This window comes from Pseudonaja textilis, chromosome 1 (genome assembly GCF_049901715.1).
Source record: "Pseudonaja textilis isolate UNSWEBS1 chromosome 1, rPseTex1.2, whole genome shotgun sequence".
Classification (NCBI taxonomy): domain Eukaryota; kingdom Metazoa; phylum Chordata; class Lepidosauria; order Squamata; family Elapidae; genus Pseudonaja; species Pseudonaja textilis.
The window spans coordinates 115,777,255-115,899,150 of NC_141990.1; the positions used below are offsets into that span (position 1 = coordinate 115,777,255).

Sequence of the window (121,896 nt, forward strand, 5' to 3'; positions counted from 1 at the left end):
TTTAGACCGATATATTTTCCTGCTAATACATCAACTGCTTTTCTTGCAAATTTAGTGTAAAATGTTTTCTCTGAACTCTTCTGAAGCAGCTAAAACTTCTATATATTTGATTTGCTGTTCATATCAACATCACAGGTTAATCTCAATGAACCCTTTGGTAATTTCAAATACTATTGATATATTTTGATGTATTCATCATTTATTGACCACTAGGATGTCATCATGGCTACAACTGCAAATTGCTCTCAAATGTTTTAATATCACATATTTAATAATGTCTATGGTAGGGATGTAAAATAAATGTGCCATTGGTACACATTTACATTCACATTTACAACTATTACCAAAGCAATTCTTCCATGACCTCTCTAGTTTGTTTGTTTTTTTAAAAAAAATCAAACAAAATAACCATTTGTAAATCTGTATCTGGGAAAAAAAAATACATTCCTGAAAAGGAATTCCACAGTTTGCTTTCCCTCCCTCTTTTTAAGAATGGAGGAATTTGTTTGTAGTTAAATCAAATATATTGGAGAAATTTGCATCTCAAAGAATTAAAGAAATATTTTTTATTTTACAAGGATTTGTGGCAACTTTCTCTACATAAAGTTGCATACAAGGATTCTGTGAACATGTGGATTTCTTCATACAACCAAAACCAGACAAAATAGTGCCTTATTAAAGCAGATTCTCAAAACGTTCATATCTAGACATCATAGCTACATAATGGGACAGAGAATCCTAAAATATATAAATAATTATAATTGTAAATATCAACCACATTCTGATATTAGTTAATATATACAACTAGAACAACAGTATTATAAAATTTAAATAAACTGAACTAGTGAAAAGGAAGAAAATGCAACATTGCAAAATATCTGACGCAGGTTCATATAAATAGGGCTGGGATGAGGATCTGTATGAACTTGTGTCAGATATTTTGCAATGCTGAATTTTCTTCCTTAAAAATTACTATAAAGGCATACAGACAGGATTGGAGCCTTATATTCATTTTGGCATGATTTCTGCCCTCCTCCAGCTGACAAATATGTAAATCCACCCCCACTCCCCTTTCGTCTCAATGCAACTTTGCAGGATAACATATAAATAACAGAAGGTAGGAGAAAGTTCTTCAAATCTATAGCAATTGGTTTTCATTTGTGATGGCTTTTCTTTTTGTTCTCAAATGGTCTCATATTTTTTTTTTTTTTTGGTATCCTACCTATTTTTTACTTACATTCACTTCAACTGCCACACATGGTCAGTCACATCCTACGATTGGCGGCAGGATGTTTTCCCTGGAAAAACTAATCCTGCCAGTAATCCTCATGACAGCAAACTGGAACAAGTTGGATACAAAGACTTCATCTCTTGTTACTATTTTCTTGCATCTCAAAACAAAAGATTTATCAGATCTCTGAGCCATCATTTATTTCTAGCAAGCATTATTTCCAGTAAGTTAGCTCCAGGAGCTTCTTCCTTAGGACAAAAAATGAATCCTTTACAGAACCTCAAAAAATACATGATTTTGTTTTCAGATCCACCAGCCCATTTGGAAAAGATGCCCCTACCAAGGCTAAGAGAAAACAGACAAGAACATTTATCAGGCTAAGTCAAAACAAGTCGTCAAATGGTGCTTGTGCCTTTGCAATCCAAGCCCTACCACTGCGTCAGTGTTCAGTAGCACATGCAGGTAGTCACATACAGGTAGTCCAGGTGGTATACTATTGGTTTGGACCGGTTTGGCCAAACTGGTAGTAAAACAAGACAAGGATCAGCTGAGAGGAGGAAAAAAAGCCTCAACAATCACCTGAGAGGAAAAAGAAGAGAAAAGAGAAAAGATCAGCCCTCTCACCCACCCTGTGCTTTTCTCTTCTTTATCCTCTCAGCTGTTTGGCACTGCAGGCCTCAGCTGGTATGGGGAAAGCTGTGCGCCAGTGTTAGGCAAATCACGCCCACCAAGCCATGCCCATCAAGCCACACCCACCAAGCCAGCCCACCGAACCAGTGGTAAAACAATTTGAATCCCACCACTGAGGTAATCCTCAACTTATGACCATAATGGAGCTTGCCCATTATGGTCACAACTGGTAACAGCTATTAACTTAATGTCCCACACCTCTTTTGTCCCTGATGTGGCTCTTAAACGAATGTGTGGTTCATTAAGCATAGCATGTGGTGGCCTTGGGTAGGGGAGGCTCTGGGAAGCCTAGTGCAGGTCCAGTTCCTCCCAAGGACCTACCAAGGCCTTTTCCCCCACCCCTTGAGGCACCCCATGCTCTGTATCCTGCCCCTCAGGATCTCTGCAGACCTTGGCTTGCTTCTCACCTAGCCATTCAGTCCCCTCCCACCGGAGCGTAAAGCTGGTCAGCAGAAGCTACTAGCATGGGGGGGAGGGTTGCAGCTTGAGGCCAAGATTTATTTCCCATTGAGCCACCCAAGGAACTTGCAGGACTCAGCCTGCTCCTCAGCCAGCCGCAGGGTCCAGCAGCATCCAATTTACCTTTCTGTTTTTTGAAGAGGCGTCCAGCTGACACAATGCGAGGCTCAACTTTCCTGCAGAGTCTGCCTCATGGCAACTACATATTATTCTGCAGGCAGTACTATATTTCACAAACTCCACAAATAAATTGATTGTCTTTTTCTTTTTTTAAAGCAGATTTTCCCCACAACAACAACCCTGTGAGGTTGGTTGGGATGAGGAAGAATGACTGATTCACTCAAGCAGCTTTCATGACTAAAGCGAGAGTAGAACTCATAATCTCCTGGTTTCTAGTCTAGTGTCTTAACCATTGATATCACTGATATGTTTACTCTTAAGACTCTTCTAATACTGTTCTAACATAGCAAGTTAATTTGGGCTACCTTGCCTTGGAATCATTTATGATTCGAAGTACTCTTTTTGATTTATGGATAATATTGCAATATATGGTTTTGACTAAATCTGATCAAAGGATGTAGTGTATCCAAGTGGTAGGATTCAGGTTTTTTTACTACCAATTCTGTGGGCATGGCTTGGTGGGCATGGTGGTAAAATCTCCAGTCAAAGGTGGTATTTGCCGGTTCTCCGAACTACTCAAAATTTCTACTACCGGTTCTCCAGAACTGGTCAGAACCTGCTGAATACCACCTCTGGTGTGACCTGATATTGTGGAGTCATGCACAATATGAAGTTATTTATGTGAAGACCAAGGAGCATTCTGTCAAAGGATGAAACACAATGGGACAATTTTAAAAAATCAACAAGATTATCATTGAAATATTAAAAGCATAAATAAAAACACTTAAAAATCAGAGTAGTGTTAAGACATTATTTGACATTGGTATAACACCTAGACAATGGCCTCTTATTGGGACCATCCTATAGAGAGCAGCCAAATTTTCTTTTCTTCATTCTGTTTTCAGAGAAAGAAACTCTGCCTCTGAACAAAAAGGTCATGTTCCATTAGTTCTAACATCTATTAAAAAAAATGAATTGGTTTGGAGGGTAGAGCTGGCATCGCAGCGGTGCAGCATGCTTATTGACAGAATTGCATTTTCTCTTTCCTTTTGTTTCTATTCCCCACCCAGTTGGATTTTTATATTTGGACTTGAGTCCTTTGATGCAAGAATAAGACTACTTTTTGACCCTCCCTCCTCCCTTTGTTTTACCTTTTTAGCAAGGGGAATATACAGATTTCTGTCTTTTTAAATTTTTTCCATATTTTTTTTATCTTTTTCATCCTTTTTCCAATTTTTTTTTTCTTTCTTTCCTTTTTTCCTACATAATTGGAACCACTTGGATTAAGGTATTCAAGTGCCTGAAGGTTTTTTCCCTTCCCTTTTTTATTTTTAATCTTTTGCTTTTTTTATTTTTTTACTGGAGTGGCAATTGGCTGCTCTTGCTTTTTCCTTTCAATTTTTCTATTAAGTACTCTAAGATGAGAAGAAAAATACCAGCCTCAGCTTCTTCAATCCTGACTTCTTCTTCCTCACTATCTGGAAGACAACGATCAGTACAGGTGATGTTACAACAACAGAAGGAGAAAGAAGTGTCACTGCAGATGATTATGCAAGGAATTCAAAAGATACAAGTAAAAACAGACAATATTGAAAAGAGAATGGAAAATATTGAGCAAAGATCGGAAAAGATAGATGAAAAAATTGAAAATATTCAACAGATGATGATGCAATATGAGGACAGAATTAAGAAAATAGAAGAACAAGATGTACAAAGAAATAAGAAGTTTGGAGATATGGATACCCGATTGAGTGAAGTGGAAAGAGACAAAGGCAGATCTCTGCAGTCATTGAGATGGGAAATTGATAGATCAGAATTCTATCTTAGATTTCAAAATATAGAAGAAAAGGGTGAAAACCTTGCTGAAATGATGACAGAAATCCTGGCAGAAGCATTAGAGGTAACTAAAGAGAAGATGATGGGTGGAATGGATGAGGTTTTTTTGTGTCTATACAAGATATGTGATGAGAAATAAACTGCCAAGAGAAGTTCATATCAGATTTACTAAGAAAATAATTAAATCACAAATACTGCAGGTGGCAAGAGAAAAAAACACTAAAGTACAAAGATAAAGAAATAGTGGTACTGAAACAGGTACCGAGAAGAGTGAGAAAGATAAGAAGAGAATATTTATTCTTGACCAAAGAGTTATGTAAGAGAGGAATAAATTACAGATGGCTGATACCCAAAGGTGTCATGTTTACCTGGCAGGAACAAAGACACAGAATTGATACAGTTGAAAAAGCTGAGCTATTCTATCTGGAATATTTTAGAGGAAGGGAGGAAGTTACAAGAAAAGAAGAGTTGTAATTGAATTTCAAGAGGAATGTACAGCAGTAATTGAAAAAGAAGAAGGAGCCGTAGGTGGTGTACCCAGAGAGCAACGAGAACCAAGATCTACTAGAGCAACAAATCCTTCTTATAAAGTCTAAAATGGAAGAGAGAAAACTGATTACAATTAATATAAATGGACTTAATTCAGCTACTAAAAGAAGAAAAATATTTCATAAGTTAGAGAAATTAAAATTTGATATAATCTGCCTACAAGAAATACATATTAAAAAACCATGATTATATATTGAAACAACAAAAACTAGGGAAATTATTTATAGTGTTGACACACTGTAAAAAGAGAGGAGTGGTGTTATACATTAGAGATACAATCCCTGCGGAACAAATATATACAGATGATGATGGGAGAATTTTGATGGTAGACATAATGGGCAATAATCTAAAGACACTTCTAATAGCAATTTATGCCCCAAATGATAATAAAGAAAATTTTTTACAGGAAATTACATAAGAAAATAATTGAACTGGACTATGCTAATATCTGTCTGATGGGAGATTTTAATGGAATAATAAATGAAAAATTTGATTATAAAACACAAAAAACAGCAAAGAAAACTAGAAAGACATTGCCAAAATCCTTCTTTCGAATGGTAGATGAGATAAATTTAAAAGATACATGGAGAGAGAGAAATGCAGAAAATAAACAATATACCTTTTATTCAAATAGACATGCATCATGGTCTAGAATAGATATGATAGATCTAGAATATCTAGAATAGATATGTAAGCAGAATTGCTTTCTAATATACAAGACATTGAAATAGAAGCAAGTACCTGGGCAGATCACAATCCAATAGCAGTTGTATGGAAAGGACAAAAAAAGGAGATCTAGATGGACTTTAAATAATATGATATTAAAGGAAAAAGACTTTAAACAGAAAATTGAGAGAGAATTGACTTTTTTCTTTACAGAAAATACAAAAGAGGATACATCATTACAGAACCTCTGGGACATGATGAAGGCGTATACAAGAGGTTTGATAATGGACTATACAAGGAAAAGAAATATAAAACAGAAAAAACTTTAAAATATTGGAAGATGACTACAAGCAGTTGAAAAAAGAACTACAGAAATCTCCACAAAAAAGGACATGAAAATTAAAATGGACATAACTAAGCAGAAAATGGGGCTAATGGAAAAACAAGAAATAGCACAAAAAATTAAAAATGCTAAGCAGAACTATTTTGAAGATGCAAACAAACCAAGCAGATGGCTAGCATAAAAATTGAGAAAGGAAAGAGACTCGAGAAGGATAAATCAATTGATAAATGAACAAGGACATGTATGCTATGGAAATGCGGAGAAGAAAAAAATTATTCAAGATTACTATGGAAAATTGTACCATCAAGAGAATGTTCAGGAAGAAAGAATTCAACAATACTTATAGGAAGCAAATTTGCCCCAGATACCCAAAGATATTGAAACAATGTTAGAAAGTAATATAACAATGATGGAATTAACAGAAGCTTTAAAAAAGCAAAACATTGGGAAAGCACCAGGTCCGGATGATTTGCCAGTGGAATTTTATAAGACATTCCAGGAAACATTGAATCTTCACTTATTAGAAATTATGAATGAAGTTATGAAAAAGAAGAGAATACCCAAAACATGGTCAGAAGCATATATCACACTTGTACCGAAGGAAGACACAGACCCACAGCAGGTTAAAAATTACAGACCTATATCACTATTAAATTCAGATTATAAAATTTTTGCTTCAATTCTGGCAGAAAAACTGAAAAGATACTTAAACAATTTTATTCATCCTGATCAAAATGGATTTCTGCCGAAGAGACAGATTAAAGATAATATGAGAATAATTTTAGATACACTGGAATACTATGAGGCACATCCTGAAAAACAAATGGCTCTGATTTTTATAGATGCACAAAAAGCCTTTGATAATGTGAATTGGCATTTTATGCTGTTACAATTGGACCAAATGGGCTTTGGTAAAACATTTACTCAAGCCATAGAAACCATATACTATAAACAAACTGCAAAGGTTATGATAAATGGACAGTTAACAGACTTTATAAATATAAGAAAAGGGACCAGACAAGGCTGTCCACTGTCACCTCTGTTGTTTGTGTTAACACTGGAAGTGCTGAATAGGAACATCAGAGAAGAAAAAAAAATAAAAGGAATGAAAAGTTAAAAAGAAGAGTATAAATTACAAGCTTTTGCAGATGACCTGGTATTTATATTAGAGGATCCATTGGAGTCTGCACCTAAACTGATAGAAAAGACAGAAGAGTATGGGAAAGTAGCATGTTTGAAAATAAATAAAGATAAAACAAAGATTTTAGCAAAGAACATGTTAGTAAGATGAAAGAAAGAATTGGAGGAAGTTTTGGGGATCCAGGTCACAAACAAGGTTAAGTATTTAGGGATACATATAACACCAAGATGTAGCACACTTAAGGAGGACAATTATCTCAAACTTAAACAACAGATTGCGACAGATTTGATAAAATGGGAAAATTTACAATTATCACTGATTGGGAGAATATCTACAATTAAGATGAATGTATTGCCTAGAATCTTATACTTACTATGGGTAAAGGAGTAGATAACACTAAGGAATACTAGACTTTTGAATTTAGAAGGACATGGCCTGCTATTAGGGTGGCATACCTTCCTCTGGTATAAGGGAACTAAAATGCAGGAGTATTTTAGAAGACATTATATTCAAGAAGCATTGTTTCTGTTATGTCCTGGGAACTCTAGGAGTTCTCACTCAGGTCCATTCACTTTACGGGGGCGTTCTTCCCCTTCACTCATTGGTTGGTTCTCCCCAGCAGCCAGCTATAAAAGCAGGCTGCGGGGTCCAACCAGCTGCGAGCCAGTTCCAGGCTTGGCAAGCACGGTCAGTCCTTTATTGTTATAATAAAGTATTGTTGCACTCATGCTCTGGTTCAGCCTCTCTTTTCCCAAACTTAACACTGGCGACGAGGATGGAATGGCTACCAGAAGCACCATGCAACCACTGAGTCACTAGCCGCTGATCCGCAGCCAGAGAGAGCGATCGGCCGGCGATAAGAGCAACACTGATCCGCAGCCAGATAGAGCAGTCAGCAAGCAAAAAGAGCGAACGCTGATCCGCTGACAGAGAAAGCGGTCAGCAAGCACTAAGAAGCGAACGCTGATCCGCAGCCAGAGAGAGCGGTCAGAATCGGAAGTTAGAAGCGTCTGTAGCCGCTTGTTAGCCCAGCTACAGGAAAAGTGAAGTGCTGCGAGCCGCAGCCGCTCGTTTGTTTAGGCGCGAAATTCAAACGGCTGTCATTTGAATTTCAAACCTAAAAGGTACAGCGCGGTGCTGTAGTCAAGTCACTGACGCCCACACAGGCGCGAATTCAAACGCTGCCAACGGCTGATAGCCAAACCGTGTGCTAGCCCGAGAGAGAGAGAGGATTGCAAAAAGCCTCTCCAGAGCTGAAATCACTTGCCTGCCACAGGCACTAGAACCTTTTGCTGCTGCCCCAGAGAGATTTTGTCCACAGGTTGTTCTACCGGTTTCATCACCATGAATCCTAATCCAGTCTTCCCAGCATTCAAACCGGATGAGGAGAAGTGGGAATCATACAAGAACCGCTTTAACCATTACATCGACGCAATTGGGCTGGCTGATGCTGGGGAGCACCGGAAAAAATCATATTTCCTGATCTACTGTGGAGCCATCGTCTTCGATACTGCCACAGCCCTCGTGGCTCCACGTGAGTTGAAAAACGTTCCTTGGTCTGAACTGCTTGAAATTCTCACTAACCACTATTCTCCCAGGCTTTCACAGATTGCCAGGCGATTCACCTTCCGTATGAGGAAGCAATCAGACAAGGAGACCATCAATCAGTACATGGCCGCCCTCAGAACAGCAGCACTGCATTGTGGGTTTGGAACCTACCTGGAGGACATGCTCCTTGAGCAACTAGTCTGCGGGGTCAAGGACCTCCACCTTCAAAGGCGCCTTCTCGCAAAAAAAGACCTCAACCTCGCACAAGCCGTCGAGGAGGCCTTGGCAGCAGAACTGGCAGCACACTCAGCCACCAAAATTCATGGCCCAACGTCCAAGCTAACGACAGTTCCAGTCCACTCCGAGGAGGTGGTAGCAGAGGAAGCCCGTAGTGATGAAAACGACGTCCACTGCCTCTCCAACGCCAAACACCCGCAGGTAGGAGCCAAACAAGAAAACATCGGGCCACCCAAGCACATCACCCTGTGCCTAGCCTGTGGTGGATCTCATCTGAGGGCCACCTGCAAATTCAAAGGAGCCACCTGCAATACCTGCCATAAAAGGGGGCACATCGCGAGAGCCTGCCAAGCCTCTCAAAACCCAGCACAAAGGCACCCCCCCTTCTCACACTCTGGACCGCAGAGGCAAGTATTGAACTGTCGCACTCACCACCATGCCAAGCACACTCGCCACACCGTTAGTAAAATCTCTCTCTCCGTTGTGTTAGAAGGTAAACCGTGCCGCATGGAGGTTGACACAGGGTCAGCGCTCTCAATTATCTCGTGGAACACCCTCAAGAGGCTCCAGCCCAGCCTATCAACTAGCCGGCTCCAGAAGTGCCAGTTTAGCCTGAAGGACTACCAGGGGAAGACCATTCCTGTAATCGGCAGAGGCAAGTTCCTTGTCAATTTTAGAGCTTTTAAAGGTCACCTACCTCTAGTGGTAGTTAACGGCAATCTCCCTACATTATTGGGGCTCGATTGGTTTCCCCATCTCGGCCTAGGGCTATCAGGAGTCCATGCTGTCTCAACCTCTGACACTGACTCCTTATTCGCTGATTACTCAGATGTATTCAGCGATGAGCTGGGGTGTTATAACGGCACCCCTATCTCATTTTCAGTCGACCCCAGGCGGTCCCAATCAGGCTAAAACCGCGAGGGTCCCATTCGCTATTCGGCCAAAACTAGATGCAGAATTAGATAAACTATTAAAACAAGGGGTCATTGAGCCAACAGATTTCGCCAAATGGGAGACGCCCATTGTCACACCCCTCAAAAAAGACAGTAGCCTGAGAATTTGCTCGGACTACAAGACCACAATCAATAAGTTTCTGCAAGTTAGCGCTTACCCAGTGCCCGTCATTCAGCATTTATTACACACTTTTGAACCTGGCAGCATTTTTGCCAAATTGGACATGTCTCAAGCGTATCAACAGTTCCCTGTTGACAACCAAACAGCGGAACTCCAGACCATTGTCACTCACAGGGTGCTTTCCGATGTAAGCGTCTCCAATTTGGCGTAAGTGTTGCCCCAGGCATTTTTCAATCCCTCATGGAGCGGATTTTGCAGGGCCTCCCTGGTGTAGTACCCTACTTCGACGACATTTTAGTCTCGGCCAGGGACAGACCCCAACTCTTCCAGAGAGTTCGAGCAGTATTAGAGAGGTTCAGACAGCATGGCCTCAAATTGAAAAAAGAAAAATGCGCCATTGCCGCTAGACAGGTGGACTTTCTGGGTTATAAAACTGACGCCTCAGGCATTCACCCCCTGGAATCCAAGGTTAAGGCAATTCACGAGGCACCCACTCCAACCTCCAAAACTGAACTACAGGCCTTCTTGGGGCTATTGAACTTTTACACGTCCTTCTTGCCCCATAAAGCATCAGTGGCAGAACCCCTACACAGATTACTGGATAAAAAATCACCTTGGCACTGGGGTCACAAAGAAGACTCTGCTTTTCACGCCGTCAAATCACTACTCACGTCAGAGGCGGTACTTATTCAGTTCAACCCCAACCTTCCATTAGTGCTGGCAGCAGACGCATCCCCCTTTGGAATCGGGGCAGTATTAAGTCACAGGCTTCCCAATGGCTCCGAGGCTCCCATTGCTTTTTTCTCCAGGACGCTCTCTGCAACAGAGCGTAATTACAGCCAGATCGATAAGGAAGCTCTAGCAGCTGTTGCGGCAGTGAAAAAATTTCACGAATTTCTCTTTGGCCATTTTTTCGAGCTGGTCACAGACCACAAGCCCCTCCTGGGTCTACTAGCTGGGGACAAACAGACCCCTCAAGTCCTTTCTCCTAGAATGACGAGATGGACCCTCTTCCTAGCAGCCTACTCCTACAGACTCATACACCGCCCAGGTAAAACTTTGTCCCACGCTGACGCTCTCAGCCGCTGTCCCTTGCTGGCTCCAGCTGAAGACCCTGCTCCTGTCCACGCTATTTTTGAGGTCACCCAATTGGACCTCCCCATCACTGCCCTCGACATTGCTGCTAAAACCAAGGCAGACAAAACGCCGCCCAGGTGCTGGACTGGGTGAGGAGGGGTGGCCGGGTGGTAATGTTGAAAACAAATTCACACCCTTCAAGACCCGCATGCAGGAATTATCCAGTTTGCAGGGCTGTCTACTGTGGGGCACTCAAGTGGTCATCCCGACCTCACTGCGTGCACCCGAGTTCTGGAGGCGTTGCACGAGGGACACCCTGGCATCGTTAGAATGAAGGCATTAGCACGCAGCTACGTATGGTGGCCGGGCCTCGACGAGGACATCGCCAGATGGGTAAGCTCCTGCAACCCCTGCCAGGAATCCCGTCCAGCTCCTCCTATTGCCACCCCTACTAAGTGGGAGAGCGCCAGCGCTCCGTGGTCCAGAATTCACATCGACCTGGCCGGCCCATTGCATGGGAAAATGTTCCTAGTGGTCGTGGACTCCTATTCTAAATGGATTGACGTAGCCCAGCTATCCACGACCACCACACAAGCAATTACCAAAGTATTAACTCGCCTGTTTGTAACACACGGGCTGCCTGACTCCATTGTCTCCGACAATGGCCCACAGTTCGCATCAACCGAGTTCAGCCGTTTCGCTGCCAACCTGGGCATCCGCCACATTTTCACAGCCCCATTTCATCCTGCCAGTAACAGTTTGGCTGAAAGAGCCGTCAGGACCACTAAAGAAGCCCTGGCTAGGTTCAGCAAGGGCGATTGGCACCACAAACTCTCGCGTTTCCTGATGAGCCAGCACTCAACTCCATGTTCAGTCACCAATAAGTCCCCAGCTGAGCTCCTGATGGGCAGGCGCCTGAGGACTGTATTGGACAGACTGCACCCACAATACTGCCCTGACTCTCCCCTCGCTTCCACATCGGGGTTAGACATTTTATCTTACAGGAGCCGGTATTCGCGAGGAACTTCACTGGAGACCCCCTGTGGATCCCGGGCGAGATCGTGGCCATCACTGGACCCAGGTCGTATCGAGTCAGACTGGAGGACGGCCGTGTCTGGAGAAGGCACCTAGACCAGCTGCGCAGGCGTCACAGCACCCTCGCTAGCAGGGACCCAGAATTACCAAACGAAGGGAGGCCTCAGCATCAACCCCACATCAACATCGTTCCCAGCGACCAACTTACACCAGCAGACATTCCAGAAAGCCCGAACACGGACAGCGGCGTCCAGTCGGCTGACCAGTCCGACCCAGTCAACGGGAGCACGTCCCCAGTGACCAACCCTACGAGTCCCGGGCCTGCCCGAACCGAGGGGCACGTTGGTGACACTTTACCGGCTCTGCCTTCCCAGACAGACCCGGAACGGACAGACAGCATTCCAGAGCTGCGCCGCTCCGGGCGCCAACATAAACCTCCTGCCTACCTCAAAGACTATGCGTGTTCGCATCTGGGGGAAGGGGTGTTATGTCCTGGGAACTCTAGGAGTTCTCACTCAGGTCCATTCACTTTACGGGGGCGTTCTTCCCCTTCACTCATTGGTTGGTTCTCCCCAGCAGCCAGCTATAAAAGCAGGCTGCGGGGTCCAACCAGTTGCTGATCGCTGCGAGCCAGTTCCAGGCTTGGCAAGCACGGTCAGTCCTTTATTGTTATAATAAAGTATTGTTGCACTCATGCTCTGGTTCAGCCTCTCTTTTCCCAAACTTAACAGTTTCTAAACTGGGAGAAGATAAAAAAGCAATATTATTTTAAAATTCCTCTATGGTTATCTACTATTGAAGCTTTTTCCTATCCAATAATATATAAAAAGGAACAAACAGATATGGTGAGATATTGAATGAAGAGGGTGAACTTAAATCTATGCAAGCGTTGGAAGAACAAGGTGTAAAAATGAATTGGTTTTCATATTTGCAAATACAATCTAGATTTGATAAAGATGTTAAAACAAAAGGTATTTATGATAAGTTGACTGATTTAGATAAAATTTTGACAGGTACTAATGAAAAAGTAATCAAAAAACTTTATGGACATTTGCTAGCATTTAAATTAGAGGAAGAACAAGTAAAAGAAACAATGATTGCGTGGGGGAAAATTTTGGATATGGGATTGATTTAGATAAATGGCAAAAATTGTGGTCTCAAAATTATAAAATGAAAATGTCAACTGCATATAAAGAAAATTTGTATAAGATGTTTTACAGGTGGCATTTACCCCCAACAAGAATTGCGAGGATATTCAAGAATAAATCAGATAAATGTTGGAAATGTCATCAGATGCCTGGTTCATATTACCATATGTGGTGGATATGCTCGGATGCAAAAAGATATTGGACTATAATCCACACATGGTTGGAAAAAATGACAAAACAATACACAGACTTTAAACCTGAGATATTTTTATTGGGAATTATACCAGAAATATATTGTAAAGAATTGAAATATTTGATTGTAAATGTTTTAACAGTGGCTAGAATTGTATTTGCTAAGAATTGGAAAAATGAAAAAATACCTATGCAGGAGGAAATTATTAAGAAAATCATGGACTGTGCCGTAATTTCAAATTGACATTTGAAATTAGAACAAGAGGATAATCAATTTTATATGATATGGGTTTTATTTTATCAATGGTTAGATAAAAATATATGGTAAAGAAATAGATTAGTAAGCCTTACAATAAAGGTTAATAGACTGATAAAGAATACAATATAAAATATATAACCATTGGATGAATGTATAAGATTAATTCATAATGAAAGTTAGAATATCTCATATAAAATGATGGAAAAATAGTCAAATGAATGTTTAATAATTAATATGACATAAGCACAAGCTAGACCGATAAGGTGAGAATTTATATAACTTGTGAGTAATGTTAAAAAAAGGATAACACAAAAGATTGTAACCAACTGACACACTGTATGTATATAATTGAAAGAGGTTTTTATGTTTTTATGTTTTGTTCGTATGTGTGTTGTAAAAAATAAAAACTTTGTTTAAAAAAAAAAGAAAATGAATTGGTTTAACTGGTTTTGAAGTCGCCTAAGCTAGTGATCATTATATTTTGTGGCAAGTTATGAATTCCATAAATTAATTATGGATTGCACAAAAACTTATTTTGCTTGTCCCGAAGCTCCTGCAAAATAATTTATTAGGGCAGGGAGAGGGAATGGTTTTTCTTATCATAAATCATCTCATTCACCACTGTTACCCATCTTTTAATAAAACATCTTTAACAATTGATATTTTTTAATCACACGAATGTTTTTTCATTCTGTTCTATTGCCTCCCAACTTCTAACATTGTGATATCATTTATGCTACGAGAAAAGCTCAAATCTGTACATAAACACTATAACATGGCATTGATTTATATACTGTGCAGAATTATGAACCTGGATGTTTGAGTATCAGTTTCTTTCTGAGAAAGATTCTGAGGACAGAATTTTGTTTTCAAAATTGTTTCACACTTTGTTGTTTCAATTATTTTCTCTATCACAACTCCATTTAATTTCACTTGTGATTAGGGACGTTGGTATATTGGTTGATTCCTTTTTAGATGGACCTCCATTTGTAATATCGTTGCCCATCCAAGCATAACTAGATATCATCTCAGGGCTCTTCAATGTATTTGGATTTGAAATATTTGTAACTTTGCTCTTCATCCTTTATATGAAGATTATTTATTTAAAAATAATGAAAATTCATCACAAAATAGACATTATAAGTAATCATTTCCATCTTTGGTCTCACAGGATGAGTCATGTGATCCACAGTTTTCAAACTTTTTCAGTGTTTAGCTTTTTTGAAAAAAAACTATAACTTCTGATTAAGAGATAAAGTTCTAGTAATAAAAATTGGCTGTATTCAGCTTTACGGTTTTTTGCCTTTAATTTTTCATAGAACCCTGTCAAGTTTTCCCAGAATCTCAGTTTCAAAAAACCCTGACATACTCTGTCCACAAGATTAAGGTCTTTCTGAGTAATCAAGTCTGTTCAGGTTAGTTTGCTATAGTATAGTAAAAGCAACTAAAAGTCATTATCATGTATGAGTAACTCAGCTAGTAACAATTGTTACATTTAAAATTATCATAACATTGCCAATCTTTTAAAGCTTGTTTTACACAAAATGTCAATATCCTAGTGAAATCACTCATAACAATATTTGATTAACATACAGTTTTAAAATACATGTCATCTTGCACAACAACTCTAGATCAAAGGAAAATTTTGATTGAAGAATACATGATAAGAGTCACAACACAGCACTTTTCATTTGTGTATATAATTTGATTAAACATTTTAATTATAATAGTAAAATCTAATAATAATTAGTTGTAGTAATAGTAATAATAGTAAAAAGGGGGGAAAGTGAAAGATGCAAAGAAGGAGAAAAATGTAGAAAATAGAAAAAAGAAGAAAAAAAGGAAGAATATAGCAAAGAAAGGAAAAATAAATATATAAAGAATTGACGTTCAATCTTTATCAAAACAAGTATAATTCAGAAAATATTGTAACTCTTCTCCAACTCTTAGTTGTTACTTCCCACAAGAATCTTCAAAACTGTAATAAGCCTCTTTCATAAATCTAATATTTTTTTAAAGATTACCTAAGTCACTCTCTTTGTTTATTTCTATTTTCCTTTTGATTATTGAAATATCAACCCATTTGTTTTATATGTATCCTTTTCCATGATATTTTCATGCTTTTTATCATTTGTAGATCACTTTTGAGGCCATCTCTGTCTTGCCAAATAAAACTTATTCTTCAACTACAATTTCTTCCATAATATCTTTTGGACACAATTTATCCATAGAAGCAAAGTTTCTGTTGACATTGTCTTGTATTGAAACTAACTTTTGATTTCATTTTTCAAAAATGTCCTTCAGTATTTTCAAGTTTAAATATTTTATGTCAAGTTATAAGTCCCATTTAATTAGCTTTTAATCAGGCTTTTGTATTTTTCTTGTTTAACTAAAATCTTTAGCTCCCTCTGTCCCATTTTTAAAATTACTTATCTGTCAGCTTGGAAGCCATTTTTCTTTGAGGCTTGTAGGCTGCCACATTTAGTGCCTGGGAATTTGGGAGGGGGGATTTCAAGGAGCGGTGGAAGATTAATCACAACATCCTTTTCTCAGAAAGTCAAGGACACGTTACCCTGCACCTGGGTGGGTGTGACTGGGGGTAGACTCCAGTTGGAACGGATTGGACCATGTGATGGATGATTGGGTGCAGGGGTTGGATTTTGGGTTTTCTTTGGGTTAGGGAAAACCTGGAACTCTCAGATTCTGTTTTTTCCCAGATGTGCCAATATGGCATCTCTAATAACGTGGATCTTTGGAAAGAAGATATTCTCGGAGTCTCTTTCTTTGAAGGTTGTTACTTGGAACATTGATATTATCTTAATTGTATCTTGCAAAAAGTCCAAAAAAAAATCCATTTCCCAAACAAAGGATTCTTTAGAATTAATTCCAAAATCTCATTTCAGATTTTTCTGGACCCTTAATCTATTTATAACTTTCTAAGACCAAGATCCTCTTTAGCTTTTTACTGTTTCTTTTAAATTGTTTAAATTCCTAAGCTTACAATTAAGTTTGTTTTGTTAAGGGTGGAAGGCAAACCCACCTGGCATGTTCAAGCTTGTTAATCCAAAGGTTTTCAATAGCTTAAAAGTAGTTAATCATCCATCACATGGTCCAATCCTGACTCCATTCCAACTGGAATTACACCCAGTCACTCCACTCCAGGTGCAGGGTGACATGTCCTTGACTTTCTAAGAAAAGAATGTTGTTGAGGTTAATCTTCCACTGCTCCTTGAAATCCCCCCTCCCAATTTCCAAATGTGATTAGAAAAGGCATTTTGCAAATTTAGTCTCCTTTAAAAGCCTGTGAACAAGGTGGTTATTTCCATCATCTCCCCCGTGCTCGAAATTTGTCAAGGATTTCTGTCTTGTGGTATCTTGAAGTAAGTGCTTGGAGTGCTTGTGGGTGATCTCCCATCCTCTCATCCAAAGGTCAAGATTCTGAAGATTCTTTACTACAGTCATCAGCTTTTGGCACAGCTACCTTCAATTCATCATTTCTTTCTCCAGAAGCCAATGCAGCACTTTTCAGATACTTTATCATCTGTCCTGTACTATATATCAAACTCTTTTTTAATGTATTTTGCCCAACTATTGGGGGGAAATGTCATTTAATCAGCAGTTTTGCATCATTTTTCATAAATGGAATTAGAGAGAGGAGAGTGTATTTTAGCAGTTTTGACTTCTTCAAATAACAACTGTTATATTTCGCCACATCTCCCTTTTCCTCATTGTGGTACATAATTTGTCACAGTTCTTACATAATATGAGAAAGCATGACCTGAAATGAATATGCAATTAATTATAACTAAATGAAAAGAAACGAACTGCTGACAGATCAAGAAATATGAATTTAAATGTTCCATTAGCTATGGGAAAAAAAATCCCTCTGTTTCCAATATAGGTCTGGCCTCATATCATAATAGCTTCCATGTAGGAACTTGTGAAATATCTTCTTCATGGAAAATATTTCCCATGGATTTATCCAATTGCAGAATATGTATGTATGTATGTATGTATGTATTGCAGCACAGTATAGCCTGATTCTTCATCTCTTCATTTTATCCTCGGGGGTGGGGGGACTGTTAAGGTAGTTTTCTCTGTGAAATAATGCTTGGCCAAGTTCACCCAATTCATCATGGATTATTTAAACTGGATTTCTTTCCCCTTAATCCAAGACTAGCTTCTATATCTCTCATTATGTCACAGAGGGACAATCATAGAAATAGCTCTCTGGCTTTCTCAGTTTGTACATCTAGAGCAGAGCTGTCAAACTTGCAGCTTATGGGTCTGATGCATCACACGCTTGCCATGCCGACACCTGGGTTACCGAAGGGGAAAAAAACTCATGATACATCACGGAACACCGCTGTGACAATTTGAGTTTGACATCCCTGATCTAGATTGTTTCAAGAGATCTCTGTCACACTCACTTTTTTTCCAATACTGTGCACACTAAATTACAACCCGGTTAGGAAGGAATGTCAAGTGAGAATGATCATACATGATTTGATCTTGGTCTGAGATTGCAGTTTAATTTTGTCTAGTCTTCTGCCTGAAGAAAAAAAACTTGCTACATAGAAAAAAAATCTAAGACAATCAGTTCTCATATGTACTGAAGACAGAATGAGGTGTCGGTAAAAGAATATAGGGTGTATTACAAAATAAATATCATCACCTAATAGAAAATGGAGAATTTCATTGTCATACTACATTTCTACAATACATGAAAGCAGGAATATGCTTTTGGGAGTAGGCAGCTATAAGAAATCTAGATGAAGATGATGGTGGTGCTGGTGGTGGTGGTGGTATTGTTGTCAAAACAAAGGGTCGGGGGTGAGGGGTATTAGAGTTAGTGTTGAATCCTAGACTGAAAGAACAAACTTTTATGAAATTATCCAGAGTTGATCAGAGCAAAGTGGTGGCTTGATTCTAAGACACTCAACTGTCACCAAACTAAATATTTGAAGGCAATCCCATCCTTATGAGACTTAATTCATGATGGAGTTAAATTAGAAAGCCCATCCTCAATCAAGGATCTCATGGGGTGATTTGGGGTCATTTTTTCTCTGTGTCCCTAATCCAACCTTATTGGGTTATTATTGGGGGAGGGACATAATGGGAGGAGGCAAAGCTGTGTTTCCTGTCTTCAACTTCTGAACAATAGGTAGAATGTGGATGGAAAGTGTCAGAGTGCGCACAGTGTGACTAGGTGAGACAACCCAGGAGCAAATACAGTACACAGGTTTGTATTTAAATATAGTGGTTTATCTCTACAAAAGCTGATATACATACAAGTATTTTGAGACAGGCCTTGAACAAACAGCAATCAGCTTTTACAGAATGGAAGTACACACTGAGAGAGAGCTATGCCCCAACAGGGCCTCTCTTATAATACAGCCTCTTAAAGTGGTAGCAGTGAAATAACCCTGCTGACTCATGACTACCATTGCACCATCATTACAGTATTACAGTACTACAACATTACAGCAGATGATCAGCTATTAAATCATCATTACCCTGACAGAAAGAATACATAAACATATTTTATTGGTTAGGTCTGAGACCATGCTTCATCGGTCTTCCAACACTGTTGAGTCACACACTGTGCTTATTTCAACATGTTGCTTTGGTTCTCCAACAGGTCCCCAACAATTTCAGCAAATGAAGCAGGAAAGATGGGGTATTAGCTACTCTATTATTTATGAATGCAACTCACTTTGCACTCTTCATATTTGCTTGCAGGTGTGAGATGCACTGCAGTGAACGTGGGGGTGCCTGCAGAAAGAAAAGAACTATGGTACATGCTTGGGATGGGATAAGTTCCTCATTAGAGCTGTATAACAGCAGTTTCTGTCTTGCCTCTCATGATACAGTTTGATATATGGAATGTACCTTAAAAATAGCAGCCGTAGAAGTACAGGAGTTACTGAACTACACATTACTCATTAGGGAGCAATATCAAGAGAAGGCAGTTTCTTCTTCTGCTGATCAACTCCATGGAAACATCTATTGGTCATACTGAAAGACAGATGGTAGACTAAGGTAGGAAAAAGAGAGAATATACTGAGTTTAAATGTGATCTTTGTTTACTAATACCACTGAGCTCTCCAGTACATATTTCTTCGCTTTGTTTTATTTCCAAGGAAGCAATCAAATAAGAATGAAGAAAAACACATTATTTTTCTATGGCTTTTATAGCAAAACATTTTAAACCCAAACATAATTGTTATAGAGGGCCGTGGAAAGTAATATTGCTGAAGACAGCAGATTGGAAAGTAGCCATCTATAGTCTATGTTTGCAGTCTCTTGGGCTGCTATCAGCTGTGGTTTTATCCTAGTTACTTGGAATAGTGTCTACAAGTTTATTATAAACATTCAGAGAGAGTAACAAAAGACTATTTTGACATATTCATTACTGTAAGATGCAAATGAGGCTTGAGATCATCTCTCTAGCAATAGGATCTCACCACTGAGTAAGGCAAGACTCCTTTGTATGTCTTGGCACTATCTTCATTTTGCTATTGCTTAAGCAAAGGTTCTTGGAACATCGCACTAGGTAGCTGTGCTGACTGGACTGGACTGGGCCTGGAAAGTAAGCAGGACCAGGCCTCTTTAGCACTTGGATCAGAGGCTACCAGGGAGGGCCAGAGCTGTAGGCTAGACTGGGAAGTAAAATGCATCACCAGAATAGCTTGGAAGAAGGCAACCACAAGAGCCTTCCATACTGATGCCAGAAATGCTGCATGGCTACAATCATACACCTCCCAACACACACACACACACACACACACACACACACACACTCCTGGAGTTTTTACCTTTGTGCTCTTGGGACATTGCTGGTCTTTTCATTCAACTAAAATCAGAAAAACAATTCTAGGCCCAGCTTCCTGCTCAACTTTGAATGGAAAGACTGATCGCATGTGCATATGTCTAAATCAGACACAAATGAACCTTGAAGAAGCAATATATATATATATTGTCCTGAACCACTAAAAAGTGAGTCAAGAGTGGCACCTACTGGCTATTTCATACAGAATTTTGGAATGCATAGGGCTCTATCCAACTAACCTGTAGTATAGCAGTCATTCATTTCTCTTCTCTCAACACTAGGCTTATGAGACCCCACTTGGCTTCCTCCTGTTGCCAATGCTCTGTGATGCCATTTTCCCCCATCCGCAAATGGTCTTCTACCATTTTAATGCACACTCTCAAGAGGCTGAATTCCTGTTACTGCAAGGCAGGGGTCTTCAAACTTGACAGCTTTAAGACTTATAGACTTCAACACCCAGAATTCCTCCTCTGGTCATGTTAGCTTAGGAATTCTGGGAGTTGAAGTCCACAAGTCTTAAACTTGCCAAGTTTGAAGGCCCTTGCTCTCTATTATTTTCATTTTAATTCAGATTTCAAATTTGAGATATTTTAGCCTCTTGGTGTAAGTACTATATGTATGCATGTATGTATATACAATATATGATTCTCCTTAGGGCAATAGGCTGTGCCAAGGTTTATCACTCTCTCTCTGATTGCGCTCTCTCTCTCTCTCTCTCTCTCTCTCTGTGTGTGTGTGTGTGTGTGTGTGTGTGTGTGTGTGTGTGTGTGTGACTTCTTTGTGTGCAGAATAGGCAAACAAGATTCCTGCAAAAGAAAATTCCTGGCAATTTTGAGAGTATGGAATCCCTTCCCAGAGCTTTCTTGAAGTCTTTCTGGGCTTACTGCAAAACCAGCCAGAAAAAAAAAACTTATGGGCAAATCAGATAGATTTTTTTACAATTAATCTTGGAGTTAGAATAATTTAAAATACCATACCAGCTACCAACATGTTTTCCAATAATAAATCAGAAGAGATCTAAAAGTGTCTGCCACATCATATCTTCCACGAAGCCCATAAGTGTTCAGTCTCAGCAAGAAGAGGGATTTAATTTCTCTTCAACTCCAGTTTGGCATCCCTTTGCATTTGTGAAGCAGACCCTGATATGTAAAGCAAAACGTGATTAAGAAAAGAAAAGGCAATGTTCCAGCTAGCTATTTTTAATGCCCCTTCCTTCATAATACCCTGAGTTTCCATTGCTAATGATATCGTGGCAGTAATTTGTAGCTGACATAGATATATGGCTATTATTACAATAGTTAATAGTACTTTTAGTATTAGCAATAGCATCCCACCTAAACTCTGTGTGGTTGCATGCAAGTCGTTCCCCCAATTCTGCATGCTAACTTTTCCAGCTCCTTGCTTGGTGGACTAGAGGCACATGCCTGATGGTTGAAAGAGCAAATAAACAAATGAGTGGATAAGAAAAACATTTCTGACAGGAGGAAAGGGCATCTTCCAGAATCTTCTCATCATTTTTCTGCCAATAAACAGTAATAAGACTTGATATTTTTATCCCCAACAGCTACTAGGCAATGCTCTTAGACTATGGGGAAGAAATAGTATTTCATCCCACATTGATCCTCCTCGCCTCCCTGCTCTGTGATCAATCTTTGAACAATTTTTCCTGGTTGTCAAAAAAGGGATACTTTTAATCGGAAACTTTCTCTCTGCTTTTCTGTGTCTTGTGTGTGTAGAATAGAGAGAAAGAAAGAGAGAAAGAGAGAAAACATCTCTCTCTTTCTCTCTCTCTCTCTCTCTCTCTCTCTCCCTCCCTCCCTCTCTCTCTCTCTCTCTCTCTCTCTCTTTTCAAATCAGTGTTGACTCCTGAGTACTGCATGGACCAGTCTTTACAATTTTCTTGGCAATATTTCAGAAGTGGTTTGCCATTGCTTGCTTCCCTGGGCTGAGAAAGAATGACTGGCCCAAGTTCACCCAGTTGGCCTTGTACCTAAGTTGGGACCAGAACAGCCAGGTACCTGAACTGCTACATCAAACTGGCTCTCTAGCATCTGGTCATGCATTATGCTAAATTGTGAAGGCTTCCATCTGGATTATTCCATTTTGATTTTGGTTGGAATGTTCTTACTATTTATGGATGCCTGATTTATATTATGGTGGACATTTGATGTTATGCATTTTTGTTTGTCTGGAGTCCTAGCAGGTGGCTTAATGTGATGGGGGACTCAAGACTGCATGTGCAAGGACTCCAAAAGCTGTATACCTTATAAGGGAGATTTCCTGCTGACTGTTGTCCTGTGACCTTTGACACTTTAGTTTGAAGCCAGTTCAGTTCTTTACCCAATGAAGTTCTACACTCTTTGTATAAGTGAACAAAGCTTTTTTCTCTTGGGTTCATTTTTCTCCTTGTTCCTGGCTTATAGGTTTCTAGCAAACACATCATCAAGTTAAAAAAAAGACCTTGACTATGTATCAGAATGGTCAAACAAATGGCAACTTCAAATCTCAACAAATAAATGCTCTGTCCTACATATTGGCAAAAAAAAAAAACAGAAAATAAAATACAAGGTGAATAGTCAAGACCTTGTTGATGATCCAAACTCTGTCAAGGATCTTGGAGTACTCATCTCTAATGATCTAAGTGCTAGAGCCCACTGTAACTACATAGCCAAAAAGGTGTTAAGAGTTGTTAACCTAATCTTACGTAGCTTTTTCTCTGGTAATATTACACTAATAACTAGAGCATACAAAACATTTGCTAGACCAAGGTTAATCACACCAAACTTGATTGCAGGAAATAGGACTTCAGCAACAGAGTGGTCAATGTCTGGAATACTCTACTTGACTCTGTGGTTTCTTCCCCAAACCCTCAAAACTTTAACCTTACACTGTCTACTATTGACCTCACCCCTTTCCTAAGAGGTCTGTAGGGGGCATGCATAAGCGCACCTTGTTTCTTTTTTTTATTTTTTCTTATATGTATCCATGTATTCATCATTATGTTTTTATCTTGTAAGCAAATGACAAAAATAAAAAAAATAAAAAAATAAAGTATATCAGAAGATGAACCACTGAATCACATTTCCCCAAGAGCTTGTTCCAAGCAAGTTATACTTTTGCCTTTGCCAATGAACATAGAGCTAAATGGATAAATATGATCAAGAAACTGAATATAAATGCTTTTCAAGATCATTATGGCATTGCTTAATTTAACTTTTTTTGTAATGAGACTGTAGGAGGTCAGTCTAAGGTTATTTATGGTAATGGAAAATATCTGGCTGGCATGTTTAATGGAAGGTATTGGCAATTTTTTTTTTAAATCGCTAGAAGCACAGAAGTATGGTTTTTATAGAAAAGAAGGAGCTATTGGCAACATCTTGGGCTGAAGACAACTCAGTGGAAAGTTCTCCATTCCAAGAAAAATAATGTAAAAATCTGGTTATTTGATCAGGTTCTGTGACAATATACTGGCATCTAGTGGTCAAGACAAAGAAATGTAAAGGCAAAACTAGCATTGCATTCAGGGTTTTGAACTCCTCTGGAGTGACAGAGTTTGTGGGTTTGGTTTCCTTTTGTAAGTGTCTTAGAACTGTGATGCTTGACTCTCTATAATAGGATCTCTATAATAACATCTGCTATATACTCTGTGTTTGTGCGTGCATGTGTGTACAGAATATGTATTTCACCTGTAGAAAAGTATATATATACCAGAAGAACACAATACAGAAGCCTGATGATGGCAGATGAGATTCTGCTGAAACATTGCTACAACTTTAAAAGCACAACTATAATGACGTGGGAAAATACCCGAACAAAGCTGAAAACCATACATGTAAGTACCCGCGAAAACTTAAGAAAACATATATATATGTGTGTGTGTATACACACACACACACACACACACACACACACACACACACGCAATGTACTTTTCTACAGGTGAAATACATATTATGGAGAGTCAGAAATATTGTAAAGAGTAAGATTCAAATTACACATTGAGACCCTCAAAACAGTTTTGTGCATAAATCTGTTAATAAGTCATTCATTTCAGTAAGAGTAAACTGCAATATGTCTGTGTGTATCACACACACACATACACACATACACACATACTTCTTAAGAATACAGTGAGTGTATGCATGTCTGTCTATCTATCTATCTATCTATCATCTATCTATCATCTATCTAGTCTTCTGTCTTGTAATCTCCTTTCAAGAAGCATCTGCCTGGAGTACATGTCAAGTCCTCTCCTTGTCTGAAAAAGAATGATTGAAGAGCAGGTCTACTTGACAGTTCTTCATTCTACCACAATCATTGACTCTACTTTTTGCAGAGCTGTCTTCAACTGGTCATTTCTTTCCTGGAAATTCCCTCCATTTAGATCTCTAAAAGAAATGCATGGGAAATAGATGTCTCACCTATCATTATAATGTACATGCATTAGTATTAAAGCATTCTGCTACACTATGTGTAAAATACAATTTAAAAGATTGAAGTGGGAAGTATGAATAGGAAGTATGAATAGGAATCATGGAGTAACTAGCACTCTAGTCCAGAACTTTCTAGAGTAGAATTTGGGAGCTGTAGTCTTAACATTTCTGGTGAATTCCAGGCTGAAAAAGTTGGATTAAGATTATTGTCTATGAGATTTGAAGAGACATAGGAAAGAAAAATGATGAGACAAATAGCATAAAAGGAAACATCCAAAGCAATGACAGCTTTTTTATAAAGCCCTGCCAGATTAACATAACATAATCAAGCAATGTTCAAACTGCAGTGATTCTTTCTTTTTGCTAGTCTTCATATGGTTTAAAATACTTTAATCCTTTATGCAGATATCCTTCAAACATGTCATATCTGTATCATAAATTTTGCTGGTAAATGCTCTGCATCCACATGCATATATGGAAATATATTTACACGGACTTGGTGGGTTTAAAGATCAGGTCTTAAGAACTTGTCTCATGTTCTTTGAAGTGTCTCCTTTCTGTGAATTACTTGGCTTCCTCACCTAGGCCTAAGCTAAATGGGATGTAGGATGTTCCACTTGAATTGCCTAGCATTTTTTCTTCAGACTTAGAAACAGACTTTCCAATATGAAATTCTCCAGATACCTTGATATCACAACATCCCAAATTCCCAATGAATTTGGCTGAGACACTAAAGTTATGCAGGCTGGAAATTCTGGCATCACGCTGAAAGAAGCTGATTTAAAGAAGCAAATTCTTAATAGAGAGAACAACCAACCAATGGAATAGCTTGCCTTCAGAAGTTGTGGGTACTCCATCACTGGAGGCTTTCAAAAAGAGACTAGACAACCATTCCTGCTTGAGCTTTGCGCTAGAAGACCTAAAAGGTCCCTTCCAACTCTATTATTCTGTTACATGTTCTAAAAATAGTCAGAGGGATAATCCTTCCTTCCTTCCTTCCTTCCTTCCTACCTTCCTTCCTTCCCAAACCACTGCTGAAATTTCAAGTTACCAGTTTTCAGTCTTTATCATCAGACCCAGCATCTCTGTGGGAATCCTAATTCTAGACTTATATTTAGCACCATTGATCATCAACTCATAACTCTCACCATTAACCAGCAATGCTGCCAAAGCTAGAGGAAACCCCATGTCTCCAGTCACCTGCTTGACTTTCTGAAGTAAACTTACCTGGTGCCAGGGGTATTATTTGGAAAGTTGCTCTGGACAGCAGGCAGCTGCCATATTGTATTCTCCACAATGAAATGTTTAATGCCTAATGTAGTTATACTACGTATATAGAATGCTGTTATCTTTAATCTCCAGGAATTATATTCCAATCCCTGTTATGTGTTCCTGATTCAGCAGGAAACCTTTGTGCGTGCACACACAAACTGAATCAGAAGCACATAATAGGGATGTACTGTACCAAAACAAAACCATTTTCTATCCATTTGCTCCCAGTATGGGTTGTGTAATAAACAGTCACAGAGAGATAAAAACTGAACAGATTGTGCTCCACAGTTGCTTTTACTTCAAAATAGAAGCAGCAGCAATTGTATGCCCTTTTTAACAAAAGAGAAAAATATGATAACACTTGACAGCCGCAGCAGGCCAATGACGTACATTTCACTGGAGAGCAAAGCAACCTCCCTCCTTAAAGCAGAGTTCCCAAGAGATGTTTCTGTGCTTCTTTTGATTCCTTTTCCCAGCAGTGGATCAAGACTACCTGCAGATCACGGCCCTGCCTGCCACTTTATCACCAACAGGACTGTCATTACCAGTGGCTGCACTGTTTTGGCAGAGAGCAGCACTGCCACATCCTATGTCAGAGGTCTCCAAACTTGGCAACTTTAAGGCTTGTGGACTTCAACCCCCAGAATTCTGAGAGTTGAAGTCCACAAATCTTAAAGTTGCCAAGTTTGGGAACCCCTGCCCTATATGAACAAGCTTTCAATTCTGATAGATTAGCCTATCTTATACCGGCCAGCTGTCCGTATTTCACATATATCATTCTTTCACCCTTTTATCCTTTTTTTTCCCTACAGCTATTTCTTAAGGATTTTATTTCTCCTTTGAGGAGTGATTTATATCTATTCATAATTAAAGTCATATATATATTTTTCTTTGCTTCCTTCCAAGATCTACAGATTTTCATCCCTGGGTCTGATTCACTACATCTGTTCAACAGAGTGTTAGGTTCAGCTGCAACCTCCCTATCTAGATATTGGGAAATGTTCACTCTGGGTTGTTTTTTTTTTTTTTTTTTAATGCTAGGCCTCAATCTGGTATTCACAAATAAAGCTGACAGGACTTTGGTAATTTCAGTTCCATGCTGAATTAATTAGTGGATTCATGAGGTTTGTTTCTGCTTTAATGTTTGAGAAAATTCTTCCTTGAGAACAATAATAAGAGGATAGAAAACTTCACTATAAAACTTGGTACGCATTGGATACTCCTATAGAGAGGCCTGGACTTACGACCACAACTGGGCCAATAATTTCCATTGCTAAGCAAGGTGGTTGTTCAGTGAGTTGCATCCAATTTTATGACCTTTTTGCCATGATTGTTAAGTGAATCACTGTAGCTGTTAAGTGAATTGTTCAATTATTAAACAAATCTGGCTTTTCCCCCATTGACTGCTTGTCAAAAGCTGGCTGAGAAAGTCACAGATGATGATACATGACCTTGGGACTCTGCAACCTTTGTAAATCCATGCCAGTTGCCAAGCAACCAAATAATGGTCATGTGACCATGAGGATGCCACAGTGGTCATTATTGTGATTACCAGTCATAAGTAATTTTTTTCAGTGTTATTGTAACTTCAAAATGTTATTAAACAAATGGTTATAAGTCGAGGACAATCTTTGCACGTCCATAGTCAAAAAGTCAAGCTTTAAATATTTTTATTCAGACTAAGATAACACTGATAAAAATTATATTAGTGGAAATAAATTACAGCCCCCAGAAGAGTATAAGGTTTATAACTAAGAACCTTTTATCTCCATACGTTCAATATCCACTGATTCTAAACTTATTCTAAGCCACAAAATATAGGTTTTTAGTTAAATGATATTTGAAGCACCACAATGTCCCTGTCTCTGGCGTAGGTACTTACCATGTAAAGAAGCGTCAGCAATATACTTGTCATCTCTTATAAGGCCTGATTTTTGCTAGATAACATTAAAGGGATCGATCTGTTATTAAAATAGTTCAAGACAATAAAGCACACTAAATAAGAGATTAAAGCAAATTTAACAAAATATTAAACATCCACACTTACCCAGTGCTTTCTCCCCATCATTTCCCCTTCTATGATAATCTTCCTCAGGGCAGCCTTTAACCTACATGTAGTTCCAAACCCCATTCTTGCTATCTGCAAGCCTTTTGAGATTTCAGGCTCCCTTAAAATAATAACAAAGTCTCTCAGCAATGCCTCTTTGGATTACCACTGTGCCACTTGGACCCTAAAATACCAATCATTATCTACCCCAACATTTTAAGCTTGTAAAGATACATAGTGAGACTGGTAAAATGAAAACTGCATTCAGTTTGGTCGCCCCAATTTTAAGAAGATCTTGAGATTCTAGAAAGAGTGCAGAGAAGAGCAACCAGGATGATTAGGGGACTGGAGACTAAAACATATGAAGAACGGTTACAGGAACTGAGCTTGGCTAGTCTAGTAAAAAGAAGGACCAGGGGAGACATGATAGCAGTCTTCCAATATTTGAGGGGCTGCCACAGAGAGGAAGGGGTCAAGCTATTTTCCAAAGCACCTGAGGGCAAGACAAAAAGCAATGGGTGGAAACTAATCAAGGAGAGAAGCAACTTAGAAATAAGGAGAGATTTCCTGACAGTTAGAATAATTAACCAATGGAACAACTTGCTTCCAGAAGTTGTGAATGCTCCAACGCTGGAAGTTTTTAAAAAGAGCTTGTACAACCATTTGTCTAAAGTGGTGTAGGGTTTCTTGGCTAGACAGGGGGTTGGACTAGAACACCTCCAAGGTCCCTTCCAGCTCTGTTATTCTACTCTATTCTAAAACCAATAAATGTGAATCGTATTTTTAGTGATTAATCAATCCTGCACATAAGAAAAATAATAACACATGGAAAGATATATACAGAGATTGGAGAGATTTATTAAAACTGGTTCTTTTTTAATTTACTATACTACCCTCTTTCCTCAGAAGATATCAAATGCCTTGGCTATCCTGTCTCCTGCAGATCAAGGTAAGTTGTAGAGCACTGTTTCTCAACATTGACCATTTTAAGATGTGTGGACTTCAACTCCCAGAATTCCCCAGCCAGCATAAATGACTGAGGAATTCTGGGAGTTGAAGTCCAGGTATCTTAAAATGTTCAGTGTTGAGAAACACTGTTGTAGAGAAAAGGTCAGGGCCAAAAGCTTCTTCAATTACTCCAGCTCTGACTTTTTCTGAAAATAGAGATTCTTAGGAAAGATTTCAGTACTTTGGTCCACCCCACTGCACCCAGCCTTCTACTCATGCCTATTACTTGTGGAATGTTTCTGTGGCCAGCAAAGGCTGAATTGTGATGCCTTGAGAGTCACATTATTATATAGTCTGGAATGCTTGGCTGCTGCACCTACAAAACAGAACTTCCTAACTATTTCTACAAATTATTTTTGACTATTGTCAAATGCCTAATTAAAAACCAGCTGAGAAGAAGCAGATTGGGTTAAGATACCCTTTTGGCTCCATTTTCTCTGCTGATAAATAATAAACTTGGCCTTTTTTTTTTCTTTTACTGTTGGTTTGCTTTAGGCCTTGCATCCAGGAGCAGAATTTATAATATTGTTAAACGTTTAACAAGCTGGATGCCTAAAATAGTTGCCACATCACATTATGTAACCCCAAGTAGCTAATGTTGAAACGGTTTTCAATCATCCCCTTCACCTCCCATAAAGAAAGTGGTTAAAGTTTAATATGGCTTTTCTGAAAAGTATTGCGAGTTACGGTCTGAAGTACCCTTGCTGGAAAGCTTCATGCTTAAGAACAGTAACAGAAACCTTTCATAATGAAGAAGAATAAGGAACCAATTTTAATCGAGGGGTACATTTGTTCAGTTGTGTACCGTACTCATTTTAGGTGACATGAAATGAGGCCAAGGCAAACAATGCTTATTGCCCTTAATTCTGTCTTTTGGTTAAGCTCTTTCTCCAGGGGTGGGATTCAAATTTTTTAACAACCGGTTCTGTGGGCATGGTTAGGTGGATGTGGCTAGGTGCGCATGGCCATGTGACTGGGTGGGCATGGCTTCTTCTTTTTTTGCAGCACACCCCCCCCCCCATATTGGTGGCCTTCCTGGCCTCAGGGAAGCCTACTGGGCTGGGCATTTTTGCTTCCAGGAAGCTTCCCTGGGGCCCAGGAAGAGAAAATAAAGGAGCCCCCCCCGCCACCTCCATTTTTTGCCTTCCTGGGCTGCAGGGAAGCCTCCTGGGCGAAGCAGTAAGTAAGCAAGGGGAATCCCAGCACAGCTGATCATAGGAACAGCTGATCCTCGGGAGGGGAAAAAAAGAAATACCTGAAGCAGTGACTGGGTGGAGAAGAACGCAGTCAGTGATGTCAGACATGCGCGAAATGTTACGCACCCATGATAAGGGCTGACTGGGTGGGGAGGGGAGGGGCAGGTAGAGAGGGGTGGGGCCGGCCAGGGCCACAATTTGCCGGTTCTCCAAACTGTGCAGAATCATAACAACTGGTTCTATAGAACTGGTCAGAACTGGTAGAATACCATCCCTGTCTTTCTCCCTTACTGCATGCTGCCTTAGACAGACACACAAGTTCCTCAGCCATTCTTCCACGCATCCTTTTACTTTCTGCCATTCCTTTCTCTTACTCAGGTTTCACAGAGGATTGGGCAGCTTATGCAACTATTTTTTCGGTTTCCTTTCCATTTCAGCATTTTCTCTTTCTCTGTTTTCTCCTTCATGCTTTCCTTCCATCTCTCTCCATGTCTCTCTTCTCCTCTGCTCCTCCTCCTCCTTTGGGTTTTTCCAAAGTTTGTGATGAAACTTGCCCAAGAGCCAAATGGTACAGGTAGGCACCATTGCTGAAGAAGAGTTGCCATGTAAATCTTGCCTGCTAATAATAGAAAGGGATAAAGAAATAGCAACCAAAATATTAAACTAAGTTTAGCAAACCTGATCTTTATCCCATTCCTCTATGAAACTGTCAAAATTCCTTATTAAATGGTAGAAGGCAAGGGACTTTTTGGAATCAGGGGTCAAAATTCAATATGGTATGATCAATTTCTCAGACAAAATCTAGTCCTTTTTTAATGTGTGGAGGGCTTCAGTTATATAGTTATTGCCATCATCTTGAACATTTTACCTTAGTCTTGGTCTTGTGCTGTGATATCCTGGGTCATTTGCTGTGTTGCAACTTCTTGAGTTCTTGTGGTGTAATTTTCTGAGTTTTCTGATGTGATATCCTGAGCGGGTGCCCGTGATCTAGCATTCTAGGTTTTAGTCTGGCTTCGAGTTTGGGGTCTGGGTCTGTGTTCTTGGAGTGTGTCAGCTTGTTTGGTTTAGGGGTCGGGGGTGCAACAGCTGGCGAGGCAGCCGTGGTCTGTTTTTTGGGTGGTGTTTGTCCTTCGTTTATAGGATGGGCTTGGGCCTGGGTTTGATGAGGGGGATTGGCGGTGGTGTCCTGAGTTGTTTCGGGTCTGGTGTTGGTGATGACCCAGGATATCACAGCACAAGACCAAGGATACCACAGCAATAAATCTCACAAGATCATCACACAGCCCATTACCCAAGCCGTTACTACACAGGAGGCTAATGGAAAAGAGATCAAAACACAAACGACCCAGGAGATTACAACACAGGACCCAGGATACCACAACAAAAGAACTTGCAAGCCCATCACGCAACCCATTACCCAAGCCATTAAAACATGAGAGGCTAATGGATAAAAGATCACTACAAAACAAACGACCCAGGAGATTACAGCACAAGATCCAGGATATCTCCACAACAAAACTCACAAGGCCATCACACAGCCCATTATACCAACATCAACTCCATCAACCAATCAAGAGGCAGCAGTGCAGCCAACCAGCCCAGCACACCAGCCCCCACCACCAGTATTTAAAGAGAGACGGCAGCTCTGATCACACACTGCTTGTACTGGCACGAAGCCGAAAGCACCAGCCAGAGGATGGCGAGTGGGACCTCACCAAAATGTCACCAAGATACTCTTAATCTTACATGGGAAAAGACCCGAACACACCTAGACCTACATACCTGTACCCGTGAAAATCTACTGTATGTATGTATGTATGTATGTATGTATGTATGTATGTATGTATTCGGCTTTGTTCGGGTATTTTCCCATGTCATTATAGTTGTGCTTTTAAAATTGTAGCAACGTTTTGGCAGAATCTCATCTGCCATCATCAGGCTTCTGTATTGTGTTCGTCTGTGAGTCAGACTTTTACAGTTGTTTTAGTTTTAAATTTGGGACTAGCCTACTGGTGTGCCGGAATGGTTTTTTCTTCATCCTGATTGGTTGGGAGTCTTGGTCTGTGTTTATTGGTCTTGGAGTTTGCTGTGTTCTGCTTGATTGGTGTTTCTAATATCTTCTGTCTGTTTTGTGGCTTTTTTGTGTCTTGATTGGCTGGCGACATTGTGTTCCTGTATTGGAGGCTTTTTGTGCAGCTTGGCTCCAAGTAAATGGACGGCTATCATTTGTTAGGAAGCTAGGTTTCATCTGTGTGCCTGGTTGGGGTGTGTTTGAGCTGGAGGTGTCAGGGGGATCTGTTTGTGCCCAGGTGTTTGCCTGGCTAGTGGTGTGGAGATTTTTTTGTTTGTGAGTGCAGGCTTCCAAATAATTAACAGTCTGGTGGAATCATCTCTTCTATTCATGCTTTCAGGTCTTTTTTCAATCTCTATGGCTTCTCTGATAATTCTGTGGCTGGGGTTTTCTATAGTGGCTAGGGTTTTGGTGCCATTGAAGTTGATGCTATGACCTGTAGCTTTCATGTATTGGACTAGTGAGGAAGTGTGTTCCAGTTTTTTTACTGCATTTTTGTGTTCATCCAGGCGGGTGCTTATTCTTCTATTGGTCTGTCCAATGTATGTGGCAGGGCATGATGCACAGGGGACTTCGTATATGCTTTGGTTTTCCAGGTCAATTTTATCTTTGGGGTTTCTAAGGATGGCTGCTATTTTTCTGTCTGTTTTGAAGGCAGTCTTGATGTGATGTCTGTGTAGTATCTTACTGATTTTGTCAAATCTACTGACAAAGCTACTGACTCTGGAACCATCTGGGCTCTCTATAAAGGTTAGTACTATTGGGCAGTGATTCTGCTTCTTCCTGTATGGGGTTTCTAACCAGTGGGAAGAAAAAAAGATCAACATAGCTACTGCATAGGATGCTACACGATTGACTTCTTTTTCCCGTACTCTTGATCACTTAAATGAAGCCATTGGGGAAGGTTGGGAAAGAGTTCTAGATCTCCACCCTGAGCAAAGTCCTAACCAGGTACATTCTGGAAACTATAAAGATCTAAATGGGGAGAAACAAGTTGAAGTAGAATCCTACCCAGACTAAGTTACTATTAGCCCAGAAACCACCTGGCTCTCTGACTGCTTCCTCAATGACTCCAGGTGGGGTATTCTTTTTCCTAAAGGAGAAGATTCATGCTTGGGAGTCCTCCTAGATTCCTGGCTCCTTCAAGATAAGCAGTTTAAAGCAACAATCAGAGTGGCCTTTATTCTGCTCCATGCTGGTATTGCCAGTTGCAATTCTTCCTTCCAGGAAAAAAAAAAAGAGGAGAACAGAAGACAAAGACTATAGAAGCAACCTAAATGTAGTGATGACATATAAAACTTTATAAAAGAGCTGGCTCTTTCTGAAGGTATGACACAACTGGAACTAGCACATTTCTAATGTCACAGAGATGCTATCATCAAAAATGCAATATTTTGATACCTTCCATTTGCTAGCTGAAAAGTAAACTATCCATCCCCTGTGAGACTTCTATAATACCAGTACTATATTCCCAGGACTAAGGGTGGAAATATGGAATAATATGACTCAGAGTAGATTCAGATGTTCCTGAATGTTATTAAACCAGGACTTCTGTCTCTTCTTTGTCTCTTCTTTGATAGTTGTCTCATTATTTCTGTTTGTTTTTGAATGGAAAGCCTATGTTAAATCCAAGTAGTGCCTGGGCTGTTCTGTTCTTGAGTAGCATACAAAGTGCTTGTTTTAAAAAATGAAAAGAAAAAAGAAAAGAAAAAAGAAAAGAAAAGAAAAGTAAGGAAAAAAAGTGTCAGGTTGAGACAGTTACATCATTCTACTTCTCTAACACTTGCTACTTTTCCAACCAAAGTTAGTGTGACTATCAGACAAAGAGGAAGAAAAGGAAATAGCTGTTTTTATTTAATTAGGATATTTAAAGGCAACTGAGAAGTTATAACTCTTCCCCACAGTTAATTTAATTAATATCCATTATTCTTCTTAATAAAGATTGAATGGAATGTTAAAGCATCTCTTATGTGTTACATTCCTTCACAAATGTATTTCCGTAATCTCAATACCATTATACTGACAAGTAATGAACAAAGGAAAAACTACTTTAAAATATTCAGATTGAAAAACTGCAATAGCACACATTCAGAATCTATAAACATTTTTAAAATTCTTAACCCAGAACAGATTAAAGGCTGATTAAAACAAAACATTTAAACACATTCTCCAGTCCTTGAAGAGGTTTAACATGTCTTTTTATGCTTAGAATGAAGGTTGTACTTATAACCAGATGACTATACCATGCAGTAAGGATACCAAAGTAAAATTGAATTTCTGATTGTTGGTTTTTTTTTATGAGATCAGATCACAAATCTGGCTTCTTGTCAAGAAAAGTTGAATAAGTTATTATTAGCCCCTTGGGACAAAAAGCAGATAACCTACCTTATCTTTTCATACATTCTTGAACTGGCAACAGTAAAGTGGGGGATGGGAGCAAAATGGCATCATATCCAGCTTTACCCAGCATCCAGGCACCAGTCCACTGCTGTCTATATAGATGGTTGGGGTAACATACATCTGATTTAAGCAATATCAAAAGGAATTCAATATTGGGTTTCCCTTATTGTGCCTAGTTTGGCTTAAGGCACATGTCTCCAAATGTGGCAACTTTAAGACTTGTGGACTTCAACTCCCAGAATTCCTCAGCCAGCACGGGAGTTGAAGACCACAAGTTTTAAAGTTGCCAAGTTTGGAGACCTCTGCCTTAAGGTGACATTGAATACACCAAAGGTGCTTTTCAAAGGGCAACTGAACTTGCTTGCTTGCTTTCTTTTTCTTGAAAATGTTCCGCTTCTCAACCAAGGAGCTTCTTCAGTTCTCAGCAGGGGGTTGGGCTAAAAGACCTCCAAGGTCCCTTCCAACTCTATTATTCTGTTATTCTGAGGAAGCTTCTTGGATGAGAAGTGAAACATTTTCAGGGGGGAAAAATAAGAAAGCTCAGTTGCCTTTCGAAAAGTACTTCTGGGACAACCATGACCTGGATGATTGAGATTTCCATAGACATTGTGACATTGAGTAGACGCTAGCTTAAAATAGTCCTTGAGTATCATCTGATAGGTATGGACATAAGTTCATGTCATAGAGACTACAAAGCAAGGTCAAGGCAAAGGTGAAGGCAAAAATCCTAGGTTTTCAACTTCTTTTTCTCATCTGTAAGACAAAAAAAGAAACATTATGTAAACGAGTCACTTTCTTTGCTGATACTTAAGATTATCTGTTCTAGTTGTCTTAGAACTGAATCCCATTCTCCCTGTTAGGAAGAACTATAGATATAGCTGTATTGCTTAAAGGTATAGCTATAATCACATAATTTCATGAATTCAAAAACATGTTGAGCAAAAGTTTGAAAGTTAGGAGGGTTCAAGTTCTTTAAAAAGTTCACTAACTTTTGACGAAAGTTCTTTTTCTACATAGGACTAAGATTGGAGTGGAATGTCAAGAAGCATCAGAACCCAAAAGAATAACAGATGTAAGAAAAGGAAAAAAATGACTATGTCTAAATTCTTCATGGCATTTTGTTCAGAATTCTCAGAGCGAAAGGTTATGCAACTTTCCTCTAGAAAATATATTTTCTCTCTCCTGTGCCAACTTGTTTATAGTCAGGATGTTTCCAATATGAAATTTAAATGTTTGTCTCATGTTAGGAAGAAGGTATTATTTAGGTTATGTTAAAAAATGATATGTTGGAACAATGAGTCCTTACCTGTAGCCTGATGTGATACCACTCTGGAATAGATTGGTATTTGTGTGGCAAGTATATTTTAAGCAATATTTTAAAGGGAGTAAACATTGTAAGGGACATTCTATTGCTCCTAACTCTTGTTTTCCAATTGCAAAAGAATGGGGGTGCCACAATGTCATTACATTAAGCATTTTCTCACATCGTGGATTGTTACAAGAAACAATGGTATGGTGACTGTAATCATTTCACAGGATACATGTTACGGACACATTAGAAGCAGTGGTGAGCTGCAACTGGTTTAACAACCAGTTCTGTGAGCACACACTTCATTCAAAATATAGCAATTTGAAGCTCATTTGCTTACCTTTCTTACCTTCTAGGGCAGCCCTGATAAGTAGAACAGCTGAGATGTGGAAATGGGTGGGGCCAGCCGATGGTTGGAACTACCAGTTCACTAGAACCAGTACAAACCACCAGCAGCCCACCACCAATTAAAACCAAAAAGACTGTGGGTGATTACACCGCACATCTTCCATAACAATTACCGTACTTATTCTTTCCTACCAGTATAAAAACCAAGGGTTCATGACATTGTTTCCGGAAACAATGTAGAAAGCTGGAAAATCTTATCCAGGAGACTTTCTGTAGACTTTCTTGTTGCAGCCCAGAACCAAGTTCATGATGTTTTCAGTCCTTTGCTAGATAAAAAGTTCATGTAAAAAGAATTTTGAGAATCTGCATTCTGTGAATCTGTCCTGCCTGCAGCTCAAGTTTATTCCTTTCAGCTAATTTACACACCACTGATGTAAAGCCACATCTGAAGTGCATCAGCAACATTTTTTGCTCTTGCAATGGTTATAAAAATAATTTATTAATTCTCATTCTTTCGTTCCTCCCCAGATCTCCTATTTTGCCATAAGAATAGGCCCTAATATAAGCACAGTTTTATCAGGCCACAGTGAAGAATATGCAAGGAATTTGGCAAATAGAACTTAAATGGACTCATTCTCAGTTGGTATTTGGTACAGAGGTTGTATTCAGCAGGTTCTGACCAGTTCTGGAAAACCAGTAGTGGAAATTCTGAGTAGTTAGGAGAACCGGCAAATACCAACTCTGGCTGGAGATTCTGCAGTATCCTTCCCTTGCCATGCCCACCAAGCTATGCCCACAGAACCAGTAGTAAAAAATTTTGAATCCCACCACTGATTTGGTAGCAGGTCCTCTGGAGGCTATGGTGTCTGGGACTGACTTGGTCATTTGGGGGAGTTTGATCCTGTTGAGCCTGAGAAAATGGACAGTATTCTCATGGCTGTTAGCTCAGCTACTTCTGCATTCGATCCATGTCCCTACCGACTGGTGAAGGCTACTAAAGAGGAGATGTGTGGCTGGGTCCAGTGGTGGTTAATTCCTCTCTGAGTATGGAGTGGATCTACCATCTGATAAGGAGGTGGTTGTGCACAATTTCCTCAAAAGTTCATCTCTAGATGTGACCATGACATCATAATTCACAAATTATATTTTTCTTCATAATATACCCATAAACGAGTATGTATGTATCAGTGTGTGTATGTATACACATCTCACATCAATTGAGGATTGCACTTCATGATTCGAGTGATGTTTTAAATAGTATAGTATTTTTTTGCTTTAGTAAATAATGTCTACTATTGCAACCCAAAATAAAATGGCAATATCTTTAGATGTATTTATGTATTATTTTATTAGAGTTATAGGCTACCATAATTTATGCATACTCAGAGCAGACTACTTGCCTAAGCTCGACTTAATGATTCATATTCAGTCTGCAATTTATTCTAATATAGTATTTGATCTACTAGACACTTTTACTCTGTATTTTATTTTTATTGTTTTCTTGTAATATTTTATATTTGTATTTCATGGCTTTTATGTATGGTTTCAAACATAATTCAATGAATGTGTTCTATCGCCAGAACAAGATAGACTCGAGACTCTTTATTTAACTGTCAGTAACTTCAACTAAACTCGAGCCGCGGCAGCCCCTTTTATAGTGGCTGCTCGCGGCTCGCAACCAAGGGCATCATTTTAAACCTCCCGCCATTTAGGCGGCCAATCATATTCCATTGTTAACCACCAATCGCTAGGCGGTAGTGATTGTCCAATCGGAACGTAGTATTACGAGTATGCAAATGTCTATATACAACAGAATGTCTTCAGATTTTTCCAGTTTCTGGTTCTGTTCATTGAACTATAATCATGTGCTTCCAATTTTACATGAATGATCACAATCCTATTTTTTGGCAGAATTCAGTTAACTGATTCAAATAACTTCAAAGTTAAGTTCTTCCAAGCCTCATTATAAAGTTTGGAGCCCAGCTGAAGTTCTCTACTGAACACACATTTAATTTGTCCAATATGATATACATGCAAAGTGCCAAGAAATGAATAGGTCTGCAGGTCCAATCATTATCGTCTGATGGATTTCTCTAGGCAGGAAAGGGCATTTCCATTTTTTGAAAAGCAAGAGGCTTTTATCTGGAAGAAAAAGTCCCCAGTGCTTCTTCCCTCTAGAAATCCACTTGCCCAATATGTGTTTTTCCACTGCTGTAAATGCCTTAAGCAAGATGAACTGAAGTTTATAAAATCTCAACAGTCCCTCTCTCACAGAAGGGGCAGAATCAGCCTTCTTTTTTTAAAAAAAGAATCTAAAATGAATTAAAGTTCAGGCGACTTGTTTTTACATTTTCCTTGCTATTAGCAGGCATTTATCAGTTAATATACCTCTAATATAACATGTGATCCAATCAAATGGGAGTACTTTGAAGCTCCATCTATCTCACAAACATCAAGTTAATCATTCATGTCAAGTATATTTAATTTTAAACAAAGATTGTGAACTTCCCATGTCTGCTATGCTTATTACCACATTTTAAACAGCAACTATGGTGAGAACACGTGATTATTTATTTGATATTTAATCAGACATTCCTGCAAGTTTTATTAATGCTACAGAGGAATCTCCATCTCTCATTGGCAGAAGATAGATATTTGCAATGATAAAGCATCACATTTAGTTTCTGTTTCTTCTTTTTTCTCAACAGAGGCAAGAAAAGTTTCTAAACTAAAGCTTAGAAGATGGTGGGATATCTTGGATATAATTTATCATCCCAACTTCAGATCTACCAGACATATTGGACTAAAAGTCCCATCAATTCCACCTATTGAATATATTGCAGGAGTTCCTAAACCTTTTTCCATCCTACTTTCTTCTAGTCCAGGGGCCCCCAAACTTGGCTACTTTAAGACTTGTGGACTTCAACTCCCAAAATTCTCCACCCAGCAAAGCTGGCTGAGGAATTCTGGGAGTTGAAGTCCACAAGTCTTAAAGTTGCCAAGTATGGAGACCTTTGTTCTTGTCAAATCTTAATGTCCTCCCCTAAAAACCCCACCGAAACGCACACAATGAATACTGAAAACAACACAATGAAACTTTGGGAAAGATAGATTTATTGTAACAATGTACAATTCCCCCAGACCAAGGGTCTTCAAATTTGGTAAGTTTAAGACTTGTGGACTTCAACTCCCAGAATTCCTGAGCTAACATGACTGGAGGAGGAATTCTGGGAGTTGAAGTCAACTAGTCTTAAAGCTGTCAAGTTTGAAGACCTCTGCTCTAGATTGTCTGCACTTTTCCAAGGTGTACTTCACAGTTTGGGAAACCTACTATATTGATTTGGTAACTTTTCCTACATCTACCATCCTTCATAAAGATGAATATTTCGAAGAACATATACTGCTCTTCTCAGAAGATTGACCTGGCACTGAATATCAGGTATAAATTTTACATAAACAACAGAGTCAGTTTATAGTGCAGTCTCCATCTTTTTCCAGATCAAGGGGCCGGTCCATAGGAAGCCTTGCTTCAAAGGAATGGGTCACTCACCTAAGAAATTCCACAGCTCTGAGACCTTATAACTAGCCCAGCTTCTTCAGTGTGGAATGTATGCACAATCTTTGCACTGCTGAAACATTTGGGATCAATTTATTTAGTACATTTCATTAGCATTTATTCTCATTTTTGCAGCCTTTTCTAGGAAGCTCAATAACTCAGTTTGACATGTTTCATTCTGCAAGACCTTAAGAGGAAATGAAAAACATTACATTATTATTTTGTGGAATTCAGTAATCTGGAATAATATTCCTGGTACATTTATATAACATCCCATTAGATTCAAGGACAAGGGGAAAATTGACCTATACTTTTTACCAATTTAAAAGTTTGTGGTTTGGGAACGACAAGTCACAGTTTCTGTATCATTGCTGCAAGAACGGCAATTTCCATGTGGTTTTCTACTGGAAGGCTGCAGTTCTCATATCTTTGGAGGCCTGTATCTACTTTGGGTGCCTCTTGCCTATCCACTGAAGTCAGCCTGGGTTATTATGCTGCTGAGGCATATCTCTCCCCTAGCTTCCATCAAATATTTCAGACCAGATGGCTGGACAGAAGGATTCAAAACTGCAGCTGCATAAGGGATCAAATGTTTGGAAGAAAGAGACCTTTTAGACATATGAAACCTCTCTTTCAGGAGAGGAATAAGCACCTGGTTTGTGGTTTGCATTTACAATGGGCAGCAGAGTAGATAACCAATCTTTTAATATGTACATATTTCTTTTGGCAACAAGTTGAAACTGCTGCTCTTCCGAACTTCCAAAGCCCTCAGGAAAATAAAAATTGAAGCTTCCCTAGCACATCCTTACTGTGCACCAAACAAAATTGTATCCAAGCAAAATTAATGTGTGGCACCCTAAGAACTATGATTGGTAGTTTCAGCCTCATCCAGCCTCATCCATATGAAGAGCTTCCTCTAATTGGCATGATAGTCTTTGGGTATAAAATGCATACGCTGCATTTTTTTTCTTTTCCAGTCATACAGTATTATGATCTGTTTATAATAGTGTGAAATTACAGCTGCCAGTTCTTCAGCTGGTGTTGGTCTTCATAGGCATCAGGTTCTTCCCAAGAACCTAGGATGCTGTAATGTATCAGCATAGTATATGTGCAGATTCGAGTAACGTGGGCTTCTATCATTCATACAGGGAAATGTTGTCAATGCGCACATTATGTAGGTGCCATCCAAATTTTTTGAGTATGGCACCCAATTTGTCCATAAACACTGGAACCAATATGGTCAGTTCATGCCATAATCTTTCAACTTTGCTTTTCAGATCTTGATACTTTGTGATCCTCTCCAATTCTTTGCCTTCTATTCTGCTAATCCCCTGGTATTGCTACATTAGCTATACACATTTTATTCTTTTCAGTTAAATCTGCTATGTTATGGGCCAAGACTATCAGTTTGTATTCATCCCACAATGTTTTAACCTGCTCATTTTGTATTATTTTTTTCAATTCTGTTCTCACTAATTTTTAATCACTAGTGCACAATCATTTTTACAGATGTACCAGTGAATCATTTTAGCGTCTATGGTATGTTGTTGTTTATAAATTAGTTTGCTCTAACTTTTTGCATGAGCTGAACATATAAACTACTATTTATACTTTATTTTGCACAGTCTGCACTTTGAAACATTTGACAATTTCAATTATGGTTTTGATTGCATGAGTTTGAATAGTTTACTCTTGAGCAGCCAAAATCAAGCCTTTGCTTTCTTTTCTTTTTTTTAATGTTCCAGTTGTGAGATAGTGTCAGGTTTTATCAGTATCCGTTTTCCCCTCAATCTTTTGTAAAAATTGACCATGTAATGCTTTTCTTTGTCAGCATTCTGTTCGTGTCTTTATTATGTTATTTTGATACTCATTTTTTGTTTATTTAATAAGTTCCAGTTTGTAGTTTGCATCAGTGCTTGTTTAGGGCTGTCTTTTATATAATCAGCCAATGTGCAACGGGCAATCTTCTTCTTCAATAGTTTGACTTGAAGTAAACCTCTGCCTCGATTTCCGTGGGGTATGTCTGTGTGCACCTTCAAGTCAGCATTGACTCTAGGTGATTACCAAGACCTTGCAAGTTTTCTTGACAAGATTTCAGAAGTGGTTTGCAATTGCCTTTTTCTTTGGGCTGAGAGAGAGTGACTGGCCCAAAGTCATCCAGCTGGCTTTGAACTTAAAGTGGGATTAGAACTCATAATCTCCTGGTTTCTAGCCTGGTGCCTTTAACCACTATACCAAACTGGATCTTCTTGAGAGATGAGGGAATGACTTTTCAACTAATTCATCAAATTGCTAACCACACAGATGAGTGACATAACAGATAAAACAGTAGACATTTAGAAAGAGTTGCAAACACTTAGAAATGGCACAAAGCTGAATTCAAACTGTCAACACATTTTCTATTCTATGAGTCACTTTAAGTGTAAAGCTTTTATTTTTGTACCATGGGTTTCTGAGAACAATTCCAAAGCCATCTTTTCAGCAAATAATCTGTTAATGAAGCTTCTTATCCAGGATTGCAAATCCACTTAAATGTAGTCTTACACTGTGGTAGTCAATTGACCCACATCAATATTCTTTCTGAATCCTAGATTCCTTTCTACAATTGTTGTAGTAGAGAATTTTATCACTGTGTTGTTAGCAAAAATGTGAAGCTTTTCAAGGAAAGTCAATGATCTTCAGAAAACTAATCACTGGGAATACATAAGGAGCGTTATTTTTTACAATATGGTAGCAGAACTTCTCTTCCTGGTTGACCCCTAGTGTTTCCTTAGTTCGTTGTATCTTTTCCAGAATGTTTCAGAAATGACATTATGCTAACACATGATGACAACTTTCTACGACAGGGAGAATGCAGGTGGCAAAACAAGAGGGTCTTGTATCACTGTCACTACTGCCAGAGCAGTAAATAATCACACCCCATCAACATCAAACCTTTCTTTAAACACAATAATTACCCAATATCTATGTTCCTTTTCAACCGATTGGAAAATGTGTGTTGCAGAAGAAATACGTTGAAATTACTTAGTCAAATTATCCAGATGCAATAATGTAAATAATTTCTCTGAAATTCTTTGAATTTATTTACTCTCAGCTTGCTTAATGATGAACATTAATTTTAGTGGGAATTATATATGAAAGTCCAAGAGGCGATGTTCCAAAAGAGGTCATCTAACAAAAGAAATGGTTAGGATAATGCATTCTTATTACTTATATGGTATATTTGTAACTAAGCCACATGTTTATAAAGTAAACAGTTGATGAATTGGCTCAATACCTTCTTGATAAAATAAGATAAAATGGCTTATATTTGTTTTTTTCTAATCTCTCGTGAAGGATACCTATTGTCCATAAACCTGATAATGATTTTTTTAAAATGTTTTGTTTATTCGGATCTTAATCAGAACTCCATCTTTGTTCTGCAGGGCTAAATCCCAAGAAGATGTGTGTTTTGGCAATGAATCACACACACACACACCCACTCACACACACACACCCCACACACACCCAACCAGCCAACCAATCGATCACATATGATATTTATATCTCGATGCAGATTTTTCCTTTCCATGTCCCTGTTTGTAACATTATTCCCATGGTGATGTGTGATATTGCCTTTGGCCTAGCTGCTGAGCATAAAATCCAGGCATGTATTTGTTCCCAAAAAACATGCTTACATTTTCAGAATGCTCTTTAATGACAACTGGTACAAATCAAGCAACATTCTTGAATTTAGCATTTAACTCTGAATTCCATCAGCCATAACCAAATCTAGCCATCACTATTTCCACAGTCCACAAACTTGGCCCTGAGCAAGGAAGACGGCATTCCTTATTTCCCGGAATATCGCCCTCAATATTATGCCCAGCTTGATACCTTTGAAAATAAATTTTTGGGATCTATCTATATTCCAATGTGCCTGACACATGTTTTGCAGCCAGACCTGATCCACACACATAGTCTATTCTGCAACTTATCATGTCAATGCCCTTAAAACAGCAGATTGTCATAGCACAATCTACAAATGTCAAGAACATAAGATATTCAATAGAATCAGAACAAACATGACTTTGATCCAAAGATTTCCCAAACCTCACTGTTTAATTACCTCCAATCTGCAAAGCACTTGCTCTGACCTAATGCCAAGCAAACCTGTTTCTTATTTTTCAATATAACTTCATTATCTCTTAGGATGCAAAGCTTAAGCACTATATATATATATCCATGTTATGGTCCTAAATTCACATCTTTAAAACAGCAGACAGTACACATGAAGGAAGTTTTGTTCTTGAATTTGTGCTATCCTTTTCAAATACATAGAATCCCAGAGAGATAGGCAATGCACTTGCACAAAGTTATGCCCTACATCTGTGAGCTTTAATTTTATGTAGTTCTGCCAAGCACAGTTTGTTAATAGCTATCCATCTTCAAAGCAATAAAAATGATTGATTTGACTTGGTAATTTATAATCCAAATGTGAACTGAAGCATACCTATGAGGACCCAGTAATAGTTTTCTGAATTCCACTAGTGACATATTTGACTACAAATACATTATAAACGGAAGTGTTTCTTTTGGGTTATCATTTATATCACACATGATACTTTGCATATTATGAATGGCAGGGGGCACCTTTTTTGAACCACACTTGGTTTTTGAATGGTGAGGCCAGAACAAAAATTGGTTCAGCTATATTTTTAATTTCAATCTATTTTAAATTTAGTTAATGAAATATAACTCACATGATCACTTTTCTTATATGTACTAGTTTTCTTATTGTGTCTCATTCTATTACAACTTGGCAGCAACTTTTGGAACAACTCAGAAGGCCACCCCAAGGCTGTAAGGCTGTAATTTGAATCCTTCTTAAGGGGTATTAAGGGGAATGGAGTATCAGCCTTATGCACTAATCATCTAAATGTCCTTGTGGCTTCTTGGCCCTGATTGTCAGGAATGGGAAAATAATATTCTCTTTGATGATCAACTATTACTTTTAAAAATGCTAATTATGGATTAAGCCTTTTTCTGAAGGATTTGTCTCAGAACAGTTATGTTTTTCTGCTCCCCGTGTACTTTTGAAATGCATCACTTTATTAAGGGAAATCTTTTATTTAATTCTTATATAGCCTAAAGCGCTAGACAAGACCACCTTATTCATAACTTTCTTAGCTGAATTAGAATTGAGGTTGTTCTGGTTAGTTTTTTTTAGAATTTTTAAAAGCAAGGACATACTTTCTCTTGTTAGTGAGATGTTTCAAATACACGGAGTACAATCCAGCCCTTATTTTTATTTCTCTAGAACTTCCACTTTTTAACTTTTTTGTATTTTCATGTTCCCTCCTTATATATTTGTCTTCTTTGACCCTTAAATTACATGCCTATGGAGTAGATAAGCAATCTTCTTTTCATCTTTTTTAATCTTCTAAAACATTTCAGAGAGGCTGCTGCTGCTGCAGAAATAAATAGGGATGCCACTGAACATCTCCAGGATTATTAGAAACATCTCCAGGCTCAGAAAATGCCAACAAATGGCCTCAAAAGAGGATGAGGCCTGAACTTGCTGTATTGTCCAGCTCAAAATCCAAATGAGAGAAATCCTCAGCTTTGCAGGTGTACAAATGTCATTTCTGACAACCCACAGCCATCTGCTAGATGTGCTTCCCTTCAGTACTCTGCAACAACACAGAAGCCAAAGTAGAGCTTCAACACCCTCTTTTCAAATGTTCTTTCTTTGGAACTCTTTCAATATCAAATGCTAGCATCCTATCATTCATTTTTAAAGTGGCAAGTTGTGCCAAAATAATGGGGTTTCTGTCAAAAGACAGAGCAATTGTTTTATATATATATAAAACATATACATGTTTTATATATATATATAAAACATATACATGTTTTATATATATGTGTGTGTGTGTGTGTGTGTGTGTGTGTGTGTATACATGTTATATATATATATATATATATAAAACATTATTATATATATATATATAAAAAAACATGTATATGTATATATATATATATATATTGGGGAGGATCCAAAAGAGAAGCATAGACCTGAATGACTTGACTGAATTATTTGGGGAAGAGGGTTTGGTTTTTCCCTCCATTCTGTAAGTGGGGAAGAATCTGAGTCTTTGTTTCATTAGGGGACAACATAATCTTCCAGTGGATTAACTATTATCAGTTGACATGTGTTTGCAATTTGCATAAACATATTATCGAATCGCTAAATATCCTGCAATCGCTGTGGAGAGGATACTTTTAGAAGAGACTGTGGCATTTTCCTTGCCTGGGGATTTCGTTTTGCTTTTATGTGGCTAACTGACATATAATCATCAAATATTCTACAGAGGGACCAAAACCATATGGTGATGTGGATAAATAGTATAGTACGGCTATTCTGTTGTAATTATTTGGTAATGCAAAATAATCTCACATTCTTCTTTTTCATCTGGGAAGTTAAATAATTCAAAGAGAAAGCCTTTCATGTATCAAATTTTAGTGATCATCTAGTGATAGAAAAAGACTAATGCACATAATGTGGCAGTGCATTTTTAAATTACTGTTATCAACATCGAAGATAACTATCTATAGTTAACAACTTACTCATGTATTCTGTCCTTCATTGTCTCCTCAGTTTCTGATCCCCTACAACCATGACTCCATCTTTCTGTCCTCCCAGTATATAATGAAGTAATTTTCTCCTAAATGCCATGGATCCAAGATCTGGCCTTCTGTATTTGTTGTGGTTTGTCAACTGCCAGCAGAGATGGCAGTTGAGTCAGAGATCTTTTGGGAGGATTTTTTTTTAATTTGCTTTTTTTTCCTGGGTTACCAGCGGAGCCAGTGGAAGGCTGAGGAACAGGAGCGCTCAGAGCCAGATGCAGAGCCCATCTACTCACGCTCAAGCAAGAAACAGCTATTTTCAGGACCTGAGATGAGCAAGGGGGGAGGAACAGCTGGGTCCTGTTCCAGATGTGTGTATGTGCAGAGAAGTGCAGAGAGGAAAGCAATGCAGGACTGAGGGCCAATTATCTAGGAGATGGTAACAAGCCCCTCCATGGCTGGGATATAAGGAAGGGTATGGGAGGCGTGGGTGTTGGAAACATCCTGTCATACCCGTCGGAGTCTGAATCTGAGGAGGAAGGTGAACAGCTGACAGGGAGCGGGAGTGTGGTTCCATTGACTGCGGAGGAAACTGGGAAAGGACAACGTCTGGCTGGGCAGAGCAGGGAAGAGGTAGAACAAGAGAGAGGGAATTCAGAGGAAGACCCTGGTCTACCCTCTCTTCAACCTAGAGCACGCAGGAAGGAACGGAGAAGAGAGCAACATGGGTTGCATGGCTTATGGGGAAGGAAAGGGCCCTGATTCCCTTCATTAGGCACACCTGGGAGTATAAAAGATGCAAGCTGAGAGTGGCGGCTGCTGGGAACAAACGTGAGTTTATCTTGTGTCAACTTTGGTTATCTGTGTTCCTGGCATCCTCCCAACTGGATTGAATTACTGCAGTTCCTTCACGTCTGGAATTCCTTCTCTTGCCCTGCGGGACTAATTACCTCATCTTGCCTTGATTGGATTTATACAGTTTTTGTTTACCAGGTTTTGGACTTGATTCTCTGCAGCCAAAGGCTGTTCCTGGGAGAGGTTTTCTCCAGCCAGAAGATAACCAGGATATTGGGGGGAAAGTTGGAGCTAATGAAGGAACTCCTACAGATTATCTGTGTTGCCTTTGTGCCACACCCTGGGTCATCATACATCCATTCATGCTCCAGAAGAGTTCCCTCAGGCAGATGCCTTGCCAGGATTTCCTTGCCACTAACCAGGTCAGTCAGGACTTTTTGTTTGGAGTGAAGTACTAATTGAGGCTCCCTGCAAGGAACACAGAGGTTGTTACCCTTATGAATCACCTACGGATGTGTGACCTGGAGCTCTGTCAGTGAATGCTGTGAATTCCTGCCTTTCTAAATAAAAAGGGGTTTTCCCTCATGAGTAGGCTGTTGAGTGGAGCTCATGAAGGCTGGGTCAGAACAGTATTCGGTAGATTCCCCCTATACAGTAGCTGTACAGTTAGTCCCCCACTTTACATCAGTAATTTGATAATCCTACCTTCAAGTAGGGCTTACGTTTTGTTAATAATGATTTTTTGTTATTAAACAATGCAGTCATAAACTGCTTTCTTTTGAAAAACATATACAGGGCTTACTCAAAACAACACTGTGTTTATTTCAATATGGGATCAGTTCTATGGATATATTTAATCTATAGTTAAATATATGTATATATTATATATACATAATTAAAGTATATGAAGTGAGGTTTTCTTGATCTGGTAAGAAAGCATATTTTAAATTTTCAGCACAAAAGATATAGTTTAATAGGGTATTTACAACATAATTAAAGATCTCATTCTCATATACATGTACAAAATCCTAAAATCTTAAACAAGTATTTTCTTGCAGCCATAATGCACTTTTCTTTATTCAGTGTTAGGCACACGTGTACATATAGGGATAGAGAAATTTGTATTTTCAAGTATGTGTGTATAATCTTTATTCCATGCACTTTTTCCTTAGCGGTATTCAATATTCAAATTAAAGCATACAGTGCCAAATAAAATAGGCAAATATGCCAAACCCCTTGAGAATTGATATTGTGCACTTAAGACGTAATGCAGCTAAAGTTGCTTAAAGTTCTCTTATTTGAATCTTAATATTCATCACATATTTGTCTACATTTGTTCAGTTTCCTTTCTAAATGTTTAAACCTGTGCCTGACCACTTCATTATTTTAATCCAGTGCTTCACTTCCTATCTAAGTGAATTAGTTGCACTATATAGTTGATATTTGATAGTCCTGCATCACTGGCAACCTACAAATACTGGCATTTGTTAACATGGATGCAGCTTTACCCTCTACTGGTTCAAGTTTTCTTTTCATTCATTTATTGAATCTTACTTTTAAGGAAGATGGAAGCAGATTTTGATCTGATTTCAGTGACAAAAACACTGCTATCTTTATTTCAGATTGGGCTCTTCTTTGTGTTCTATTTAGACTGACAGCCATCTCAATATTAATATTTTGTTTCTTTCTATAGAGATAGTCTTCAACTTACAGCCATAATTGAACCCAAAATTTATACTGCTAAGCAAGACAGTTAAGTGAGTTTTGTCCCATTTTACTTGCCCTCAAGTAACACAGTTGTTAAGTGAATCGGGCTTCCACATTGACTTTGCTTGTCAAAAGCAAAGGTCCCCAGGTCATTTGCAATAATAATACATGCCAGTTGCCAAGCAACCAAATTTTGATCATTGATTACAGGGATGTTGTAATGGTCATAAGTCATTCACTTTTTTCAGTGTGGTTGTAATAGTTACTAAAAGAATGATTTACTGTATACGGCTAGTCTTTCTTTTTCTGCAAAGTGTTCTATGTCTGAGTAACTTATCATAAAGTTTGTATCACATTAAAATTCTTCAAAGGTAGAGTTCCTATTGGATTAATCTTCTAGTTTAACAAGAACTTTTGGGTTTTTTTGCCCATAGAATTGGCAGGACAAGGTGGTTTCAGTTTGAAGCAAGCCACTGAACTATTTTATCTTACTCTCTAGTAATAAGAGCAAGTAATAAATGTCATACTGTAAAAGAAAACACAAAATTTCTAATTAAAAAGAAGCTTTTATCATAATATGTCTGTTGCTTTCTTATATTTACCTTTAACACACATACAAAAATCATGCACTCCAACACATAATGCGGCATATTTTGTTTTTAGCACAGTTTAAGCATTTTTCACGTGACTATTAAAGTATCAATTATGGCCAGCAGCTTGAAATGTTTTTTAACTGTAATTCAGTATGTCTCCTTATGTGCACATTGTACAATCAATGCATATAAGAGTAATTTAGATTTTTAGAACATAACTGAGGAAATCAGTAATTCTTGCAATGAATGTTAATCTGGCCCAAAGTACTTATTAAACTGCTTTGAAGGAGAGGCTCAATCCTGTGCCGATAAATTAAGTGTTAGCCTGAAATGTACCATAAACTAAATCCCATAAATTAGGGATGTAAGACTTAAATAATATATTGCATAACCACTAAAACTAAAAAATATTCCTTTAAAAAAACTCTCAAATTTGCTATAAAAATAAGAAACTTATACAAAATATATACTCCTTTTCAGTTCTTTCCTGAATACCAGTTTGGTCTCATTCAGACATGCTTTAAATTTTTTAAAAAATGATTAAAGTTTCAGACAAAGCCATTTAATTTTAATTTAACATTATCTAATTCAGAATAAAGGTCAGAGTCTGGACCCTCCCCTATTTCACTGAAGAAAATAGTTTAGATTGCAATCTTGTATACACTTATTAGAAAAGCCCTTCAGACTTTTTACTAGGCAAACATATGCAGTATATAAGATTTTGCATTGTCCCTAAGCATTTAATAGATAAAGAAAAGTATTTTTCAATTCTTGGCAATTTTATATTGTGTGGATTTGCTGTCTGGGGAATTCTGGGATTTGAAGCCCGCACGTCTTAAAATTGGCAAGTATGAGAGAAACACCAGTATAGAAGATGCCAATGAAAATAAAAATGGTACAAATGTGAAGAGTTTTCCATTCCGAGCAATTTGCCCTTACTCAATTTGACATGCAAATTCTTGCACAGAGTTTAGACCTATTAAAGTCGATTTTCACAGGGTCCAGACTCTCCTTATGCAGGAAAATACAATCAATGGTACTTTCATCAGTGCAATAAGCACCAGTCACCCAGTTATTTAAATCAGACCACAACATAGAAAGTTGACAGCACTAGCAGTACTAACAATTCCAAAGAGAGAGAAACAGATAAAGAGCCATCTGTTTTACAAAAATTACATTCATCATCTTCACAGAAAGAACAAGACGACAAACTCTGCATCACCAAGGAGTTGTAACTTTTCACTGTTCTTCTCCCTATTATGAACAATTGAAAAGCAAACAAAAGGTGTTAAGGCCCAACATTTCAAACAAAGTATTATTTGATAGTATTTATATGCTGCTGTAAAACAATATCAGGAGCAAAACTGTCCTATAACTTCACCACTGTACTTTGCCAGATTGTTGGGAGCAATTGACATTGTAAACTGCCCAGAGAGGGCTATGAAGCACTATGGGGAGACAGATAAGTCTAAGTTGCTATTGCTGTTAGGTACGATGCCCTGATTTCAATCTTCCATCTGGAGCAGATGAATTTTTTACTATATATCCTTTTTTTTTTACTATATACATATATCCATGAATCTGAACTATTGCTAAATTTGTTGAAATGAGGAATGTTTTAAGTAACAAAATCATTCTTGATTGAAGGAGAATTATATCCTAAAATATCAATCTTTCAGAGAACATAAATTTAATGGACTTTATGTTCCATCAAACACTGCCCTCTCCTCACCAGTTCACCACCTCACCCTTCTTCAGAGAATTAACATTAATTAAGTTCCTGTGGTTTCCTATCATGCGTATTTCTCATGTACAATCTTTACTGTAACTAATTGAATCTGGTCCTTCCTTAACATACAACAGTTCATTCTTCCCCTTCCCACCTAAACTGCATACTTGAGCACTGATTGCATAAAAGTGATTGATACATACTGGGTTCATAATAATCCATCACAGTCACTGAAGCATCCTGGGTATTTACCACTTTGAAGTCTCTCACAGCTGGAATATCCACACAAAACTGTGTTTCGTTTAACTACAAAAATAAATAAATAATAACTTTCAGAGAGGTCTATATGCTTCCATAATGAATGCATATGAAAAACTAGATGTTTAATATGTTTTTAAAAGAAACTTCCTATCCATCTTTAATTACATTACCCAGAACAGTAGATACAGCTATATATGTATTTACAAATAGCCAATCTTACTTATAGTTTGCCAAGAAGAGTAGACATATTACACAAGTGTAGAATCACAAGCAGAAACTGATTCACACACATAAATGCAACAGTTGATATCTGTTACACAGAATCATGCTTACCAAAATTTATAAAGTTATAATGGTGATGAAAAAGAAACTATGTGACCAATCTCCATACTTATGACCTTCACAGCGTCTCTGTTACATGTTCACCAATATAGTCCATTAGTATATATTGTCCTGTACCTGACCCCTTTTCTTCTCCATAGTCCCCAGACTGGAATGATTGCTTGAACAAGGTATCACTTCATGAACCGTTTTTACCCTGCAGCATAGTAATCCCCCAAAATGTGGTAACTGCAAATTAACAAACTCAGCTCTGTGACCCTCATTAACCAACCTGCAGCTGCTGCCTGTAACAGACAAGACCTTGATCAGTTTCACACTTTTGCCTTTTTTTTCCTTATATGCTCTAGAGCGCCCAGCCCTGAACTGCTAAGCAAACAACCAACACCAGTGCATTCTTTTCAAACTGCATTCTCCATTGTGTACCCACTAATTGTCTTGTAATCCCTTCCTCTCAAGACAAACACCAACTTTCCTCTTGCTAATAATTTTAGCACGGGGATGAGCACTCCAAAAGGTGGGGGATTGGGAAAAAAGGGCTATAAGATTTGCCCTTTTACCAGGCTTCCTTGCGAGTCAAGTACAGGAAACCTTCCCCACCTATTGGGCTCATCTGTCAGTTTAGGTCAGGGGTCCCCAAACTTGGCAACCTTAAGACTTGTGGACTTCAACTCCCAGATGCTGGCTGGAGAATTCTGGGAGTTTAAGTCCACAAGTCTTAAAGTTGCCACGTTTGGGGACCTCTGGTTAAGGTTCATGTCCTTTAAAGGAAAGAAAACCTGAAGTAAAATCATAACCACCATTATAGTCACATTGATTTTGCACTTAGTGACTGAGTTGCCAGTCCCAATTGTGGTTGCTGAATGAGCTGAATGCTAATGTAAACCAGTTACATTATAGTTATTGGCTGCAGCTGTGACCAACAATTCTCTTGCTAAGCAGCAATGTCTTTAAGAACAACATCATGTGAGCATGACTTGCAACTTTCAGCAGGCTTCCCCATTGACTTTGCTTGTTAGAAACAAGCTGTGAACGTTGCAAATGGCAATCAGGTGACCATGAGACTGCATAAATGAGCACTGTTGCCAAGCACCCAAATCATGATTATGTGACTGCCAGTTTATATCTATATGTTTTTTTTTTTAACTCTTTGTTTCCAGAAATACAAAACATGCAACTTTGTGGACTAGTTGTCTTGCTTTTTAGCACCGCCGTAGCTTCAAATGGTCACTGAACAACTGGTCAGTAAGCGAAGAATACCTGTACCATGTGAATCCACCTTTATACACCTATTTTATACTTTATTTTTTATCCTGAGGCTTGCACTATCAAACCTGTCAAACAGAAAAGCCAGGGAGAACAACATAGCACGTCTTCATTCCTATTTCTCTTTTCTCTTTTCCTTAATTATGAAGACAAAAAGTTTACATGAGCCTATAACTTGGTAAGTTTAATTTGTCCTTTTGACCCTTAAGCATCTGTCTCTACATATTCTTACAAGGCTTGGTCAAACTTATGTGAACATACTTCATAAAATATGGCCTCTCCTGAATGAACTGGAGGATTCCAATTAAATTACCTCTAAATTTTGTCTATAATGTTGACCAAACATAATGTTTATTTTAAATGATCAATTAAAAAAACATTTCATAATTTTAGTTTTTGAATCAAAGCTTTATCATCATTCTGACTAGTATGTCTTTATTTTGACTTACAGAGTCCAGATATAAATGGATTTTGCCTTCCTCTTTTTCCACCTTTTTAACTGGGTCAACTAATGACACAAAACGAGGTGACAGAGAGAAGCCACTCAGTAATCCGATCTCCATGAGAGCCATGCCGGTTTTTAAAGACGAGCCAGTACCCAGATATCTAACAAAGAAAAAGGTATGATTTACATAGAAATAACGGTGCATGCACATATGCACGCATAACTATGCAGTGCTTTTAATTCTTAACACAGAATTAAAGTATAGACCTTTAAAAAGACCTCAATTTGTACTGGAAGAAAATAAAATTATAAAAGAGCACAAATAATAAATAAATAATAAATAACAATTTTATTTATAGTGTTTCCATATATAATATTGTAAGCCTTCCAGAGTTATCCTGAAGTAAGATGGTTAGCCAATAAATTTAATAAATAAATAAATACCTCTCCCCCACCCATTTTAAAGGAGCCAAATATCTAAATCAAGAACAAATATTGATTTACAGTTGTAACATTATGACAGGAACTACTGAAAGGATAAGCAAAGTGAAAGCATTAAGCAGTATGGAAAAAAGTTATTTAATGGCATGTCAGAATACCAACATTTATTATGAATAGGGCATTTCTGCTACAATTTTTCAACAAAGCATCTCTCAGGTTTGTGCTCTGAATGCTTGGGAACTGCTCAAAAGTAAAGTAAACTGAGTAAAACAATATTTCTTGTTATCAGGTAGTCCTTGATTTAGAAACATAATTGAGACTAGCTTTTCCGTTGCTAAGCAACTTGCTTAAGTGACTGATTTTTCCATCTTTTTGCCACATTTTTTAAGTGAATCACTGCCATTGTTATGTGAATCATATGGTCTTTCCCCACTGTTTATCAGAAGCCAGGCTGGAAATTAATAGCTCCTGATACCTTTATCTTCCCTTAATTTTAGACCCGTTTAAGGCAACTCAAATGGGCAGCCAACAGTATGTCATGAGACAGTGACTTCAAAAGTAGGTGATATGTGATAGGAAGTACTGTTGTTTGAAGTTGTTTAAAAAAAATAAAACCACCTGTGGGTGAATCACCAGCTTTATTGAAAACAAATAACCAAACATGATTTTAATCATGCCCTTGTTATAATTGTAGAAGAAAAATAGTTATCCCTGGGTAATACTTAAGTAGTTATAATCATTTTATATCAAACCAATATGAAAAAGGAAAGCCAACAAAATGACTGGCCTACACTGTGCTCGGGGAATGCCAAGATTTTACTGGGGGACAAACATATTTATTTATCCTTTATGCTGCAAGTTTATATGGCTGCCTATCTTAACCATATAATTCTGTGCAGCTGGCAAAGGAATTAAAAACAAATCTTTAAAAATAGTAAAAAGATGCCAGTTCAAGACAAAACACAAACTAGGCTGTATGTACCCTAAAGCCTAAGGGAACAACTTGTGAACTGAGCTGTCTCTTTAGATTTAACTAAGCTTTAACTGTGGTAGGAGTTTTTGTTTGATTCATTCATTCAATAATTCATTTAGAAAACCTGGCAAAATATGATGGAGTGGTATGCCCAAACTTTTGATTTCTCTGAAATCTTATCAAGATATACGGTATTTGTTAAAAAAGATTCAGCTCAAAAGTCATTTTTTAAAATTGTAAATAAAAGAGAACGGATAGCTTAATCTATTTACTTACCTGGTACACACATTTAAAGTTAAGCTATTTATGTCTTTTTGATCATCCTTTACATAGACATCTAAATCAAAGGCTTCTTGATTTTGTGCAGATCGACTACGCCTTTTGCTAGTATGTGAATTTTTCACATTGTATATAACATTGAGCTATAGAGAAGCAAAAATAAAAAATGATGTTATTCAGTTAAGATAGCAGCGATTCATAGAAAAGAATAATAGCTATTTCATAGTTTATCAGAATAAATTCATATATGCAATATTGTAACATACAGTGCAAATATAAATGTGGGATATTTTGCATCCTTTTCTGAAATAATACTTTCAGTTTCAAATTCTCAAAAGAAATCTATCAAAAGCACCGCAAAATAACAAATCAAACATGCCTTTCTTCTTATTGGACCTGCTGTGAACTTGGACAAATCAAGTTGGAAATAAATCAAAATGCTATTGTTTTAGTGTTTGCCAAGAAAAACAAAATGGTAAGAATTTACTGGCAATTCAGGAACACCTGGATCAACATATTAGGATAGCCTCTTAAATAACTGTTTTACTGGAAGGAATTTTATGTTCAATTTTTCATTCCTTCTTGGCCTTAAACAAAGATAAATCCACGTAGAAAGAAAAGCCTACAAAGGAATGATCAAGCATGGTTTCAGCTGGTTGCAACATCCATTTAGCTTTCTTACCCATCCTGGCCTGCTGCAAACAGGGCAAAGCAATATATGCTGTCATAGGCAGAAAGATTGTTACCAACACATTTTGAAAGGGTATTTTGATATGACCATTTAGACGGGAGTGGTGGTAGATATGCATGCCACATACTATCATATATTCCACTAGTTGGTACACTCATAATGACTGACAATCCTGGCTTATCTTCATAGCTGTCAATATTAATTTCTGGAAACTGCAAAATATCATTCACAATGTCTGGAACCTCTGACACAATTCTGACACATTTGCCTATTCCTGTGTCAAACCATACATCTTTCCTTAAAGATTCACTGCCGTTATGGAATTACTGATTTCTCTAGCTTATACAACCACTGCTTCTATCATTGATTGTGAATAAGATTGTGAGTCTCCCACATCTGGGTCAATGCCTCAACCAAAGCGATTATGTCATTTTGTAATACTATTTAAAAAAACCAAATGATTTCTGCTCAAAAACCAGAAAGATAAGCCAACTACATTTTTCTAAATCGCATAATCTCTCATTTATATAAACACTGAATTAAACAATAACAGCGTGGTACATGGTACATGTTGTATCAGTTTTTGTATTGGTTTTATGTTGTGATTAAGCACTCTTGGGGAGAGGCAAACAGCTATCAGCAAGTGGGGGAGGGGATCCAAAACCACAAACAGAAAGATTCTTAGCCGGTTATAAGAATTATCTTGAAATAATTATTTCTGCCAAAGTACTATTTTACTTGTTATAAAGTTCTGCACCTGCCATATTCACTATTTTCTTATTCTGAATATGTTGACAGCTACATGAGAACAGTTTGATTTATTGATTAAAGGCAAACCGTTCCAAAAAAATCTTGTCAAGAAAACTGTAGTTGCAAGAGACAATCACATTAATTTATAAAAAAATTCTGCATAATAAGTAGTAATTATGCATTCACATTTGCAGGAAGTTTTGCTTTGTACTATGCACAGTTTGTCTTCTACTGTTCATTTAGTGCAGGGGTGTCAAACTCAAGGTCCGCGGGCCACATTCGGCCCACGGGGTGCTTAGAGCTGGCCTGCGCGGCTGCCCTTGAAAGAGTGAATGACCGGCCCGAAGTGCCTCTGCCAGCAAAAACAGAGCCCAGGTAGTTATGTGCGTCCCCACAATCTCCGTGTTTGCTGCCAGAGGGCTGCAGAAGGCCGTCATAGCCAAAAACTGAGCTTGGGAGCCTGTTTTTGCTGGCAGAGCGCTTGGGCCACCACAGGTGCCCCTGACACGAGTGATGTCAAGCTGGCCACACCCACCCTGGCCTTCAAGGTCAAACACAACCCTGATGCAGCCCTCAATGAAATCAAGTTTGGCACCCCTGATTTAGTGTGTCACTCAAGCATGCAATTTGACCACAAATGCTAAATTTATGCCTGTGTACATATATTTTGCATGTTATAAATTTATATATTTATTTCTGTAGCAAAATTATTTCATGGTCACATTGCAAACTTGGAAGCTTGAGCAAACTTTAAGTAAATCGGAAAGTGAGTATTCTCCTTAGCATGTCATGTCCACGTTCATTTTCAAAAGAATGCATGCCATTTTAAAATTCATCTTTCTAATCTACCTACAATTCTTGTTTATTGCACGCAGAGAATTTTATCTAAATGAATAGAAAGTTTAGTTTTCATGAAAGATGCCTGAAGTAGAATATTTAAACACACGTAATGTTTTACGTATTAAGCCACAATATATGTTGATTTTGGTTTGGTGTGGTATGTAAATCTAGTTATTTTAGTTGGTAAACTATGGTTATGGCCAAACCATATATGTAAATGTAGTCACTGTGGCTTAAACCAAGGTTAGAATTAACCTTGGCTTACCATAATGTGTTAACTTGGCCTTAGTTTTGCCAGTTCTTGATTGGAAAGAATCTCCAATGCTTTTCCAAGATAAACAGCAGGAAGATAGTATCCGTCACATTTATGAAACTGCAAGACTTTACACTTCTGGAAGTACTTTGCTTCAACAATGAATGAAAACAAGGAGCTCCCTTGTGAAAGCATTATTGAAATCCTTTTAGCAGCAACCTTCACAATATTCCAGCTAAAAAAAATACCAAAACTTTGGAAAACTGCCTGTCAGTCCAGGAATCTTTGCTCTCTCATGTTTATCCTTATGGTTGAATCTTAAACAGATGTCTGGATGAAGGGTTATTTTCAGGAAGAAATTTTTGGCAGCATTTTCTTTGGCTGCCAAATTAAGCTTTGAAAAAGAAAATAGAATTCTAATGAGTTTGCATTTTAAGACAAATGAACTTCAGCAGGTGTGAGAATGGGTGGGAAGATTCACACAATCCTGACCTGTTAAGAGGCTTCAGCTATATCTTGTTTAGACTTGATAAAAGTGATTAAAACCCTAATGTCAAAATAAAAACTAATGTGAATGTATTCACTTGCTTCAGGAATGAAACACACACACACACACACACACACACACATACATTAAGCATGCTAGGGTCTCATTGGGCCACATTTTTTCCCTTTATTGGCATATATAGAATTGAAAAATCAGAGCTGCTCACTAGACTGAAAGCTGAAAAATATCTCTGAAGAAGACAATTGGAAATCTCCTTGCTGACAAAAAAAATTATGTGGATGTAGTCAGAAAGTCTCAAACCAGACACAGGGCCATCTTGGTTTTTTTATATAAATTGAATAGAATGTTGTTTTTCTTACATCTTGGAGAGCAGTGTATAGGTTCAATAGTATGTATGTATGTATCAATAGTAGACACATAGAAAGCATAATTCTGTTTCATCGAAGATAAAGATGAGGAGTACTAGATGTTACCTAGTTTGGGTAGTGAAATATCTGCAAGAAAATAACCAAGCTCAGAGAATACTAAAGACTCCTCATTTCAACCCTGAGCTACCAACATTCTCTTATTGATAAAGATTCAGATCATTTAAGCATCCATTTGAATTTTTGAATGCCAATTGAATTAATTGAATGCAATTATTTACGGATCAAACAGATCAGAGGTGGTATTCAGCCAGTTCTGACAGGTTCTGGAGAACCTGTAGCGGAAATTTTGAGCAGTTCGGAGAACCAGTGAATAACACCTCTGGTTGGGACTGCCCCCATCTATTTGCTGCCTCCAGAGTCCCTGCTGATCGGTGGATCTTTTTTTGTTGCCCTGAACAGGAGAACAGAGCTGGAAAGCAGGTTAGTGGGGTAGGGAGGGAATAGGGATTTTACAGTATCCTTCCCCTGGAGTGGGGTGGAAATGGAGATTTTACAGTATCCTTCCCCTGCCACACCCACCAAGCCACTTCACACCCACCAAGCCATGCCCACAGAACTGATAGTTAAAAAAAAATGAATACCACCACTGAAACAGATGCAAAATAATGAAAAAAAATGCAGGAAAAATATATAAGATTCTTTGAAAAATTAATTTTAAGAAAAAATGTACCAAGAACTGGCATCTCCCTTGGAAGTGGATGGTCATTAGAGTTTGCTATGTAATATAATACACTAACCAGAAGATATTCAAAAAGTGAAATAGAGTTCTAAGATGACATGATTCATTCTTCCCAGACATTTAAAAAGCTTCTCTTTCCCCTGTTTTCTGCCCAACCCTGTAAGGCATAAATCAGGAAGTCTATTGAGCTTTTAATGAATAGCTAGACATGGCTGAAGGGTTGCTTTTGACGAATTACAACTGGTGGCGTTGTCATTGCTAATTCCAAATGAAGGGACAGATTCCTCTTTGCACATGATGTAATGATAGTAAAATATATCATGATTTAAATTCATCTACTCAGAAATTCCAAATGTGATCATTCTTTAAAGGCTGCTCACATGTAATTCATAGCAGATGATAAGTCATGCAATGTTAATTGCCATTATTAGCAGCCATTATTGCATTCTGTATTTAGTACAGATTTTTTAAAATGGGAATTTCACATATCATTTGCTTAAAGTTTTTTATTGTATATTAATCTATTAATATACACTTGGCATATTAGTATCAATTCTAATGTTAGAGTACTTTACTAGAAAAGGGTAGGTTGCTTGGTTTGATTATAAATCAGTCATAAGTCATATTATTATTAATTTATCTGTCTACTTTTCTTAGAGTAATTCAATCCTGATAACAAACTGCAATCATTCTTAAAGTGTTAAATGCTGAATCCAGAAGACTGACTAGACTACCGGTGTCAAACACATGTTGTCACATGATGCGTTGAGACTTCCCCCTTCTCTAAACCAGGCGTGGGCATGGCCAGTGCATGATGCATCCGGCCCACGGGCCAGGAATTTGACAGCTCTGTACTAGAATATAAAATTGATCCTTAAGGGACTCTCCTTCGAAACAAGTATTGCAGGCAGTCCTTGACTTACAACAGTTCATTTAGCGACCATTCAAGGTTACAAAGGCAACGAAAAAAGTGACTTGTGACTTACAACCACTGCAGCATCGCCCTGGTTATTTGATCAAAATTCAGATGTTTGGCAACTGACTCTTATTTATGATGGTTGCAGTGTCCCAAGATCATAAGATCACCTTTTGAGACTTTCTGACAAGGAAAGTCCATGGAGAAGCCAAATTCACTTAACAACCATGTTACTAATTTAACAACTGCAGTGATTCACTTAACATCTGTAGCAAAAAAGGTCATAAAATGGGGCAAATTCACTTAATAACTGTCTCAGTAACAGAAATTTTTGGGCTCAACTGTGGTCATAAGTCAAAGACTACCTGTATTTCCCAAATCCTGACGTCCAACTCCCAGCGTTATTAATTGCCATGTCTTATTTTATTCCTTCACATCTAAGTCCAGGGTCATCTGGAGACATTCAGAGGCCCTAGAAACTTCAGACCGTAATGTAAAAAAGGAAAGGAAAGCTAAGTATTATCAACATATTTGGTGGTTTCTGGCTCTCAACTTGAGAATGACACTTCTATGTGATTTCATATTGGAATCAAGTAGAATTTTCCCATCTTTAACCACACATTGGCATTTCTGAGATTGTCATCAAATCCTACAAGCTGTCTTTTCAAAGCTACCTAAAAATAAATATATGGTAATATCATATGCCAATATCAGCTCTGGAATTCATAGCTGCCACAGAGTTGAAGAATGGTGGTGGTGGTGGGGTGATTTAGCTGAATAGTTTAAAAAGGGGGGGGAAAGTTTAGTTTGAAAGTTCAAGGTTATTTAGTCAGTCACACTAAGAAATTGCAGCTGCAGAGTAATTGGTTCACATGATTAATGAGGTATAGAAAAGTGGGAGGGGGTAGGTTGAATTTTGTGGAAAGGTCTGGGAATGATTTCAGTTCTGAAATTTCACAAACGTTACCAGTAATGGTTATTAATAAAGTATTTGAGATATGTTTGTTTCGGAGTTACTGTTTTTAAACCGGACAATGGCTGGAACCCTGACAGCCAGCTGATTAAGTAAAAGACCCTCTTGTTCCATATGTTAATTACAAACACAGGATTGTTGTTAGTTTTCAAATCTATATATGTTTGGATCTGCGCATTTGGAATCTAATATTTATTTATATTTTTCTTAAAAGTGTTTTAAGTTGTTGATAACTTGATTGCACATCAATTTTGATTGTTGTTTTTAAAAAAGCTAGTAATATTTTTACATGTGTGGACAACTTCTAGCAATTTGATTGCTGTTAAAAACAATTCCAGCTGAGTCCACTACTGTCAGATATGATGGATGAGCAATTTACTGCCTGCTGTGATATTTTCAAATGTTGGCCTTCATTAATGGACCTGAAGTCCACTGAAGTCAAATGTATGCTTTTTGATAAAAAATATGATTTCTGAAAATGAATATACCCAAATAATGACATTTTATAACAAGCCCAGCCCTCTCTGAAATTTTATACATTACCTATTCTTCAAATTCTGTTTGTAGTCTTGCATTGCTAATGTCACGTATTCTACTGTTTATTTGTACTGGACTCTAATCAACATGGAATTTGGCTCATGTAATCCAATCGTTTTACAAGGATTAAAGATAAAAAGATGTAAAACAGGCCTGGGGTTTCTGTGCTAACTAAATTCTGTGTCCCTAGCATCCCTTTGATCCACAGAGAACACCATTTCCTTTGACAGAAGTCCAAATATGGAGACAGGTCTCACATGCCAAGATGCTTTTGTAAGTTGTTTTCATTCTCCTTCTCTTCTTCCCCTGGGCTACCAGACAGCATTTGATTTGCTATGTCGGGTAGCGTGTGAGAATTGGACAAAAGAGCAACATGCTACTGGCCGACAATAGGATAACTTGTATGCATTTTGCCAGGGTTAAAAAAGGAAGATATATAATGAACAGTGAAAAATCTAAGCCACAATTTTTGTGGCAAGGAAGAGAGAAGGGAAGCAGGAGGCCTTCTCTGGAAAAACAAGTGACTATTTTTAAAGATAGTAGAATGGGCACAAAGGCTGAAGAAAGGGAGGAAGACACTGCTGCAAATAAGGAATTGCTTGATAATTATAACTACCACATTCCACACTGCTTATAAGGAGCCTGTGATTATTATATTGAATTATGGACTGGGCTGCATTTTTATAAAGGACAAGACTTCAATACTGAGAGTAGTGATGTTCAGGATTTCCTGAAAGACACTGTAGATCCAAAATGAAGTTAATCACATATCTGTCATCAGAATTCACTGTTATGCTGCAAGCTGTACTGTAGTTCAGAATAAAACTGTCTTGGTGCTGATTTAGAAGGTCCATACTGGATATTAAATAATAATCTTAAAGTGACATTTAACAGCATCCTAATGCTATTACAATTACCTTGTGGAAAAACACCAGGAGCTTAACAGGAAAAGTGAAAGCAAAATCTCTTTCAATGAGACATTCGCGCACAGTAATTAGAATCAAAACCATAATTTTCCAATATGATACATTGGGAATATTACATAATTACTAGAATTGATTCATAGAATTCTATTAGTATAGAATTGCATCTATATTAATAGATTAATCAGAATCAGAACAGTAATCAGAACAGTTTAAAAAAGATCGAACAAAATAACATATGGAGAAAACAATCTAAAGTCGTAAGGACAGATGTGATTTGATTCTGAATCTAGTTTGTACTTAATATAATATTGACTCCACCCTTAGTAATTCAAATATTATCCAACCAAACAGGGAATCTAATTCAATCCCAAATCCTTAAGAGAAATAAAAGGGACAAAAATGACTATATATGCCTACCTGAAAAATAGCAAAACCACGGCCATTTGCAGAAATTGTAATTCTAACAGGCTGTGCAGCTGGAAACTAAAAGAAATGGCAGATTTTAGTAAGGTCAGAGAAGCATTCCAAATTAGATGAATTTCCTGAAATCAAACTTTTTTTAAAAAAAAAAAAACTTCAGTACCTCTTTGGTCTTGAGAACAAAACGGTTTTCCTGATCAATGTGGAAAACCATTGGATTTTCTTCCATGGATCCGTTCACTGTCACATCCATTTCTGTCACAGAATCAGCTGTAAGTGTCGCAAAGGTACTCAAGGCCTGCAGAGCCACAATAGTGTCCTACCCAGAGAAGAAAGAACAGTCCTTTTTAATATGAATATGGATGAACCAGGTTAGCAAGCAGCACTTAATGAAGCTTGGCTGATTTCAGAGGCTAGTAAGTACAGATCTGGCTAGTACAACTTACAGAAGAAATCATCTTCTTTAAAACTTCTTTAAAAACTGGAAGTTTTAAAAAAAGATGTTGGATAACCATTTGTCTGAAGAGGTATAGGCAGGGGGGGTTGGACTAGAAGACCTCCAAGGTCCCTTCCAACTCTGTTATTCTATTCTATTCTATTCTATTCTATTCTATTCTATTCTATTCTATTCTATTCATCTGGAAATCCTGGAGCAATAGGTTAGATTGAGATTTTTTTTAAAAAAAGTCTTCGTCACATATTCAGTCCAAATACTCATTTAAATATTGTGTTTTATTATTAGAAAGGGCAAAGTCAGCAGTAATCATTCATGACAGCAACTGTAGTTTTATCTTGCAAGGCACAAATTTACTCAGTACGGTAATTCTTACAAAGGTAGGACAAACTTAATTTATCATAATTTGATTTTGTTTGGCTTAACATGAGGAATAGTTCAATCAGTGGGCCTTTACCATCATATGAGAACCAGGCCCCTAGAGAACCTGTTTCTCTAATAAAACACATTTACAAAAAGCTTATCTTAGCAATGTGTATAACATTGCACAATAACCCATAGCATTGCCTTGGTACAAAAATATGAACTCAGCCCAAGCCCAAATTTAGTCTTCCCAAGCCCAAATTCAACTTTCTGACATTTTAAAATAGGATTGATGAATCGATTACAACCATGCCGCTGGCCCATGTAGAAAATTAACTGAATCTTTGGAATGCACACAGAGTAGAAGATTCTGGCTGGCTTCCTTAGAGAATCGAAATCTTTTCTAATTGTTTTTTGAAACATAGTTCTATATACATTTCTGGCAATGCAGAAGGCCCTAAGTGAAAAGCTCATCAATCAAACTTCACGTAGTGTTTGACAGATTCCTGGTTCAAAATTTTAAATGAAAATAATACATCCCTGGGGCCACATAATATTTTAAGGATTAATTCCATAAATTCCTGATAACTAGTTGTTGTTTTTAGATAATTTCTAACCTGTGTAGAAGAATAACCTCCCAGGTGATTTCTTTGCTTGCTTAGCCATTTCATAATTGGAATCGCCTCTAACAGTCTTTGTTGAATAAAATGAGACAAGAGAGCATAACCTGCAACTTCAATATCTGCAGAACGTGGCTGCCAGGAACTGGAGAGTCCAGAAGATGGTGATGTCCAGAACCTTAGTTCTCCTAGGAAGGAAAAATAAAGAAAGAAACTTTCACCTCAAAAGAAAAGGATACAACTTTGTAAGGTTGGAGAGTTTATTCTTCTGAAGCCTTATTTTTTTAGCAGACTGAAATCAAGTACTTCTTAATCCTATAATTTCTCATATTTAAAAATAACTATTCCCATCTGTGCCCCCAAATCAATTTTACATTTATCAAATTAATAAACTAGAAATTGTTCTACTACAGGTTTTTCTGTACTGCAGCTTTTGACTGCTTGTCTTCCATCGGCTAGAAGTGAAACTGGCTGAAGAAATCAATTTCTGAATTACAACCCTCTCCTCTACTTTGGCCATAGTGATGACTAGATGTTCAGTTCAGTGTATAACTCCCAACTGGTGAATTTTTCTGCTTTTCTATTCTCAACCATGGCAGGAAAGCAAGCACCAGTTATTTTTGAAGTTGCAATTAATAGTTTCATTTGGGCTAGAAGGAGAAACTTGGTAAAACTTTGTCAATTTAACCCAGTGAAAAAAGAAAGAAAGAAATGGCCAGAATTTCACAAACCATCTACTGAATTAAAAAACAACAACAACAAGCAACCAGGACAGAGGAATTCAAACAGACAACAAATGGTCAAAATTGGGAGCGTCCTATCAAACTCTGTATCTGTCAACAGTGGTGTCCCTCAAGGCAGTGTTCTAGGACCAACGCTCTTCATACTCTACATAAATGACCTCTGTGATCATATTAAGAGCAACTGTGTTCTCTTCGCTGATGATGTAAAACTATTCAACACCACAGGCAATACTGCTACCCTTCAAAAAGACCTCGACTATGTATCAGAATGGTCAAACAAATGGCAACTTCAAATCTCAACAAACAAATGCTGTCTTACATATTGGGAAAAAAAATATCAGAAAATAAAATACAAGCTGAATAGTCAAGACCTTGTTGAGGAACCAAACTCTGTCAAGGATCTTGGAATACTCATCTCTAATGATCTAAGTGCTAGAGCCCACCATAACTACATAGCCAAAAAGGCATTAAGAGATATTAACCTAATCCTACATAACTTTTTCTCTGGTAATATCACACTACTAACTAGAGCATACAAAACATTTGCTAGACCAATACTCGAATATAGCTCATCAGTCTGGAACCCACATTATGTATCTGATATTAACACAGTTGAAAAAATCCAGAAATATTTCACAAGAAGAGTTCTCCATTCCTCTACTCGTTGCAGAACACCTTATGCCACCAGACTTGAAATTCGAGACCTAGAAAACCTAGAACTACGCCGCCTTCGGTCCGATCTAAGTATAGTATATAAAATCATACATTGCAAGGTAAACCACACCAAACTTGATTGCAGGAAATACAAGTTCAGCAACAGAGTGATCAATGTCTGGAATGCTCTACCTGACTCTGTGGTTTCTTCCCCAAACCCCAAAAACTTTCACCTTAGATTGTCTACTATCACCCCTTTCCTAAGAGGTCTGTGGGGGGCGTGCATAAGCGCACCAACGTGCCTACCATCCCTGTCCTATTGTTTCTTTTATTTTTCTTATATGTATCCATTTCATGTATTCATAACTATGTTTATATTTATACCTATTATCTTGTAAATCAAATCAATCAAATCGAATCAAAATCCAGGAATGGTTGCTGAAAGTAGTAGAACTTGCTGGGATGGTCAAATTAACCTCTGTGATTAGAGAAAATACTACCTTTCTTACAACTCTATTTTATTTTGTATTAATGTTTACACTTTAAAAAAAAACTTTCAATAAGATTATAGTAAACAACAATACAACTATAGTTTCTTATCACTTGAACTAGAAGAAACTCGGCAGAATATTTGTCAGTTCAAACAAAAAAACAAGCAGATAGAATACAAAATGGTGATCGAAGGAAAAAATCGAGTGTGAGGACACGGATGTAACCCATCCTATAACACACTTCAGCCATTTGGAACAGAGATATTTGTATAAGACAGAATGAAACCCAACAGGCAGACCAGACTTCCCTGCTTGTACAAGAAAAATAGGGGCAAATTATAAATTCTTACTGTTGGAATGTGCCATTTAGAATCCAAGTTATCAGATCGAATTGTTTACTCCGTTCTGTCATACTGAATTTTAAAAAGTGGTCAACTGGACAGCTAGATACAGATTATGAATATGATCTACGTTTTCTTTACCGCAGCAGAAAAAGCACAAATCAGGTAGTAGTTCACATGCAATTATTAACTACTACCTGCATATTTTTAATTTAAATAGTCTTTAACATTGTGGAACTGAATTTAATTCAATACCAGAAGGTATCCTGTACTTGTATTGTAACACTAAGCATTTCAAACATGACTATAAATAACTTTTAACTAGATCAAATCAACCCATTTTATGTTTCCTCTCTTTTATTCCACTGGCATATATTGCCTTAAGTGTAACTGGAATATCAGATGACTCACCCAGGCAGAAAGACTATTTTACACTACCTTGTCGTTCTGATCTCTCGTTCAGTTTGTTGAGAGCTCCCTTTGCTGCTGGACTTTTGGCAAGTGATAATGCATAAGTCACAAGAGCCAGCGTATGATTATCCAATACGATGTTATTCAATTGAAATTCAAGAAAGCCCAGTGCTTTTTTTATAGAGTTATCAATCTGGAAAAAGAATAGTAGCAACCTTAAGAAATAATTTACAGTAAACTACAATAACAAGTAGTAATCTTTATGATAAACATTGCAATTTTATATCCAAATTTATGTTCAAGATAAAAACATATAATTTTAAAATGTGGGATGTGCTATAAAACATTGCAGCAAACTGGAATTGAGCAAGATGGTACTAATTGTAAGCCTCTAAATATGCTTGCAAGGAGTGGACTATAGACAGTTTGAAGTTGCGACCAACTTCAAAAAAGGGACTTACAATCCAATGTCCATCTGTACTCTCCCCCCATTGGTCAAGTGGGTGCTAGGCAACTGGCCCACATATTCAGCCATTGCATCATCCCCCAAACACGTGTGCCTACTTGCAGTTTCCAAAAAAAATGTGTTTGCTTTAACAGCCATGGTGTTCATTTAATGACTATTGCAAAAAAATCATAAAATCAGGCAGAGTTATATGATGGCTTTATGACCATCACAATTTATAACCGAAATTGCGGGCACGATTACAGATGCAAGTCAAACCTTAAAAGGCAGAAGACAGTTGGCAAGGAAACGTCGTATGGTAATATGAACCATATTATAGTATGATTTTCCAAATTCCATTTTCGCTGCCTGCCTTAATTTGGGGTCTAACAAAAACATCAATATTACTTATGGTGGTGGTGATAACTGCAAGCCACAGGCAGTTTGTATGTTTCTTTGCATTATAATTCCATGGAAATTGATTTGCACTAAAGAATAAAAACTGCCTTAGTAATAATATTATGTTCCAATCGTTCATATAACTATTCAAAACATATAGCTATTGACTTAGAATGAGATGGGATTTTGAACTAACCTTGTTCCTATTAAGAGTGCGTATAGCAATACTATGGCTTCTACCTATTTCTGGCATCTACCTATATTTATCTTGGGCCAAGCCAAGTTGTTTAATTCCACTCAAAAGAAAAGAGAAATTATTTCAGAAATATAAATGTGAATGTATGCTATTATGTCATGCAGGCATAACAATCAATGCCCAGGTGCTTCTTCATTACTTTTGAAAAGATGTTTATCTACTAGGAGTGTGACTCTTTAGGAAACAAAAGTCAATTCATGCTGCAAAAAACTTTCCTGTCCTTTTTAACTTTGTAAATGATAAAGTTTTCCCCCAAATAAAAATCTTCCCATTTCTGCACCGTTAATTAATCTCACCATTAATCAAGCAGAATACTGTTCTGCAAAGATAAAGCCTCATTTGAGAAAAGCAAGACATAATATGCTAGCATAAGAGGTCCCAGATTTGATTCCTGGCCTTTCTGAAGTAGAACTGGAAGTAACTCCTGACTAAATCTGTGAGCTTTTGGCAATCAATATAAATCACCCTTCCCTTACTGAGATGTTCTTATACACCCGTGTTCCCATAAAACTAATCACACATCTGGAAGAAATCAGATTGTGAAAAAAGGATTGGTTGCCTGACTGAGAATACTGCAGCTTCAAATGCATTCTTTGGTATTATCCTGATTTAAAGCACTAGCCTATATTGTAAACAGCTTTATGGTAATTTGTTTCAAATACACTAAGATCACTATAATTACTACCTCATTGAACTCTAATAGAGTAGTCAAGATATAAGCTGTCCGTGAAACAGAATCGCTAGTGCCTCCTTGAAGCTCAGTGTGTAGAACTCGTCCAGGCTCCTCAAATTCTCCATTGAATTTCTGATGACTGAGGATCCAAGCAGTTGTTCTCTCCATGACATATGGATCAATATCAATGTATAGTTGTGCTTGAAAGAAACTTCTTAATACAAAAGCTGATAACCTAGAATGAAAGTAAAATGGAAGTACACCATTAGACATCTTTGCCCAAATGAATTCTCTTTATTAAACAATTGATTTACACCAGTGTTTCTCAACCTGAGTTATGTTATAGATGTATGGACTTCAACTCCCGCAGAATTCCGCAGCCAGCAAGGATTTTAATTTGGAGAAAATAGAGCTTGAAGGCCTACACAGCCCATTTGATGATGTGAATTTGTAATGTTATAATAAACAAAAAATATGAAAACTACATATTGTGCAACAATATAGATACTTACCATGTACTCCCAGAGGGATCTCTGTTTCCAAAGGCACTGAAAGAGCCATCAGGTCTTTTATAGAGCAACTCTCTTTGATAACCTGAACAAATTGAAATATGAGAAGCGTATTGAAAAATCTAAGTAGTCTAGATTGTCAGGAGATGCAGTTCTGAAAGATTTATCTTTTACTGAAGCTAATAGCCTAATCTGCTAAAACGCACAAGCATTGAATTTACTCAAACACTGTTTATATGTTCCCATTATGAAGTGTAAACAACATAATACAGAGACAGGCAACTTCTGAGAGCTGAAGACTTAAAATCAGTTTCCTAACCTTCTGAATGTAACCTCACCAGAAAGGGCATTTAAGGGATTAAGGGAGAGAATGGGAACAGAGAGGCTTTGGGAGGCAAAGACCTACTATTTCCTCTATTAACTTCATACAACCTGACAAATAATATGAAGTAATGCTATCCCAAAGTGGTCATTTTGCCAGGGAATATCAATGACACCATTTCAGGCAATGAAAAGGTCTACAGATAAGATCCTGAAAGATGGCCTGCAGCCCATAAGTAATAGAAGAATGAATAGGCCCATGACAAAATATAAAGCCAAATTTGTAAAAAGGCTGGTGAACAAGTGGAAGGACTTTTTTTAATAAAGAATTCAAAACAAAGCTGAGAATAATAAAGCTTAAATTATTATCTAGCAAAAATCTTCTCAAGAATGTGGGTATATAAAATTTAAGCTATATTGGTTGTCTACTAGTATACTGTATACACATAATTCACAATTAAGTATCAGCCTTAAAATGAGAAATAGAAAACAATTAAATACTACTACTGTACCAATAATAACAAAAACATTACTATTACTATTAGCCAGAATGCAAAGATGAATTTCTGTTTTGTCTAGAAAATAATTCAAAGAACATGAATTACCCCAAACTAGATAATGTTTAAGTGAAATAATAATTACTATATTTCAATTTAGCATACCATTATGACTCATTTTAAATAACCTCAATAAAACTAATGTTTGGAGAATTTTAAAAAAACCATGGCAAAATAAATCAATCTACAGGGAGTGACAGAGTGCTTGAAGACTTCAAAAAGGTTTTTAAAAACAGATGTTCATCATTTTTTAAAGTAACTGTGCAAATTTGGAATAGCCAAAGTTCAAATGTCAGGCGAGATGTAACCCATGGAGTTAAACAAAGCAAACAAAACAGTTTCTGTGGTTGGTAGCTTTTGTTCTATCTTTATGGGAGACTGATCTGGGATGTCAGTCTAAATATAGTTATTCCTGGTATGATACTACCAAATTTAACCTAATTTAAACTGAAATTTTAAATGGACCAGATGTATTCAAAAAACAACTATGTTGTTGACATCTGCAAGTCATATGAACTGTAACTTCATAATAATACAGAAATGAAACAACTATATGGAACCAGCTTCCTAAGGTAAGTTTGTAAAGTCTCTAATATTTACGCTACAATAGGGTTACAGCTTCTCTCAAACAAAACCTTCTTCAAGAATGAACATTTGGTCTAAATGCTTTCAAAGGAATGCACATTGAATTGTATGTTCGTTACCCAAACATATCCCTACCTTCTCTCATATATGACAGGACTTTTGATTTAAATTGGGTTTGGAGGTTGCCTGTTTTACTCAAATAATCCAGAATATAAATATTAGGTGCAAAGGTAATCATATTTTGTTCCCCACAACCATAAGGCATCTTGACCAGTGACTCCAAACCACTAATAGAGGAACTAAGTTTGTCACCTGAAAGATAAAATTTGCAAGTCAGTGGTGGAAAGGGCAACACTAACAACAAATAAACATGTAAACAAAGACCAAAGGGGGGATTAAAATGTTCTCTAACAAACCTTTTAATCAATTCTTTCAACCAGCTAACTTGTTTTTAGCGTCAAAATCAATGTAAGTATTACCATGAAAACATTTTAATTACAGGCATCCCCAATCTAACTAGTCTCTTAATGTGTACACTTCAATTTTTAGAGCACCCAGCTGTGTGGCTGTTACTGAGAATTCTGTGAATTGTGAAATTCACATGTCAATTTGGAAAGGCTAACATAGGAATCCTTCATTATGGTCCTGACATTCAACCATGGAAGATTAGACCAAGATTAGATAACATCAGCATCATAATTCTTTTTTTAATCTGCAAACAAAATCAATAATGTCAATTGAAAAAATATTCACATTTGCAGCAGATAAAGAATGACGTTAATTTAAGCAAGAGAACTAACTATATTAGTGTTAGTAAAAAAAAAGATAATCAAATAAACCAGTTACATAAATTGATATATAAAAGTATCTCAAGAATCATCTCTTTTCTATCCATACAATACACATACACAGAGAAAGAGAGAGAGAGAGAGAGACAGACAGACAAGCAATTCTAAAATAACACTAGTAACTAAATAAATACTTTAAAAACTAACATCATGATTCACCCAGCAATTAGATATAGCTAAAACTGTATTCCAAGGAAATAGTTATGCTTACCAGTAACTGTAACTTGCACTCTTTCACTGCCAGGAACTACATCAGAGGGGAAATTGAAATTCAAAATTTCTGTAAGATTAGTTCTTTTGGATAAGTCCAAAAGAACTGTCTCTGAGTAAATTTGTTCTAATCCTTCAGCCTATTAAAAATAAACAAGTGTTACACATGGAAGCAGTAATTGTTTATGTCCATAAACCTGAATTTTTATCATGTGTACATTGGGATGCTACAAGAGTTGTAGGCCCTAGGACAGGTTGTAAGTCACTGTTTTCAGTGTCATTGTAACTTCAAATGGTCATTAAACAAATGGTTGTAAATCAAGGACTACCTATATTAGAAATTGATACTCATTCTTCTATGAATTGCTCCAGGCCGTTTTTGAAGCCAAGTCAAGGCGCTAACCAGCACAACATTTCATGCAGTACATATTTTATGAGGGAAAAGCTTTGTTTTTGAGTGACTGTGGGAAATGGGAAATATATTCCAAACACAGCAAGCCAACACAAAAATTAAAGTTCCTATAATTTAATAGTCTCAATTTTTTCATCCCTTTTCATTCTGTCTATTAAAAGTTACAATTCAACAATTTCTGAAGGAGGGCATTCAAGATTTTTAATCTTACAAAGCAAATGAAACATATTGCAAAAGTAAGCATTTTTTCATACACTTGTTTCAGAAGCTTGAAAGATTTCATCACAACTGAATCTTACTATATATATAAGTGTGGCTTTGTCCAGTCTGTATCAGGAACTGGCAATATAGATTTCAATATGTCTGCCATCACCTCATTTGGCAAATCAGAAACCCTGACTTACTTAATAAAGTCTATAGGAAATTCATCTAAAAACTATGAAGCTGGTTTAGTAGACTTTACTTCAAATAAGGCCTTACTCCACCCCTCAGCTTTAAGGCAACTCCAACCTCATTTTCTTCAGTATTTTATAGCAAGATTTTCTGACTTTTTTTTAATGACCCATAGATGCTTTTAAAAATGATTAAAATGGAACTTGGGTAAAAGCTTCTAAACTGTCTCAGAAAAAGATTCTTGAAACATGGCTCCTTTAAATTACCTTCACTAATAGTCTCTGGAGAATAGCATCAGAAGCAATGGGTGATATTGCCGTCACTTTGATGGGAATTTCTCCAATCTGCTTTGGCTTAATCGGAAAGAAGATGGTCTTCCCATCTTCACTTGGTACCCAAACAGTATGTTGGTTTCCAATGGCATTTATATCATTAGAGAGAATAAAAATTTCAAAGCTATCACTCATATCAAGAGTAACTGTCACCTACAAAACAGAAGTGGTTAGTTAATGTTTTGTTTTACTAGCATCAATAGTTAACTACAGCATTGGAGTTGGGGGAATGAACAGAAGAGTGAAAACCATATTTGAAAAAGAGAGAAAGAAAACAAGATATTAGAGGAAAACTCCCTCTGAACACAAAAGAAAATATAGAATTGCATCTGGAAATTCCTAAAGTTGGCAGAACATAAAAATGCTTCTAACAAAATATTGTTAGATATGAAGGGATAAGCACAGAATCACCTGTTGGCCACAACATTGCAGCATGAAGTAACCAAAACAATTTGAGCCTCACTAAAGCTCAAAAGGAAGAAAAATGCCAGAATGAATAGCAGAGTGGGGATATGAATGACTAATACAAAAGAGCAGTTTATCTGGTTTAATTCTCAAGCTGAAATATTTGATGAAGGGGAACTTACTTTGTTCACATCTCTCTGTGTTGATCTTTAGTTCTGCTTACCTTAGAAGGATTTTGAAGTGCTTTATTGAGCTGTTTCAGAAGAGCAGAGGCAAAACTGACCCTTGTTATCAACCCACCCAATAAATCTTTATTCCCAGTTTCTCAATTCAAGTATCTGATGGGGAGGAATACTCGAACTGCATGGCCTATGAGTCAAACCAAGCTGTTTTCCATATCTGCCTCCAAACTAAATCCTCAGATTGATGCAATATGCTAATATATGCATAAGCATAACTATGTTTGTATATTTTTTTAAACTAGGGGATAATAATACTTAATAATACTTTATAGTTAAACAATAAATATAAAAATCAATCAAACTTGAAATTAACCCTGAGTGGTAATAACAAAGAAAATGCAATAAGAAGCAGTTTTTAAAAATATATATATATACACATACACACACACACACACACACACACACACACACACACACATATATATATAAAACGAAGTTTTAATATGTTTACCTCAGTGCTTTCTTTCAAATAATTGAACATGTTAACTTCCAATATAAACTGTTCTCCTCTTATGACACTAGGAGGAAGGTTTAAGGAAACAAAAAAAGGCTGGAAGACTTCTAACTGAAAAACAAAAGTTATACATTATTAAACCATTGTGGGGTACTATTGGTTAATAAAGAATTAGAGATTTGAAGATCAGAAAGGAAAATACTTCTGTTTTTGAAGAGTTTTCTCTGAAAAAAAATGGAAAATTCTGAGGATTATAAAATATTTCCTAGCTTTTACACTGCACCTAAAAAGACAGAGAATAAATATATTTGGCATGCTTTGAAATATACATGCCTAATAAATTAGTTAAGAGATGGAGAAGCTTGCTTCAAATTCTCGAATTTTCAGACCTCAAAAATAGGAAGAATCATGAGAAGCAGAAACAGCTGGTAATGATTATGATTAGTTGGTGCTTCATGTTACAAAAATATCTCCCAAGTTTCTCACTTTTTTTCTGAAAAGTAGTGCTTTCTATATCTGTTTGATGCACAAGAAGTCAAGGTACAAAATACGCAAGCTTCCTTACTTCTCTTCAGTACTGACTTTTCAAGGCAAACATAAGTGCTACATTCCTTAAAGTTCAGCAGTTCTTCAGCTCTACTTGTACTCTAAATGAGGTCATGGTGCTTACAACCCACCTCTTCAAGATGAATATATCACACGTTTTCCCCTCATGCCAAAATATGAAACAATAATGTGATCTATGAGATCTCAGTTGTGAACTGAAATTAAAGAATGAAATTAAAGAATATTTCCCACATATTTCCAAATTTCTAATTAGCATCTGGACTGGCTATGTATTCATGAAGCACAGTCAACTGGTTAGCAGAGAGTGATGAATGTAGAGGGAGATGAAGTTCAAAGAGGAAAGACCAACTCAAGAGTACATGCAACTCTTGTTTGAAAATTATGATATATCCACAGTGTAGTCTTCATCTGTATTACACCTTCTTTCTCCTGCCTTATCTTTACATATTTAAATCCTCCATCAGCTAAGGCTGTCTGTGCATCTGCTTAAAAGTTGCTACCAGACTCTGTCAGATTTTGAGAAAGAAAGATCTGCAAGGAAACTTAGCAGGAAAATAAATGGGATGGACTAGATTATAGCAAAGCAAAATTAAACCACACAAAAGTAATTTCTGTTAATAATTTACCCAAGTTAAAACTGAATGCTATGCACATAAAGCCTGTGAAACAGTCAGTTTTTATACAAATATTTTTCTTGCTCGTTAATATATAACATGATGTAACCATATGGCAATCTCTGACTAGGAACTAAGCAAGCCAAGAATGTACAGTGATGAAATCAGTCACCAAGAAAACCGGAGTGAAATTCTGGTTTTGAATATATAAAAGGTGTTCGACTGTAACCATGTGCAGCCAAGCACATCCTTTACTGAAAGTGCTTCATTAAAACAATATCTACCAATATACATTAAATAAATATTTACTGTATTTTGTATCTAATCCTGAAATAAACTTTAAGATGTGAATCCAAAACACGGAATTAGAGGATGCCTCTAATTTTTTTTTATTACATGTGTAACTGCAGATGCAAATTTAAGATCTGGACCCCAACCAACTTTTTGCTTTAGTAAACTCTAAGATTTCACATTGAATGTTGCATATTTTTAAACTAAAATTCTTATCTTAAAACAATCCAGGTGAGAACCTTACAGCACCAAGCCCATATTATTCCTATGTCATTTGAGAAGGACTGGAGGAGGGGCCAAGAATATAGAATATTGCAGATCTTCTAGAGAACAGGAAGACTTCTCTATTTATAAGGCAACAAAAAGTTAACTTTACTGTGAAAAGGCTTTGGTTGTTGACTCACCAACCCTTTTTCTTATATTAGACTGCCCTCTACAGTCTGTTCATCTCTTGCAATATTCTAGTTGCTTTACTAGTTTTGCTTTTCTAGACTTGCTGTACACAACATACCAAAAGCTCTTCTCAGCAGTTTGCTGTATTACCCTCAGCTGGTTTCACCATCTTTACAATTTCAGTAGAAATTGACAGAGTTTGCTGAGCTACAGTATGCTGGGACAGATTCCTATGGAGGTGGGTTTGAAAAAAACCACCAAAATAGATCCACCAATGCATTGAAAACAATGTTATATTAAGTCAGCTGGCATCTTTTCACTCTTTGCTCAAAATCCATAAACTGTATTAAAAAATAAGCCATTGTGCCCAACTACCTGATGCTATTAATATATCACTGAAGCTCTCACTATTTCAATATGATTGAGTTTCACTTAGAGAATTTTCTCTATTTGTGACTCTGTCCTCCAAGTCCTCGGCACATGCAAATTAATATTTGAATTATTGGAAAGATGCATGAAATGTCCCAGCTTCTACATATCTTAGGCTAAAATATAACATCTGAAAATTATCTTATTTTAAGGCTGCTATGTTCATAGATGACAAATATTGTATTTTCAGTTTCATTTGGGCTTGATTTTTATGGCATTAAAATAAACTATCCTGATATAAAATGTTGATGGTAAGTTATATAGAAATATGTTTTAAAAAACAAATGAATGACTAAGAGACTTTAAAGAACTACTGAACAGAAGCTATGCTAGTAAATATGAAATTCAATAAGTGTTTGTAAATTCTTATTTTCACAGAAAATGAGCAGAATCAACTTAATGATTTATTACCTCAATGGGTATTTTCATCACACCCAATCCAAGATTTTCAGATATTATAAATGCACTGGCTACCCAGGATGTAATGGTATCAGGAACAGTAACATTTATTGTTGTTTCAGTAGATCTAAAGATGAAAAAAGACAGAATAAAAAGGACAGAAAATCTAGAGTGACTTTCCTGGTGTAGGAATCTTGTTTTGTTTAAGTAAGTTAATTTTTTATAGGAATAGTAATGAATTTGCACTACGCACATGATAGATCCAAAAATCCATTCATGTCTCCCAATATGAAGGTAATTGTCACATATATGTTTTGGAGAGTTGAAACATTACAAGACATAGAAACACTTGATTCTAAACGTTCATTTAACATATTATAACCTAAGGATCTTATTTTGGGTATATGTTCCAGCAGGTATCTGTTACATGTTTAGACATTACCTTTTTTCTTACACACTTTATAGTTTGCCACAATATACTCTGTATGATTGCCTTCAAGTTAGTTTTGATTCCTTGCAACTATCTGAAAAAATCCCTGAAGTTTTCTCAGCAAGGTTTTTTGGAAAAAGTTTACCATTACATAGGGCTGAGGGAGACTGACTGGTGTGACTTGCCCAAAATCATCCAGCTGGCTTCTTGCTTCAGGTGGGAATAGAACTCTTGGTCTCCCGGTTTCTAGCCTGGTGCCTTAACTGCTACACCAAACTAGCTCTCACAATATACTGGTCCAAAGAAATATATATGCATTTGGAGAAATATGAAACAAAATAGCCATTAGTTTCAGCTTACTTCAACTCCAGTTCAGGGAGCTAGGTGATTGGGAGGGAAATGGCCATTTGATAAGCTGTTTTTCAATAGAACAGTCAATTTTTAGAAAAAAAAAATCTCTGATATCGATTATAAATAAAACTTAGATATGTAAGATTTCCTTTTCCTTGGGGATTTCTAGGTGAGGCAATGGCAAGCTCCAGAGGAATAGAGATATAGCTAAGACCAACAGACTGGCAATAAGCTGATCTCACTGAACCTCTTCAGATGAGTAAAGAATAAGATGTCCATCTGGACTCCCAATGGGAGACTGCAGGACGGTGGTTCTCAGAGAGGCTGCATGTGTAAGGAAGAGTCTTACCTCAGTAGCTTGTGACCTTCCCTTCTAGCTTTCCTATTGGCTTTCTGGAGAATCCCTCAGGAAAAGTCACAAATGGCAATCACATGATTGTGAGTTACTGCAACCAACCATAAGTACAACCTGGCTGTCAAGTGCTCACATTGTGATCATGTGATCATAGGTTGTTGGGTTTTTTTTGCTGGGACAGCTAGAACTGAGGACCAGTCATAATCACCCTTTAATCAGTGCCATCATAATTTCAAACAGTTGCTGGATGATAAAATCAAGGTTCAACTATCTTTATTTTTAAACTCTTTAATAAAATGTATTTAATTCTGTTCACTTAATGCAAATATTAAAACAAAGTCAGAACTCAAATGAAAAGCCATTCCTTCATTTGCAAAATAACCAATAAGCTGCTGAGGTTAGCTTGCAACCAACTAAAATACTCAAGCCAAAATAAACAATACCACTTAAGCATCACTTAGGTGGCAAAGGATAGAAGTGGGTGTCAGAGAAGCAGAAAATTGGGCCCTGAGGTCACTTTATAGGTGAGGGGAGAACAGAGGGCAGCTTAATCACTTTTTGCTCTTCAGAAACTGATATTTTCACCATAAAGTTACACAATTAAGAACTTTGCTATTGTGGTGGTCTGACATTTGAAATGAGACGCAGGGAAAACGTCTGAGCTTATGCCAGCCCCGAGTAGACCCAGGTACCAGCTTTTATTGAGAACAAAATGCATATACAGAAAACAAGTGACCTCAACAGGATGTTATTTCCACAGGATATATAGGATGAGAATAAACAGGATGAGAATATACATCTGCGGAAATTCCCATGGGAATGGCTCAGCTATTCCCATGGGAATGGCTCAGCTATATACTATGACCTTTCACCGACATATCTGGTCCTCTAAGCTTCGCAGGTCCTAACAGGACAAAAACACCCATAGCAGGCGGAAATGCCCCCCCCACCAGGGGCATTTTTTTAGTCCCTAGATCTATGCAAAGCTATACAAGGACCCACAGAATAAAATATATTACCACATTCCCTCCTTTTTTATTTATTCAAAGATAGGGGGTGTTTTAGTGGCATAATACACAGTTCCCTTGCGACTTTGTCTCGTACGCTGAAGAACTGAGGTACATATTTGAAATAGATTAGGAATACATTGAATACAGCAACATAACATAATAAGTATAATAACAATTGTCACAACTAATTGAAGCAATGAACGTAACCATGAGCTGTCAGGAAGCCAATCCCATAGCAAAGCCCAAGGTGACTTATCAAAGCCATCTTTTCCTGCTTCGTGTTCAGCTATGCGGTCTTCCATATCGTGAACAGTTTTTGTAATGTTAGGCTCATAATTATGTATGAAAATACAACAATGTGAATGAATTAAAGCACAAACTCCTCCTTTAGCAGCTAATATTATGTCTAAAGCATAACGATTTTGTAAAGTAATTTGGCGAATTTCAGACACTTCTTCATTTAACATCTTAATGCTCTTAACAGTATTATTAAACATAGCAACAGTGAAATTATTTAAAATATGCAGATCCCGATAGTTCATAGCCACCCCCAAAGGTGGTAATGCCGCCCTGGAAAGTTGAGTTAACCACCACCCTCCCGTGGTGAGACCCGAATCCACCTCCCTCTGTTACGAATCCGGGCCTTGGGCAGTTGGTCTAACTTATATATTACTGGGATGACATGCCCAATCGTACACACCCCAGACCAATCCTTTGGCCATTGTTGATAAGCAGTATCCCCACATAGCAGCCATAACCCATCCGGAAGAGGAAAGTATTTTAAATGCTTATGATAGATATTATTGGAGGCCTGACTTTCCCAACCCCACATTAGCCACATCCAAGTACAGAGAACATATGCCCCGTGATCAATGTCAGGCCTCTTAGTGGTTGTCCGATTTACACAACAGTCACGGGAAACTTTCAAAGCCTTGGATAACGTAGAAGATGTCCGATTTATGCAGTTGCTCTTACTAGTAATGCTTTTTACACATTTCATACATCCTCCTTCCAAAGGAATCACCTTCTTACAGGGTGTAGTATTTCCCAGCAAAATAGATTGAGTCCCTACAGGGGGGCGGTAATAACAAACCGATGCTTTGGTAGTGAAAGTTACCTTTGTTGTGAATAATGTTTGATTCCACTTTTCGGGGTCTGGACCCCAGTAAAGCCAATGTTTAAAATCATTATAATCAAAATTAGCACTGTTTTGCTCATTCAAAGGAACACCATGTAACAAAACTCCACCTTTCCCAGACCCAGGCACATGAATACAAAGCCAACAATTAGTTACATTTAAACCCTTAGCTGCCATCCGAATGTCCTTGATGTAGGAATTTTCTTTCCATAAATTATCACCAAGGTCTCTAGTTTTTGAGATAATAGCAGTTCTCCGCCTCCGCATTAGAGTCCGTGGAGGCATAAGACGAATGGAAAGAGAGTCTGTGTAAGGTAACTTAGGTAACTCCAATTGACATCTATATTGTCCATAGTCTGAAACAGAAACATTAAACAGGATCAGAGTTGTAGCACAGGCTGAAGATATAATATCCTTATCAGGTCCCGAGTAAAGAATGTCTTGACCCTTATGCCAGGACCAATATGCTGGAAAAATCAAAGGATGCCGCTGTTTGCAGATCAATTTAGTCTGATTCCCCAGAGGAACCTGCTGCAAACAAGTTGATAACCTCAGATAAGCAGTCATCTTTTCCCAGCCTTCACAGCGCCACGCCTGGACTGCCGGCATCAAGAGAATCAGGAACCACGGAAACGCCATCCTGAGAATCAGGAACCTCCTGCACCTGCGAAGACGCCTGTGAATGATCAGGCCGAATACATCGACCAGGAACCCAACGAATTTGACCAAGATGTTCTACTGCTGCATAACCACGTCCCCACGTAATCAGCTCAGCGGGAACCCATGCCGGATCCGGAAGGAATCGCACCAACACTCGAGGCCTCACTGCATCTGTAGAAGGAGAAGAAAAATGCCTGCTGGCCGCACTCGCAGGGGGTTACCAGACAAATTTAAAAATTTAAAGTATACAAAGCAAGATTTAAATGATCTTGAATTGCCGGAAGCCCCAGGAGCTTCCTCCTTTTTTATTTAATTTAGCTAACATGTTCTTGAGCGTGCCATTATAACGCTCTACAATAGCTTGTCCTGTGGAATTGTATGGAATCCCAAATTTATGTTCCACGGACCACTGTTTGCAAAACTGATCAAAGACTGTGCTCCGATAAGCTGCACCATTGTCTGTTTTTAAAGTTTGAGGCGTACCAGCAACTGAAAATGTCTTAATGCAATGATTGATGACATGTTTAACCGCTTCACCTCTTTGAGGAGTAGCCATTAGGAATCCTGAATAAGTATCCACAGTCACATGTATATACTTCCAAGGTGCAAATGATGGATACTGAGTAATATCCATTTGCCAAATCATTGAAGGTTTCAACCCCAGGGGTTGACTCCCATAGGAATAGCCGTGCCCTGTTTTGAACAAGTTGGACATTGTTGAATTATGGCAGCAGCTTCTGCAGCAGTAAGCTTGAATTGATGTGCCAACGCTTTAGCATTTTGATGAAAATAACTATGGCTGTCCCATGGCTGGACAGTGAGAACTGAAGTTACAGCACTGTCAGCTTTGGCATTGCCTTGTGATAAAATTCCAGGTAAATTACTATGGCTACGAATATGGGCAACAAAACACACATTCACACGCTGCTCCAAACATCCTTGCAACAACAAAAGCAAACGTAGAATATTGGGTGATATTCCAGGAGACAAATAAGAACCTGCTACAAAGGGCAACAAATTATATACATACAAAGAATCCACTATTAGATTAAAATCCTGATTTTGAAAATTTTGAAAAGCCAAAACCACAGCAGCAAGTTCTGCCTGCTGGGCAGACTTCTGCTCTGATGTCACTTTTGTATGCCAAATTCCAGATTTATCTTTCCAAACACAAGCACCAAAAACTTTCCCTCCATCAGTAAAGACTGTAGGGGCATCTGATATAGGCTGAGTCACAAAAAGATTTGCTAGATTAATTCTAACTGATTTATACAAAGATAACCTAGGATCGGCTGGAGGATGACAAGAAAACTTCCCTGGCCAAGAATCTACCAAAACTTGCAAAAACTCACTATTGCAAATCATTTGTTCCCATGTAGCTAAAGCAAAAGGAACATAACATGTTACTGGTTCCATACCAGCAATAGCCTTGCAGCGCTGACGAGCACGATTAAAAATATCAGCAAGCTGTTCTGTGATGCAATTTATGGATTTCGATGGTGTATGAGACAAATGAATCCATTCCAGAATCCTTAAAGCTGTTTTTTCTTTTACCTGAACTATCAATGCAGTAGCCCTTCGTTCTGAGATTAAGATCACTGATAATGGACAATCTGGCAAACATCTATCTGTCCACCTTCGACTCAAAGCTTGCTCAATCAATGACAAGATCCCCTTTTGTTCTTTATTCAGGGTTATTATATCAGATGCTTGCTTAGCACTAGCCAAAGCTTGAAACAAAGGACTTAATTGAAGAGTAGTTAAACCCGAATATGGTCTGATCCAATTTATATGACCCAAAAATTGTTGTAAACCTACCAAAGTTAAAGGATCAGGAAGAACAAATTCCAATTTCAGAGGTGTAATGTGACTCAAGAATAATTTATGACCTAGATAGGCAAAAGGATATTCCTTTTGCAATTTCTCAGGGCTGACTATCAGCCCTTTCTCCTTCAGTATAGCAGTTAAAAGAATGACAGCAGAATCCATTGCAGCATCAGAAATATTAGCAGCTATTAAAATATCATCCATGTAGTGATAAACCTTCCAATCCGGGAATTTACTCCGGAAAGGTTGCAAAGCCCGATCTACAAACATTTGACACATGGTAGGACTATTTAACATTCCCTGTGGAAGGACAGTCCATGCATATCGCTTAGCGGGTTGCCCCTGATTTATACTCAAAATAGTAAAAGCAAACAAATCTACATCTTCAGGGTGCAGAGGAATGGAGAAGAAAGCATCTTGCAAATCTAACACTCTTATGTTCCATCCATCAGGTATTAAATTAGGATTAGGTGTCCCACACTGTAGTGGGCCCATAGGCTTTAAAATTGAATTTATCCCCCTCAGATCATGAAGAAATCTCAATTTTCCAGATTTCTTCTTGATAACAAAGACTGGAGAATTATAAGGACTAGTGGTAGGCACTATATGTCCCTTTTCCAATTGTTGTTGAACCAATTTATGTAAATGAACTAATTTCTCACTAGTCAAAGGCCATTGATCTATCCAAACTGGCTCCTGCTGGAGTAACTGTAATTTTAATAACTCCACAGGTGGGTGTTCAGTCATCATGAATGACAACTGTTGTATCAAACTGTTGCATCAAATCCCTGCCCCACAAGTTAATATGAAGGCGCAAAACAATCGGGTTGGAAATGTGCAATAGCACTTCCCTGCTTTGTTTTGGCAGAAAGAATCCTCCTACTAACCCGTGCGTCTTGAAGTCCTCCGACTCCTCGAACAGACGGTGTAGGATCTGTCGGCCACTCCCTAGGCCATTCACTTTCACTAATCACCGAGACATCTGCTCCAGTGTCCAGCAATCCAATAAACTGTCTGCCTTCAACCAAAAGAGTTAATTTTGGTTTCTGATCAGCCTTGACATTTTGCATGATGGAAAACACACTAGACTCACTAAACATATCTGTAGATCCAAATCCACCCTGGCGAATTCTATCTGATTCCCCCAAAGACAGATATGGCAAAACTAAAAGCTGTGCAAAACAATCCCCTTTTTCAAAGATTGAGGAGCAGGTGAATGAACTTGAATTTTGATCTGACCCTCATAATCCGAATCAATAACCCCAGGAACCACAAACAATTTACGCTTATGAGCTGATGATCTAGGAAGAAGAAGACCCACAGAAGCCGGAGGCAACGGTCCATAGAAATCCGTTGACCCTAAACAAACTACATGTGGATATCCCAATTCCAAATCCTCAGCTAATGGAAGATCAATTCCTGCTGAACCTTTTGTAGCTGGTGACCATATTTGATTCCTACCTCTCTCTGGTGGCTCCAACCCTTCGGACATTACTTCACTCTTTAGAGTAGGGAGAATGCCCTGATCCCTGCTTCCTAGTTTTTTCCTTCAGAATGAAGTCTGCACTGATTTGCCCAATGGTATCCTTTTTTACATCTCGGGCACACTGATTTAGGACGAACACCCTGTCCTAATAATCTCCTTTTTTGCTGACTCTGACCCCCTCCAGGAGCCCGACATTGCGCTTTAAAATGTCCAGGCTTCCCACAATTGAAACAAGTTCCTTTTTTAGCATTTCCTGCCTGCAGAGCCAGAGCTAAAGTTTCCATGTTAAAAGTCTGACTCCCCACCTTTCTACATGCGTTTATCAAATCAGCGATCTCTCGCTCTCCGCTCGCGATAAGTGGATTCAGAATCTTCCTGCAATCTGCGTTTGCCTGTTCTACTGCTAACTTCAAAAGCAATTCATTCCGGGCAAATTGATTGTCAATTTGCCTTTCAATAGCCAATTTCAATCTGCTAATGAAATTTTCATAGGGTTCATTGTTCCCTTGTTTGATGTTAGTAAAGGTCTTCTCACCACCTTCGCCATCAGGGAGAACTCCTATGGCTTGTAAAATTAACTGTGGGAGAAGAACGAACCCCTCTTCTGGCATTCCATCTCTTTGTTGTTCCACTGTTGTGAAATTACCAGCTCCATAAAGCTGATCTGCGTAACATTTGCTGTTCCCCTTTGAACTGCCAGCTGCCTCCATTTCTGATCTAATACCAAAATTGAGCTGGGGTTAGAATCATATTTAACAGAGCTTTCCAGTCAGCTGGAATCATTTTATTTCCATAACCAACTGCTTCTAGCAATGCCTGAGCAAATGGCGATCTAACACCGTATTCTTTCACTGCTTGCTTAATTTCCTTTAAAACACTGAGAGGCAGAGGCTTCCATACTCTCTGTGGATTTAAAGCAACATCTACACCAATTTCTACTGGATTAAGTTGAATCTCCACTCCAAATTCTACCAAATCATCTCCTGATAATTCCCCTCTATTTGTTGCTTCCTGAATAGCTGCAGTAACTGCATCTACTTGAACTCTTAAAGGCAAACTCTTCTTTTCTGACAAAGTATTTTCAGTGCCTGACAGTCCTCTGGATTTATCTGGAGGTGCTGTCGGTGGCAATATACGTACCGCATGGTAAGGCGGCAAACCTTCTTCAGGGGTGCTAGGAGCGGTTGTTCATGAGTAGCTAATGCATCCATAACCATCCTCCAGGTTAACAAAATTGAAGAAGGGGCACGAGGCTCCTCGTGCAAAAATTTCCCTATCTTTCTCCAGCACTCTACTTTAATACTACCTCCTCTGGATAACACGGAATATGTTTCCAAACATACTGTAATAAGTCCTCAATTTCTTTCTTTCCTACTGCATGTCCTCTACTATGAACTCCAAACTTAAACCTATTCCCAGTGATTTCTCTCATTTCCCTAATGTGCCCTGTCTGAGCCTTCAGAAATCTCCTCCCATACTTACGAAAAGAATCTATCTCCGTCCAGCGAAGAAGATGAGGGCCCAGTCGACGTCCGCGACGATGAGTATAGGATGCGGGAAACGATAGCCTTCCAAAGCTATCACGTCGGGTCACCACTTGTGGTGGTCTGACATTTGAAATGAGACGCAGGGAAAACGTCTGAGCTTATGCCAGCCCCGAGTAGACCCAGGTACCAGCTTTTATTGAGAACAAAATGCATATACAGAAAACAAGTGACCTCAACAGGATGTTATTTCCACAGGATATATAGGATGAGAATAAACAGGATGAGAATATACATCTGCGGAAATTCCCATGGGAATGGCTCAGCTATTCCCATGGGAATGGCTCAGCTATATACTATGACCTTTCACCGACATATCTGGTCCTCTAAGCTTCGCAGGTCCTAACAGGACAAAAACACCCATAGCAGGCGGAAATGCCCCCCCCACCAGGGGCATTTTTTAGTCCCTAGATCTATGCAAAGCTATACAAGGACCCACAGAATAAAATATATTACCACAGCTATTTGCCAGGGCTTCATTCCGCCTTTAGCAGAACTGTCCTTAATTTGCAATTTCTTCCCTGGAAGTCCCACAAACATTTATGATTATCTGTAGGGGAAAATAAAGAAAGCTGTCTTCACACAAGTTTATACCTTGTCATTATTTCCTGCCAAAGCCAAGTCTCTGGAAAATTCTTCCTCACATGGAGATCACTGTCATGCAATGCTGGGCTATATTCATGGGATACAGATAGAGGAGCCATGTCTTCCATGTCATACAAAACATAATCCAGTACTGGAACAAACAAGAAAAGAATAGGGTGAGGATTTTGGATGCAAGAGAGCAGTATAAGTTAGGCCAGACAGTTTAATTTCTGTTACAAGAATGGCTTGTTCCATCCCCAGATGTATGATGAGATGCCACTGATGAAAGGGGCTTGATTTTTGTCAATTTCCTCCTTTTTCTGTTCCCACATCCATCCAGGAACATATTGTTCTGAAAAGTACTCTAATAATTCAAAAAATACAGAGTTGGAAGGCAAACTTTTAAACCTTAATTTAACCAAAATTCTTCCCACAGGAAAGGAAGACTCACAAAACTAACACAAAGCATGAAAGCCGTGAGATCTAACTGTGCCAGCACAGCTGGAAAAAAAAACCTGCGTCAATTTTAAAAGGGAAGTTAGAAAGAAAGCATCCTCTCTGATGTCTTCTTGCTAAAAGAAGTAGCGTTCATAATGGACTCATATTAAATAGAAGTCTTAAACAAACAAGAAATTGTTGAGCAGGGGAACTGAGCAGGGGAAGAGCTAAGGGATTCATTTCAGAGCATATTTTCCCTGTATTATGCAAACGATGCCACACCTCCGCTCACCTAACAGAATATAGGTTTCAGATATAAAGTTTAATATTTACACTCCACTCTGTTACAAATTATATTTGTCAACTCCTTTTTGTCTAAGCATCACAAGCCACATCTATAGCAGGGGTCCCCAAACTTGGCAACTTTAAGACTTATGGACTCCAACTCCCAGAATTCTCTAGCCAGGCTGGAAAATTCTGGGAGTTGAAGTCCACAAGTCTTAAAGTTGCCAAGTTTGGAGACCTCTGATCAATAGCAAGAGTTTGCCACCTGGGTCTGCACTCTTTTAATTTTCCTCTGTCATGTTTTGTGCAAACAGCTTTCACTCTACTGTGTCTACTTCATCAGCTGGTCAGAATATATACTAGAAAATATAAACTGATGACTACCATGTTTCTCACAAAATAAGACTGGGCCTTATTTTTTTTTGACCCCCAAAAAAACGGCTAGGCCGTCTTTTCAGGGGTGACTTAATTCCCCCCCCCTTGCATCCTCGGGTGGGCAGGCGGGCGGTGACAACTTGGATGTTGACTTCGGTGTTGGTGGGGCACTTCGTATTGGGAAACCTTCCACTACCATTGCTTTCCCTTATCCCCGTGCTGCCGCGGCGTTCAGAGCAATGCCGTGGCGTTTGGCGCAGCCATGCGCGGCCAGCCAGGGCTCCTCCCTGCAACCAGAGCCCAGCGGAGACACTCAGCTTCAGGTGCTCCTGTTGCTGCCTTCCCTTTGCCTTCGAAGGCAAAGCCAATTCTTTTAAAAACGACACCCTACTACTGGTACGACAAAGACTTCCCTGCCCGAGAGGGCAACCCAACCCCACGTGGGGAGGCGAATCTTCTGGGGCCGCAGCGCAGGATCAGCCCACCCCAGAGGAAGCACCCAGCCACCAGGCAGAGCGCAAAGAGCTTCGCCTGGGACACCCAGCGCAGCTGACAGGTGGGCCCTCCTACCTGGTGACGGAGCTCTCACCAAGGCAGCGAGTGCCTCCCCGCCAGACCCACCGCTCATCCCGCCAGAGCTGTGCAGGCTGGGCAGAGCCGGGAAAGTGAGCCACGGGTGCGTGCCTTCCTGCCAAGCAAAAGAGCCGGGCCGACCCAAGCTTGGCTTCCTTCCCAAGTCCCTCCAGCCTGAACCCGAAGGGGCCACCGGGAGAGGCTGCCCGAGGCAGTTACAGTGCCCACCCACCCATGGACAGGGAGGCAAGGTAACCACCTGCACCACGTCCTCCTCTGAGCTGAGCCCCGCTGAGTGAGCGCCTCTGCCCGATGTCCATGCCGCTGCAGCGTTTGGAGCTGCCAGCGCATTTGGAGATGCATGGGGACGGGGACAGGCTGGGCAAAGGGTGGAAAGGACGGGTGGCTTCAGGCTCTCTCCGCTGGACCTGCCAGCCAAGGAAGCAGCGGCGCTGTCGCCTTGCCTCCCTGTCCGCGGAGGGGCGGGCGCTATCATTTCCTCGCACAGCCTCTCCCTTTGGGTTCGGGCTTTGAGGGACTTGGGAAGGAAGCCAAACTCAGGTCGGCCCGGCTCTTTCGGTTGGCAGGCGGGTGCGCACCCACGGCTCGCTTTCCCAGCTCTGCCCAGCCCACACGGCTCTGGTGGGATGAGCAGAGGGTCCAGCATGGAGGCGTTCACTGCCTTGGTGAGAGCTCCACCACTGGGCAGGAGGGCCTGCCTGTCAGCTGTGCTGGGTGCCCCAGACGAAGCTCTTCACGCTCTGCCCGGCGCCAGGCAGGGATGGCGGTTGGGCACTGCTCCTGGGGTGGGCTGATCCTGCGCTGCGGCCCTGTGGGGTTGGGCTGCCCTTTTGGGCAGGGGAGTCTTTGTCGTACCGGTAGTAGGGTGTTGTTTTGAAAAGAATTGGCTTTGCCTTCGAAGGCAAAGGGGAGGCAGCGATAGGAGCACCCGAAGCCGAGTGTCTCCGCCAGGCTCTGGTTGCAGGGAAGAGCCCTGGCTGGCCGTGCATGGCTGCACCAAATGCCGCGGTGTTGCTTTAAACTCCGCAGCATCACGGGGAGAAGGGAAAGCAATGGCGGAAGGTCTCCGATACAAAGTGCCCCACCAACACCGAGGTCCATGCAGGCAGCACCATATACGGGTATGCAACAAAAGTGCTTCCTAATGACCAGCCCCCCCGCCACTCCCATTTCGCATGCTTAATATAGGCCTTAATTTAGGAGGAGGGGCTTAATTTGATTTTATGCCTATAAAGCATGCTGGGACTTTCTATTGGGGGAGGCCGTATTGTTGGAGAAACACGGTACTAGTCTCTTAAGAAAATAAGCAGGATGAGAACCAATAAATAGCTAAATGAAAAGCTATTTGACAAATCAACTGTAAGCTGAGATTAAAAATTTCTTTGTCTGCCTGCCTGCTTGCCTTCCTTATTTATTTACAGCATTTGGGGGGAGGGGGGAATGTGCATTTTGCTGTGTGATTCACAGTTCAACATCTAGAACAATGACAGAGTAGCATTAATCTTTTCTTGGGAAAAATCTACTATACAAACTCTTACTTTCTGAAACTTGCACCTAAGCTGAGGAGTGTCTCATCTTTTTTATAACTTTTGCCAACTTTGTAAGATCACATAACCAGGCAAAAGTCTCCATTCCTAAAAGGTTCTGTCATAATGTAGAATGCCTAGGGTTTTTTTTTTTTAAATGGCAATCTCATATATTTTGGAAAAGTGCAATCTCATCTTCCTCCCATCCCAAACATAGTCTGATTTTTTTCTGTATGTTTTTACATTTAAAAATCTATAAAAAAATTGCTCCACAAAAGGACATTTGAACCAAAGAACTCTCTTATCCACCAAAGATTTGCTTTGCAACAGAACATAATAAGCAGCAAACACAAAGAGAGGATAAACCATTACAAGAAAACCAGAAGAGTAAGAAATTCAGAGACAGAGCACTCTGAGGGAACTGATATCACAGTCCTAAAATTAAATTTGTAGAAATCAGCAAAGTTTTTCTGCAGGTGAGCTGAATAAAGATCTTGAAGAAATAAAAGAGGGAAACCTTGAGTAACATAAAAGGAGCAATATGACTGCACAATTATTTCTGTGAGGAAGAGAAGTTTCTTTAGAAGAAACCTGCATGAATCCAATATTCATCAGGTTTGAATAGCTACAAATAGGAAAGGTTAGAAAAAAAATGGTTAGAGACCTTAATGTGCTTTAAAAACCCTCACTGATGGTTAGAATGGACAAGAAATTTGCACAGTAGATAAAGAATCTGTTCTACTCTTTCTTTTCCTCTCTTTCAACATAATATGTAAATAAGAATAAATGAATTTAATCTAAATATAGTCACAAACTATATTTTTTATTTATTAGAATTGTTTTATCCCACCTTTATTATTTTATATTGAACGGAAAGTTGTGAAATATACAGAATACTCCTTCCTCTTCCTACATTTCCCACAACAACTGCCCTGTGAGGTGGGTTGATAGAGAGAGAGTGACTAGCCCAAATTCACCCAGTGGGCTTTCATGTCTGAGGCAGAACTAGAATTTAAGGATTCTAGCCTGATGCTTTAACCACTAGAGCAAACTGGCTTAACTACTGTACCAAATTTTTCTTCGAATAGTTATCCTTGGCTGAACATTCAATCTGTCTTTGATTCTGTCATCTTCACTACTATACGGACTAAAGAGTACTTGGTATTAGAAAAGATAATGATCTCCTTTGAGATCAAAAAGAGTGTGACAGGGAGTAATTAAACAGAATAAAGGAAAGGCCTATTTTTCTGAGGCAGATAAAGAAGTGGAGGTTTGAAAGTCAAGTATGTATCTGCCCCAGAAATGCTAGATTCATTTCTTGATTTGTCTTTACTTACAATCATCATAGTCCTCATGTTCTGAAAGGTTGGCATCAGTCAATATCCAGAGATTGTTATTCTGAATGCAATGCATAAAATATTTTTCAGTTTAACTACATGCAATATATCAGTATATGCTGCCCAGAGTAGCTTCAGACCATGAAATGGGCCGCATTTAATTTAATAAATAAATACATACATTTTAATTATTTTTCAAAATGTATTTTAGATCACATAGAAAAAACTACACATATACACAGAATTGGAGGTATGTCTTCCAGTACTTGAGGGGCAATCACAGAGAGGGGGTTGACTTATTCTCAAAAGCATCTGAGGGCAGGACAAGAAGCAATGGGTGAAAGGTCATTAAAGAGACATCCTACCTGGAACTATGGAGAAACTTCCTGACAGTGGAAGAATTAATCAATGGAATAGCTTGCCTCCCAGAGTTGTAGATCAATGGAGGTTTTCAAGAAAAGATTGGATAGTCATTTGTCTAGGATGGAATAAGGGGTAGAGTGGACTAAAAAACCTCCAAGCAGAGGTGGTATTCAGCAGGTTCTGACCAATTCTGGAGAACCAGTAGCGGAAATTTTGAGTAGTTCGGAGAACCGGCAAATCCCACCTCTGACTGGAGATTTTACAGCAAGGGTCTTCAATCCCCTGCCATGCCCACCAAGCCACGCCCACAGAACCAGTAGTAAAAACATGTGAATCCCACCACTGCCTCAAAGGTCACTTTTCTATGTTTCTATGATACTACCTTATGGGGAAGCTCTTTATGTGTTCATGTGTGTGTGTGAAAGAGAAAAAGATAGACACTTTCATATACCTTCAGGAACCAAACCACATCGGGGAACATGAAAATTAGCAGCTATATAATATGCAACTGTACCTGAAAAACACTGAAAGCACTTCCAGCTTCCACATCATACGGTTTTGTATCATATAAATTTAGCTCATGGTGTATCTATTTTTTAAAAAGTAGAGATAAATCAAAGGTAAAACAACCAACTTTTTAAAAAAAATATTTATATCTTTCAAGGAAAATTTAACCAGGGATAACACAATGTATTAGTATCTATGTTAGTGGGCCACACACGTTTTTCAACCCCAGAAACTGGATAAAATAAAATAGGGCATGGGTGCATAATTACTGTATGATTTTAATATGTCAATGTGGAAGGCATATGAAAAAAATCTTCAGAACAAAATTAATTCATTATGACTTTTCTCTGAAGATAGCTGTTTGATGGAAGCCTAGTAATTGAGTTGCTGTACAAGGAAGTAATTTACTAATAAAATTTTTGAACCAGGGCAGTGAAGAATGCCACCAAAGACTGAGCTCTAATTGGCCAACAGTTTTACCATCAGCATAAAACTTCTTGGAAATGTCTAAAGATATTTTATTTCTTTTTCATTATTCATTAAGAGCTTGCTGATGATTTGTAAATGCATGTGAATTCATTACATTTGTTTTTGGTTTCCATTATTTCTTTTGCTATGAATATTCTACTTTAACAAAAATGAGAATTATGTATCCTTATGAAATCCTTCTTAACTGCATACTTATCAGAAAATGAGGTAAATAAATGCAAACATATTTGATATAGAATATAACATTATTCAGGTTATCAGAGAATGAAGTTTATTGCAAATAAAATAGATTAACATTAATGCATATTATTAACTGTTTTATAGTTTCAATTTGTTTAAGGGAACTAGTCACAATAAAACATAGTGCTTCTATCTAAACCAATGCACTCTTGCAAAAGAAAAAAGAAAAAGAAACTTACAGCATCCTCTGTGATATCATTTCTTTTTCCCAACAAATTTATACTTTTGTCAATAACTAAAAGTCCAACTGAGGTTTGGGGTTCTGTCACTTTGATTTTGAGGGTGATATCCTCAGCAGGTCCAGCTTTATTTTTACTCCATTGCATGTTAATCTGGGGAAGATCAAATATTATACATTTGAAATTACCTATGATGTAATTGAACAGGTCCCAAAATTGTGAAAGAGCCAAACCAGGTCCAGAAATAGGACAATACGGTACTATATATACTTTCTGAAAAAGATCTCTAGAACTCAGTGGTTCTACTTCTGAGTGGAAGATCATACATTTTTAATGATAAATAGAACTATAAATTAAGGAAAAATATTTGAGGCCTGTGTGTTAGAGAAAGCATATTATTTCTGTGTGTACTATTCTCCCAAAAGCCAGCCCCCCCCCTCTCTCTCTCACACACACACACACACACAGAGCTTCTGAATATTTTATCTCATGGGAGACAAAAAGTAGCTCAGAATGATAATCTGGATTATGAAAGGGGTTGTTGAGGAGTAGGGAAGGTTTAAAAAATTGATCATTGTGAACATAAAATAGGACACCTGAAGAAAGAGAACAATAAGAGAGCAGACGATGAATGTGACAATGAAGAGACTGGCGATCACATGTTTAAACTAGGAAAAGAAAAGGGGAAGAACAAATAGAGGACAAGACAAAGAAATCTGTTCCTGCAGTCAACTGGCCACTTGATTCTATAGGGCAACAAGCATCTTGTGCTTCACTTTGGCTGTGCTTAAACAACAGCTTAGATTACAAGGATAAGCTCAAAGTAGGGTCTTGTGTATTTCTTCTTCTCTCCTGATAGGAGCAGTTCAGAAGTCTATTTTAATTTATAGCAATTAAAAATAAGTCACTTTCTTAAAATACAGATTCAAGTTGGTTTGTTAGCATTACCTGTATTTAAGATTAATTGCACCTTGCCTTGTTTCACAGAGCAAGCATTGTAATTAATCAGCAGTGGATTCTTGTTTTTTTTTTTTGTCTTACAATCATCTGTACAAACAATTTTTGGACACACTGAAATGTTACATTGTTTTGAGTTATTTCCCTTGCCCTTAATTATACTGTACCATAAACCATAAACTGTTAATGGTCCAGAAACCCAGGAATAATTTCAAGGGAAATATTTAAAATGCAAAGTAACTTACTGATGAAAAATTTATTTTTGAGGTAATTTTAAACATCCAAAGAAAAAGAAATAGTTAATAATAAAAACAATTCTCCACCCATCACAAAGGAACTGATCAGGAAGTCTCCAGTGGTTTGAAAGGAATTAAAAATAAGGACGATTAGATGAATTAAAACAAAACTGGAGTGAATGATTTAAATATACATATAGGAATAAGAGTGGAACATCTACGAGTGGAATTGAAACAAATGTAGTAAAAGTTGATACCCTAGAAAAGGGAAAATCATAAATGCTATGAGAATGTTTAAAAATGGAAGAAATGGTACAATAGGACAAATGTTAAAATATGGGTGTGGCTTGCTTACTGAATGGTTGTGTGAGTGTGCCTGATGCCTGGAAGAATAAATATCCAAGTATTTTCTTCACGGAGAGTCCAAAATGGACTTTTATTGGGGCAAAAAAATAGTTACTTGGATAAGAACTTAAATTATGGTTGAAGCCTTTAAGTGCAGGGGTGGGATTCTACCAGTTCGTACCTATTCTCTAGAACCAGTTGTTAACATTCTAAGCAGTTCGGAGAACTGGTTGTTAGAAGAAAGTACCGGCCTAATCCTGTAAGGAAAGCAGGAAGGAAACATTCTGGTGTTGCTTACAGAAACTGCCTCCACGTTAACCCTTATTACATTCTTGGCAGGACTAGACTTCCTATCTCAGGAACTTTTCTGGAGTTTTTTTCCCCTCCTTTGCTGGTACTTTGTGTGGAGTGACCGTTCAAAGTTACCATGGCACTGAAAAAAGTGACTTATGACCATTTTTCACACTTACGACTGTTGCAGCATCCCCACAGTCATGAGAAGCCAGGTGATGAGATGCATGCCTCGTGAGTGATATTGAATTGGCCACGCCCAGCCAATAACATGACCACCAAGCCACATCCACCCAATCACATGACCACAAAACCATGCCCACGAACTAAGCCATGCCCACAGAACCAGTTGTTAAAAATTTGAATCCCACTCTTGCTTAAGTGCACCTATATAAATAAGCTTTGCTACATATGGGGAAACTGAATTTGGTAAATCAGTTCTTATGAAGCTGGAATAAAGTTCAGTGAATTATGCATAGATTTGCAATAGGCAAAGCAATTAGGGTATAGCTTTCAAGCATTTTCTTCAGTAAGTAAATAAACATGTATTGTATAATACTTTTGACTCATCTGCTCAATTCTCTTTATCTAGTTTTAGGAATTAAACAGAGAATGGATTAGGTTTTAGGCCATATTTATGAAGAAATACTGGAAATACAATCAGATTCACAAACTTGTAAGCACCACTGTGTGGTTACCAGTGGCAGTTCAGGGCTACAAAAGTTGGACAACCGCTACAAAGATATAGGAAATGCCATGTGTTTGCTGCCATCTAGTGGCTCTTTGAATATCATGGTTCTAACTCTGAATGCAGTAGATTCTCAGTCCATTCAAACTACCAGCTTTACAAAGGTTCTTCATGGTTTGGTAAGGCTGTACCTGAAGGACTTGAAGAAGGACCTGAAGAAATCCCTGTATTTTCCATCTATCCTTACCAATATTTTAAATTCACTGGTTAAAGTACTTCTTGAAGTGGCTGTCACTTACAAGCCTTTTTAGGCCTAGCCTTCTCCCATGTACCAATCTTCATATAGTTTTTATGACTATCAGACACATTTTTATTGCCTCAGGTACTCCCTCAGATACTATTACTCTGTGATTTAGCATTAATTTTTACTTTTTCCTCCTTGTGGCTGTAATTATTGTTTTTGTAATAATTCTATAGCTCAACAGTAGGATTAAAATTGGAAAAATAGACAATATTGCTATTATTTTACTATTTTGTTTGATTTTTGAAGATACTTTATTTTATCGCTATATTTTCTACTTGCTCTAATCATTTTAATAAAATGTAATTTTAATATAGGTTATTTCACTTTCTTAGAAATCACTGAATATAAATTTAGTTTACTTTATTGTCATTGCACCTCATACAACAAAATCAAACGACATTTTCAGTGCACATCATGACCATGAAAATAAACACAAACATACATCCTTCACACTCCACACATTGAACCGAAAACCCGCAACACCGCACTATACAGTAGAATTCAAAAGAGCTACTGGGATAGAAGCTGTTTTTCAGCCTATTTGTGCTTGTTTTTAATACTCTGTACCGTCTGTCAGATGGGCACCCTTTTTTTTTCTTTAAAAAAAAAGGGGGTTCCCAGGATGAGATGGATCTTTGAGAATGTTTTGAACTTTCTTAAGGCAGTGGGAGATATAAAACTCTTCCAAAGAGGGGAGAGGGCAACCAATGATCTTCTGGGCAATGACATTAACTCTCTGGAGTGCTTTCCTATCTGCCACTGTGCAATTGGCAAACGATACAGAGGTGCAGTAAGTTAAGATACTCTCTATGGTGCAGTGCTAGAAGATCACCAGCAGTTTTTCACTCAGTTGTTGTTTTCTGAGAAGTCTCAGGTAGTATAATCTCTGCTGGGCCCTTTTGACCAGTGCTGCAATATGTGCACCCCAGGTCAGGTCCTCTTTTACGGTAACACCCAGAAACTTAAAACTGGCCACTTGCTCCACTCAGTCTCCATTGATAAGCAAGGGCTGGATGACTGATCTGTTCCTTCTATAGTCCACTATAAGCTCCTTGGTCTTATTGGTGTTGAGGATTAAGTTGTGTGTCCACACCATGAAAACAACCGGTCCACCTCATCTCGGTAGGCAGACTACCCCCCCCCCGCGAGATGAGTCCCACCACTATATAATACGATGCAATTACAAAATGCAACATGCACAATTTATATATCATCTCCCTTTTCTTTCCTTTTTTCCATTTGGTTTTTCAAAATAAACATATATATTCCTATAATTTCCAAAAGAAATGTAACTCAACTGATGGGGAACACTAGCAAGGATAAGATGTCTAGTTGTTCAGGTACTTAGTTAATTATCTATTATGTCAGGTGGGCGTGGTTTAAAAGTTTATGCTAACTACAGATTTAGAAGAAAATATTTTTCTAACAAAAATACTTTTCTAACAAAAATAGCTTTCAGTATGGCCTTAATCTAACAACCCTCCTTCTATGCTTTTTTACCGGTATGCATTTTGTAAGGTACCAAAGTCCATCTCTGGAGAACTGATATAACCCTATGGTCTATTAACACAGCTAATTTGTAAAATTCTACCTCTCCATTTATTACGAAAGGAAGACATTTACCTGATTTTTAAAAGTCAGTGGAACAGGAATATGTAGAGCATCATTTATTATTTCCCCGTTATCATGCACATAGAATACAATTATGCAAGCCATAGGAGCCCAAGAATGTTCTGGGATTAAACTTAATGTTGTGGTCATCTTTTTCCCGGCATCCACAATCTGACCTCTGGATATCACCTATGAGTACAAAACAAACAACAAAAAAAACATCACACCTAAAAGCCCCTCATAAAAATAATGTGAATAGGCACCTTATGGTTTCTAATCCAAACATCCCATTTTCAAAAGAAAAATATACAAGGTTACTCTGTCTGGGAAAGGACAGGATCAGATATAATATTTAATTTGAAATTAAATCTTTCATCAGTTGAGCATATCAACTTGGGGACAAACTTGAGTTTATGAAACTTTTTCTCAAACCATACAAAATTATAGTCTAAAAATGTAGTTAAAGTGGCTGTTTCTTTAATCAGTGATACAAGTTTAGTTAAAGGAAGTATCTTTCTTCAGAGATACAAGGGAGTATTAAATATTTTAGTTTTAAATTTTTTGATTTAATATATACTTTTTATATATTAGAATTATGTTTTTCACCTAATCATATCAACTTCTGACTGTAAAGAACTGTATGATTAACAGTGAATCATTCTATTCCTTCCTGTAAGTGCTACATTAATCTATAAGTACTACATTAATCTATTTACTAATTCTTTAAATATATTAAAAGGTTATAAAATGTATCCACTAGTTGATTACTTTCAGATATTAGCAATGCAAGCCTAAGCAGAATTGCTGAGAAGTAAAGCTTATTGAATTCAGAAGCATAAATATGCAACCTAAGTTTCAGGATCTAAAACTGATTTGAAACATATTTTTTTCCAAAGAAAATAACTATACTTTCACAAAATGTACCATAATTTTCAGTCTATAAGATGCACTTCTCCCCTCACCAAAATGGGTGGAAATGTCTGTGTGTCTCATACAGAAAATGTTGCCGAAGTCCCAGCCACCCACCAGCTCCCATCCTTTAGCCTCCACCTCCCAACAATCTGCCTCCTTGCAGCAAACAGCCTGGTATGATACGCTTCAATTATTAGAGGGCACAAGTACAACTGAAAATCAGTTCCTTTGAAGAAACAGCTTACCACTTTTTTCTTTTGTTTACCTATTTATTCCTTTGCCCCATTTTTCTTCTTTACTGTAACCTATCTACACACCAAGCAAAAAAGAACAACGTCCTCAGCTAAGGATGGTTCAGCTCTGAATTATTTTGCAAAAGTAAAAAATAATTATGGTCTACCATATAATTGATCTCATTCAAAGGCATGCTGCTCTGAACGCTGAGTTCCAAAGGTATCCCAACCTAGGAAAAATAAAGAGGTCTTGAGTGAAAACACCAATCATAATAGAATAGAGTTTACTTTAAAAATGTGTTCAATTACTGATAGAAACAATTACTTTTAAATCCTTGCTTGTTTTTCTAATCTGAAGGTAAGACAAACTGGGTGAGTAGAACACATCTTGTATTGCTATGGAAGCCTGACTCTCCAGAAATTCAGCCTGTTTAAAAAAAACAGCGAAAACAAGCACATAAGACAATAATAAATAGTATATCTCCCTTAAACAATGAAACAGCACAGGTGGAAGATTCAACACTTAGCATAGTTCCTGAAATACAATCCTAACCTTTTTCTTTGAATATTCATTTGGAGAAACTAAGGATGAATTTTGCTAACAGCATACCTATAAGCATTTGCCATATTCAAACTACATGTAGCCCTCTACTTACAACCAGAATTGAGCTCAAAATTTCTGTTGTTAAATGAGACATTTGTTAAGGGAGTTTTGTCCCATTTTATGACTTTTCTTGTCACAGTTGTTAAGTGAATCACTGTACTTTAGTAACATGATTAAGTGAATCTGGCTTCCCCATTGACTTCGAAGATCACAAAAGGTGATTACAGACCCGGGAATACTGCAACCGTCATAAATATGAGTCAGTTCCCAAGCATCCGAATTTTGATCATGTAACTATGGGGATGCTGCAACAGCTGTTAAATGTGAAAAATGGCTATAAGTCACTTTTTTCAGTACCATTGTAACTTTGAATAGTCACTAAATGGACTGTTGTAAGTCGAGGTATTCTTTAATGCAGTTTAGATTACAAATGAGCCATGGCAAACTATGGCATTCCCCTCCCCACATATTTGCCTCATCACGAGCCGTGGTGGCGCAGTGTTACAATGCAGTACTGCAGGCTACTTCTGCTGATCACCGGTTTGGGGGTCTCACCGTCTCAAGGTTGACTCAGCCTTCCATCCTTCTGAGGTGGGTAAAATGAGGACCCAGATTGTTGGGGGAAATATGTTGACTCTGTAAACTGCTTAAAGCACTATGAAGTGGTGTAAAAGTCTAAGTGCTGTTGCTATCAACTTTGGGAAAGTCTGAACAATTCTTAAAGAATTTTTATCTAATGGGAAACTGTGGTTTAATAACAACAACAATAGAAGAAACTTTCCTTCTATTCTATTGCAATTATTACAAAACAACATAATATATCTGATGTGTAACAAGGTACATTTGAGGAAAAAGACAGGCATTAAACAAGTTTCCATGTTGAAATTATGTTCTGACCAGTTAAAGTTAAAGCTTTCCTTTAGACAAAATAACAGAAAAGGAATATACCTTAATACGCAAAACTGTTGCATTAGCTAAAACTGGAAGCTCAATCTGAATAATTCCATTTTCTGGAACAGGATAACTTAGTTCATAATTGGTGTTCTTTTCCTGCAATTCATTTTCATAGCCATATATCGGATAATAAATTTTTGACTGTCTGACCATGATTGTGACATTATTCTTTTGTTCATCAGACGTTAATGGATGATTATCAGTTCTTCTTACTTTCAGCTGAAAACAAATCAAACTTTAGAAACCTTTTTTTTAAACAATAGTAACCTTTATGTAGAGCACTTATTTGAAATGGCAATACTGTATTTGGCAGAAGAGAACAATTGGAATATCTGGTGACTTCAATGTTGCTCTAACTTCCCACCTTGAGTTGTGGAAAATAAACGCAGATAAAGAAATATTTATGGGCAACCTAGGATATGTGGATGTCAAATAAAAATACTAAATACTATAGCACACAGTGTGCATATGGACTTTGGATGAACATGATAGATGGGGATGAAATTTTTGGCCTCTTTAGTTAGGTATGGAATTGAGAAATAAAATGGCTGCCTTAAGACTTGTAGTTTTTTAAGAACATAATTCCATCTTTCTGATGCATCCTTTATTCAGTCCATTTCTGAAATGATACCGAAAGAAGCAAACAGTAACACAACACTACTCACCGTAGCAATGAAGTTCAGAGAAGGCTTCAAGAATCTTGGATACTCAAGAAAATCTAATACATAATCATGCAGCTGTGGAAATACTGTAGCACTTGCATTTTGGGAGATTCCTATTATAATGATCAGAGATTTTAAAAAACGATACACACAGATTTGTTTTTAACTGAAGCAAGACAACTCACACTTATTCTAAGTGACAATATTCTATGATTAGATTCATACAAGATGCTAAGACAAAAAACAAATCACTTAAATGTCTTAGTGTAACATGTCATCCTAAGCTTTGTGTTTTGTAGATGGTTTATGGTTTAGCATAGTTATCTCAGTTTCCAGAGCTTTTGAAATTATGAAATTTAGCTGCAAATGACCAATTTTAGGTGATAAATTTTCACTTTGATTTTGTTAATTAATAAAACAGGTACAATAAGCCTTTGCAAAACCCATCAAATGCCCCCCTCCAACAAATAACAGAAAAGGCCCCAGCCACAGCAATAAGCTATGGTATTTAAATTAGAACCACTATGCCTCCAAATATCAATTGCTAGGAAATATGAATGTGATTTAGTGACTATACTCATATTGTGCTTGTGAGATTATGACTGCCCACTGTAAAAAGATACAGCTGGACTGATTTGATCTCTTCCAATTTTTTATAAAAGCCACATTAAACAACATACCTGTAAGAGATTCTGTAACAACAGCTATAATTTCTATAGGCATTGGGTAAAATGTATCCTCATCTTTGACAGTTAGATTTTTTATCTCTGGACTCTCCAGTGTAAAGTTCAAAGAACCATTAATCTAAGGTCAGGAAAAATAAATTGATTAATCCTATGTTATCTTTGAAGCAATATAACCAGAAATAATATTAAGATACAATGTTTTCGTTACTGCATTTCACTGTGAAATCAAAGCAATATGAATAAAATACCATGCCAACATCTGAATCCGAGTCTCAATAAAAGAGAATATATTTAGCTCAGGCTGAACTGTGGAGTCCTTGGTGCTGGTAACAAAATGTCTGCAATCAAACAACCAAGCTCAGAGAGCATCAAGTACTTCACAAAATCTGAGTCTGGGTACATTTTAGGTTGAAATTCATTTTAAGCACTATTAGTCTGGGGCGATTTAAGGAGTTGCCTTATATCACAGAATCCTTTTTATGTATTATAACGATGAGATATCCCAAAGTTATATATACTATATATATATACAATAGATATATAGATCTGATTCTCACACTAGCCAGAACATCTAGATTCTAGAAGATCTGTTTTCTTGACCATATATAATTACATTTTATTTTTAATACTTTTTCCATACACAAATTTATATGAATTAAGGCATATCTACACCACAACGCATCTAACCACTATTCTTCCTTTCTAAAACTGAGTGGAAAAAGGCAAAAAAAAGACCCAGAGATCTATTAACATCATACTTCTCTCTCTTGGCTTAGCTACAGTTTTACAAGATATTTGTGGAAAGAATAGCCGTGATAGATGAAATGTTATAAAGCTGATACAAGATTAAAATTAGGGAATTATTTTCAGTGATCAATTTAACCTGGAAGAAAATACTTCAATCTGTGCCAGTCATGATATTTTGGTTGTAGTTAATCTCCACATTTACTACAGATGTACTCCTTTTGGGGGGGGGGGGTGTCTCCTTTAGCACTTGCTTTAAGAGGGCTCAAGAGGATAAGAAATCTTCTAGATTTTGAAATGGTTTGCTTAACCCATGGCAGTAATGGCTAGGCATTTGGTTTAGCAAGTACAATTTAAATCTTGTTTTAAAATAAATCAGCTTTTACAAGGCCATAAATATAAAATATCATACTTCTAAAACAGTTGAAGAAAAGAGAATCTTAACCTGGCCTAATCCTTCACACAAGCTTTTCCCTAAAACTCCTGCCAATAAGCTATCACACATGATCTCCGACCCAACTTAATTCCAAAATCTGAAATGCCACTGCATCTAGATATAGGCCAATTTTGAGACAAAAAACCAAGACTGGTAATAAACCGGCAGTAAAAAATGCAAAAAAAAATATTTAATGTGTTCTGATAGGGCTCAAAGTAGTATGTGGAAGAGGAAGAAAGAATTCTGGGTCAGAAAACAGCAAAGAAAATAGAAAGACCACAGGAGAATTCACTAGAAAATGTTGAGTGAGGGTGGACCCTGAAGCACAATTTTCCTGAAACATGTATATTGTCAAGAACTGAGTATGGCTCACCTCCATTATTTTAGTTATCTTTATGTTCTGCATTTGAAACAATGAGAAGAAATCAATAGTGACCTTTCCTTTCATTGGTTTTCCATATATGTACCTGAAATGAATACCCAAAGCACCAGAAAAAAATATCAGTTGGAAACTGTTAGTTTTAAAAGACAGACTGAAAACATATGATAACCCATCATGTACTTATTAACCTGGACAGCTTATTTTGCAAACAGTGCTTTCCTTTTTCTCTCTCATCTTTTGAACATCTCTTCGACAGCATCCAATCACAACTTTTTATCCCTCCTTTCAATCCATGTGTTGTCTATATATTTGTTTTGCAATTTGAGTATCATGTTTTCCTTTCCATATGACCAAACAGCTTCACTTTTTAAGTATGCCCTTCTCACACTAGTCAGCTTTTATTTTCCTCCTGTCATACCCAACCTTTACATCTGTACAGGAAGATGTACATCTATTTTACTTATTTTGACAAACATTAATGGCTCCCAACAGACCACACATTACCCAACACCATACTGCCTTGTTGCCAGCATTTGAACTTAAAAGATGCACAGCCTGATCTAATTTTTCACCACTGATGCTTAACTTACAGTCATTCACTCTATTTTCCTAACACATATCTCACTGGGCTAGGTAAGATATCTGAGGGACCGCCTCTGTCCAATTACATCTGTCCTTCCCATTAGGTCTAGCAAAAGATGTGTGTTGCAGGTGTTATCTGCAAAAGAGATTCATTCTGGAGGAACCCAGAAGATGGGCCTTTTCTGTGATGCTGCCTGCCGGGGGAACATTGTTCCCCTTGAGGTAAGACTGGGCTCCCATCCATGACATCCTTCCAGAATTCCCTTAAAACACAGCTCTGACAGCAGATCTGCAGGTCTCAAAGAGGCGGAGTTTTGATGAGATTTCTGCATTAATTTTAACATACATTTTCTCCACTGTCTTGTTATTAATACTGTTTATGTTTTTTAATTGTAGTTGTTTCAATATTTTGATGTCATAATTGTTTTTATTGTAAGCAACTTAGATTGACTTTACTATGAGATGAATAGCTACGTATATAAATGTGATAGTTAAATGAAACATTTTTTTCACTGCACATTCGTACATATCTATTAAGCAGATACTCAGCAAGCAGCCATCATTCTCATCATTCTTGCTTCTCAATCACATCTTCTATACTCACTTATCTTGTCTTAGCCATCTATTCATATCACCTGTCAGAATAATATTCTCCCCCTGGAGACATTCATTCAGAGAATTATATCATTTTTCACAAAAACTAATTTCTGGCTTTTCTACCATTCCATTCACTGTATAATAATATGAAACCATCAGCAACACATGGATATGTATATTTTCATATGCAATAAAAATGTATTACATATTTTCATAGGCAATAAAAAACTGAAAGACAGTAATTCATATTTTCTGATATACATGTTGTCCTTTTTATTCATTGTTAAACCTATACCTTCACTTCCCTACATGAATTCATCAATTTCACTCCATGTGATCAGTTCATTTCCATTCAGATTACGGTATTACACCATTCCCCTTCTCCTTTCTCTTAGTTTCACAAATGTAGAACTATTTTTAATTAACTAGTTCATTCTCTTTAACATTTATTCCTATTATGTTACAATTACAACCTTTTATACAAGCTGCAGTTGTAAAATACAAAACACATACCCTAGGTTATCAGTCCTAACTGTACCTGTGTCACAGGTAGTTCTCTTTATGAATAATCTGAATAATACTCGTCAGGTCATGCCATTGTGAGCAAACCAGAATCTTAATCTATAAGATACTATGCCAGCCAATAATATTGTCCACATTCCATCAAGTAGCAAGTTACTTATTTAACATATGGCATCTAAAAGTTTATATAATCATTGATATATCAATTCAGTTTAAATAAAGCATCAGCACATGCACATGCACTCACTTAAAGTAGCAAGCATATGCAATATACTGATGCATATTCTGGATATTTTTTGCTGCCATCACACAATAATGAACTGTTTTTACCTACTTGCACCCCACCTCCTCCAAATCAGAGTAACATTAGAGTAACATATAGCTCTCAATGCCATAATATTTACTTTTTACTTACTTTGCTGTGATAGTGCCATTCAACCTACTTTCCCGAGAATAGTACTTAGGTGTTGTTAAAGAGACTTCAAACTTTGGTGCCACTGAAAAATCCCAAAAGCAACAATTAAAGTTACATAATGGAGAAACTAATGCAACTAAAAGATTAAGCTTGCGTGCTCCTCTACTATATATTTATTATTCAAGGAAGACCTCATTGAATGAGTGAATTGATAGACCTCAGAATGATTTTTAGTTTTGCAAGCTGTAAAAGATAAATTTAACATTACAAACGACTGGATTCTCAAAGCTAGATCTGACCTTGTTCATGCTAGAAGTTAATCATTATTATTACTTAAGTCCCACTCAGTGATTTCACTTTGTTTACTCTGAGAATTATTGTCAGGATTTATGCTAAACAGTCTGCAATCTGAGGATTACAATTTCCATGTTTTTTTTAAATGGTAAGTAATATTTTGGATTTCAGTTTTGTGGAAGAATCATTGCCTTCCTAAATTTAAAAACTATTCACTTGCTGCTCTAAAAGAATTTTAAGCATATGTTTTTAAAGAGCAGAAGGTTATCACTTACCATATTCCATTACTGCAAATGATTGATAAAAGGCTTGATCCTATGGAAACACAAGCAAAATCAAAAGTATATGAAAAGCATGTTGAATTCCTTTAGTTTACTGAAGCTAAGGCAAAACCTTGTTCAAAATTATCGTCACCATTTAAGAATAAATGCAAGCTGAGATATTCCTTAAATTTATTATCTAATGAATCATTCAGCGTATAAAAAAGTGAAAAGTGTACCATCACTTCTTAAATCATAAACAGGCAGTCTGTGATCCTGAGTCAATTTTGAAGTACTTGGAGTTTAATCTAAGTGTGACCTAGCCCCACCCGCTTTGCAGTCTTTACTCCTCCTGTCGTCAAAAGGTTGCCCATTTCTACTTAAATACAAATGCATCTTAATTATACTCACATTTACTCGAACCTCTATAGACCAATCACCCAAGAGAGGATGTTTAGATAATTTGAACTGCTTAGCGATCTTGCCCAGTTTTCCGTTCTGTGTCAACCATTGCTGGATCAAATTTCGTTGAGGATCCTTACAAAAATATATGTTAAACTATTGCATATATTCAGAATACAGAATTTAGTGCAATATATGACTGCTAAAATAGGTTCATGGCAACAAAGTATGCTTCAGCAGAAAATATCCACCTAGAAAACTTCACCATCAATTGCACTATATAATCAAACAGGTTGCAGATCAGGGGTGGGATTCTACCAGTTCGCACCTATTCGCTAGAACTGGTTGTTAACATTCTAAGCAGTTCAGAGAACCGGTTGTTAGAAGAAATTACTGGCCTAATCCTGTAAGGAAGGCAGGAAGGAAACATTCTGGTGTTGCTTACAGAAACTGCCTCTCCATTATCCCTTATTACATTCTTGGCAGGACTAGACTTCCTGTCTCAGGAATGTCTCGGAGTTTTTTTCCCCTCCTTTGCTTGTGTGGAGTGACCATTCAAAGTTACAATGGCACTGAAAAAAGTGACTTATGACCATTTTTCACACGACTGTTGCAGCATCCCCACAGTCACGAGAGGCCAGGTGAGGAGATGTGTGCCTCGATGTGAGTGATATTGAGTTGGCCACGCCCAGCCAATAACATACCACTAAGCCATGTCCAACCAGTCACATGACCACCAAGCCACGCCCACCACCTAAGCCACGCTCATAGAACCGGTTGTTAAAAATTTTGAATCCCACCCCTGTTGCATATGTTAAGATTAGAAGTTCCTATGGCAACAGGAGTTAATTTTCAGAAATGCTTTCACTTTATCATTATCTGACAATGAATTTCATCATTTGTTATAGACCCTCAATCCAATTGTGTTTGTTTGTTTTTGGCAGACTTCATTTCTGAAGAAAAATCTCATCTGTTACCAAGTTCTCATGTCTTACTTAGCTATGATTTGTTTAATTACAACTCACTGAAACCAGTAGCTACATTATGGCTTGCTGCACACTGCATATCAAGCCATTGAGACACATTTTCTGGTGATAAAGTATTTTCTACCATGAATATATCTATTGAAGTCTCAATAATTTTAGAATGATTCTTTTATGTCACCCAGAGTCATGCTGTTTGAATTGTGTGGCTATGTAAATGCTTTAAATAAATACGTAAATAATGAAAGCTAATACTTTCCCAGAATCTCTTGCCCATCATTCCCTTATTATAGCTCTTTTCTAAAGAGCAATAAATTTTACCCTGAATTTACAAGAATTTACAAGAGCCGCAGTGGCACAGTGGTTAGAGTGCTGTACTGCAGCTACTTCTGCTGACTGCCAGCTGTCTACAATTTGGCAGATCGACTTTCACCAGGCTCAAGGTTGACTCAGCCTTCCACCCTTCCGAGGGTAAAATGAGGACCCAGACTGTTGGGCGCAATATGCTGACTCTATAAACCGCTTAGAGAGGGCGGTAGAAGCACTGTGAAGCGGTATATAAGTCTAAGTGCTATTGCTATTGCTACATCAATTGTGTTCTAAAACAGGGCTCTCCAAGCTTGGCCACTTTAAGACTTGTGGATTTCAACATCCAGAATTATCAGCCAGCAAAGGATTCTGGGTGTTGAAGTCCACAAGTCTTAAAGTGGCTAACGTTGGAGACCCCTGTTCTAAAACATAAGTTTAGTTTGGAAGAACGTATAATTTGGACCATTGTGGGAACATCTATATACTCTATAGTATGTACAAATACATATTTATTATGGGTGTCTTTTACAAGAAATCACCTTCCTGCTGCTATATCTTGGTGTGAATGCACAAGAGTAATTTTCACACATTCCACATGAAATCCCTTCTTAGCCAAATAATTTTAAATGTATGCTTACCTGAATGTATATATTTACAGGAGTATTATATGGTTTGAGGTCAGAATGCAGAGTAACAACCCGTATTTTCACATCTTGTCCTGGTTTATACATTGCCTTGTCAGTCTGGATGAAGACTGAAAAACTTTTGCTTGCAAATAGCAGTGATGTAAGATTAGAAAACAGCAGTTGTCCTTTTGAATATCCATTCACTAACAATTCATAATAGGCATTAGTACTGCCCAATGGGATCTGAGGAAGAAAACTCATTTCATTACCATTGCTATTATTTATTTGATTTCTTTTTAATCCCAGCTTTATTATTATTTTTAAATAATGGTAATCATAGCTAATGCTCCTTTCTATCCTATTTTCCCCACAATAACAACCTTGGGAGGTAGGTTGGGCCAAGAGCATGACTGGCCAAAATCATCCAGCTGACTTTCAAGCCTAAGGAGGTACTAGAACTCACAGTCTCCTGGTTCCTAAACCAGGCATCTTAACCATTAGGCACAACTAGTTCTAGTCATTCTTACATATCTTTAGAGACATGGGGGAACAGATGACTGGAAGTCAAAATTATAGATCATATACATTAAGATTATGAGTCTGAGTTAACCTGCACTGCCTAATTGTTCTGGCACCAGAACCAACAGGCATTTTCTTCCGAAGGGCAGAAAGAAATGCAATCACTATTAATTTCTTATTTACCTTCGAATCAACCACAAGTCCCATTTGTCTGCTCTGCTTCTGATGTACTTTTTTCCCCTCTTGTGTTGGCAAAACCAAAGAGAATTGATTTGAAGTTTGAATATCATTTCTTGGGAATTAAACATATCCAAAATTTCTTAACTAGCTGCTTTACCACCACTATTGTTAATTTTCATAAACCTTCCTCGTTCCCCAAAACAACTGAGTTTATACAATATATAGCATTCCACTCACAAGAAGTGCTGAGGAAAGGCACTATAATTCACAAAAGCTTATGCAATAATAAAGTTATTAGTCTTTAAGGCAGGGATGTCAATTCTAATAGTTATGAGTGGTGTAGGAGGGCTTGTTTGTTATCCCAAGGGCCAATATTGCAGTCATTTCACACATTGATAGAATTTTCTAGAGCAGGCCTGTCAAATTGGCGGCCCTCAGGCCAGATTTGGGCCATGCAGGCCACACCAATCCTGGCTCCGCAAAGGCAAAAAGCATTCCAATATGGCCCGATATGTCATGATATGACCTGCGATGCGATCAGGTTTGACACCCCTACTCTACAGAATTGAAAAAATTGGCAAAATGAAGGATAGCTTTTCTATGCCATTAAATGTACATTTATTAAATCAAAATTTCTCCACTGCAAAACCGAGCTTCTGGCAATGCTGTGAAACAGAGCCATGTCACTTTGCCATTTAGTTGGCAGCACTTTTGGTTTTGTTCCTGGGCTAATATGTCCTGTTATTTTCAAAAAACATATTTGGGATGAACTAGGAAGCCCAACTTGACATTGTCCAAATTCTTTCTTCTCTCTCCTTGCTGAAGAAAAAAAATCTTTCTTCCCTTTCATCTTTGTCTTGTTCACTTTTTATTTTTGCTTCTTCTTCCCTGCCTAGCAGAGATCCTACTTGCTTGCAAGGTGATTGGCTGTCTCTTCCACTCCTTGTTTGGCAAGAGACCCACACTCCTCCCACCTTTTCTCCCACCCTCCTTTCTTTTCTTCTTTCCCTCCCTTCTTTGCCAGTCCTAGACCTAGCTCATCTTTCGCTGACAAATCTCATTTCCCAGCTGCCCTATTTGGAGAGCAACTACTAGCAACACCTTTCTCAAAGCATGGAAGTAGGAAGGCTCCCAGGCTGTGGTGAGGCCTGGCACCAGGGGCCTCAGGGCACCAACTACGCAGCATGGCTGACTGGGCCCGGGAGACCTGCTGGGTCAGGCCAAGGCAAGCCACCATGGCTCCCCACATACTGGAGAGCTTCCCATGGCTTATTTTACATATCTGCATTACCTTCAACATCTCAACCTTGTTAGCTAGTATTTGCACTATCTATATACAGTAGTATTTCAAAAGCCACGCATGTTGTACCATAATGTATATTTTTTTTAAAGAAACCCTCCTCTCAACTTAACTCATCAGGTTCATACTGTACTTTTTTCAATTAATCTATTTCTAAACAATTAAACTTATTGCCCAAATTCAGCAGTAACATTTTGCATTTGCATGTAGAATCTATCTGTATTTCAACTTTAACCACATACAAATATCTACATATAATTTACTCAGATGTCAAGACTTCATTAGTATCAGTCTAAATTCTTAGGAAAATAATCAGTTTGGTTAAAGCATCAAGCTAGAAACTAGGAGATTGTGAATTCTAGTTCTGCTTTGGACACAAAGCTCGATGGGGTGCCTAGTCACTTTCTCTCAACCCAAGGAAAAAGAAGATGGCAAATCATATCTGAAAATCCTTGCCAAGAAAACTGCAAAAACTTGTCCTGGCAGTCTTTGAGAATCAGACCTGACTGAACAGAAGCAAAAAATTAAAAAAATACAAAAATCTTAGAAAACAAATTTTAGAAGCAGAACATGAAATGTTTATTCAGTTCCTACTGGTTACTAGAAACATGTGTTGTCCACTGATTAAAATACATGACTCATATCAGTTATGCTGCTCCTACACTACTTTATTAGGGAGGTTTAAATATTTTGTTCAGAAACAAAATATTCTGGAGTACAGATGAGGAAAATTAGATGGGGCACAGAATTATTCTTCCCTATACAAATAATCCTCGACATCACCAATCCTTTAACCAACATTCAAAGCTATAATGGACTCAAAAAGAGTTACTTACAACCCGTTCTTCAAGTTACAACTATTGCATCACCTTCACAGTCACATGATTCTATTTTAGGTATATGGTAACCAGCATCCCAGTCATGTGATTATGTTTTGTGATTCTTTTTTTGCCATTTTCTGGCAAAAAACATTCATTGGATAAACTGGATTTAGACTTACAACCATATGATTCACTTAACAATCATGTGATTTGCTTAACTGATGTGATAACTTGCTTAATGACTTCCATAAAAAAAGCTTCCATAAAATTAAGTCTAGTCATATAGTGACTCAAATTATGACTGCAATGACTTATAACCAAAACTTTTCTCAGTCCTTTTTAATTGTCCTTGTCCTCCCAGTTTTTTTAATCAAGTTTTCAAGCATCTCCTTTCATTTGTAACATCTGAACTATTTTAACAAAAAACAAGAAAAAAGGCACTGAAGGGAGTTCTTGTTATTTGCAGTTCCAAGCCAACAAGAATTATTAAGGTAGATTCAAGGTATTACTGAAACTGGAATCTTTTGACCTTGTAAAAAAAAAACTATTATGGGTTCTCAGTCAATATAAATTTTAATGTAACATCTTAACATAAATTGTACTCTGTATTTAACATGTAAATGGTTTATATTTTGGTGATGTCAGATTGCCATTCACGGATTGAATAATCTACTTCACAATACACCAAAGTTCTTGCTGTATTTCACTACATAGATTTCAGGTTGTTTGAATTTCTCCATGTTTGTAAGTCAGGCAAGTTTGCCTGCAATTTGAGATTAAATAAGAGCAAAGGCTGAAGACAAACTTTAATTAATACATACAGGCTAGGAGGCAATAAAATATTCTGGATATAAGTACAAGTTAAAATTTTTACATATATTTCTCATCTTTTATTAATATACAAATTTGTTAAATTGAGTACGTATTGCTGTTTGCGCACAATGTGAGTATGCATTTAAGGCATTCAGATTGAAATCCCAAGTTCTTCTGAGTGGGCACACAAACTAATTATTAATCTAAAGAAACAAAATAACACCTACATCCCGATTACTAATGTGGAACTATAAACTATAATCAAATTAGCCAAATGAAAAAAGCAAATAAAAGCCATGCTGGAAACATATGGTTTATATTTCTTATATTTTAAGAATACTTACAGATGGAAGGACTAGTGTCCTAAAGGAATCTACATTTAGGGGAAAAAAGAATAGGAAAACAAATTAAAAGATTTCACGTATCCATATACCAGATATTCTTCCTATTTAAGCATGACTTCTTTATATTGCTTATTTAAACATATGACAACAGCAACATTCTTTTTAAAAAATATTGAACAATGAGAGACAATAAAACTACCTAAAGATGGGAGGAATTAATCTAGGTTTTACAAGGCAGGAACATACAGGTAGCCCTCAACTTCAACTAGTCACCTAGCAACTATTTGAATTTACAAAGAACGCCCCCCCAAAAGACTTACAATCCACGTTCAAAGTTCTGACATCACTTCCTCCCACAGTGATGGGTGCTTGACAACCAGCCTGCATATACGGCCATTTGCAGTGCCCCATAATCACATGAGTACAATTTATGATGGCGTTGCTGGAAATCAGAGTTTAATTCCAGTTTCTGGAAAAACTTAATCCAGTTTATAGTGGGCTCGCTTAAAAACTGTAGTGTTTGCTTAACAACCCAGCATTCAATTTACAACCACTGAATTCGCTTAACAAGACTACAAAGAAAATAGTAAAAATAGGTCCGGTCATGTAGTGACTCACTTTACAACCATCATGACTTATGACCATAATTGTCAGGCTCAATTGTAAGTCAAGGACTACCTATAAAAAATAAGGGAACAGACTTTAACAACAGGCTCTGTCTTATCTGATATACCATAAAAAGAATAATTAAGGAAGCCATTTTCTATTCAGCCTGTGGGAAGGATTTTCTCAGACATTACTCATATAACTGAAGTCCATTCTATGACAAAGAAGTTGTGCTAAGTTTCTGGTTCTTTCTTAATATCATGCAATTATGCTAGTCCTAGCTTACTACCATAAACTGAAAGAATAATTCGTGTTCATGTGTTTCATCTAGTCACAAAATATTATTCAAGTCTAAAGGAAAAATAAAAAATATGATGTTCCATTTGTGGTAGTAAATAAAGATCCAAAAGCAATACGAACGTCGATGAATAAGCAACCATATTTGGGTGAGGTTAATCATACACCCACGGATGTGTATGAATAATACACAGAGAGAAGTAGAATCATTCTGATGAGTAATATTTTTCAGCATGTCACCAGCTTTTTTTAAAAAAATTAAATGAATAAAAAATGAGGACAATGAGATAACTAAAGTATAAAGCCTAAAGTCACAGCAATATTCAGCCCAAGAACTTCACAATGCCCACCTTTAATCTAATTTCCACTGAAAACTACTCAAAGTCCTGCCTCTCAGAAAACAGAATAGTTTTAAACAATATTCTTCTACTTTTCAGAATAAATTGAGAGACTGAGGGGCAAGAATTTAAAAACAAATTTTCAAAAGCAGAATTGATTTGTGGTTTTGTCCCTTTGAACTAATCGCATAATCTCTACAGATTGCTAATGACAGGCATTTAATATATGATTTTGAAATTTTATTCTTAAAATCTTTTTATCTGTTATGCAAAGTTATTACCAACTCAAAAATCATTCTTCTGGGATTGTTTTTAAATTTTTCTAGGACCAGCCCTGGAAATTAATGTGACATCTGGCAGGGTACAACAAGTGAGTTTTATGGCAATGTTTATATTATAATTGGAGGCTCAGATGGCTAAACATAATTTTGCTGTACTGCTTTTACAACTTAGCATTCATCAGCAAATTCTAACCTGATGTACATTTTCAGCCATTTTATATTCTTACATAACCAGGCATGCACAGATATTTTTTCCAATATTTTATTACCACTACTTGTCTCAACTTTAGGGACTTGCTTGAATTTGTTCAGCATGATAATTTCTTCCTTCACTGAGGCAAGAAGCAATTATATCACTTCTTTGTTGGATGATGCAAATCATTCTTACCACTTGATATTTATTTTCATTTTTTGAATGTGTTATTTAGAAAATGTTTTTCTTCCTAAATGAGTTGATGCATCCAGTGACCAGATTGTCATAACTGGCTGGCCCATATTTTGCTTAACTTTGGTTTACCGATTGCGACACTTCTTGACTGTATTGTGATTTGGTCAATAATAAGATTATTAGGGAGAATATGTTTTAGTGTGGTGTATGAATGTAACCATTTTATTTGTAGCAGCCAATTTTTATTGTTGCAGGACCATATAAAAAAAATTGGAGCTATATCCTAGTCATTAAAAATGAAGAGAAATGAAATGTAACCTATGTGAAGAGAAATGACAAAATAATTTAGCAATTCACTAATAAACACCTGTATACCATCTTTAGGGTTCAAATGAATAATATATTTAATATATCTGGGATGTATAACACAACCATAAAACACTGAGTGCATTGCCAACAGGGAACGGAATACATGGAATAGAATTATTTCATAGCTTTTTTTTCTCTTCAAATTATTTGCCTTGCAAAAATCTTTAGGGTTTTATTAAAATGCTTTTTAGATATTATTCCTCTTTCGTCATTTGAAAATTCTGTGTTGTATCTCATTTGCCATATTATAGCTCAAAAAGAACAGATGGCTTTCTTGTATATACAATATAACTATTAATTAAATTTACATCTTGTCTTTCCTCTATGGGCACAAGGTGGTATGTACGACATTCTCTTCTCCATTTTTTTTTCCTGTAACAACCTTGTAGCAAGAATCAAGTCTGGAAGAGAACAGCAAAGGGCCAGTCGGGATTCACTGGTAGTTTTGTATAAGCTAGAGAGGTTTTGACTAATGTATTAGTGTCTATTACAACCATACTTACTTCCAGAGTGCCCTGGAATATAGTAATGCCTTAATTAATGCCTTAATCACTGCTTGGCTAGACTACTGCTGATACAAAACCCAGTGGCTGGATATTAGCCCACTAGGTAGACCAGCCCAGAAATAACAACTTCAAAGGAAGGCTAGAACTTTATTTTACTCAGATAGGGTATAACAACAGAATCTTACATGGGTGATTTTATTTTATTCTTCCTTATACTTCAGTGAATCAGGGAGGATCCTGCCTGAGTAGCTTCCAAATACTATCTTACTTCCCAGTTCCTATGTTTAAAGTGTGAATTTGGGGACCTATAGCCCATGCATCCATGGAATGATTCAAAATCTGCAAGATGGGAACCTGAAGCCCCCATCCCTTTTTAAATGCATGTGATGTTAACACACTGCAAAGGTGCAGGGCTTCTGTAACAGCAGTGTACCCCTCTTGCATAATTTGTATCTGGATACTATTGATTCTTCAACTACCTCATTGCATATGGACCAAAAGTGACAGTAGAGTGAAGATAAAGAATTAATGACTTACTATATCCCTTCTTTGTCTATCACTCTACCTGTTGTTTGTTTAGGAAATTGCTAATCTCAGTTCATTTCCTTCTGTCTTTGCTCCCAGGTGTAAAGCTGCATAGAGTACTTGCTCTCTCGCTTCTCTGCAGGGTGTAGGTAGCTACATGCAAAGAGTGCCTACTTCTATACAGGTTAATGGTTGCTTGTTCAGATATCATTCAAGGTTACAATAGCATTGAATGAGTGGTTCTTACGACCTGTTCTCAAAATTACAGCACCAGAAAAGTCAATGAGGAACACAGTAAGAAAAGTTGTGAGTTACTAATAAGTCTCCCACTTCCTTCAGCAGTCACACACACACCTGCCCTGTCACATTTACAGTGGTGGGATTCCAAAAAGTTTTACCACCGATTCGGTGGGCGTGGCTTGATGGGCGTGCTTTGGGCGCGTGCACACACTTTGCATGCACACATGTGCCAAACACGCACTTTGCGCAGGCACAGAGGTGTTCCAACTCACCTCCTGCAAGCCTGCACTCGGCAGGTCGCTTCAGCAGATGCCACACGGCACTCTGTTGTGCCATGCAAAGCAGCTGTGCTTCAAAAGCAGAGGATAAAGGTGAGTATGGGACCCTGGGCGGGCAGGTGGGCCCAACAGCAGAGCGGCAGAGAGAACCAGTTCAGTCTCCGCTGCTCATCGCCGCTACCAGCTCGGCAGAACCGGGCTGAACCGGTAGAATACCAGCATTGCACCAGCCCCTTATGCAACCTCCTACACAGTTAGGAATGTAAGTCACCTAACAGCTATTTGGGTTGGAAATATATAAACCAGGATAGGCATTTTAATACTGCCTCTTTAAGGGAATGCTAAAAGTGTAATTGGGTGTGGTTTCTAAAATGGCCATAAGATGGAGCCAGAAACCTGGGTTGTTTAGTCTTAGTCTCAGAAGTCTTTGTGAAGTGAGTAAGTCTCTGTTTCCTTCTGTTGGAGAGTATTGCCGTTCCTCCTAATTGACTGATATTTTTGGATTTGATGTAAGTCTGTTACTGAACTGTTTATGATACTGGACTTTGTTACTGGATTATCCCTGGACTGAAAATTGACTGCCTTACCTGTGAATGACTTTGGACTGTGTTTGAACTTTGCTTAAACGTTTCTGGAAGTAAAAACCTACATTTACTGTACAGTGTATCTGTTTGCTGTGTGTGTATTATTCAACACTTCTCTCACTACGTCTCCCTGTATGCACTCATTCTCCTAACGGGGAATTACTTCAACATAAACTCTACATCAGCCACCCCAATGATAGTACACTTGCATCACACAAACAACTCATGTATCTTTACATGCCCTCTCCCACCAGGCAGCAGTCACTTACTGCTGACTAGCCTACTTGCAAGCTGACTGGGACATGCAACTTCCTGTTGGTTTCCCTACTGACTTTGCTTATTGGAAGTCAGCAAGAAATGGTACCGAAGTTGTCATTTGACCTGTGAACCTGAACGACAGCAACAGGAACTTCGGAATTGTCATCGCTAAGTGATGTTATATATTGCACTTTATAACTGTATTTCATAGTCACAGAAATTCCAGTCCCAATTTCCATTGTTAATCGAGGACAACCTGTAATATTGTTAACCACCTGTGTTTTTCTTATACTAAACTCCTTTTCATTATAAAACCTGCTTCACTAATCATTGGTCAGATTTTTATTCGTGGGATCAATTTCTCAAAAGGCACACAGTACAACTTTAACAAGGGAGAGCCAACAGAAAAATGAAGTTTCCAAGGTATGTTAGAAACAAATTGGTAAACAATTTTATATCCCAATTGGATAGACTATTTTTTTTTCCAATTTGATCTGTTCCCAGGAATTTCCTTTATATATGGAAATTCCCATATGTTGTAAATCTACCATTCTTTGCTATGGTTTTGGAAAAGAAGTTGCTATTAATACTATTTTCAAAATGTGTTTGAATGACTGACTGATTTGAAAATAGCTCACAGAGCTGCTATTCATTTGTTGCCAAGAGTTCATAAATCTTGCCTCTAAAGTTGTGTTCTTGTTGTAAAAACATTACATTTCTTCTTCTATTGAGGAAATGCAATACAACCCCCCACTTAACTTGTGAAAAACAATGTGTTGATACAAGAGACACAGATTATAAGCAAAAGATTTTGCTGCCAATGCTTTTGAAAGTTAGCACTCTTCCTTTGTGTAAATTAATCAGTAGAACAACTTTATCTTTAATAACTCATAAGTGTTCCTCCATTTAATTCTTTGAAAGTATCAACTGCATACTAATCAAGCCATATTTCTTTTAAAATAAGTATTATTGGAAAAGATAATATCTGATCTGCTCTCACTGAAATGCATGGGGGGGAGAGGGAGGAAAGGAGGTAGGGGAATTAAGTGGCTTTATAAAGCCACTTCTAACATTAGCTGTTTATTATATGTGGATAGTAGCAACAACAGAGAAAAACTGTGTTCTTACATCTCTACTTAACTACACATGCACATTTATTCTTGACTTGTTTTAAGAATAAACTGTTGGGCAGGGGGAATTTTCATTAGGATAAAAATTGCCCTGGCCTCATGGGAGTGATGATGACCCTATATAAATTATTTTGAAAGGGGACTTATTGAACGATCATGAAAAAGCATAGTTTGACTTTATTTCAGATGTTTTGTGGTATTAGGTTCAAAGAATCTTAGGCAGATGTTATATTAATAGCAATGATTCCCTATGCAACAAAGTCAAGGAAGGAGGTGAAAATAATGTATAGTTTTCTCTTCCTTTGGAATTCAAGCCCTAATATATATAATCTGCTAGTAGCTCATCAAATAATTATACTTGTAATCCCATATAGATTACACCCACATACTTTAGAGCATTTGTGAACATTTTGAACTCAAATTGCTATGCAGTTATTTCAATAAGACCCCATCCAAATGCCAACTTTGTCTGCCATCCTAAGCATGACTAAAACACTTGCATTACAATGAGAATTGAATAAACATATTTAGGACTGTACTGTAAACATAGAAGTTAATTTGAGTCACCTTGGACAGAAAGATAGGTGACATGTAAGTTTAATAAATAAATTAAATGAATAAATCTCATTGCATTCCAGTCCAAGGCAACCATCTCACCTCTTTGAAAGACTTCTTCTCCTTGTAATATGGATCGATTTGCCAAGAGTACTTGCGCTTGTATTCTGATGCTTGAAGGGCTTTCCTTCAAGAGACAAACTCCAATAGTTAGATTTGCTCCAGGTCGGATTATTTTAGGAACTGCCAACAGGTATGTGGGTCTAGAAATCACAAAAAGAAATAAAGTCTTCATACTTATTGACAATTGTTATTAAAATGCATAATATTATAAGCTATTGCTACCTATATGAACTAGAACAACCTTGAGGGAATTAAGGCAACTCATCAAAAACGTGTCTTGCTCTTATCTCTCATACCATTTCAAATTTTTAGGAGTTTGGGGGGACAAAATAAAAGCAGAGGATGATCGTACTATATATAGAAAAAAAACCTGTATCCTTATATAGTTCTTGATAAGGATATGATTAAAACTTAAGCAACAGAGACCTGAATCTCTGAGATATACTGAGATACAGATATAGAAACATAAGGAAGGAGGTTTTCCTCAATGATTAAAAGAAAAATAATGTTTCCCTTAACAATCTTTCCACAGGCTTCTGGCCCCACATACATTCATGCCTGAATCATCTGCATCCAGAAAATTAAGCAGTTGTTTGGGCAACTTTAACTCAGCGCCTAATACCCTGCATTTTGCTCCAGATTAGCAAAATGCAAATTTAGGCCTCCCGTGAAGAACATAATTCCCCCCAAACATGCTCTGCCCCAATTTTCTCCCCTCCTTCCATAATTCCCTTTCTCAGTCCCTTCTCGTCCACTAACCCCCATCCCCCCCTTTTTCCCCTACCGAGCATTAACAAGCGATGAAGCTATCACGAAGCCCCACATGAACGGGAAGATGGGGAACAGCCAAGAGCTCCTCCGGGGAGCGAGAACAACTTCCATTAAGAGCCGCATCTTTCTTCTGGGGCACCGGGCAGCCGAACTGGAGACAACGGTGGTCCCCCTCCACTCGCAGCGCCCCCCCCGCCTTTTCGAGCTAAACCGCGCTAATTCGGAAAGTGAAAGCAGCTCCTTGTGTCGAGATTGGAGTAGCGCCGGCTCTCCGCCGCCGCCCTTCTTATTCCACCAACTCGGAGGCTCCTGCCTAAATGAGGACAGGCCTTCGTGCTCACGAGCCTTTCCCACCCTCCCACTGGAAAGGCCGGCAAGAAGGAGCTGGAGAGAAGGTAGGGCCGGCGAGGGTTTTTCCGTGGTGCCTTTCTGGTCCACGATGCGTGTTCTCTCGCTGCGTAGATCTGTCAGCTGAAAGAAATTGAAGTTTTTAAGCGGTCCAGCGCAAGGCCAGCAAATTAGGGGGGAAACAAACTGGATTGCTAGAAGAAAAGGTCAGATGGGTTGAGTCAGAAATGGAAATAACAGACTCCAGCAGAGGGATGTTCCCACTTAGCTGGTTTGCAACAGGCTGCGACCTGCCTTGCTGAAGTTGGTAACTAATCTTCAGTTTCTTTGGAATATGGATCTAAGACTAAGTGAATAGGATGTGAGACAGTCTAGGCTTGCCAGAAAGCTCGAGGGAGATAATTTATCAATTAGAAGATTTTAAAACATAGCTCCAGTTCTTTGTGCTTTATTGCCTTTATTTTTATGGTTCATTGCACAATTAAGCAGACGTTTATATTGAATTTGATATTTTTATCCACCCTGTTAAGTCCTTCCCAAGGATTTGCAATTGGAGATATTGTTTAATGATGTGTGGAGGTATTGTTGCAGGATGTAAGACATCAACATTGATCTGCTATCCTCTATTCTCTTATTTCCAATTTTGGAATTGTATTCTGTTCAGATATCCTCTTCCTATCGGACTTGATTTATAATGACAGATCAATTTTTTGTTTTCTTTTCAATCTTTCTAAATTGGTGACGGATAGGCAACTTTTCTTCCAGTAGTCCTACAGCTTAACAATTGGAGTCTGGAATATTATGTGGCAGGTGCTTCTCTGTTTGGATATTAATTATCTGTGAAGGTTTACAATACTCTTCACATTCTGCATAAAAAATTGCCAATCAATGATGGCACCGGAGGGACTATGATTGAAGAAGGGTCAGTTTCCTGTGGAATAGATGGCTAGAAATCCATGTATGATGGTACTTATATGAAAGTCGTTACAAAACAATTCTGGACAAGTAGGTTTATTATTTCAGATGGTCCACAACTTACTTTTGCACTATGATAGAATTAGTTTCTGACTGATTTGCCTTCTGGTAAATCATTCATTAATATGTCCATGTTGATGAAAAAAATGACTTATTTGTGAAAATGAGTTGTCCTAGGATTACTACTTTGCAGGAACATAAGCTGTTTGGAACTTCTGCATCTGAACAACACTTGAAAGTTGATGTAATGTTCTATAAAGAGGCAAGGGCGGTGGAGTGTTCTAATCTAAACTATCCTGATGTGCTCATATCAGACATGCCAACTTCAATGTATGCAGTATGTTTGCTTAGCCATTTAAAAATGTGTTGGCCTAATTATTTTTTTTAAAAAAAGAGCAAAGAAAACATGCATCTAGCCTCTTACTCCATGGTCCTTATCGGGACTGTTCAGCTGCACACTTTAGGTGTTTTTTAAAGAGTCCCAGGAGAAATTATGGTACATTCATCTCTGGGGGAATGCTAATACAGAAGGGAGGGGCAGCAACAGAGAAGGCATACTTCCTTGGTCCCATACAGTGACAATGTTTAATTGAATGGATCTGGAACAACAGGAGATAAACCAACCACTATGCCTTGAAAGGCTTTAAAGGTGATAACCAGCATCTTGAATTGTACCCAGAAGCCAGGTAGATACAAATACAGCTCACATAGCAGTAATGACACATGGTAAAATGACAAGGGCCTCTTATGATACTCCCATAGACAGCAAATTGTAATTATAAGCCCAAGACATGATTGATCTGAACTGCCTCCTGTTCAAGAAAAGAGGGCAAGTGGCACGTAAGATGAACCCATGCAAAGATCCTCCTGGTCACGACTGCCACCTGTTTGGCCAAACAGTAATTAAAAGGCCAGGAGAACCCCAAGCTGCACACCAGTTCAAATATGGAGAAGTGCAACCCATCCAAGAATGCTGACAATCATCAACCTACTGTTCCTGATGTATCTTGACACCTTTCCTAAAAGGGCTAAACTTAATTCTGGAACAAATATCTTTCACAAGTTGGGATCAACATGGTGGTGAGATCTGCTCCTCCCAGTGGTGCTGCTGGATAATGCCTGCCTGCCAGGGTGGCATTGAGCTTAACACAGACCAAACTAATATAGGCCCTGTTCATAAGCCGGTCAGTCAGTTTTTTGTTGCGATCAATAGATCTACAGCCATATGTGTCAAAAATGCAGACATGGCCTGGATGCTGAATTTGATCATACAAGATACTTTTTGTTAATTACAACTCGGCTTTTAATACCATCATTCTGGATATACTGATTAAGAAGTTGCTGGAAATG

The 121,896-nt window shown here is 37.8% G+C and overlaps 1 protein-coding gene across 1 annotated transcript; it reads right to left on the reverse strand.

Moving 5' to 3' along the window:
- Positions 1-49,731: 49,731 nt before the first annotated feature.
- CD109 (CD109 molecule) lies at positions 49,732-119,775 on the reverse strand. Its single transcript, XM_026695141.2, has 33 exons — positions 119,237-119,775; positions 118,432-118,592; positions 111,975-112,003; positions 108,010-108,240; positions 106,089-106,214; positions 105,693-105,732; positions 105,124-105,205; positions 102,999-103,092; positions 101,440-101,563; positions 100,763-100,872; positions 100,092-100,316; positions 98,865-98,966; positions 98,707-98,769; positions 97,407-97,583; positions 92,963-93,115; positions 92,062-92,136; positions 91,185-91,245; positions 86,639-86,780; positions 77,256-77,370; positions 74,548-74,661; positions 73,384-73,602; positions 72,314-72,452; positions 71,390-71,566; positions 69,795-69,876; positions 69,295-69,517; positions 67,537-67,702; positions 64,867-65,057; positions 63,596-63,751; positions 63,430-63,495; positions 55,509-55,654; positions 53,823-53,979; positions 51,711-51,813; positions 49,732-51,032 (listed from the first exon to the last, which is right to left on the reverse strand). Exons 1-33 carry the CDS (start codon positions 119,344-119,346, stop codon positions 50,860-50,862), a joined length of 4,332 nt encoding a protein of 1,443 aa, XP_026550926.2. The 5' UTR covers positions 119,347-119,775; the 3' UTR covers positions 49,732-50,859.
- Positions 119,776-121,896: the final 2,121 nt, after the last annotated feature.

Excerpts from the sequence above, each read along its gene's own strand:
- CD109 (XM_026695141.2), bottom strand. The coding sequence starts at position 119,346 with ATGCGGCTCTTAATGGAAGTTGTTCTCGCTCCCCGGAGGAGCTCTTGG. Across the intron at positions 105,206-105,692 it reads ATTTGCAGTAATGGAATATG|TGGCACCAAAGTTTGAAGTC; the intron begins GTAAGTGATAAC and ends GGGATTTTTCAG. Across the intron at positions 92,137-92,962 it reads ATGATATCACAGAGGATGCT|ATACACCATGAGCTAAATTT; the intron begins GTAAGTTTCTTT and ends TTTAAAAAATAG.